The 144179-nt window shown below is 37.2% G+C and overlaps 2 protein-coding genes across 2 annotated transcripts; both read left to right on the top strand.

The window, feature by feature from the left end:
• The first annotated feature begins 24007 nt into the window (after positions 1-24007).
• On the top strand, positions 24008-99757 carry LOC137235078 (uncharacterized). Its single transcript, XM_067758297.1, is given in 24 exon segments — positions 24008-24119; positions 24367-24646; positions 24725-24875; positions 32695-32964; positions 32967-33196; positions 38347-38577; positions 38648-39094; positions 42026-42923; positions 43006-43424; positions 43749-45091; positions 58592-58862; positions 58933-59083; positions 60594-61327; positions 61392-61875; positions 66692-66990; positions 71931-72081; positions 72156-72889; positions 80715-81166; positions 86233-86316; positions 86544-86621; positions 91187-91469; positions 91542-91692; positions 95415-96169; positions 99085-99757. Coding segments are annotated over 24 exon segments (9390 nt in total). The 5' UTR covers positions 24008-24108; the 3' UTR covers positions 99568-99757.
• A 13841-nt stretch (positions 99758-113598) lies between these two features.
• On the top strand, positions 113599-139953 carry LOC137250049 (esterase B1-like). The gene is made up of 6 exons (XM_067782274.1): positions 113599-114075; positions 127613-127925; positions 128005-128155; positions 128229-128789; positions 128871-129034; positions 139034-139953. Exons 1-6 carry the CDS (start codon positions 114029-114031, stop codon positions 139505-139507), a joined length of 1710 nt encoding a protein of 569 aa, XP_067638375.1. The 5' UTR covers positions 113599-114028; the 3' UTR covers positions 139508-139953.
• The last annotated feature ends 4226 nt before the right edge of the window (positions 139954-144179 follow it).

Below are 144179 nucleotides of genomic sequence, written 5' to 3'. Positions count from 1 at the left end.
GACAGAAAAATACTGGTACATTGGAAAATTGCTATTGTAATTAGACGTATCGGTAAAGTTTCCTCAGTATTTCAAGCTCAAAATACAGGAAAAAAGCAAGTATCATATAGGCATAAGCTATGGATATACAAATTTATATGAATTTTTTATTTTGTTTACATGTTTTTTTAAGTGTTATTTCCGTGAAATGTTCTTTATATGGTTTACAATAAAATATGAATTTTTTTGTATAAACATAAAGTATAGCTATTATTTTCTTGCAAAAAAATCAACCAACTTCTACCACTATTTTAATTTTTCGTCTACCAACATTCGTGCACTGGTCTGATTATAGTACAGGCATCCGCAAATAATGGCACAATTGTGCAGACTCAATTCACACGTATTCCTAAGCCCCCATTACTTATACTTAGCATAGACTTGACTTGACTTGGCGTAAACTTGGCAACTTAGCCACGATTATACTCCACTTGGCGCATAAAATCTGGCATCATAATCAGCGTTGAAATTTATTTTTAAATAAATGTCAATTTGTATGACAAAATGTCAAAATGAAATGGAAACAAAAAAATGGCATCTCAAAATGTAAACGTCACTTAGAACTTACATAGAAAATCAAAATTCAACAGACTTCTAAGTCAAGTTAAGTTTTGAGTAATCAGTAACATGCAATGTTAATTTAACAGAACTGTAAGTGACAGTTCGCATGCCAAGTCAAGTCTATGCTAAGTATCAGTAATGGACCCTTTAAGCCATGTTATGCGGTAGTTACTCACGAACGTACGTACCAAAAACGTGTCAGCTGACGCGACCTATCTTATGAGTGTGCAATGTAAACGAAAACTCACCGACGTGCAACGCCCATACGTACGTAGCCCGGAACGTAGAAATCAAAACAATTTTGATTTTTTCCGTAAGAACGTGTCAGCTGATCGCTCTCTCACTAGACAGAGTTGCCCAGTAAACTTTTGTGTGCTAATTTTTGACCGTTTGCAGTCTTATACAAAAACACCTAATTTAAGTTTGAAAAATTGTGAAAATAGTTCGAAATAATTATGTAAAAGCGCAGATTAGAAATATGTAATCTATATATATTTAATTAATATTAATTGCAGCCTTTTACAACATCAAAAATTAAATTGGAAAAAGTTGATGTTTCCATAAACATGCATGCAAAATGGTCAATGGCAACAGTGCTTATCTGTAAACAATACACACACAAATATGTTATGTACATGTACACAGACGCACACAATGATTCTTACGGGCTTGAGAGTTCGGTCAAACGTGCTTCGTACGACAAACGGCCGTACGTACGGCACACGTCGGTGGGTAATTGCCGCATTATTATTCTCTTTAGTTTAGTTGTCGCTGAGCATTTGGCGCAGTAACATCGATTGTGTTCGTTGCTCGATATGTTATTAGCAAGCAACAAGCAAAGATCGTTTGTTAGTCGTTTCGTTGCGCGCAAGCGAAAAATATTTAATGTTGACCAACCCTTTTACGCAAATACAATGTATTTAATTGTATAAACCTTTTTGTTGCATTGTGCCCTTTTAAGGTATAATAACAAACGATCTTGTCCTGTTGCTTGCTAATAAGCGAATGAACTACGCAAACCGATGCATCAAGTGTTTTGCGTGCTCTCACTAACACATCTGCATTTTGATTTTGCCGATGCCTGGTATAGATGAGTTCTCGATATATGCGTACATACGTACTCTTTCACTTATAAGTACTTGATACTCTTATGCACGGTTGCCACTTTTGGGCCATTTGGACCAAAATGGTCCCTTCCAATCCCATTTGGTCCGCTGGTCCTTTTTTTTCAATTTTGGTCCTTTTTAGGCAGTAGCCACGATTTTGGTACTCTTCTTTTTTTTTACTGAGGTAAACAACACTGCTCACAACATTTAGTACACTTTCATTAACCCACATATAATTTTCAATTTACATCCATAGAATTCTTACCACAAAAATTGCAAAGCCAATAAAATACAACAGAACACCTCGGAGATAATTTAGTCTTGACTTGTCATTTCTCCCTTATATACTTGAGAGATGAATTCCACTGTTGCTCCACCTTTGTATACTCTACTTACGAGTATTTGACTGCGAATAAATATCAAAGCAAAACCAAAATTTTTAAAATTATAACAAAACCTTCTGGGAACAGAACCACGTTGTAATTGCATTTTTAACTTACATAAACACATAGGCTTGTAATATAATTGCAACGTTAAATATGTATGTGTATATCTCCAAGATTTTTTTCGGGTGCTATTAGAAAGGCAGGCAATGGGAGAATTTTAGTTGGTTGAGTTAATTAGAGGGAACGTAAACAAAATGGGTGAGCTCCTCGGTAACAAATCGAAGTTTCTCGGAAAGTATTTCGTAAAAAAGTACAGAAATCTCAAATTATTCTCAGTTTTTTGTTTCAAAGTATTTAACCCAGATTTAATTTATATGTTAAACATAGAGTTTAACCCTAATGTTCTCTTTTGTTGTATTGAATTCGGGTTAATTTTATTTGAAAAAAAAAATCACGTTTACGTAGGCTGTTAGAAGTGCCAGTCAAGCGTATGTTTCAGATCTAGCAGCAAATCTCCGCAATTTTGTACCTGGGCCCTTTTGAAACAAATTTTGGTTATGAACTCCATCAAATCTGCTGTAATAAAGTTCCAGTTTTAATTGATTCTAGACTGCAGGCCCGACGAAGGGGGCGCTGAGGGGGTCATTTACCCCGGACCCGGGCTTTAAGGGGCCCGGGAATCTCAAAATGCTATCCAATATTTTTGCTTACAGAAAATAACCAATCCACACCTTTAATCACCTTTCGTAGATAGCAATCATTTTAAATTTCAATAAATATTAAAAATCTCTTAACGTGTCTGCACCCCGCATAAGGTGTTGTTGGTTTTTGGCGTCGGCTTTATAGCATAAAGTTGAATTCGTTTTCTGTTGCAGCAGAAAAATTCGGTATGATGCAAATTCTTATACAGCGATATACATGTATGTATGTAAAAACGTTGGCGATAACAGTTTTTTGAAAACAAAAAAAACAGATATCTTTTGTTTTGGTCGGAAATGACCCTTTCGCTATTTTTTTTCCGCAGGCTCGAAAATTATTTTTTTTTGGGTATGCGTAGTAAAACTTTTTCTTCCTAAGCCCAAATTAAATCGACCCAGCCTAATACGTACGCATGTATACGCTTAAATATGCTTTGTATATACAAATGCATATAAACATGTAAAAGATGGTAATTTTGATTTTGAGAATTCGTTCATTTTAGTATGGGGGCCCTGATTTTCTCTCGGCGGCCCGACTAGACTGCGTTGACTTTTATACTTTTTCAGACTTAAAAACGCACTCTTTCATGCATACAGTGATCTTAATAAATGGAGAAAAAATGTACAAAAAAAATATCCATGCTAAGAAAACTACCGAAATCTGAGAGCTACTTGGTACTTGCATGTTATAATATTTCAATAAATTGGACTTTCCTTTCCTTTAGGCTTTGAACAGAGCCACTCGCAAATTTTGTAAAAACTCATAGGAAATTATGAGCATCAACATCATTGGCACAAACATCAAATTTGTTTTTTTTTTAACGAAAATGAAGGGGCAAATTATATATAAAGCAACGTGACGTAAAGCGTCATAATAATCTAGCCATAAATTAAAAAAAAATATTAGCTGATAAATTTTGCTTCTAGAAGCCTTAGGGCCCTTTACACCATCTTCAGTTAGTCACTTATAAGTAATCGAAATGCTCGTTTCCTTCACCTAACTAAAGCATAAACTTTCTTAGTTAAGTGCCATGAAAAAAAGTTAAACAAAAGCCAGCTGGTTTTCCTGTATAGACAATAGGCATGTGAACTGCATCCGGATTTTTCAACTATCCGGATAAACTAGATATTCGAATAAACGGATAGCTAAGCAAAACATCCGGCCATCCAGATACGTAAACGGAACGGTAGCGTACTCCGCCTACCACACCGAACATCCTGGGTTCACACCCCGGGCAAAGCAGCATCAAAATTTTAGAAACAAGGTTTTTCAATTAGAAGACAATTTTTCTAAGCAGGTTCGCCCCTCGGCAGTGTTTGGCAAGCACACTCCGAGTATATTTCTGGCATGAAAAGCTCTCAGTGAAAACTCCTCTGCCTTGCAGATGCCGTACGGAGTCGGCAATAAAACAAGTAGGTTCCGTCCGGCCAATTTGTAGGAAAAATTAAAAGGAGCACGACGCAAATTGGAAGAGAAGCTCGGCCTAAAATCCCTTCGGAGGTTATCGCGCCTTACATTTATTTTTATTTATTTCATGAGCGGAGGAAACCATAGTTGGTCCATTACCCCTTTTTGAAAATGAAATTTTTCATTAACATTACCACAACTTTAGACATCACCATAACTATAACCATGAAAGCAAGCATTACCATAACCATAACAATCACCACAAACATAATCATAACCATAACTATAGCCATACCCATAACCGTAACCATAACCATAACTGTAACCATAAAAGTAATCTTAAATTTAACCGTAACCATAACAATAATCTTAAATTTAACCATAACCATAGTCTTTACTTTAACCCTAACCATAACCCATGAGCTTTACCATAACCATAACAAAAACCATTATAATTTTAACTTTAACCATAACCGAAACCATAACCATAACCACAACTATAATAATAACCATACCCATTATCATACCCATAACCAAAACCAAAACCAAAACTATAACCATAACCCTAAGCATAACCATAATCTGTAACCAGTAACAAAACCATAACCCTAACTTAAGCCATAACTATAGCTTTAATCGCAACCGTAAATACAACAATCATTGTTAACGTAACCCTAACCAAAACCTTAAATTTCACCGTAACTGTAACAATATAATTTCAAGATGTTATGTCTGAATTGAAAATATTACAATTATTACAAAGAAATTTTTAAAATCGGTAAATTTTCCACTGTTGTTAAATAAAGAAATTAGATATTAAAAAAGTTACCAAATTTTCAAAAATACACATACACCTAGTCAAAAAATAATAGCGATCCCTCATTTCCCACTTAATTGTGTAAAGGTTTCACTTTTACTATATCTGCCCTAATTATTAACAAAAAATATGTAATTTGAATTTTAAAAAATTAACAAATTCAATAACATAATGATCTGCATTCGTGTTCAAGTTTTGCTCTTCAGTGTATAAACATACAAATTTTCGTAAATATGCATTTATAGAAATAGAGGCTAACCTCTCCAATAATTGGGTATCTTGTACTTGTATCGAGCTTTTCTTTTCAGTTGTTTGTTGTTTACAAATACTTATATACGCAGTTTATCGTTTCTGATCATACACAAAACAAATACAACAGTTGCAGATTTCGATTCAGTAATAGAGCTTAGTAATTTAAATTTAATTACTAGAACGAACTACTTCGTGATAGGCTCAAAGTGAATTTCGAATAACCTGTGAAGTTGTTAAAGCGATAGCATGTCAAGAAAGTAAGAATTTCATTTGTTTGTATGAAATAATGACAATATTGGAACAATGATATGAATGAAAAGCAAAAATAACGCGTACATAGTTTAAATTTAGCACTAAAACCTGTTAACTTTCCTGAAGCGTTTTTATACTCAGTTGAGCATAGCTCACAGAGTATATTAATTTTGATTGGATAACGGTTGGTTGTACATATATAAAGGAATCGAGATAGATATTGACTTCCATATATCAAAATCATCAGTATCGAAAAAAAATTTGATTGAGCCATGTTCGTCCGTCCGCCCGTCAGTTAACACGATAACTTGAGTAAATTTTCAGGTATCTTGATGAAATTTGGTATGTAGGTTCCTGGGCACCCATCTCAGATCGCTATTTAAAATGAACGATATTGGACCATAATCACGCCCACTTTTCGATATAAAAAATTTCGAAAAACCGAAAAAGTGCGACGGATAAAGCGATTGAACTTGGTAGGTAAGTTGAACTTATGACGCAGAATAGAAAATTAGTAAAATTTTGGACAATGGGCGTAGCACCGCCCACTTTTAAAAAAAGGTAATTTAAAAGTTTTGCAAGCTGTAATTTGGCAGTTGTTGAAGATATCATGACGAAATTTGGAAAGAACGTTACTCCTATTACTATATGTATGCTTAATAAAAATTAGCAAAATCGGAGAACGACCACGCCCACTTAAAAACAAAAACAATGTTTAAGTAAAATTTTAACAAAAAATTTAATATTTATATATGGACCAATCGGGCCGATTAATTAACTATCATTCAAACCAACCTTGGAAGCAAAAACTTAACACGGCAACAAGTATGATAAGAAAAGTAGCGCTACTCAGTGATGAAGAGTACATTGAAGAAAACATGAAGAAAATAAAGAATATATTATTCAAAAATAGCTATCCAAGCACCTTTATTGATAGACTAATTAAGAACACAATAAACAAAATTAGTCAAAACCGCGACAATTTACCGCCGGACAACACTAATAAAAAGTACATCGGTGTAACATACATACCGGGTCTTACCGACAACCAAATACTACATAAAATAATAAACAACAAAAATATTAACTACGCGCACAAGCCGAACAACACACTTAATTATATTTTTACTAAAATCAAAGATCCAATTCCAAAAGATCAACGAAATGATGTGGTGTATAAAATAACATGCAATAGGCGCGATGATGATAAATGTTTATATTCGAACAAGCAAACGACAACTGGGTATACGTATTAATGAACACCGAAAAGACGCAGCAAACAAAAAAACGAACACCGGGTTAGCTCATCACTTAACAAAGAGAAATCATATAGCGGACTTCTCATATGTCGAAATATTAGATATAGAAAAAAGAGAAAAAACGAGAATGTCTCTAGAAAGCATAAGAATACAACAACAAATACACAACACACTAAATTTTAAAGAAGACTTTGACAACATCAACAGCGTCTACTCAGCTGTTATTCAGAGATGCAAATCGAAGTAAACAAAAAAATGCAATTGCCAATTCTTTATGTTTGTTTAAAATAAAGTGCAATTTATAATTTAATTGTAATATAATTAATGTAAGTAAAAGAAAAAAACATTTGTGTGAAGTGTTAGTTTCATGTTTATTGGTAGAAAAAAGTATCAAATATTAATATGTATATTATTTTTACATATTTAGCATTAAAGAAATCTCCAGAAGATGACGTGAGAAAAAAGAACGTTGAAGCGCGTCGGGAAAACAACAACAACTGTGTTTTAATTTTTTTACCATATGTGCTCAACCCAGCAAACACAAAAAATTTAATATCTTTACAGTATATAAGTAAATTATGTCAACAATCAACTCCAGTAATTATATGGTGCAAAAATATACAAAAATAAAAGAAAATTTCAAAATGGGCGTGGCTCCGCCCTCTTTCACTTAATTTGTCTAGGATATTTTTAATGCCATAAGTCGAAAACAAATTTACCAATCCTTGTGAAATTTGGTAGTGGCTTAGATTCTAGGACGGTAACTGTTTTCTGTGAAAATGGGCGAAATCGGTTGAAGCTATGCCCAGTTTTTATACACAGTCTACCGTCTGTCCTTCTGCTTGGCCGTTAACACGATAACTTGAGTAAAAATCGATATATCTTTACTAAACTCAGTTCACGTACTTATCTGAACTCACGTTGCATTGGTATAAAAAATGGTCGAAATCCGACTATGACCACGCCCACTTTTTCGATATCGAAAATTACGAAAAATGAAAAAAATGCCATAATTCTATACCAAATACGAAAAAAGGATGAGACATGGTAATTGGATTGGTTTACTGACGCAAAATATAACTTTAGAAAAATACTTTGTAAAATGGGTGTGACGCCTATCATATTGAGTAGAAGAAAATGAAACAGTTCTGCAGGGCGAAATGAAAAGCCCTTGGAATCTTGGCAGGAATACTGTTCGTGGTATTACATATATAAATAAATAAGCGGTACCCGACAGATGATGTTCTGGGTCACCTTGGTCCACATTTTGGTCGATATCTCGAAAATGTCTTCACATATTGAACTAAGGGCCTTAATACCTTTAATTTGATACCCATATCGTACAATTACATTCTAGGGTAACCCCTGGTCCACCTTTATGGCGATTTCTCGAAAAGGCGTCCACCTATATAAGTAAGGCCCACACCCTTTTAAAATACTCATTAACACCTTTCGCTCGATACCCATATTGTACAAAAGCATTTTAGAGTGAACCCTGGTCCACCTTTATAACGATAATTCGAAAAGGCGTCCACCTATAGAACTAAGGTCCACTCCCCTTTAAAATACTAATTAACACCTTTCATTTGATACTCATACCGTACAAACAAATTCTAGAGTCACCCCTGGTCCACCTTTATGGCGATATATCGAAAAGGGGTCCACCTATAGAAGTAAGGCCCACGCCCTTTTAAAATACTCATTAGCACCTTTAATTTGATACCCATATCGCACAAACACATTATAGAGTCACCCCTGGTCCACCTTTAGGGCTATATCCCGAAAACGCGTCCACCTATAGAACTAAGGCCCACTCCCTTTTAAAATACTCATTAACACCTTTCATTTGATACGCATATCGTACAAACAAATTATAGAGTCACCCCTGGTCCACCTTTATGGCGATATCCTGAAAACGCGTCCACCTATAGAACTAAGGCCCTCTCCCTTTTAAAATACTCATTATCACCTTTAATTTGATACCCATATCGTACAAGCGCATTCTAGAGTCACCCCTGGTCCACCTTTATGGCGATATCCCGAAATGGTTTCCACCTATAGAACTACGGCCCACTCCCTTTTAAAATACTCTTTAATACCTTCCATTTGATACCCATGTCATACAAACACATTCCAGGGTTACCCTAGGTTCGTTTTCCTACATGGTGATTTTTCCTTATTTTGTCTTCAAAGCTCTCAGCTGAGTATAAAATGTTCGGTTACACCCGAATTTATCCTTCCTTACTTGTTTCGGCGGCCACCGTGGTATGATGGTAGCGTGCTCCGCCTATCACACCGTATGCCCTGGGTTCGCACCCCGGGCAAAGCAGCATCAAAATTTCAGAAATAAGGTTTTTCAATTAGAAGAAAATATTTCTAAGCGGGGTCGCCCCTTGGCAGTGTTTGGCAAGCGCTCCGGGTGTATTTCTGCCATGAAAAGCTCTCAGTGAAAACTCATCTGCCTTGCAGATGCCGTTCGGGGTCGGCATAAAACATGTAGGTCCCGTACGGCCAATTTGTAGGGAAAATCAAGAGGAGCACGATACAAATTGGAAGAGAAGCTCGGCCTTAGATCTCTTCGGAGGTTATCGCGCCTTACATTTATTTTTTATTTTTACTTGTTTCAAGCTAGATTTAGATTTTTTCCACCGTTTAGCTTAAAAAATTGCGATTTAGTTTTAAGCTTTTTTCAGAAATTTTTTAGCTCTTTTTAGCTTTTTTGCAATGTTTTTGAAAATCTAGATAACCAATTAAAAATTTTAGTGGCTTAAGAAACGATGACGCTAGTATCGCGAATATCGGTTCGTTCCGGGTGTTTGCTATTCCATTGGATTGGCTGTTTCATCGGCTTCGAAACTATTTCCGAGCGAAACAAAATTTTTGATTTCAGAAACATATACATAATTGGTTTTCTAAGCTCGCATGCTATATCGTGCTCTAAACGACGAACTCGAACCATTACAAATTAGATTTAATGGCATAACATATGTTCCACAGTTGAATTTTTGGGACAGGTTCGAGAGTATAAGAACGCGTTCCGAAAGGTTTTTGAATTTCAAGGGCACGTTTGCTTATTAGTAGTTTTTTCGTAGGAGCAATTTTTAAAAGCTGCATTCCCCAAAGTTTCTTGAACTTTTAATTCAAGGCTAGATAAAAAAGTATAGAAAATTGTAAATAAATCTGTGTTGAACATCTCAACTATATAAGGAAAGGGCGTTATATTTTGTTAGTAACACATTCAAACTAGCTAAACCCATAAAGCCTTTTTTTGAAATCATATGTCCCTGACCTGGATAAGCAGAAACAGTAAAACATATTTTCCCATCATACACATATTAGAACTTTCATACGATATGATACAAATAAAGTCTGACCATATTAATTTTCCATTCGCGATGGATCTCATTTGCGATTTTCCTATATAGATATCGTAAAAAATAAATAAATCATATTGTGACGAATATTCATATCACTAAATAAATGCACAACAACAAAAACCTTAAAGCAAGCTACATAAACACATTAATCATCATGTACACACATACATGCAAGCAGCAGAGAGATACTCACAAACGCATGTCATCATCAGCCGAAGTAGTACTCACATATACACACACATATGGTAACACACTACAAATACACGCGCGTATGGCTGGTGACCAAGTAGATCAAGAAGAAGAAACGTCTACACATTTGGGCAGAGAGTATAAAAGCAGTACAAGCAGAATAATCAGTAATCAGTTTGGAGTAATTTATTCAAAAGTTTAGCGATTCGAACGTTAGCAGAAGGTTGCAAATTGGCGGAATTTCACTAAATTCGTTACAATATCAAATTCTGCGAAAAACGCAATTTTGAAAAATCTGTTGGTTAGGACCTTTGTGAATCAGCTAACGTTGTTGCAAGCACTGAAATAGTTGCAATAGAAGAGTGGTCACTTTAAACAATTTTTATAAAACACAGATTGCATCTGCAAGTTACTTTATTTACTTTTTAATAAATTTAAGCAAACATTACTTTTGGTTTTTTACCAGATGTCTAAATGTTCCTTCTTTTAAGCTTTTTATGAAAAAATTAGTAAAACGCTTAAAAAAACACCCCTAACTTTTAGCTATTTTTCTTAACCTTAAAAATTTCTATTAAGCTTAGATATATTTTTTTCCATTTAGCCTTTTTCCGGAGAAGTTCTGGCAACAGTGCTATGTTAAAGTTAACCTTTAACTGTGGAGGTGGTGGTAAAATTTACGCCCTCTTGCTATTTGTGTGAGTTACTCTCTTGTTTAGCGCTCTAGCAATTTGATTTTCTCAGTATCTTCTCATTTCATGGTGATTTGTGATCAGTTGAGTTTTTGCTGCGGAAGGTGTAACACGAGCGGATATACGCCTATGCTGGAGTAAAAATTACCTCTTCTCAAGGTTATGCAAGTTTTTATTGGAAAATATTTTACTATTACCTCAAGGTATAAGCGTAACTTTTTAGTAGAAAAAAACTTACCCCACGTCCTACTTTATGTTAGTTTTTCATAGAATATATTTAACCATTACTCCGTTAGGCTAATGTGAAATTCATTTTGTTTGTTTTATTTTAATTATGTCATGTTTATGGGTGTGTGTAGGTCATGTCGGGAACAAAAAGATTAAGCGATACATTAATAACTCAATTTTTGGAGGGCGATGATGATTTTAGCGAAGTTGAAAATGAAGTTATCGATCCGACGTTTTGACTGGAAGAAGATTATTCAAGCGATGAAGACTATAACTCGGATGCAGTAGTTGAAGATAATTCTGAGGGTATTGAAGCCGTTGTTGGGGAAGAGGCTGATGTTAAAGGAAATATTTGCGAGTCCGAGGTAAATTATTATTACGCAAAAAACGGTTTTAAGTGATCAGCAATTGAACCTACCCGCGCAGTAAAAACTCCTTTACATAATATTGTGTGGTTACCAGAGGCTTTACAACAAAATTCTGAAACTAATGTATGTGGGTATTGGTCAAGAACTTTCGAGGCGTTGTCGGTAAAGTTGTGGGGACCGCTTCAAGAGCTCCACCGGCAATGGAACATAATAATGTAGCTCGTAAACTGTGTTACATATGTCCCAGCAGGCTTAAGCGAAATACTCCACATATTTGCCTACAATGTGTATGGGCTGCAGCAAACGTATGTGCATAAACTGCGCCAATACAGAATTTGATGAATAAAAAATAGCCCCAAAAGACTGACCTGCAGTTTCCAGCAACATTAAATTATTTGTATTATTTATTTTATATCTTTAAATACATATATTTGACTGTGAAAAAATGCCTTTTAAGATTAACATAAGTTAAATTTTTTAAACCTGTTTTTAGTTAACCATGTAATGTTTTTTATGTTATGTTAAATTAAGTTTTTATTAAATAAATGGAATATTTTCTTTAATAAAAGACAACAAGTTTTTGTTTGTATTAATTTTATTTCCAAAAGGATATAGCATGTCTTATACAAAGAATAATTATAAAGCCTTAAATTTTTTTTTATAATATCTAAATAAAATCCGAAGGGGTCAGATTTACCACCACGTCACAGGCTATGTCCCAAAAATTCACCCCCATAGTTGAAGGTTAAATAGGTGCATAGCAAAATCATCATCATAAGCGAAAAACCGCTAGTTAAAATTGCGCAAAATTGCATCGTGAAAAGTCTGTGAATTCCACCACTGGCGCAGATTCTTAAAACTGCGATAGTGATGGCATATTAGTTAGCGTAAACGAAAGACCACTGAATATAGTTTCTTCAAACCTCAAAATTATTAAATTAAGAAATTCAACTACATCTTATCACAAATAAGTTAATATCGATAACAAATATTTTATATTTAATTTTACAGGTTTTATTGCTTTCTCCGAACAAGAACTAGGGGTGACTGGAAATGCGGGGCTAAAGGATATTCTAGTGGCCTTAAAATGGCTGAAACAAAATTACCACAATTTCAATGGCGATCCAGAAAATGTAACATTATTTGACAATAGCTCTTGAAGTACGGCTACACATATATTAAGTATGGCACCGCAGTGCGAAGGACTTTTTCGCACAGCCATTCTATTGTCTGGTGTTGACGTGACCACAAGCAGGCTACCAAATACCAATATTCGATTTGCTAAACATCTAGGCTATGATGGTCCTGAAGATATGGAAAAGATTTTGAATTACTTACTTACGTTAGATGCAGAAAAACTATGCATTATAAATTTTAAAACCAAAGAAGAAATGGACCCAGATAGTTACCATCCATTCTTTCCAATTGTAGAAAATCCCAATGTATCGGATGCAATAATCACAAAACATATACTCGACATGTTGTCCAACAAAGATGTTTGGTCGCGAAATATACCAATAATAGTGGGTGTAATGGTAGCGTGCTCCCCCTACCACACCGTATGTCCTGGGTTCACACCCCGGACAAAGCAACATCAAAATTTGAGAAATAAGGTTTTTCAGTTAGAAGACAATTTTTCTAAGCGGGGACGCCCCTCGGCAGTGTTTGGCAAGCGCTCCGGGTGTATTTCTGCCATGAAAAGCTCTCAGTGAAAACTCATCTGCCTTGCAGATGCCGTTCGGAGTCGGCATAAAACATGTAGGTCCCGTCCGCCCAATTTGTAGGGAAAATTAAGAGGAGCACGTCCCAAATTGGAAGAGAAGCTCGGCCTTAGATCTCTTCGGAGGTTACCGCGCCTTACATTTATTTTTTTTTTTATGTTCTTTTGAGGCACTCGGTAAATATAACCATTATACAAAAACCCCAAATATATTTGATGTATTAAGAGATCGTCCGCATTAGTTACACATCACGAGAAGTGATGTCCAACTGCGATATAGAGACGCAAACGGTAATGATAAAGAATATGATGAAACACCATATGGGCGATAAGGAATTGAATAAAGAGAACATCTTCGATATGTTACGCGTAACTGGCACTTTGTGCGTAAAATGTCAAAATGTAATAATATAAAAATTTAAATTAGATTAAATATGTTTCTGCAAACCACAGATGCTTTCGTACAGTTTTATGTATCATCCAATACATCGCTATTTGTGTGCACGGCTAATGCATTCAAAGGCACCAACTTATCTTTTTCGCTTCGACTATGACTCGCTAGATTTCAATTTGCATCGTATTATAACATTAGGACCAAGGCGAATCCATACCAGGTGGTGGCAAAGCGAATTCAACCAATTCGCCGTGCAGAAGAATGTCAAGTCAAAAGAAAATTTTCATTGAGTTCGATTAACTGACATATTGTTGTACAAGGCTTTGTATGGAAAATTATCAAGAAGAAGCAATCAGCTGTTGGGATAACACCACCTGGTACTGAATACGCCTTGATTAGGACGTAAGATAAGTGGTTGTGTTCACGTCTCAGAACTTTCTTTTCTATTTTATATGCCACAATAATTTAAATTAGCAAGGGATTAGGAAGATATTAAGATGATTGAATTAATGATGGATTTATTAACTGGATTCGCTAGCAACTCGGATCCAAATATTGAGAACATAAAGCCTTATCGGCCAACCAGACAGCCAAATCTTTGAATACCAGCAACGAGAATACTTTCATCGATTGGCCGGAATATGAAAATTACATAAAGTGGGATGAGATCTATAGGGAAGTTGGTTTGAGATTATTTTGAATAAAGTAAAAATAAAGCAGTGCCTTCTTGTTGTTTCTTTTCTACAGCATTTAAATATAGATATGATATGAATGTACAAGGGTTGATGATCCCATGATACCGGTTTATAAGAAGTTTGTGTTGGGGCTATCAAAAGTTGTTTTGAGGAAGGTGGCGGATGTTCTAAAAGATTTGATTATAATGAAAATCTAGGCGATTGAGACGGTTGGATTCCGCCTTTGCAATAAGCTAGGCTTTCTGAGAAAAGGATCGTTTTCTTTTCCGACAGTATATTGGAACGATGATTTGCGTCATCCCTTGCCTTAAATATCAATTGATTTATTTATGAACTTTATGCAGTATAATTATACAGTAAGTGGGCGTGGTCATAAATAGATTTTCGTAACTTTTGTGGGGTGGCTGCCCTCTCTAGATGAATTATGCACACCAAATATCTCAATACAGTTGCATCTATTGTCGTGACATCGCCACCGAAAGACGCTGCAAAGCTTTTTTTAAAGGTTTGAGCTTTCTAAGTAAGCACTGATATGCTCATTTTTGAACTTTTTATATACGTATTTTCATCCAAAGTTAGAGTATTTTAGCTTCGTATATTGCAGAGATATTACTCAGTCGCCGTGGTGTAGTGGTAGAGTGCTCCGCCTATCACATCAAAGATCCTGCCTCACGCCCCGGGCAAAGCAACAATATTTTTCAATTGAGAGAAGCTTTTTCTAGGCGGGGTCGCCCCTAGGCAGAGATTCCGTATGGTATAAGAGGCATGTCAGTGAAAACTTATCTGCCTTGCAGTGAAGACCGAGCGGAGAGACTTCCACTGAGTTGAGAGGTGGAAGTGAATAAGACTTGATTTATCTTTCTGCTCGCAGTTGGCGTCAGTTATCGCTAAACTTGACTTGTTGCGAAACGGCCAAAATTGGTTTGGAGGCTCAATTAATGATGACGATGATCGTTTGTTAAGGAGCAGTCTGTATAATAATGATACCAAAAATTTTATTGACAAAATAATGCAATAAAAGCAGATTCGATATCGCTCCGTTCATACAGTGACCAGATATCGCTCCGTACATAAAGTGACCACTCAACATCTGGTCAACAGTTTTGTTCCTTGAATTTGCAAATATTTAGCATAACCTTTAACGCAATTCATATTTTTCATATTCCGGATAGTAGATAAAGGATAGTATGTGGATTTGGATTTCTGCTAGACTATATCTAATGTGCCTTATTCTTGCAAAAAACTGAGTATGGAAAACCTAACGCAGTGTCATATAATGTAGGTTTAAAACAGTGATCACCTAAATTGAAATGTGACTGTACTTTTAAGGATATTAGCTTGGTATTGGTGGTAGTTTAGATGTTGATTAACGAGTAACGAGGCAAAACATATGCACGCATATTTGTTAACACTCAACGCAAATGAACAACAGTCTCTTCGAACAATGCTATGACGCTTACTCAGCGACTAGTAAACGATAGACAATTTTAATATGAGCGAAATGAGCGCGAATAATTACTTCACTAGCTGCCAATCTCTTTCTTAAATTAAGTGGTAAAATTATATGATAAGGTTTTAGATCGTAAAGATATTATTACGTACATCGATAACAATTTTTAAACGTTAAATTGGCCAGTAAAACACTTGGTCGACTAGAATTTATTTATTGTACATAAAAGTTGGATATTTTATGAACACAAGAATGGCTATTCAGATTGATTAACAAATACCAAAGTCAATAATTTTGTTGCATGTAATCATTGCACGATCGTTTACACACTTCAATTTTCAATGAAACTCATGTGTCGTTGAAACTTTCGACAATCCGCAGCACTTCAAAACTTTTTTTCCATACAGTTTCTTTGTATCGTTTAAAAAACGCCCTCTTTCAGAATTTGTTTCAAAATTTCCCTATCAGAACTGAAAGTTTTTTTTGAGGGTTTATTTCATATATTTTCCTTACGTGAAAATCGTTTACTTTCGCCGATTTTCGAATTCCTCTCCTTGTAAATTGTCAAAAGTTAAAAAAAAAAATTTTAACCAAATAATTTTCAAAAATTCCTAAGTAACCATTTTTAAACGGTTTTAGTTGGCTGGACTCTGTGTAGCGAACAGAATTTTGTAATTGAAATTTAAATAACTTCCCGATAAGCTACAAGCTTGAAACTAAGAATGTAGTTCAGAACCCGATGACAGTGCAATAATAAGGGAAAAAATCCGATAGGTGGCGCATGGATCGAAATATTTCAAAAAAATTTTATTTGTGGTCCAATTTAGCTCATATATGGAACACATAATACGTACATGAATAGAAAGCGACCTATGAACAAATCGGCGCTAGGTGGCGCAAGGATCGAGATATTCAAAGAAATCGTTTTTGTGGTCCGATTTGGCTCATATTTGGTACACATATTACATACGGGAATAGAAATCGCTTTGACGCGTCCAACGCTTTTATTTAATTGTCTGATCAACGCCCTAGATTGATGAGGTGTGTGATGACTAGTACCTAGGCCCTACCTAATTACTTTCGAGCTTTTAGTATTATTATTACTTAATGTAAGTATTGTTTTCAAAAAACTGTTTAACTTAAATTTTTTTTTTTATTATTTTATGTTATTTTATTCCTTGATATTAATTAGTAGAGAAAATGCAGAATGTTCATTTCTACAAATAGACTAAGCATTTACCTGGAACATGTATGGGAATATAAGTTAACTGGAGTATTTTTCCTTACATAAATATTGCTTTAGATAACCAGTGCATTAATTTTTCTAAATAAAATATAAGGTGGGATATAACTCCGCAGAAGCCGAGCTTCTCTTTCAATTTGCGTCGTGCTCCTTTTAATTTTCCCTAAAAATTACCAGATCCGGACCTGTATGTTTTACGCCGGCTCCCTACAACATTTGCAAGCAGATGAATCTTCACTGAAAAACTTAATTCTAAATTTTTGATATTGTTTTGCCCGGGACTTAAATCCAGGATTTTCGGTGTGGGTGACGGACGATATATAATAAAAAGGAAAATCGAAATTTGAAAACTGAATTTCACACGTGTCCCGTAAAACAATTAATATTTAAACAAATTTTTTTTTTTCGATTAAACTCATTTAAATTTGTTTGTTATTTTAACAAACCAAACAAGTACTACCAAATGTAATATTTTTATTTTATTCTTTTTTTTATTATTAATAGTTCGTGAAGAGCGGGTAGAACATTATCACTTTTGCTGGGTGCTGCAATGCTACCTCTCTTCAAAATGACATAGACATTCTAGAGGGAAGAATCTGAGTACTTTCTCAACATTGGTTACCAGGTCGCCCTTTTCGTTCTGACAGAAATTTGACCCGGCCTTGAAATCTTTTATGTTTCGCCGAATGTTTTTTAACATTTTAAATTGTTCGTATACTCTGTGCCGTAATAATCGATCTGGTGACAGCTATGTAGATTTATGGATCTTTCAATTTTTAAACTTTGGGTTGTAAACATTTCGGAAAACAGCGAAGGCGATCGTCCGTCTCACTCCATTAATTAATATCTGAAGGTGCTTTGTAAATGTATTTTTATGAACAAAAGAAGATAGATAGAAATGATAGATCGATGAATAGATAAGCAAGGCTAACATAAACTTTTTTTTTGGTTGACATATGTAGGATATCAAAGAGAAAGAGCTGGTGTTAGATGTAGCACACACCATCACATCACAGCGAAAACGGTTAAAATATAACAGTTTTTATTGATCTTACAGATATTTCTCTTTTAAGGGAACAATCAGTTAGATTTAATAAGAATCTATAATTTTTACAGGGTTTTGTTAACTTCAAATCAACAGTTTTTCTTCTATTGTAATGATCATACAAGTTTGTCCTCTTGACAAAAAACTCCGTTGATTTTACTATAATTCGTTCAATTTTACTGAATAACTGTTAATTCAAGAGCAATCAAATAGCTTTGTTGATTTTACTAGGTCCATTTCTCTCAGTGTTTGTACGCATCGCATTAAAAAGTTATAGTCAATAACTTGGCCCAATAGCTAAATAAGCTTTTTAAATGAGTGGTATTTGTTATCGATAAACCCAAATCTTGTGCTCTGCAATCTTATCATATAATATAGCACATATAAATTTCAGAAGTTATGATAGATCTAAAAATATATCGTCGCTGCGCTAACGAAAACAGTTATGTGTTTTTCTTCAAAAATTTTTTATTGCATATTTTATTATCACTATATAGAGCCCACATTTCTGCATATGCCGCTTTTTATAAGCTTTTATTTAGTTTCACTTTTGTTGTCTGTAATGGAATCTTGCAAGTTAAATTTGATACACTTCCCGGTGTCCGATTGAGCTGAAATTTTGCACACATGTATAACTCCGATGACAATGCAATATTACTTTGTTAGAATTCGATAAATTAATCGATAACACAGTTATCGGTAAAGATTTGTATTTACTTTGGCATAACAGCTTAAGTCCCATACAAACCCGCCGGTACCTATCCGTGGATTGTGATATTTGGACGTGGTGAATCACGCGTGTCACGCGTGGTGAATCTCAACGCTTGCGAAAAGCGGAGACACAACCCTCTGTTGTATTTCTGTGTATAACCAACATAGCTGAATTTTTAAGGCTGTTTAACTCTGTAATCTTTTCTGTAATTTATTTTGCTTTTGGAAAAATTACCTATTTGAAAAAAGCTGGCTGAAAAATATTGGCATAACAGCTTAAGTTAAATCAAGAATGGAAAATCTTGGAAAATTTGAGCAGATGTGGCAATTTCGCGCGTCCGTTGAACGAAATATTGACAATCTGCTGATCATCACTAGGAAATTAGCGACATTCCATCAACTAAGCAGCACTTTAGCAATACTACTGTTATTATTTGGCCGCTCAAACACACATATATTAATTGTGCATTAAATCTAAAATATACAAATACACCATAATAATTTACACGGCCAAAGCCATAATAATTTACACGGGTCATCAATTCTTTCTCTGATTCAAAATCTGAACTACCAGCGCTACCGTCAACAGCTCAGTATCATCATTGCCAGTAGCGCCAATAACACCAAACTCGTGCCTGACACACAAAAGTCGTTTCACTCAATAGCGCAAGTAAAATGTACTACGCACTCACTACTAAGTAGCGTCAAAAATTCGCTTGGAGTCATTTCGTCAATGAGCTACCATTGAGCTGGCACCGCATTGGCGCTGGCGCCATGCAATTTACATCACTAAAATTGCGCGAATGCCCAGGCTCATGACTTCAATACTTATATTTACTATGCTTTAAACTTTGAATACACCGCTGAAGTTGCTGCGCATAAAATATGTACTAATAAATTCCAATCCGCATTATACCAAAAATTTTTGAATATAAAGATATTGCATGCGCGAACTTCGGTGGAAAGCAGCGGAGCGTAACAAAATTCTAGTAGGTCACTTTCACCACACCAAAAACTTTAACACAATTTTTAACATAATTTAAGCACAGAAATACACTGATTGGAGTTTTAGTGAGTAAAAGTTAAAATTCTGAACACATTAGCTAAATAAAAAGTGTACAAATTATTATTAAATAACAAATACAGACAGTGGTAGTTTAACAAATTCTGCTGTGGTAAATGGTGAATGTGACCTACTAGAATTTTGTGAAGCTTGCCTGACACGATTTTTCGTCTATGCAATGTCTCTATATTATATCGTTTATATATATTATGTGTTTTTGTTTCACCTCCTTTACTTATATTTAAAGCTTTTCTAAGAACAAGCTTCTATTACTTGTTAATAAAACGAACTAAAAAGTAAAAAATAAAATTAAAGAAAAAAAAACTTTTTTAAAAATAAGCTTTTATTATTTTGGTTAATAAAATTAACTAAAAAGTAAACAATAAATTGACTCTAAAGAAATATAACACTTTATAAGTTCATTGTAAGCTTAAACGATAATTAGGCTTTTTCGTCTGCGACAAAAAAATTCTATATTGTACATAATTATATATTTTTAACATTAAAACTTTACACCTAAATTATTAAATCTTACAGTTTATATCACAGTTCTAATTGTTCTAATAAAAGCGTGTTACATTGCGATAGCAAGAAAATGAGATCCTAAATGTTCTTAATTATACCATCAAAATTTAACACCTTTTTTATTAGAACAATTAGGACTGTGATATAAACTGTAAGATTTAATAATTTAGGTGTAAAGTTTTAATGTTAAAAATATATAATTATGTACAATATAGAATTTTTTTGTCGCAGACGAAAAAGCCTAATTATCGTTTAAGCTTACAATGAACTTATAAAGTGTTATATTTCTTTAGAGTCAATTTATTGTTTACTTTTTAGTTAATTTTATTAACCAAAATAATAAAAGCTTATTTTTAAAAAAGTTTTTTTTTTCTTTAATTTTTTATATCTCTTTTGGTTTAGAAGTGATCGAAAACAGCTATGTGCTCACAGTACTAGACGTACTCTGAAAAACGGTTATGTACTTACTCACTAGCTTATAATTTTTTTAATCGCTGGCGAAAGTGTTTTGATTTCAATATAAAAAATACTACAAACCATCTCGCTTCCCAAGGCAGTTGGTTCTATGAACCGGAGCGACTCGGGATTTTTCTCGACCCAGGGCTGTCATTTCAGTGTAACCCCATTTAATTTGTTGCGTCGCTCCCACAAATTGTCATCCTCTCAGCAGATCCTTGAAGCATGACTGCGATATTCTCCTGCTCCGGGAGGGTATCGAACCCAATCCAGGACCTGTCCCTGACCCCAGTCCAGAGAAATGGTTTTGCTGCATTTGCCGGAAATGAATCTTTTTAGGACGGCCACACTCTTGTCAGTGTGTCACGTGCAAGGGATGGTTGCATCGGACAGGATGTTCTTAGCTAAACCCCAAAACCCGAAGTCCTCGTAACTTTTATAAATTTTTTGTGGCTCCGTGCTGTTTACGCCCAAGGGCGTCCTGTAGTCTGCGCCTTAGATTCTTAGGTCCCTACCACCTTTTGCATCGTTTGCCAGCACAGAATATATATGTTTGCAACATCTGCCCAATGCAGCTCCTGCTTTGGACGATGCCGCTTTCCTAGATGTTCTGGTCACAGCGAGGGCAGCCCCCGACGGGTTTCATCGCACCATACTGCTAGTCCGCAAACCCAACTACACCGTGTACCCAAATGCTTACCCAGGGACGTGCAGTCTCAGGGCCACAACAGCAATTGCGTCCTGGCTTCCCTCAACTCAGACGTAGTGACCTAACACTAACCCCCCGAGTGACGACGTCTCCCCCGTTGAACTTCAGAATTCTGCAGTTAAACTGTTATGGGTTAACTGGGAAGATCACGGAGATAGTTGATTTCATGAAGCGGCATGACATCCGCATTGCAGCGATCCAAGATACCAAACACACAGCAAGATCTGCTCTGCAAACCAGCTCTGGACATAACGTCCACAGAAAAGATCGCGAGAGCGGAAAACCAGGCGGTCTCGCGTTTATCACCCACCACACAGTGCAATATAATCTATTTGATCCCGACATCGGCATTACGCTACCGACTGTCTTACACCCTAAAATCTTGGGTGTGACGTTAGATCAGGATCTACATTTTGGATTGCTCCAAAAATCCAGAACCGTAATAAAATCCTCAAATCTCTTTCCGGCAGCACTTGGGGTAAAGACAAAGAAACGCTTACGAAGCAATTGGCCGGCCGATTGTATGCTACGCGTCCCCGATACGGTCGCCAAGCCTAAAGGTTACTCACTGGAAGAAAATACAGGCCTGCCAAAATACTGCCCTCAGAATCGCTACGGGCGGGCTGTCTTCTTATGTCCCCAGAACACCACGTACACAATGAGGTGAGAGTTCTCCCCATTAGGGAGAGAAACGAAATGCTAAACAAACAGTTTCTGTTGAATACCCAGAAACCTGGGCATCCCAACAGACACCTGATTGATGAAGTTACACCTCCCAAGAGCTTAGGGGTAATCTCCATATGCATTATGAAGAATAACGGCAAAAATTGCATGCATTTCCCTACCGCTAAAACAAATTTGAATCATGTTTGAAAGCAGCTATGTGCTATAAAACGGCACAAATATTTATCACGTCGTAATGTGTTAAAAAACATGATTTTTTCCTTCACACATCAATAACGTACTTTACATAAAATATTTCAAAAATACGACATTTGCAAAATTTTGCATATGGACACCAGAAATAATTTTTTTTGATCTCCTGAAAAGTAACTGAAAAATACATAACTGTTTTTGTGAGCGCAGCGACGATAGGCAAAATATACTTAAGCGCAGTATACACTAGTGTGGTCCGGACCAACAAAAAAAATTTCGGTAAATAAAGATTACCACTAAATCTTTTATTCGAGTTAAAAGGGTGTCGGACAAAAGAAATTACCGTTTAACATAGGGAATATTTCGGGACTGTTTCGGCATGATTGGGAACTGTTTTTTAAATCGAAATTTTTCAATTTATATATTTCAGTGCTGCCCATTGTGAATTCATACAAGTGCGAATGTTTCATAAAAACGATCACAATAGTAAACAACTGGTATATTGCATTAATTACATATTTTAAAATGTTTGCTGAACTGGCTGCTTACATTTAATCTATTAACTAGATATTAGAAATTAATATTAATATGTAGTCTGATTTTCTGTATACACATTTAAAAGAAAAGCTGATTTGAAACACAAATGAGCAATTCATGGCACTTCAATTTAATAACCACGAGCAAAAACCAAATCTTTCTTCCAATCTCTAGCCATTCGCGACAGCCGTTCGCCCTCTCAGCTCTATTTGACAAGTAGGTATGGCAATGGAGGAATAGAAAGATTTTTCACTTGTATGAATTCAAAATGGGGCTGACTATTTTGTTGTACAATTTGGTATTGTTTTTGGTATAAGGTTTATTGTATTTCCAGATTATGTTGGGATTATTTCGGATTACTTTTGTTATTTTTTTAGGGATAATTGCGGTACAATTTGAGGTTTCTAGGATCATAAGTGTAGTTGAATATATGTAACAACTTCTGTTGGGCTTTCGGTATAAACAAGGGACCACAACAGATCTATTTCAAAGCCACTTTGGATAATTTTGTGTTTATTTCGTCACTATTTCGAAGCTTTCTTCTGATCATTTTAAGACTGTCACCTGAACATTTCGGTATTGGTTTTGTTTTGATTTGTTTTAGGTTAATTTCGGAGCTATTTTTGGTATTATATTGGGACTATTTCGGGATCGTTTCTGGACTATTGTTCACCCCTGGTAAAAGCTTCATTAAATCGTTATAACTCTGAGTCATTTCGACCTGAGTCAAGAAAAAATGGTAAGTGGGTTACAGGCATATATCGAGATTAAATCAGTTTCGGATATAAGTTCAACGTGTGCACGAAGCCGCAGACAAATAAAATATTTCCAATATATTAAGCGAATGCAGCAGGGTATAATATTTCTATTATAGATAAACAATCTTGAGATATTTGTTCGTTCCAAAATCATATCAGATATCAGTAAGTTATTGTGCACCTGTTCAACATTTAAAGTCTTGCGTTAAGTTCGTGAAAAATAAAAAAATAAATAAATGTTAATAAGCACGAAATTTATAAACTCACAACGGGCAGTTCGTATTGACATAAGCAAGAATGAGCGAATGGTGAGTGAATATTAAATATAAATGTCCTGTGTGACGAAAAAAATTTTAAAATTAAAGCTCCGATTCGCACCGTAATCACCGTTAAAAGCAAAAAATATTTTATGAACAAACTTTCTTGCAGCGGTCGACCTTTAGTAGTCATGAAGAACCCGTCCAAGTGACCTTTGTCAAGGACAATTTTATGTTTTCATAAATGTCTTCGAAAGTAAGCGTAAACTGAATAATTCCTTTTCATTTTTGACTAAAGCGCAGCGGATGGATATCCCATAATTTCCACAACACATGGGCAAGTACGTGGAAAATTACGTGAAACAGTTTATGATGATAAGTACTATTGTTTTGATGGTATACCATATGCCGAGCCACCAGTTGGTAAATTACGTTTCAGATCACCACAACCTATAGAGCCATGGTCGGGAGTGCGTGATTGCACTGAAATTGCGCCTAAATGCGTACAATATAATCGTCATACAGACCGTGTTGAAGGTTCCGAGGATTGTTTATATCTCAATATATATGCGAAAAAGGTATGCATGTTGCAGATATACAGCTCGAGTGTTGAAATAAAGTAACAATTGTTAAATAAAATTGTCTTTTCTTTTTAGCTTACATCAGAAAAACGTTTGCCAGTAATGGTTTACATACATGGTGGTGCTTTACATACTGGCTCAGCTTCGCGCTTAGACTGGGGACCAGACTACTTTATGATGAAGGATGTAATATTGGTGACCGTGGGTTATCGGTTGGGACCATTCGGTAAGGATAGGAGATTGCAATTTTTTTTCTTTTTTTTGTAGAATACAACAATATACGCTCTTTTTCTATGTAAGGCAATACTTTTAAGGGCATCGCTCGTTTTCGTTCGGAAAAAAGTTTGTTTTTATCGTTCCGGGTCCTTATTCTGTAACTAGAAAGAAAATGTGATCCGAAAGATGTCAAATTACATACACTTTTTTTTATACTTTTTTTTTTGAATCGGTTAACATTATTGGCGAAAGATTTAACCATAATGAAAAAATTAGCAGACATTTTTTATTTAAATTTACGCACGAATAGGATCAGTAAAGTTCATCACGAAGTATGGAGTAATAAAAAGTTTGAAATGTGCACCCCGAACTTGAACACTTTTCTTACGAAGAGTTCAAATAAATTTTTGGCATCTTTAAATGCGGCTTTTCTCTATATTTTCTGCATCATTTTTCGGTTTTTCATTTGCACTGTAGTACATACTCAAAAAGTGGTTTTCGATTGACTCAAATAATGATTATATTTTTACTTTAGCCATTTTTTGTTTCATAGATGGCAGCTGTGTTTAGGGAAACGTCGAGAAAGACAGACCGTTGCCATAAAGGTGAATGAAGAGAAAGTAAGAAAAAATGTCGGTGTTATTATACCTTATTTAACAGTTTTATAGGATCACCGATGTATGGCAACATATCACAAAACGTGATAAACTTATTTGCTAGAACAAAACAAAAATTAAAACAGAATAACCATTCTGTTACTAATCTATGAAAAAAAAAATATACCAGAACCAAAGCCGTTCGAATGTAAAAACTGCTTTCACTCAGATATCAGCTGCGACAGCAAATAACCGGGAAAATAATTAAAATTACTAACCAATTATGGTATGGGCTGTAGTTTCGTTCTTTTTGTTGTTGTAGCAGTGCTTCGCACCACCTAATAGGTGCGACCGATCACAAATTGTCATCAATATCCTCTAAAGGAAGTACCTGTTGGCCTCATAAACAACCTTTTAGCGGAGAAGAAAATTGCCTGGGCAATAGATAGCTTCTCTCCATATAAATCACCGGGCGTGGATGGTATTCTACGTATAATGCTGCAGAAGACTCAGATATCTTTGGTTAAGGAACTAAAGGAGATCTTCGAGGAATGCATTCGTCTCAACCAACTTCCGGTCTCGTGGACGAAAACAAGGGTGGTTTTCATCCCTAAGACCGGCAGAAGGGGGCATGAAGTAGCCAAAGACTTTCGGCCAATAAGTCTCACATCCTTTGTTCTGAAAACGTTCGAAAGACTACTAGATATATATATATACGGGAGATTCTAGGCGAGGCTCCACTTTCCACGGCACAGCACACGTACCTGAGCGGGAAATCCACAGAAACCGCGCTACGGTGGAAAAGTCCTTTCATCACAAGCAGTTCACTCTGGCTGCGTTTGTTGATGTGGAAGACGCGTTTAACAATGTAAGGGCTGAAGTGATTGAGGCTGCCCTCGGTAGGGCAGGGGTTGAAAAACCATTACGGCTTTGAATTTCAACCCTGCTTCGCAACCGCGAAATAACAGCAGAGCTAGGCGGAGCTAGTGTTGGCAAGCAAGTATGCAGAGGTACATCACAGGGTGGGGTGCTTTCACCTCTGCTTTGGTTGATCACCATAAATGAAATCCTAGGAAAACTTAACGCAGGGGGGCTAAAGATCATGGCGTCTCTGGTCCTTTCCTCTCCATAATGAGCGAAATTGTGGAAAGGGCCTTGGCTAAACTCAGCAGGTGGGCACAGGGATGTGGCCTTTGGTTAAATCCCGACAAGACAGACCTGCTTCTCTTCACGTGGAAGTACAAGCCACCTGCCTTCAGACTACCATTCTTGAACGGACAGCAACTAACCCTGTCATCGAGTACCAAGTATCTGGGACTAACCATTGACTGCAAGTTGAATTGTAAAGTATTAATCGAAGAGCGGGTACGGAAGGCCAGCATCGCTTTCTATGCCTGCAAATCATTGTTTGGTAAGAAATGGGGACTCAAGCCAAGCATGGTACTTTGGATGTATGAGGCGGTGGTGTGACCGGTGCTTACCTATGGTTCCATAGTCTGGTGAGAAGCTCTAAGTAAGAGCTACAATCTCACCAGTCTGCAAAAAGTCCAACGCACTGCGTGTGTTGGTGCCATAGGGACCGGACGCACTTGCCCCGCAGCTGCTTTAGACCCCATTTTGCACTTGCTTCCGTTCGACTTGCATATACTTTGTACATCGTCACAACCCGCACTGGGACTCAGGGAGTATGGGTGTTGGGAGGATACTCAGCAAGGGCATAGTAGTATCCTAAATAAACTTCCGGATGGTACATGTAGTACCGAGACAGATTACTACCCTCGCAAACTGAAGTTTGAGTACGGTTGTAATACCGCCATTCCAAGCAGGAACGAGTGGAAGAGAAACCCGAGCATAAGGGTCGACGACATCCAAATCTACACTGACGGCTCCAAGATGGAAGTCCCTAGATTTGTCTGCATCATTCAAACTCCCATCGCACTGCAGCGTGTTTCAAGCAGAAATTCTCGCGATTTGGCAAGCCTGCAAATGACTGGAGGGCTTGAATGGAGCTGGTAAAGTTTGCATCCTATCGGATAGCCAAGCAGTGATAAAAGCGCTTTCCTCGCCACAAATTAACTCAAAATTAGTGTGGGTTTATAAGCGACTCATACCCCAGTTATCCACCAATCTAGAACTACGTGTTATCTGGGTCCCGGGTCATAGGGGCATAGAGGGTAACGAGAAGGCCGTCGAGCTAGCACGCAGGGGCTCATCGGGGATGAACGAGGAAATAACCAGCATACCTTTAGCAGTAGCCAAAGGGAATATCCAAAGCTTCTACTTGAAGAAAGCACAAACAAAGTGGAATAACATCAGCACACGCAAACTGATAGCAGTCTGCACCGGTTATTGGGCAGTAGGTACGCATGCGGAAAAGATGGGCATTCCGTATAACGAATACTGCAGAAGCTGCAAAGGTCCAAATGCCAGGGAGACAGTAGAACACTTTATGTGTAAATGCCCGGAACCCCTCAGAGAATTATCTGTGATAGCAATCCCGAATATTCTTAATTTTAGCAACAACTCTGGCTAGTTGTAATACATTGACCGTAACATTCCGTAGATTTTTAGAGGAGTTACATGGCACAAAACGGCTTTAAATAGCTACTGGCGCGACCAGGGTTGCAACCATTTCACCTACCTACCTACTACCTCTAAAGGGAGTATATGGAAACTTGCTGTTTCAACAGGGGTGGACCATAATGAAAGGGGTGTAAGAGGCGTTGGTTCCACATTACAATTAAAAAGATGGTTGGTGTCATGTGGGAACACATTGCAAGCGGGGCATACATTTTGTATGTCGGGGTTGACTCTGGATAGGTAAAAGTTTAGCCTGTTACAGTATCCAAAACGAAGTTGAGCTAGAGTGATTCGCGTTTCCCTGTGGAGTATGCGTTCCTATTCCGCAAGTTTTGGGTACTGCTCTTTGAGTACTGGGTTCACCGGGCAATTCCTGGCATAAAGGTGCGACGCCTGTTTGTGGATTTCACTGAGGATCTGCTTGTGTTTTCTTGCTACAAACGGCTGAGTTCTCAGGTGCCGTATTTCCTCATAATGCTTACGGAGATTACTCCTTAAGCGCCTAGGTGGCTCATCAATCAGAGTTCTGTTGGGATGCCCGGGTTTCTGGCTATTCAACAGGAACTGTTTGGTTAGCATCTCATTTCTCTACCTGATAGTATTCTCGCCTCATTATGTAGATGGTGTTCTGGGGACTTAAGAAGACAACCCGTAGCGGTTCTGAGTGCAGCATTTTGGCAGGCCTGTAGCTTCTTTCAGTGAGTAGTTTTTAGACTTGGCGACCATATAGAGGACGCGTAGCATGCAATCGGCCGGTCAATTGCTTTGTATGTGGTAATGAGCTTTTCTTTGTCTTTTCCCCAAGTACTGCCAGCAAGGGATTTGAGGATTTTATTACGGCTCTGGATTTTCGGAGGATTTAGTCGGTGATAATGCCAGTTCCGCGAGGCGAACAAACTGGAGAGATCTGGGGGGGGGGGGGGGGGGGGGGGGGGGGGGGCGTTTATTCTGTTGCACAGCTCATCGATCTGTGGGCCTGGGCCTGTGGCCATTATTGTGCAGTCATCGGCGTAGGAAACGATAGTAGCTCCTTCTGGTGGCGAAGGTAGCTTTGATATGTAGAAATTAAAAAAAATGGGGATAGGCCACCACCCTGTGGCACCCCTTGTTTAATTCTTCTTGGTTTTGATGTTTCGTTTCTAAATTGCACCGATGCCTGCCTACCACCCAGATAATTTGCGGTCCACCTTTTAAGACATGGGGGAAGGGCGGACCCTTCCAGGTCTTGCAGTAACGTGCCATAGTTGACCGTATCAAAAGCTTTTGATAGGCCTTGCGCAACTCGTACTGTTCTATAGTGGGGGTTTTTATTTAAACCGCAATTTATCTGGGTGCTAATGGCATTTAGCCGGGTGGTGGTGCTATGTAGTTTTCTGAAGCCATGCTGATGACAGGCTACTGGTGATAGGGGAGGTATCGGGTGATATGAATCTCCTATGTTAGCTGGTTTCCCAGGCTTTAGTAGCGGGACCACCTTGGCCATTTTCCATTTTTCGGGAATGACAAAGGTGGAAAGATACAGGTTGAAGAAATGTGTAAAATATTTGAAACCATCTTTCCCTAGGCTTTTAAGCATCGGCATGGCTATGCCGTCTGGGCCCACTGCTTTGGATGGTTTAGCATAACCGATGGCAACCTCAACCTCTTTGGCGGTGATGGTAATTGGTGACACGCTGAATTTATGTTTATGTGCGTGTCTGTTGGCCATCCGTCTATCTTTGTCAACCGTAGAATGCATTATATATTGTCGGCAGAAAGCGTTCACGCATTTTTTCGCACCCGACAGCACTTTATCGCCAAAGGTGATGGAAACTTTGTCATGCCTAGACGGATTCGATAGCGACTTTACGGTGGACCAACGTTTACGTACACCGGCAGAGAGGTTACAACCGCTTAGATTCTCCTCCCATTTCGCCCGCTTGTGTTCATCCACAAGCAATCTGATGCGTTGGTTTATATCCTTTATTTGGGAGTCGCCGGGATCGAGCTGTCTTATACGGTCACGCTCTTTCGCTAAATTGCGGCCTGCGCCGGAAAGTGGGGCCGAATTTCGAGAATTCTATCGGCGGGAATGAAACGAGCCGAGGCGGATTCAATGACCTTGGGGAAAGCACGCTCCCCTTAGCGGGCATTAGTCGGGATAGGGAGGGCAGCAAAGCGGTTGTCTGTAAAGGATTTGTATTCGTCCCACTTTCCTTTTTTAAAGTTTATGAAAATGCGTTTTTCTGTGACGATGAAGTTGGCGGTACGCTGGAGCGAAATAAGTATAGGCAGGTGGTCTGATGCCAGTGTCACCATCGACTGCCAGTTGACGCAGTTTACGAGTGCTGCGCTCACGATTGATATATCCGGCGAACTGTGACAGCTTCCTACCATATGTGTGGGGGCGTCTCCGTTTATTGTGCAGAACGTCGTTTCATCTATTTCGTCCGACAACATCTCACCCCTACTGTCCGCCCGCAAGTTTGAATGCCATAGATCGCAATGGGCATTAAAATCGCCTAAGATAATGCGATTGTTGCCAGTGAGTAAGGCGCTGATATTAGGGCGGTATCCACTGGGGCAACAGGTGGCAGGAGGTATGTAGATGTTGATGATTTCTAGGTTTGCATCGCCTGAGCGGACAGATAAGCCTTGACGTTCTAAGACACTGTCCCTGCGGCCGATGTCAGGATCAAATGTATGATATTCCACAGAGAGATGTATGAAAAACGCGAGGCCGCCTCCATTTCCGCTCTCGCGATTTTTTCTGTGGACATTACATCCAGAACCGGTCTGCAGAGCAGATCTTGCTGTGAGTTTAGTCTGTTGAGTCGCAGCAATGCGGATGTTGTGCCGCTTCATGAAATCGACTATCTCCGTGATCTTCCCAGTTAATCCATTAAAGTTTAACTGCAGAATTCTGAGGGGCAAGGGGGGTTGTAGAAGGCTAGGACGCAACTGCTGTTGTGGCCCTGGGACTGAACGTCCTTGGGTAAGCATAGGGGCACCCAGTGTATTTGGGTATGCGGCCTGGCAACATGGCACAATTAAACATCTAGGAAAGTGGCATCGTTAATGGCAGGAGCTGCATTGGGCGGATATCGCAAACATATATATTCTGTGTTAACAAACGGTGCAAATGGAGGTAGGGACTAAGAGTCTGTTTCCCTGACCTACACAATTGCTGCCGTAAAAGAGGGGGGAGAAGACAGATGCAGGGGCTGATGCTCGGTATTGCTCCCGACTCTACTACGTAGATTGCAGGTATGAGTGGGCGAAACCATATGAGTTGGTGGCGCCGTGGGGCACGGCCAGCATCGGGGCTTCTGGAAGGTAGTGGGAGGCACTAAGGCGTAGACTACGGGACGCCCTAGGGTGTGAACAGCAGGGAGCCACAAAAGATTTATAGAAGTTACGTGGGCGTCTGGTTTTGGGATCTAGCCCAGAACAAGCTGTCCGATGCAACCATTCCATACACGAGACACACTGACAAGAGTACGACCGTCGTAAAAAGATTCTTTTCTGGCTGATGCAGCAAAACCATTTCTCAGGACCGCGGCCAGGAGATGGACCCAGATTGGGCTCGATACCTTCCCGGAACAAGAGAATATGTAGCAGTCCCGCTGCAAGGAGCTGATTGGAGGATGACAATTTGTGGAAGGGATGCAACAAATTAAATGGGGTTACACTGAAATGACAGTCCTTGTTCGGGAAAAATCCCGAGTCGTTTGTTTTGTTTTGTTTTGTTTTGTTTTGTTTTGTTTTGTTTTGTTTTGTTTTGTTTTGTTTTGTTTTGTTTTGTTTTGTTTTGTTTTGTTTTGTTTTGTTTTGTTTTGTTTTGTTTTGTTTTGTTTTGTTTTGTTTTGTTTTGTTTTGTTTTGTTTTGTTTTGTTTTGTTTTGTTTTGTTTTGTTTTGTTTTGTTTTGTTTTGTTTTGTTTTGCTTTGTTTTGTTTTGTTTTGTTTTGTTTTGTTTTGTTTTGTTTTGTTTTGTTTTGTTTTGTTTTGTTTTGTTTTGTTTTGTTTTGTTTTGTTTTGTTTTGTTTTGTTTTGTTTTGTTTTGTTTTGTTTTGTTTTGTTTTGTTTTGTTTTGTTTTGTTTTGTTTTGTTTTGTTTTGTTTTGTTTTGTTTTGTTTTGTTTTGTTTTGTTTTGTTTTGTTTTGTTTTGTTTTGTTTTGTTTTGTTTTGTTTTGTTTTGTTTTGTTTTATTTTGTTTTGTTTTTTTTTTTTTAATATTATTTTGTTTTAAAATATTGTTTTGTTGAAAGCGCTTAGACCTATTCAATAGGTGCGGCAACTCACAAATTGTCATTAAAATCCTCTAAGGTGGTAGTACAAAGAAAATAGCAGTTTCAACAGGTTTGAAACATAAGGATGTTGTGGTTAGGGACGTAAGCTAGACATTACAGTTGAGAAGATGGTTGGTGTCATATGTGGCACATTGAATACAGGACAAACATTCAGTACGTCGGAGTTGTTTCTGGACAAGGAAGAGTTTAATTTGTTACAGTGGCGAGAGCGAAGTAGAGCTAGATTGACTCGTGTCTCATTTGAATAACTATGAATATCTTAAAAGGCTTACTAGATATCAAAATAGTTAAAAAATTTGATTAGTCACACTACCGTTGGCACATATTATAAACCTATTTCGTTATCACAATGTAATTTTTAAGGATTTATGGAATTCCCCGAACAAAACCTTAGGGTTAGCGGAAATGCTGGATTAAAGGATATTTTAGTGGCCTTAAAATGGCTTAAACAAAATTACCACAATTTCAATGGCGATTCAGAAAATGTAACATTATTTGGTCATAGCTCTGGCAGTGAAGTTGTGCATTTATTAAGTATTGCACCACAATGTGAAGGACTTTTTCACAAAGCAATTCTTATGTCTGGTCTCCTAGTGGATACAAGCAGAATACCAAATATCACATATCGATTTGTTAACATATTGGTTATGATGGTCCAGAAGACAACGAAAAGATTTTGAATTATCTACTTGCGGTAGATGCAGAAAAACTGTGCGATCTTAAGTTTATGACCCCCGAAGAAAGTGAGCAAGGTTATGGACACTTTAATTTCTGGCCAACTATAGAAAATCCCAACGTATCAGATGCAATAATAACAAAAGATATACTGGATATGATGTCTAATGCAGATGTTTGGTCGCGAAATCTAATATATATTATAAATGGGAAAGTTTGGATGTTAAGATGTTTGGATGTTTGGATGTTTGGATGTTTAGATGTTTGGATGTTTGGATGTTTGGATGTTTGGATGTTTGGATGTTTGGATGTTTGGATGTTTGTCCAGACGTTTGTCTTTGTGACTCAATAACGCAAGAACGGCTGGACCGATTCGGATGAAATTTTGCACACATATAGCCAATAGTCTAGAAGGATCTACTAGCTATATATTTTTCAAAAGGGGCGTGGTCCCCGCCCCCTAGGAACAGTTATAATTTAATTATTATATTTTTTCGTCTTTGCGACTGAATCACGCCAGAATGGCTACACGGGTTTTAATGAAATTTGAGACACAGACAGTAGTCTACTAGCGAAATTTTTTTCGAACATGGAAAGAGGGGTGGGGGTCCCACGACCCTTCGAGAAATTATTTTTCATAATTTTTACACATTATAACTTTACGTATACTGGCCTTCACCAATATCAAAGACTCAAGGGGTCAAATAAGTCGAGGGCTTACAAAGTAAGCAGTGACACCCTCCGCCCGCCCCCCTTTATCTCCCCCTCTGGTGTAAAATCCATAAATTGTTATAACTCAATCTAAATTTTCTCCTAAATCAATAGTTTTTGGTATCTGGTACATACAGAACGAGATCTAGACAATTTTGGTGGAACGATCAGTGGTCCTCTCCTCTACTCCCGCCATCCGCCCTCCATCAATTGTTTTTATTAGCACGCTTTTATTAGCTTTACCTGTATGTTTCTATCTAACTTTTTATTCGCTCCAATGCGCCTGCTGCCTTATTAACATGGTTTTATAATTAGCTTCACCTTATTTGTAATCCCGTAAGGGTCATATCGAGACCCTTCCGGGATCATTTCTGGACGGTTTTCGGGATCGGTCCGGGATTACGCCGGGGTAATTTCGGGACTTTTTCGGGATTATTTCGGGATCATTTTGGGACCCTTCCGGGATCATTTCTGTATAGTTTACGGGATCCGTCCGGGATCCCGTCGGGGTTATTTTGGAACATTTTCGGGACTATTTCGGAATCATTTCGGGACTATTTCGCGATCATTTGGGGACCCTTCCGGCATCATTTCTGGATGGTTTTCGGGATCCGTGCGGGATCTCGTCGGGGTCATATGGGGAATTTTTCGGGATCATTTGAGGGCTCTTCCGGCATCATTTCTGGATGGTTTTCGGGATCTGTCCGGGATATCGTCGGGGTCATTTGGGGACTTTTTCGGGATCATTTGGGGGCTCTTCCGGCATCATTTCTGGATGGTTTTCGGGATCTGTCCGGGATATCGTCGGGGTCATTTCGAGACTTTTTCGCGACTAATACGGGATCATTTGGGAACCCTTTCGGCATTATTTCTGGATGGTTTTCGGGATCCGTCCGGGATCCCGTCGGGGTCATTTCGGGACTTTTTCGCGACTAATACGGGATCATTTGGGAACCCTTTCGGCATTATTTCTGGATGGTTTTCGGGATCCGTCCGGGATCCCGTCGGGGTCATTTCGGGACTTTTTCGCGACTAATACGGGATCATTTGGGAACCCTTTCGGCATCATTTCTGGATGGTTTTCGGGATCCGTCCGGATCCCATTAGGGTAATTTCGGGACTATTAGGGGATCATTTGGGAACCTTTCCGGCATCATTTCTGGATAATTTTCGGGATCCGTCCGGGATGCCGACGAGGTCATTTCGGGACTATTTCGGGATCATTTGGGATACCTACCGGCATCATTTCTGGATGGTTTTTGGGATTCGACCGATATCCCGTCGTGGTCCTTTCGGGACTTTTTTTCGACTAATACGGGATCATTTGCGGACCCTTTCGGCATCATTTCTGGATAGTTGTCGGGATCCCGTCACGGTCATTTCGGGACTATTAGGGGATCATTTGAGGACCTTTCCGGCATCATTTCTGTATTGTTTTCGGAATCCTTTCGGGATCCCGTCAGGGTCATTTTGGGACTTTTTTGGGGCTAATACGGGATCATTTGGGGATCCTCTAGGGGTCGTTTCGTGACTTTTTCTGTTTTATTTCGGGATCATTTGGGGACCCTTCCGGCATAATTTCTTGATGGTTTGCCGGATCCATCAGGGTCATTTCGGGACCATTTTGGGATCATTTGGGGACCCTTCCGAGATCATTTCTGGATCCGTCTGGGATGCCGTAGGAGCCATTTCGGGATTTTTTGTTACTTTTCCGGGATAGTTTTTGGACCCTTCTGGGATCATTTCTGGATCTGTGCGGGATCCCATCTGGGTCATTTCCGGACTATTTCGGGATCATTTTGGGATCCTTCCGGAATCATTTCTGTATGGTTTTCGCGATCCGTCGTTGATTCCCTCGGAGCCATTTCGGAACCTTTTCTGGAGTATGTCGGGGTCATTTGGGGACTTTTTCGGGATCATTTGGGGCTCTTCCGGCATCATTTCTGGATGGTTTTCGGGATCCGTGCGGGATCTCGTCGGGGTCATTTGGGGACTTTTTCGGGATCATTTGGGGGCTCTTCCGGCATAATTTCTGGATGGTTTTCGGGATCCGTCCGGGATATCGTCTGGGTCATTTGGGGACTTTTTCGGGATCATTTGGGGGCTCTTCCGGCATCATTTCTGGATGGTTTTCGGGATCCGTCCGGGATGCCGACGAGGTTATTTCGGGATTATTTCGGGATCATTTAGGATACCTACCGGCATCATTTCTGGATGGTTTTTGGGATTCGTCCGGGATCCCGTCGGGGTCATTTCGGGACTTTTTCTCGACTAATACGGGATCATTTGCGGACCCTTTCGGCATAATTTCTGGATAGTTGTCGGGATCCGTTCGGAATCCCGTCACGATCATTTCGGAACTATTAGGGGATCATTTGAGGACCTTTCCGGCATCATTTCTGGATAGTTTTTGGAATCCCTTCGGAATCGTTTCTGGATAGTTGTCGGGATCCGTTCGGGATCCCGTCAGGGTCTTTTCGGAACTATTGGGAGATCATTTGAGGACCTTTCCGGCATCATTTCTGGTTAGTTTTCGGGATCCTTTCCGGGTCCCATCAGGGTCATTTCGGGACTTTTTCGGCATCATTTAAGATTGGTTTTCAGGATTCGTCCGGTATCCGTCAGGGTAATTTCTGGACTTTTCCCAGACTATTTCGGAATAATTTTGGGACCCTCCCAAGATCATTTCTGGATGGATTTCGGGATCTGTCCGGGATGCCGTAAGGTCATTTTGGGACTATTAGGTGATCATTTGAGGACATTTTCGGCATCACTTCTGGATGGTTTTCGGTATCCGCTCAGGATCCCGTCGGAATTATTGCGGGACTTTTTCGGGATCATTTGGTGTCCCTTCCGGCATCATTTCTGGCTGGTTTTTGGGATTCGTGCGGCATCCCGTCGGGTTCATTTCGGGACTTTTTCTCGACTAATACGGGATCATTTGCGGGCCCTTTCGGCATCATTTCTAGATAGTTGTCGGGATCCGTTCGGGATCCCGTCAGGGTCTTTTCGGAACTATTAGGTGATCATTTGAGGACATTTCCGGCATCATTTCTGGATAGTTTTCGGGATCCTTTCGGGGTCCAGTCAGGGTCCTTTCGGGACTTTTGCGGGATCATTTAGAGATGGCTTTCAGGATTCGTCCGGGAACCCGTCAGGGTAATTTCTGAACTTTTCCGAGACTATTTCGGGATAATTTTGGGACCTTCCCAAGATCATTTCTGGATGGATTTTGGGATCAGTCCGGGATGCCGTCAGGGTCATCTTGGTATTAGGTGATCATTTGAGGACCTTTCCGGCATCACTTCTGTATGGTTATCGGTATCCGATCAGGATCCCCTCGGAATCATTGCGGAACTTGTTCGGGATCTTTTGGGGTCCCTCCCAAGATCATTTCTGGATGGATTTCGGGATCTGTCCGGGATCCCGTCAGGGTCATTTAGGGGTGCGTTCGAGATCCCGTCAGGGTCATTTCGGGACTTCTTCGGGAATATATCGGGATCATTTCTGGATGGTTTATGGGATCCGTCCATGACCCCTTAAGGGTCATTTCGGGACTATTAGGTGATCATTTGAGGACCTTTCCGGCGTCACTTCTGGATGATTTTCGGTATCCGTTCGGGATCCCGTCGGAATCAATGCGGGACTTTTACGGAATCATTTGGGATCCCTTCCGGCATCATTTCTGGATGGTTTTCGGGATTTGTCCGGGATCCCGTCGGGGTTATTTCGGGACCTTTTCGGGGCTAATACGGGATCATTTGGGGATCCTCTAGGGGTGGTTTCGTGACTTTTTCTGTATTATTTCGGGATCATTTTGGGACCCTTTCGGCATAATTTCTTGATGGTTTGCCGGATCCATCAGGGTCATTTCGGGACCATTTTGGGATCATTTGGGGACCCTTCCGAGATCATTTCTGGATCCGTCCGGGATGCCGTAGGAACCATTTCGAGATTTTTTGTTACTTTTCCGGGATAGTTTTTGCACCCTTCCGGGATCATTTCTGGATCTGTGCGGGATCCCATCTGGGTCAATTCCGGACTATTTCGGGATCATTTTGAAATCCTTCCGGAATCATTTCTGTATGGTTTTCGCGATCCATCGTGGATCCCCTCGGAGCCATTTCGGAACTATTTCTGGAGTTAGTCGGGATAATTTAGGGACCCTTCCTGGATATTTTCTGGATGGTTTCTGAGATCCGTCCGGGAGCCCGTCAGGGTAATTTCGGAACTTTTTCGGGACTATTTCGGGATCAATTTGGTACCCTTCAGGCATCATTTCTGTGTGGTTATCTGGATAAGTCTAGAATCGTGTCGTTGTCATTTCGGGTTTTTTGGGACTACTTCAGGAACTTTAGGAAACACTTCCGGGGCGTTTCTGGATGGTTTTCGGGATCCGTCCGCGATAGCGTCGGGGTCATTTCGTGGCTTTTTCAGGATAATTTCGTTATCGTTTTGGGATCCTATCAGGTTATCAGCTCATAAAGTTCTTTTTTTTACTCAATTACAAAAATAAAATGCATTAGACAGAAAAAAAATTTTAAACAGATAACTTTATAAGCAGGCTAACGTGAATAGCCCACATATTTCATTTTCTCCTTGCGGACGGGGCCGCGGGTAAAGGCTAGTATACCAATAATGCTGGGTGCATGTTCATTTGAGTCACTCGTTCGCTACGATTTTTTTACAAAAAAACCAAATTTTCTTGATACCCTAAAAGAGCATCCAGAATATATGCTCAGAAAAGATATAAAATCCAGATGCAATTTGAAGACGCAACTGGAACTGATAAATAAGATCATCAAACACCATATGGGCGATAAAGAACTGACTAAGGAAAACATCATGGATATATTAGACGTATGTGATACTTTTAATTAATATAAAATGTAATAAACCATGTATTGACTAAAGAAACTTTATTTTGTAGATAGATTCATACGCTTACATATATCACAAAATACATCGCTTTTCGTATGTACGGCTCATGCAAGCAAAGGCACCAACTTATCTATATCGCTTCGATTATGATTCGCCCGATTTCAATTTGTATCGTATTCGTATATTAGGACGTCATCTACGTGGTTGTTGCCACGTCTCTGATCTGGCTTTTTTATTTTATATACCACAATCGTTTCAATTAGCAAGGGATTCGGAAAATTTTAAGATGATTGAATTAATGATGAATTTATTAACTGGATTCGCTACCAACTCGGATCCAAATACTGAGAGCATGAAGCCTGTCGTTTGGGACCCCTTATCGGCCAACGGGACACCCAAATGTTTGAATATCAGCAACGAGCATACTTTTATTGATTGGCCGGAATATGAAAATTGCCTAAAGTGGGATGAGTTCTATAGGGAACTTGGTTTGAGATTATTTTGAATACAAATAAAAAATAAAGAAGTGCTGCCTTCTTGTTTCTTTTCTTTAGTAATACCATATTTATGTGCTATATAAGTCCCCTAGAAATAAAACAACTGTCGTCAGTTTCTGTACCTCCTTTTTCCTTTATCTTTATTTCCTCAACGCGCTAATTTTTATACATACTTCTTGTACAATTATACCAAAAAACAACTTAATAATATTTTATCTAACAGCTCGGTTCCTGGTACATTTGCGGAAAAAAATACTTCCCAAATAATAATCTTAACAAAATTCTAAGAAAGTATCAAATTTCAAGCAAGTATAATCCTAAACAAAATTTTTTTATAACTCGGTTTCTGTCCCACTTTCCGAAAAAAAAAGTTTTCAAGAAATAAGATCATTAAGTACTAGTTCTTAACCAAATGATATGAAAAATTTCGGACATTAGGAATCTAGGATCTATATACGAAGTCCCAGCCTAAAAAAACGAAGTCCATATCGAAATAAACCAGTTATCCGTCACGCATCCGTTTTTAACTAGAAGGAATGTGACATTTATTTATTTTTTTTATTCAACAAATTTTTATAGAAATTACTATTAAACAAGTAAGAACGGGACTGTATTTGGCTACACCGAAGACTTCCCGCTGATCTATACAAGTTTTTCAGGCAACAATTAACGCTCTATACGTAAACATTCGGTAAAATTTAAAGCTTCTAAAACGGGGCAGTAATTACAAAAAGCATCTTATCTGAACAATGGGTTGTGGGGGATATATGCTATATATACGACCGATCTCATACATTTTTTCCGACAACAATATGAATACGAAAGCATAAAGTAAAGTTTAAAGCTTCAATCTCATAAATTGAGGAATATTGTATTCATAGTAATCTGTACTTAAAAATTTTCTGGACAGAGTTATCTTATCTTAAACAAACGCGCGAGTCTTCCAACTTCTTTTATTTATATGTGTTTTAACGAAAGAAAGTGAAAGATTTTATGGTTGCGATCGATTAGCGAAACTGAAGTACCCTAATCACTTAAAATCATTTTTATTTTAAAATCATAAACTCATAACTGCGGTTTAACACTTACAGTTTCGAGCACAAAAATAACAGTGGCAATTCCTTACAAATCTGATCAACTATAATCGTCTTTTTTCGGCTTGCTTTTACCCGCTACTTCGTAGGCGTATAACTTTGAAAAAATGTAGCCTAACACCTAGTTTACATAAACCGTTAATGTTAGCAGCCATATTTTCGGTGTAAGATTGAGACCATTTTCAACAATAGCTAAAATTCGTTTGAAAATCTGAGCCTAAGCATTAAAAATGGCAAGGTAAACATTGATTTTAATTATTTTTTTCTTGGGTATTAAGTAAGCGAGTATAATTTGGTGTGAATTTCCATAAATTTTGCGTCGAAAGTCGATTTGCTTCATTACAACTGACGATAAATCAAAGCGAATTTTTGCAAACAATGGTGAAGTATATATGTATATAGTATCAAAAAGTTTCATAAATTTTGTTTTATTTTTATAAAAGGGGTATTGATGTATAAATTGCCGTGCATCGTGAAATGCCAAAATTAAGTATTGAACTTTTGAATATTTGTTTTCTTTGAATATTTCATTTTTGTTCTGTAAAGTATTTGAAAAATAAAACTTCTCTACCTTTTGGGGGGAAATATCCCCTATTTAAACCCCCCCCCCCCCTCCCCCCGTAGATCCGCGCCTGGATCCTTTAAGTTTCATGACCACTCTATGCTATGCAGTATCGACTGAATTGCTTTTGGTGTAAGCATTTTGTGCTGAAGAGAAAATATACTCGTTCATATTTGATTTTATATATACATCTGTTAATCTCTCTAGGGTTTGAAGCAGAAAAGATGTCAAGCTAATAGGCCTGTAATCACTCGGGTGCAGATGCTTTTCCCATTTTCGGTATGAAGACTACTCAAACGTGTTAGGGGGCTTAGAATATACCCACGGTAGGAATGCCTGCCGTAAGAGGCGACTAACATACCAAATTGATTCATTGTGTAGCGCAACCCTTGCCAGCGCAATATACATATAGCTTCTGCAACCCAATTTTCAACGTCACCTACAAGTGGCGAATCCTGTTTCTTTAACAGCCGAGGGTTGAGAGGGCGGTATGGCCTAGTTTCATGTGGTTTCATGTGGTCATACCATATCGTTCCGGAGATGGTCGCGTTAGTACCTTAATGGTGCTTGTTACCGGGACGTAATCCGAAAAAGCACCATCAACATCGATAACACTCCCCAGGGCCTTCGGGGAGTGTCCTTATCGCTACAACAACACGAGCTCAACGATTGCGGGACGTGGCTTAGCTTTATACAATAAAATAAATAAAATAAAACATAATAAAATAAAATAAAATATAATAAAATAAAATAAAATAAAAAATATGTAATCCACTGAAATATGGAAGAGTCGGTTGCTATGGTTGCGTTGGTTGCGTTGTTACTGCCATCTATTGAGGAATAGAATAAGAAGCTCGGTAAACGCAATCATTTAGTGTAAAAGTACGGCAACGTGCATTTAAGGTAACGCATGTGGCGAACAACCAACCAGGTGTTCGCTTCTACTCTGTAAATACTGACGCTGCCCTCTGTAGGCAAAATTATGTAAGGTCTTCTTAGTGATTAAGTAGACTCACTTGTAAAAATGTGATAACGTGCCAATGCCTTTTTTCGGTAGAAAAGAAAGATTCATTAAATAAAGAGAAGTTTTAGCAAGCCTGCGCAAAAACAGAATAGCTCCTGATATTTTATTTAATAAAAAACATTGGAAATTAAAGCTCAGGTGTTGAATTTGCGTGCCACAAACGTAATAAAAATACATACATATATAATGAATATTCGTGGGGATTTGATCAATGTTCTAAATGATGCTGGGGTGGAGTTTCCACACACAGCTACGGCGAAGATTGCTGCAAAATGTGGTTGGAGCTGGTCAGGTCCCTACCACTAGTATCCCCGTGAGAGCTGCCCCGAGTTTTGATATGAATTCTGATTCACCTGATGTAAATTATCGAAATACTGCCGACGCCGCTTTTGTTTCTGATGCTCCGGCCACTGCTGATGCTGCCGTGACTGATGTCACTGATGTCCCCGTTACTGTCGATGCCATTACGTCCGCCGATACTGATGCCACTGCTGAAATTGCTGCCATTGCCGATGCCACCACCGCTGCCGAAACTGCCGCTGTTGATACTCTAGTCATAACAAACATTGCCGCCGTCACTAACACTGAGGCCACCGATGCTGGTACTGCTGCCCACGTCGCCGCCACAATTGACGCTAATAACACCGCGCCCACCGGTTCGGTCAACAGATACATTGAATCCGACACACAACTGCTCAACGCAATCATCTCAAGGGTAAGAGAAGAAAACGAGGTTGACCGAAAAATTGCAATTTTGAGAAAAGAGAAAGAGCTTCTTGAACTCGAAAAATCCGTTGCTGATCTAAGACGCCAATACCGAGATAATGATAATGCCGTTGGCAACATTAGGTCGAATTTGTCGAAGCGCTTAACCTTCCGAGATATTGAACATACAATTACGAAATTCGATGGGGGGAATAAGACATACAATGTCCATGACTTTTTACGTAACTTTGAAAGGATAATGCAAATGGTGGGAGCTGACGAGCTTTTCAAGTTCACTTGTTTGTGCAACTCGATTTGTGGGGATGCAAAACTTTTGTTAAGCAGAGATATTTTGAACTACGCTGATCTAAAGGCGCTGCTGGTGAGAGAGTTCGGGCGTGTGGTGAGTCGTGCCGAATCACAAGTGGGACAGGAAGAGAAGTGTGCGTCGGTACGTATTAGAAATGGAAAATATCGCAACGCGGTGTGATTATATTGATGAATTTGAGTTAATCAACTTTATAGTCGATGGGCTTCAAGACAATACACCAGAAGTTTATATACCACGGAATGCTAGAACAATGAAAGAGTTTAAAGATTCACTCGATTTGTATGAACGTCGCCTCTCGTCTCGTTCATCTAATCGAGAAGCCGCTAACAAGCCTAAGTTGTCCAAGCCCAAAGCAACTAAAGGCGAAGCCGTAGTTCCTGAAAAAAGATGCTTTAACTGCACCCGTATGGGGCACTTCCAAGGTAATTGCCCCTATGAGAAGAGGCCGGATGGCAGTTGTTTCCACTGCTGGAGGATATGTCACGATCACCGAAGCTGCACCTTTCCGAGAAAAGTACTAACACTGAAGAAAACAGTAGCCGCAGTCGCTGCCAGTGGGGCCGAAGATATGGATAAGGAAACCTGCTGTCACATGTTAGGATCTATGAACATGGTAAGTGTCGCCTATCTCACCATAAAGATTAAGTGCAAAAAATTTATAGATTTTTCGTCTCTTTTCGATACCGGTAGTCCAACTAGCTTCGTTCGGAAGTCCGCAGTACCAATAAACGTTGACGGAACCCCCGTACAATCAATTTATAGAGGTTTAGGAAGTTTTAAATTGTTAACTTTTGGAAAAATCAAAGCTGAAATAAAGTTTAAAAATAAAATTAACACAATTGTCTTAAATGTGGTGCCCAATGACACCATGGAAATTCCTCTTATCTTAGGTCGAGATTTTCTCAAAAAATTTAATATTCATTTATGTTCACTTAAGTATGGCGGAATAGATCACCCAAATCAATTATATAGTCATTTACTAGATGGAAAATCTTATTTTTGTGCGCTTGATCCAAATGGTGCATGTAGTCTTAAGGTTGCAGAGGGTTGTTCAGAGTCACATAACAATGGATCCAATGATAAGTTGGACGGTGAGATAAACCAATCACACACGGGTATGATGTCTCAGGGGTCTCCTACTGACGGATTGTGCCAACTCGATATATTTCCATCTGAAGGTAGTTTCAATGAGCTGAGCGCATCTGTGTCCGAGGTAAAGATAAACAGCGCCCTTGGAAAAAAGAATATAGCACAATTAGAAAAAACATTAGTCGATAACTGTGTGAACCCTACAGGTATTGATGTTCGTCCATATGACTATGAAATGAAAATTAGACTGGTCGACGACAAACCATTCCATTCAGCGCCAAGAAGGCTGTCCCATTATGAAAAAGCCGAACTGCGAAAAATAACAGATGAACTATTAAGAAAAAACATAATCAGGCCAAGCGAATCACCTTATGCCTCTGCGATCGTGTTAGTGAGGAAAAAGAGTGGCGAGATACGCAAGTGCGTTGACTATCGCCCGCTTAACAAATTGACGGCTCGTGATAATTTTCCGCTTCCGTTAATCGAAGATTGTCTCGGTTACTTGGGGGGAAAAAATTTTTTTTCAACTTTTGATCTGCGAAACGGTTTCTTTCATGTGAAAATGGCAGCCGACTCCATTAAATATACGTCTTTCGTAACACCGTATGGTCAATTCGATTACGTTCGTATGCCATTTGGCCTGAAGAACGCACCCGCAGTATTCCAGCGATATATTCACCACATTTTCAAAGATTTAGTCGATGAGGGTTTAATTATGGTGTATATGTATGATATAATTGTAGCCACTGAAGATTTTGAAGCTCATATCGAGCTTGTGGGCAGAGTACTTAGGAGGATGAGAGAGAGGGGTTTAGAATTAAGGCTCGATAAATGTTTATTTGGGTTTAATAAACTCGATTTTCTAGGTTATTCCGTTAGCTCAGATGGCGTACGACCCAGTGACGCACATGTAGAAGCAATTATAAAATATAGGCTGCCCAGGAATCAGAAGGAGCTTAAGACGTCCGAATCACTTGTAGCCCTCGCTGGTGAGCCAAATATGTTGGCTGAACCATGCGAACTTGTATCAGCTATTGATGCCAATGAAGTTGGCTTTTATATACAAGCCTCAAAATACCAAGATGATTCCATAAGAAAGTTACGGGGGAAACTAGAGCTGGGGTCTGTGTTGAACTACGAATTAGCGGATGGCTTTGTCTTTAGGAGAGAGGGGGAGGGTTACTTGCAGATGTTAGTTCCAAACATATGAAAGACAACGTTAATAGGCTGATTCACGAGAAAATCGGTCACTTAGGCATTGATAAGGCATGTGATCAAATAAAAAAACACTATTGGATACCCAAATTTAGGGATAAAGTTGAACATTTCTTTCGAAATTGTATCAAGTGCATTATGTATTCTGCCCCTGCTAATGTGAACAAGCGCAATCTGCATAATATTCGAAAAAAAACCTATACCGTTCGATACCATACATGTGGACCACTTTGGACCATTGCCTTCCGTCAACTCAAAGCGGAAATATATCCTAGTGGTAATCGACGCATTAACTAAATTTGTCCGTCTATATCCGGTAAATTCCACAAGCACAAAAGAAGTCATAGCCTCATAGTCTCGAGAAATACTTCAGCTACTATAGTAGACCGAAGAGGTTAATATCAGACCGCGGCTCTAGCGGGACAAGCTGAATATAGATTAAATAATACCATACACTCTACTACTGGGCACTCTCCAAGCGTGTTGCTGTTCGGCGTAGAACAGAGGGGGCGCTGTAGTCGATGAGCTGACAGAAAATATCGAGGACAAACAAGAAGTCAACGGGACACCGAGTCTCGAGCAACTCGGGCATCAGCCATTGCAGCTATTGAGAGGTCACAAGAATACAGCTTAAGGTACTTTTCCAAAAGTAGTAAGCCACCTGAGACATACGCCGAAGGTGATTTCGTAGTAATACGTATTGTCGATACAACTGTCGGAACTAATAAAAAACTTATACCGAAATACAGGGACCCGTATGCGATCCATAAAATATTACCACATGATGTAATTAGAGACATTGAGAATTGCCAATTAACTCAGTCACCCTATGATGGCATTGTTGAAGCTTCGCGCATTAGAAGATGGTCAGCAGACCAAAAAGAGCTTGAATAGCCCTCAGCAACACCCAGGCGACACTTCTCGCATGTATTAGGTTTAGCTAGAATAAGTACATAATATGTAAATAGAAAAACTCATAAATAATCGAGTCGATTATAGTCAGGTTGGCCGAAGCTGTAATCCACTGAAATGTGGAAGAGTCGGTTGCTATCCGAAAATGGTTGCGTACCAACCTTAAGAGTTGCGTTGTTACTGCCATCTATTGAGGAATAGAATAAGAAGCTCGGTAACGCAATCATTTAGTGTAAAAGTACGGCAACCTGCATTTAAGGTAACGCAAGTGGCGAACATCCAACCAGGTGTTCGCTTCTACTCTGTAAATACTGACGCTGCCCTCTGTAGGCAAAATTATGTAAGGTCTTCTTAGTGATTAAGTAGACTCACTTGTAAAAATGTGATAACGTGCCAATGCCTTTTTTCGGTAGAAAAGAAAGATTCATTAAATAAAGAGAAGTTTTAGCAAGCCTGCGCAAAAACAGAATTGCTCCTGATATTTTATTTAATAAAAAACATTGGAAATTAAAAATAAAATAAAAAATATAAAATAAAACAAAATTAAATAAAATAAAATGATATAATATAAAATAAAATAAAACAAAATTCGGAAAAACAAAATTAAATAAAAAAAAATTAACTTAATTTAAAACATGTAAGAAAGGCTAAGTTCGGGTGTAACCGAACATTACATACTCAGCTGAGAGCTATGGAGACAAAATAAGGGAAAATCACCATGTAGGAAAATGAACCTAGGAGTATTTGTATGACATGTGTATCAAATGGAAGGTATTAAAGAGTATTTTAAGAGGGAGTGGACCATAGTTCTATAGGTGGACGCCATTTAGGGATATCGCCATAAAGGTGGACCAGGGCTGACTCTAGACTTTGTTTGTACGATATGGGTATCAAAGATTCTTTGTGAGATCCTCATGGACCGGCAGTTCAACCTAACCTAACCTATGGGTAGCAAACGAAAGGTGTTAATGAGTTATTTTAAAAGGGCGTGGGCCTTAGTTCTATAGGTGGACGCCTTTTCGAGATATCACCATAAAGGAGGACCAGGGGTGTCTCTAGAATTTCTTTGTACGATATGGGTATCAAATGAAAGGTGTTAATGAGTATTTTAAAATGGAGTGGGCCTTAGATATATAGGTGGACGCCTTTTCGAGATATCACCATAAAGGTGGACCAGGTGTGACTCTAGAATTTGTTTGTACAATGTGGGTATCAAACGAAAGTGTTAATGAGCAGTTTAAAAGGAAGCGGGCCTCAGTTCTATAGGTGGACGCCTTTTCGAGATATCGCCATAAAGTTGAATCAGGGGTCACTCTATAATGTGTTTGTACGATATGGGTATCAAATGAAAAGTGTTAATGGGGGTTTTAAAAGGGAGTGGTGGTAGTTGTATATGTGAAGGTGTTTTCGAGATATCGACCAAAATGTGGGCCAGGGTGACCCAGAACATCATCTGTCGGGTACCGTTAATTTATTTATATATGTAATACCACGAACAGTATTCCTGTCAAGATTGCAAGGGCTTTTGATTTCGCCCTGCAGACCTTTTTCATTTTCTTCTACTTAAAATGGTAGGTGTCACACCCATTTAACAAAGTTTTTTTCTAAAGTTATATTTTGCGTCAATAAACCAATCCAATTACCATGTTTCATCCCTTTTTTCGTATTTGGTAGAGAATTATGGCATTTTTTTCATTTTTCGTAATTTTCGATATCGAAAAAGTGGACGTGGTCATATTCGGATTTCGGCCATTTTTTATACCAACACAAAATGAGTTCAGGTAAGTGCGTGAACTGAGTTTAGTAAATATATATCGATTTTTGCTCAAGTTATCGTGTTAACGGCCGAGCAGAAGGACAGACGGTCGACTGTGTATAAACACTGGGCGTGGATTCAAACCGATTTCGCCCTTTTTCACAGAAAACAGTTATCGTCCTAGAATCTAAGCCCCTACGAAATTTCACAAGGATTGGTAAATTTCTGTTCGACTTATGGCATTAAAAGTATCCTAGACAAATTAAATGAAAAAGGGCGAGCCACGCCCATTTTACAAAATTTTACTAATTTTCTATTCTGCGTCACAAGTTCAACTCACCTACCAAGTTTCATCGCTTTATCCGTCTTCGGTAATGAATTATCGCATTTTTTCGGTTTTTCGAAATTTTCGATATCGAAAAAGTGGGCGTGGTTATAGTCCGATATCGTTCATTTTAAATAGAAATCTGAGATGAGTGTCCGGGAACCTACATACCAAATTTCATCAAGAGACCTCAAAATTTACTCAATTTATCGTGTTAACGGACGGACGGACGGACGGACATGGCTCAATCAAATTTTTTTTCTATACTGATGAGTTTGATATAAGCAAGTCTACATCTATCTCGATTTCTTTATACCTGTACAACCAACCGTAATACAATCAAAGTTAATATACACTGTGAGCTCTGCTCAACCGAATATAAAAAGTCAAAGACATGAAAAACAAAATGAACTGAGTTATATAAAAGGAGTATTCTAAAGTAAATAAATTTTTTTTATGTTCAGCGTGCTTTGCACACAGAGTAAATTAACTGTGATTGGATAACGGTTGGTTGTACAGGTATAAAGGAATCGAGATAGATGTACACTTCCTTATATCAAAATCATCAGTATCGAAAAAAAATTTGATTGAGCCATGTCCGTCCGTCTGCCCGTAACACGATAACTTGAGTAAATATTGAGATATCTTCACCAAATTTGGTACACGAGCTTATCTGGACCCAGAATAGATTGGTATTGAAAATGAGCGAAAGTGGATGATAACCACGCGCACTTTTTATATATTGTAACGGATTTACTGCAATTCCGCTTATATCAAATCTTCTACTAAGGTTCGAATCACTAAACTGTTGAATAAATAACTACAATATTTAATAATGCAAAATGGCCTTTATTAAAGTACTTCACAAGAAATAACTCTACTATTGCCCGACAGATTGTGTGCTTAATCAAAACTGATTGCAGCGCCTCTATTGTTGAGGCCTTTTATACTCTTTGATTTCTTCGTTGCATCTTCTAGGCGCTTCTGTTCTAGAATCTACTAGTTGGTGATCTGTTATAATTATAACTACAGATGTACGTGTATAGCTTTCATATGCGCGTGTGTTTGTGAGCGACACTTCCACGCGGGCATGCTTAACCAACGAACCGATATCATTTCGTTACGATAATTAACGAAATGATTTTGTTTCGTTTTCTGCCATATCAAAACGAAGTCAAATCGTTTATGTTGATTATTAATTTCAAACTACGCTGGCAAAGCTGATTGATGGCGGAGTCATTAAAGGTGAAAGCATTAGCCAAGCTGATTGCAACTTTTCTCATGGATTTTGACAGTACGAACATTTCTCGGAGTATTTTTGACATTACCACCAACGAATTACACAAACAAATTACATGGAGTTTGTGTGTATGTCCGCTCGCCTTACGGCTTCACCATGGCTATAGCATTTCCAGCACAATTCAAACATAAAGTATCACGTTTTTGTTAACGTTTTTAACGTTAACGAAAGCTTTTCGTTTCGGTTAAAAACGAGATAAAATTTATCTTGATAATTTCTTTATCGATAATATTTGGAAGTGTTTCAACGGAAACGGTGGACATTTTTTGATAAACGATTAGCTTAACGTTAAGGTGCATCCCTGCTTCCACAATTATAATTGCATATCTCAGATAAGATATCTGCATGTGTTTGTACGTTGCTTCTCTGCTGCGTGTACGTACATATGTGTAGGCATAATGATTGAATTATTGATTTGCATTCACGTCACTGCTTAGCATCGGCTTAGAAATGGCAGTACCCCTTAGTGTTGCTAGTATTCGTAACATTGCCCTCCACCTAAGTCTGGTCGTCCCGATCAGACAAATCTCTCGATCTAAATGCCGCTAGCATCTCCAAATGTACCACTCTTCTACTTCGTGGTTTCCCAATGGTTTGTATGCGGTAGATGGTGTCACTGATCTTCTTCACAACTTTGTACTGGCCTTCCGAACTGCACCGAAAGTTGGATGAAACACCTTTCCGCCGGTGAGGATTGTATAACAGTACAAAATCTCCCTGCAAGAAACCTTCCGAATTATGGTTCTCATCGTACCTGCGTTTCATCTTACTTCTCATTATCCTTGATCGTTCCCTCGCACTCTGTTGTTTGGCCAATGAACTTCTATCGTTCCGATGTTTCCCAACAGAAGTGCGCGCTGGCTTGAAACCACCCTTGCATTCTCTCTGAAAAATTCTTTCAGTCGTTTTAGTGCGTACATTAGGTTTTGTCAATGCCAGTGTTTCTCTCGCAGGTACTTTTGATTTCGCATTATTTGGACCATTCGACCCATCAACCTTTGCTCGATCTTCTTTCCTTGACTTTCGTGGTTCGTGATCTCCTCCACCAGCACTCCTTTACTGATGAACCCTTTTTCCAAATTGAAGTTAAGTGGCACATCTTGGTTCTCATAACGTATCACCCTTCCAAGAAATCTACTCCCAATATAACTTCATCAACAATCTCCGCCACAACGAATTTGTGTAAAACCATAACCTTCCCATTTAAGACTTCACAGATCACTTCTTCCCGGACTTGGTTATACTCGCCAGTGACCGTACGCAACCTTGCTCCAGGTAATGACTTTACTCTCCTATAGACCAAATCAGATCGAATCAAGGAATGAGATGCGCCCGTATCTACATTCAGTACTCGTTCGGTAAGACTGCTCGATTTTCTACCAATTTGCGACACAGATATCACAAGGCATTCAATAGCTGGATCTAGCTCTCGATCTCTACATCTTACTCGCACTTGCTCATCCCCTCCAACTTTGTTATTAAGGCCACTCATGCTGTTGCAGCCACTAGATTAGATTAGATTAGATTAGATTTATTCATTTTCTTTCAAATCAAAATAATTTTTTACATGTTTACATATATAAAATTGCCACTTAAATTAATACATTGAAATTGAAAGAAAAGTAAGGCATTCTGTAAAGTTATCTAAAACTTTAATTTTGAATGCCATCTCAAAAAAATTAATGAATATATACAAATGTGTGTGGGGTGAAAATAGTTAATAAGTTGAAGTTAAAGTTACAAAATGTAAAGTAAAATGTATAACAATAGAAAATAACAATGTTGAAATTAAATTACTAAGTGGCAGGGTTCAGCAAAGTTTTGATGTCGTCGTGTGACTGCGCTAATAAAAATGATTTGATATGTTTTAAAAATTCACGCATATTTCTAATGACGTATTGAAAGCTTTACAAGATACGATAGTAAAAAGTTATTATAATGGGTAGTACGACATGTGGGAACAACAACAAGTCCGAGTGAGTTTTACCTCAAATTATAATTATCCGTGACTAGGCTGTGTAAATACCCACAACGAATAAAGAATATTTTTAAAGTCTTGTAATAGTACATGTGTTTCACTGGAAGAATTTTCAGCTCTCTAAACAACTCCATGCTGTAGTGGAAATGGTTCACATTACATATTTTCCTTATGACACATTTTTGAATAGGAAGAAGTTGCTGGATTTTACTGTAAGACGCACCACCCCAGCAGCATATGCCATATTGAAGCTTAGAGTGAACCAAAGCGTAATAAAGCGTCTTCAGCGTTGCGTTTGAACATATATTCCTTAGACTATAAAAATAGCGCACAGTAGATCGCATGTATGCCTTTAGGCGAGAAATATGTGTTGACCAACTTAAGAATTGGTCCACAGAAACACCCAGATATTGGTAGGTATCAACTCTTTCAATTGGGAAACACTGATCGCTACAATTTGTTTCATGATTTAACGATGTACCAGAGCACGACATATTGCTAAGGGAGAAACGTCTGCAGTCAGTGGCGTGGAATATAATGGCAATATCAGGTGAAGTTCTTGGATGTAAATTGAAATACATCAGTTTAGTTTTATTGCTGACGATCAGCTTATGTTTAGCAAACCACAAACAAATGAGCATCGAAGTTGACGCCTGCTACCCAATCCAGATAGTTCGATGAACTATAGGCTATAGCAAAGTCGTCTGCAAAAGCGGTAACCTTGCCATAGAACGGCAAAGAAAATAAAGAATTCGAATAAACAAGGAACAGTATTGGACCTAGAACAGACCCTTGGGGTACTCCTAAGGTAGTTGTCACAGAATTGCTTAAACAATTGCCAACCTTTACTTTCTGAACTCTTCCTGATAAATATGATTTGAGCCAATTGTACATAAAGCCACGAAAGCCTATGCAATACAATTTAGCTAACAGTATTTGGTGATCAACCATATCAAATGCTTTCGTGATATCAATAAACAGGCCAACACAGTTCTGCTTTTTGTCTAACTCGCCATAAATAACGGAACAAAAGCTCAGCCGGATATCTTCTCTTGAGAGTCCAGATCTAAATCCGTATTGCATCGAGCTGAAAAAAAGTTTGTTGTTAAGAAAAGAAAGAATTCTACTTTTAACAAGCTTTTCAAAAGTTTTGGAAATAGAAGAAAGTAAAGAGATTGGTCGGTAATTGTTTATATCTTTTTTGTTCCCCTTTTTATATAAAGGAATGACAACAGCACATTTTAAATCAGTAGGAAAAGTTCCAGAGTACACGCTTTTGTTAAACAAATAAATTAAAATGTCAACCAAATTTAAAGCGGCTTTTTCAAAACCTGACTTGAAACACCATCAGAGCCACAAGATCTGGAGTTGTCCAACGATTTTACTACCTTCAGTAATTCAGTGCCAGTAAAAGTTTCAAAGAAAAAACTACTACCTAAATTTGAAATAACTGAGTTATTCATTGAAAGTTCGTATGTATTAGTAGTTGTATAAGTTTGCCCGACTGCTGAAAAGTGACTATTAAAAAGGTTTGCTACAGTTGTGGGATCAGAAATATTTAGGCCACTATTGCATAAAACAATTGATTAGTCAATTGATTTAGGACTCCGATTTAAAAGGCTGTTTATAACATTCCATTCCTTTTTTGGGTTTCCAAACGACGACCTGAATTCATTTCAATAGAAACTGTCGCGTTCCAATCGTACTTCTTTTCTTAACCTTCTGCAAAGATCTCTATGTCGACTACGAAGCCTTGTATTCGAAGGATTTTTAGTGCTCTTTCTTCCAAGCTTGTTTTTAGGGCGAATCTTTTTCATCAACTGCTTACTTATCCAAGGCTTTAACCTTATGTCAGATCTAGGTGAAGTGACGGAGAAGGTTGCAGCCTGAATATGGCTTATAAAAGTATTTAAAAAAATTTGGTATGCATTGGATACGTCTTTCTCAGCAAAAACTTTGCCCCAGGACTCAAACCGTAAGCATTGATTAGGCAAACCGAAATTAATCTTGATTAATTTTGAACTCGTGTTACTTCTATTTATGCTTTTTTTCCATGCAATATTTATTACTATACCAGTCATAGTATGATCTGTAATTTTAAAGTCAAGGTTTATGCCGGAAATATTTTTAAAAGTACTACAGCTGCTGCGACCAAAAATATGGTCGATGCAGCTTCCAGAAACATTACGAGTAGATACATTTAAGAATGATGTTAAACCATGATTAGCCATAAGCGTTAGGTAGTTATCAGTTGTATCACTCAGTCTGAGGATATCCAAAGTATAGTCAGCTAAAATAATGAAATTGCCTGAATTCTCGCTACAAAGAAGAGTTGAAAACTCTTCCAAAAATGTCTGTGCAGAAACCGAATGTAATCTATAGACACACATGGAATTAAAAACTTTGTCAGATATGATTAAGGAGATCTTTAATATATATGCGCTTGTAATGTTATACACACTCGTAAATATTTCGAACAAAAACTCCAACACCACCTGCAGATTATTGGTCATTAGTGTTAGCAAAAAAAGTATAGCCAGGTATCGTAAAGTCTCGCATTTCATGAGAGTATATCCATATTTCAAAAACAAAAATTAAATCGGGTTTGTTTTAAACAACTCAAAATGACAGACCAAAAGATCAAAATTTTGCCGAAGACTGCGTATATTTTGGTGAATAACAACAAAAGAGTCACTAGTACTCAATAAATTTAAATCATTAATAGGCGTGTTTATGGCATCGCTGTCATTATATAAGAAATTTAAAAATACCATTAATTTTGATGATAAATAATTATATGAATCTAAGTTATTTTTGACAAATCGTCAAAAGTTCTCAAAGCAACAGCCTCGCCATTATCAGCCTTTTTTATCATGATTTTTCCATTTTTCAACCACAGATACTTATAACTTTTTGCTTTTTTTGTTTTTTTTTTTTGCCGCTGTAAACAAAGCTCTATTGAAATTAGTGAGACTGTCATTTATGTAAATATTGTGTTTATTTACATCACCAAAAAGCTCAGTGGTTAATTTTCCCTTTGCCTTTTGTTTACTCGACATCACTTTTTCATCACTTAGAAGCAAAGTGAACACGCAGCACATTACCCAAATGAGAAGATTCATTTCTCTTCTGTAGTTTTTTAATATAACATCTGCTTAAATCTTCTGTCGTCACGATTATACTAGGATCAAGATCGCAATGACGTGCAATGCGACCGGGCTTCCCGCATTTGAAGCATTTGATAACTCTCTCACTCCGCTTTTGCGATCCTTTCAGCGCCTCAAATATTGTATCTACCCACTCTGGCCTTTCTACTTCCACACGGCGTGCTTTGAAAACTGGCGTACACAGAAGCGACGCTGTTTCCTGAATCAGAGCTTGTGAAACCGTTTCTGCGAATGTTGACTTTGGGTTTGCGTATGTAGCTGGCTTTGTTTCCACGTCCCGTATGCCATTTATAAAACTCTGGATTTTTACCCTCTCGGTGTATTCCACGGGTGCGTCCGCATTTGCGAGATGAGCCAATCTTTCAACATCTGAGGCAAACTCCTGCAAAGTCTCATTCTCTCTTTGGTGATGGTTTTGCAACTCAATTTGGAATATCTGTTTTCTATGCTCGTTTCCATATCGCCTCTCTAGAGCGCTCATCAATGTTTTTTAGTTGTTCCGCTTTCCCTAGGGAATAGTCTGTAGGATTTCAGCAGCAGATCCTTTCAATGCCACGAATAGTGCAGCAACTTTATCTTCAGCACTCCAGTTGTTCACTGCTGCGGTCTTCTCAAACTGAATCTTAAACACCTGGAAAGGAACAGAGCCGTCAAAAGATGGAGTTTTTACCTTTGGATTACTCGCTGAAATTGTTGGGCGATTTATTTGCAACTCCTGTATACGACCTCTCAAAGCTTCTATCTCGGCATCCATTTTGTCCTCGAGCTGTACAATTTTTGTATTTTGTGCTTCTAACTGCGAAGACATTTGTGCCACCTGCAATGATAAGCGCTCCTCTTGTGCTTCCATCTTGGATGTAATCTGTGTCAAAATTTCTGAAATACGCGTTTCTTGTGCTTTCAACTGCTCAGCCAACTGAGATGTCATATATGTCTTCTGTTCTTCAAGTTGAGTTTCCATCTTGAATGTTATCTGCGTCGACATTTCTGAAATACGTGTTTCTCGTGCATCAATCCTCGATGTTTCTGTCGACGTTTTTGCAGATATTGCAGCCAATATCACATCCAAGTCTGTGCTGGTAACTATCTGCGATGTTTCATTTTGCTCTTCAATTTTTGTTGTCTCCTCGCCATCAAGAGTAAAGACATACTCTTCCACGTTAAGTCCTTCCAACTCCATTGCCTCTCGTAGTCGTGCCTGAAGTTCGAGTTTAATGCCGCTTATATTCAATCCACGGCTCTCCAACTTCTTCTTCACTTGCTGGATCTTCAATTCACTGAACTTTGCCATGTCCAAGTTGTATTCAAAATCTTCGGAATTTATTCAACAATTCCTCTTCTGACACCAATTGTAACGGATTTACTGCAATTACGCATATTTCAAATATTCTACTAAGGTTCGAATCACGAAACTGTTGAATAAATAACTCCAATATTTAGTAATGCAAAATGGCCTTTATTAAAGTACTTCACAACAAATAACTCTACTATTGCCCGACAGATTGCGTGCTTAATCAAAACTGATTGTAGCGCCTCTATTGTTGAGACCTTTTATACTCTTTGATTTCTTCGTTGCATCTTCTAGGCGCTTCTGTTCTAGAATATACTAGTTGGTTATCTGTTATAATTATAACTACAGATGTACGTGTATAGCTCTCATATGCGCGTGTGTTTGTGAGCAACACTTCCACAATTATAATTGCATATCTCAGATAAGATATCTGCATGTTTTTGTACGTTGCTTCTCTGCTGCGTGTACGTACATATGTGTAGGCATAATGACTGAATTATTGATGTGCATTCACGTCACTGCTTAGCATCGGCTTAGAGATGGCAGTACCCCTTAATGTTGCTAATATTCGTAACAATATATAACATTTTGGAAAACACATAAATCCTGATTATTTAGTAAATAATACACCTACAATGTTGAAATTTGACATGTGGACTGATAGACTCTTGATAAAAATTTGGAAACATTTTTGAAAATAGGCGGGGCAACGCCCACTTGTGATAAAATCAAATATTATTAAAAATAAATCAAAAATCCTTAATCCTGTCTTAACTAAATTCGGCAGAGAGGTTACCTATACTATAACGACTGCTTTCAAGAAAAATTAACGTAATCGGTTCAGGACCACGCCCACTTTTATATAAAAGATTTTTTAAAGGGTCGTAGACGAAAATAATAAGCTATATCTTAACGAAAAAGAACTTCGTATAAATAGAATTTTACGTTCTAAATTGAATTATAACATTAAATTGGAAAACACTAAAATTTTTGAAAATGGGTGTGGCACGGCCCCTTTTATGACTAGGCAATTTTCTATTTCGGGTGCCATAACTCGAAGAAAAATTAACGGATCGTAATGAAATTGTGTACACATATTTTCCTTATAGCAGAAAATATTTCCAGTAAAAATGGACGGCATCGGTTAAAGACCACGGCAACTTAGATATAAAACAAGTTTAAAAGGGTCGTAGACTAGAATAATAAGCTATAACTTAGCAAAAAATAGTTTTAAATCAATGAGATTTCACTTATCAAGTTTTATTGTAAGAGGAAATGGGAACATTTTTTTTTTAACGGGCGGTGCCACGTATTACGGAGACAAGAAATTTATCTTAAATGAAATGTACAATTAAAGTTCACGCTGAGTATATAATGTTTGATTACACCCGAACGTAGACACCTTTACTTGTTTACCTTGCATTTTATTTAATAAATTTTTTTTTTTTACTTTCCTTCGTTTAATTATAATTGATTGGATTTTGTTTTTATTTTTAGTTTTGTACACCAGGGAGTTATTTCAATGTACTAAAAAACTATTTTTATAATAAAATTTATTATTGTACGATCTCTACTTAAAACATTTCAAATGCAATAATCGATAGTATGCGATGTTTATAAAGCACCTTACTATGAGTATCTTCATGTATCCAGCTATATGTGTATCCAATATTTACTTACGTACATAGTTATCTCTATTTAACATAAGTACGTGGAGAGAATTATTTGTTATCAATATTTTCTCTGATCGCACCATTGAGTTTGCGCAGCAAGTCCGCCCACATAGTATTTTGAGTGTCTTGAGAAATCTCAATCCATCCAAGTTGGGCGCAATAGCATCATACCATGGTGCAACGATACAAGGTGGCAGCATGGAACAGCTGATTATAAACTTTTTTATTTGATATGATACATACACTTCCGGCGCAGTACGATTTTGACATTTGTCCATCGAATTTACAAAAACAAAGTACATGAAATTTTTATTTATGTTTGTAGGTATGTCACCATGCTGCCACCTTGTATCATTCCGCTATGCATCATACTATTACTCATTGTGTTTAGAGGAGTGCATAGAGAGCGCCGAGAGTTGACAATGTTATATTAATACATTGGCTTTGTTGAGGGGCCAACTTACTCGCGATCAATTGAAATCATGACTAACACTTTTACTCATTAGCGCTACAAAATACTCTATGAGTACTATTTATTTCAAATGTGAGTGAAGCTTATATGCACATGTGTAAAAGTATTATTGTGATTTTTTATTTTGCTTGATCGTTTTTACAAAGCAGTCAGTCATTAGAAGTCATTCATTTTTATTGTGCCAATTTCTATTTTGTGTCATTTAAAAACTTCTTTTCCTCTTGCCTTTGATAAATAAATGACAAAACAAATATAAATTAATATTGAAATAAAAATGTAGAAAATAGTTGATTTTTTACAACTTTAAACAAATTAAAGCAAAAACCTTCAAATCGACTAGGTTAGATTTAGAAGTTTGGAGTATACAATTTTATGCAAACTAGCTAACACACAGCAAACTTAGACACTGGCACTCAAATTAGACTGTAATGCTCATTAAAGCTGTATGGAAAAGTGAGAAACAAATTCTTCTGCCGGTAAAACAAAATTGAAAATACAATGACTGAAGAGTGAGTATGTACCTACATATTAAATTTTAAACCTTTAATACATACATGTACTAAAGTTTTTAAATTTATAAAACTTTAATACATTGCTTTCAGCACGGATTACTTTATTACCCTACCTTTGGGTGATATATGCGGAAAAAAATGTGAATCGATCTACGAGAAACCATATTTCAGTTTCGAAGGTATACCCTTTGCTGAGCCACCATTAGGGGAATTACGATTTAGAGCACCGAGGCCAGCAAAATCATGGGAGGGCATCAAAAATTGTACAAAGTGTGCAAATAAACCTTTACAAATGAATTTCGATACTCAAACCGTGGAAGGATCCGAAGATTGTTTGTATCTTAATGTCTACACAAAAAAGGTATATAATAAAACAAATACTAATGCAAAAACGAAAAAAAAATTAATTAACATTATCAAAAACTGTATAGTTGAGTTCAGAACATCCTTTGCCCGTCATGTTATTTATATATGGAGGCTCCTTCCGTACGGGTGAGGCCACAAGACATCTCTATGGACCCGATTATTTCATGAACGAAAATGTGGTGTTAGTAACCTTCAACTATAGACTTTGCTCTTTGGGTAAGTTTAAGCTTTTCTGATTAGGCTGTCCATATTAATCCGGAAGAATTGCTTGTGAAAAAACTTCTTCCAGAATACTTACTTATGTATTTAAATGCTGACTTTTTACTGTTATTTTTTTTTGGGGTCGCCCCTCGGCAGTAATTTGGCAAATAGTCAATGTATTTCTGCCATGAAAGGTTTTTCAGTGAAAACTCATCTAGCTTGCACATTCTGTTCGGAGTCGGCATAAAACATGTAGGTCGCGTTTCGCCAATTTGTAGGAAAAATTAAAGTGAGCTCGACGCAAATTGGAAGAGAAGCTCGGCCTAAAATCTCTTCCGAGGTTATAGAAAAAATAACAAAAATGCAAAGCATTTTGTGATTAAGTTTTTAGGTTGGCTTGAAAAAATAAAAAAAAGGGCATTTAGTTGCTGCATATAGGACAATACATCGCCTATTTAAATTGAAAATCAAATAAAAAACTTTTAGGTAAAAGACCGATTTCACTTTTTAATTCTTATGGTGTTACCATTTCGAGATAATTTCGGAATAACTTCGATCCTATTTACGGACTATTTTCGAAAATATTTCAGTGTTCAATTTACTACTATTTTAAGTATTTTTTCGAGATCATATCTGAGCAGTTTTTGGGATCAATTTGGAAATATTTGAGGATAATTTTGGGATCAATTAAGAATCTTCGGGCCACTGCGGATTTATTTTCAATTTATATTTGGAATCATTTCAGCATAAAAATCTGTGGAAGTTTAAGTGTTTGTTTTGGCATCAACTCTCAATTTTCTTTTTTTTGGGCTAATTTCGGTGTTGTTCCCATCGCTTTGACATTACTTCACGATTATATCGGTATTATTTTCAAAATGCTTTTGGTATATGTTTAAGACCATTTCGAAATTTTCTGTGGGATACTGAACGCCTTTTAAAAATCCCTGAGGAATAATTGGGTAACATTCCTGAACCTTCTACTCGTTTGATTCCTGCGTAATTTCGAACAATGATTAAGCCAAAATTACAAAATTGAATACTTGCCATTTAGAAATTTAGCGGAAACTGAAAGTAGTTTTTTAAGGTCTGCGAAAACACTATCCTCCATTTAACAAAATCATTTAAAATGTGGAAAATTATATATATATTTACAAATGCATTTAAAATATTCGCAGTTTCAGCAGTTTACTGATTGTAAAAAATTTATTAAAAATATTCTTTATTTACTAAAGTGGATACAGAAACTTTAATACGAAGTATATATTAGTCCCAATTTTATATTTAATGACGTTTTTTTCTGGAAAGACTGTTTCCATCATGTAAGTTTAGACTTTTTAACATCTCCTATGCATAATGGCTGGTTTGGTACATAGTGAGACCACTTTTGTTGTTGTTCATTGGAAAATATTTTGTCAGAGGAACTCACTGGAGAGTTGAGATGAACCAACAGAGCGACACTTGTTTCAGAAAAGAAAAACCCATAAGTTTCATACAGTGTAATTTCAACAAATTTCTACTATTTCAGGTTTCATAAGCTTTGGTGATCCAACCCTCAAAATACCCGGAAACGCTGGTCTCAAAGATCAAGCGTTATCACTGAAATGGGTCCAACAATATATCTCCTTTTTCAATGGTGATCCCAAAAATGTTACAGTTTTTGGTGAAAGTGCGGGCGCTGCATCAACACATTATTTAATGATCTCTGAACAAGGACGTGATCTCTTTCGTCGTGCTATATGTATGTCGGGAACAGCTCTCAATTATTGGGCACATATGCCACAAAAGAACATGGCGTTTCGTTTGGCACGCTGCCATGGCTATACGGGAGAGAATATCGATGTAGAAGTTTACAAATATTTAAATTCACTCGAACCATGCAAATTAGTTATGCACACACTATTAAGTGAGGAAGAAATTCGTAATACATATATGTTTGCATTTGGTCCAATTGTTGAACCTTACATTGAAGATGATTGCTTTATACCAGAAAAACCTTTAAACATGCTCAAGAACGCATGGAGCAATAATCTAGCAATGATGATCGGTGGTGCATCCTTTGAAGGTTTGCTTATGTATCGTAATCTTAAAAAGAATCCGGATATGATGAGGCGTTTATTTAATGAACCGGAGTTAATAGTACCTGAAGAAGTGCGTATGAGGCATACACTGAAAGAGAATAGAAAATTGGGAGAAAAATTGCTAAAATTACATTTTAGTCCCGCTCAACCTGATGATAGTACGCTAATGAAATATTTAGAAGTAAGATGAGTTATTTTTCTAAATTTTCCAAGTACAAATATTTATCTTTTGTTTCTCTTTATAGATATATAGTTTCAAAATCTTTTGGCATGATTTCCATCGTACAATCTTGGCACGTTTAGCATTTGCACGCGCACCTACATTTCTCTATCGTTTTGATTATGACTCTAAAGATTTCAATTTGGCCCGCGCCAAATATTGCGCTCCAGATAAAGTTCGTGGCGTGGCGCATGCAGATGAACTATCTTATCTCTTCTATTCATTTGATTCTCGAAAGTTATTGCCAAACTCTGATGAATATAAAATCCTTAGACGTATGGTCGGTATGTGGACCGCATACGCAATGTGTGGTGATCCAGATTGTGAGGAGACTAAACCGATAATTTGGGATGCTGTAACGAAATATCAAAATTTGCGTGCATTAAATATTAATAGGGAAATGCAATTTCAAGATCTGCCAGAGAAAGAAAAGTTAGAGGTATGGGCGAAATTATATTCTAATGTCAAACATTTGTGTGGTGCATCCAATGAAGAAGATTATTATTGGGGTGAAGCAAGGCCAACAATGAACTGAATTTTCACTTTTAGCAAGGTACATATACATATGTAGATAAAAAAAATTATATTGTGCAATAATTAGACAATAACTATAGCAATAATCTTGTAAATATCTTTATTCAAAAATAATTAATTAAAGTTTGTAAGCAAATAAGAGAAGTGAATAATCAGCTGATTGCTTAGTGGATATTACAAGATGTCAGTTAATCGAAATTAATGCCGATTTTCTTTTGACTTGGCATTCGCACGGCGAATCGGCTTGAATTTGCTTTGCCATCGTTTTGTATAAACTCTCCTCCCAAGCAACGCTTTGGTACAGCAAGATGTCAGTTAATCGAAATTAATACTAAATTTCTTTTGATTTGACATTCTTCTGCACGGAGAATTAAGTTGAATTTGCTTTGCCATAACCGTGCATAATCGAATGAGCCAAGATATCGCATTCCGGAATTGTTGTATTTGTAATCGAATTTGAAAAAAAAGTTTGATGACGTAGCGCTTTTGAAGTTTTTCGATTTATTACATTTCTCTCATATTTCGCTACCATTGTTCGGAGTATTTAAAACTGTTACCTGAGCAAACGACTACGCCGGAGTAAAAATTAAATTTTCGGAGTATATGTTTTCTTCCTTTTTGAAAACGGGCGGACAACTAACATCAAATTGATTTGGTGGCTTGGCAAACCTTTCGATTGTGTTTTTGCCATAAAATGTTTCTTAGCAAAAAAAGTTATCTGCCTTATCAGATGCACATGGAGTCGGCCTAAAACGTGTAGGATGGCCAATTAATGCTCCCATTAACACACCACATTCTATATATATATCGCGAAAAAATATTATTTTCGGTTACCATACATATTTCATGCTCTTTTAATGACAGAAGGTTTCAAGACCGGGGCAGATTCCTGTAGGGATGATAATGGCGACCTATTAACTGACGTACAGAGTGTGGGAGAAGACGAACCCGATACCCCGATCGCCGATGATGAAAAACACATCCAATATCACGGCTAAAAAATCACAAGGTGCCAAGTAATGAGGGGATACCCGCCGGGCTGTTCAAACATGGAGGCGAAGATAAAAAAGCAAAAAAGTGGGTCTCGCAGTAAATTTGGACAAGGCGAAGTACTTGCTGTCATCGCGGCCTTTGTAGCTACGTCACTGTTGACGGATATAAATTCGAGACTGTGCAGGATTTTCGTTCGTAAACAGAGAAAAGAGAAAACCTGCACTGAGTCGGGAGAGACAGTTGGAAGAAGATTTTACCTCGGTTGTTCCCCCAATTGGCGACTGTTATCACAAAACAGCGTTAGCTGACCTCACTGACTCAACGTATTCAAGAAGTGCTGTACCTATGTTAAATTTTGCCAGGATTTACAGATCACACCCGAACATATTATTTAGTTTTCAACTCGACCCAAATAAATCTTTGAGATGAAAAAATATAGTAGGAGGTAAGAGCGGACCAAAATACTCCCATTGGAATAAAGTCTGAACACTGCGTCAGTAATGAAACATGTTGTCAAAAGCGTGACGTCACGCGGAGAAAATTTATTTCACGGCTAACTATGATTTTTTGCTCTCTCATTTTTTAATGCGGGATCTGTTTTTTGGTTCATGATAACCGCGTATAGATTCGCCTTGAATAAACTGCTAACCGTTTATAAATATTTAAGCTGTGGAAAAGGTTTTCTACGGAAATTTGTAAATACCTCTTAATGTTGAAACAGAAATGTCGAAATTTAAAATTTTTGGGAATATCGAAATTTATTGATCGGCCACCAGATTTCCGTCTTCAAGTTATTGATACCGAAGCCAAATCGTGTCAATCTTCATGTAAAACAGTTAGAAACAAATATCGAAATAATGTTATTAATTCCACACCTAAATTACATTATTTCGATATATTTTTTGACATTTTTAATTTTTCAGGATTTTCGGTTTTCCACAATTATTTCAACAGTTATTTTGTTGTGCACATTTCAAGTTTCGGCATTTTAATTTCCGAACATCTTTTGAGAGAAGATTTCAGACATCTACATATATATTTTTCGATTTTTATTGTTTTGACATATTTATTTTTCAAAATTTTTTCGAAGTATCGTACCAGACCCTTGTGGAAGCTTAAATGTAAATTGCACAACTCGATCAAGAGAGAGAACTTGAAATTTCGAATTTATTAGTACCTCTCGGCTTCTTAATTCAATGCATACCCAACTGTTAATTCAATTTACTAACCAGGGGCCGTATCGTGTGTTACGATTTGTATCGGAGTCCATTTTTCACTCAATTTATAAATTTGAAACTGCCAAACTATACAAATTATGAAAAATTATAAATTGAACTAGTATGCGAAATCTCTAGTTGACATATGTCGTTATTCGGACTCACGATTTCAGAGCTATTTTGATTTAACGTTTGAGTGAAAACTTGATTTCGATACGAATCCTAACACACGATATGGACCCAGCACAAGGCGAATTCCGTACCAGGTGGTCTTATCCCAACAGTTGATTGCTTTATCTTGAATATTTTCCATACCACGCCTTGTAAAAGACGTCAATGAAAATTTTCTTTTGACTTGCCATTCTACTGCACGGCGAATTGGTTGAATTCGCTTTGCCATCATTTTGTAAAGATTCGTCTTGTAACCAGCAAAAAAGGATTTTTTTTAATAAAAATCAAGGCTGCTTAATAACGCTAGTTTCATTAAAAACATAAAATATTTTTTCTCTCAAGCGAAAAAATTTTTTTTTGCTGATATTTTAAATTAGGACCCGTATCGTATTATACGCATTGTGGATAAGACAAGTGTGATATCTTCAGCACAGACGTTAAAATACCAAAAATACAATCGATCCCATCCTGTATCTCTTTCTGTCACCTGCTGAAAATAGCCAAACGTGTGCGTCGCCATTTTGAACATCCTGTCAAAATGCTGCCAGATGTGATAAAATATCGCACTTGTTTTGTAGACCGGCAGACGGTAACGAAAGGGTGAAAGATGAGTTGGAAAAGTAGGTTTCAGCACTCGATACATCGACGGTTGACGTCCCGCTCCGATTGGGAGAAACGAAAAGGAGACATGAGTTGCATACAATCCATCCAGCAGGAGAGGTGTGGACAGAAGCGTGGGGCTGTAAAATTTCTAAAATCGTGAAAATCCTACGACTTTAGACTAACAGAGTCGCTCATATCTAGTAGAAGAGATAAGACTTAATGCTTACAATGGGCATATTATCTGGATACTGTCTTCTTAGTTAGACCTCGTCAGTAACATCTGATGTAGGAAGTGCGACCTGCAGGAAAAAACGGTTGAGCACAGTCTGTGTGCGTGTCTAGCGCTCGCGAAATCAAGGCTCCAACTACTCGGGCGGCAGAGTTGCCAGAACTTGAGGCATCTATTCTATAACATGAGTCCTGGTGTTTTCCCGTTTGGTCATAAAACAAATTCTGGTAACACCAAAGACGATAAATTTAATAAGAGACGTTACTCGTTACTTTGCTTAATGTTATTCGTTAGAGTACTCCCAGGTTTTTTTTTTTTGGCGAGATGTACATAAATGTCTTCTATACATTTCGTGGGGTATTTGTGTTTATTTTTCCTATTCTATAACATGATTGCTGGTACCTAATTGGTGTTTTACCGTTTGGTCATCAAACAAATTCTGGTAACACCAAAGAGGATAAATGTAATAAGAGACGTCACTCGTTACTTTGCTTAATGTTATTCGTTAGGGTACTCCCAGGTTTTTTTTTTTTTTTTTGGCGAGATGTACATAAATGTCTTCTATACATTTCGTGGGGTATTTGTGTTTATTTTTCCTATTCTATAACATGAGTCCTGGTACCTAATTGATGTTTTACCGTTTGGTCATCAAACAAATTCTGGTAACACCAAAGAGGATAAATATAACAAGAGACGTCACTCGTTACTTTTCGTGGGGTATTTGTGTTTATTTTTCCAACTTTATTTAATTAATTAATTAATTGTATTTCCAAAAAAAACATTTGCATAAGGTGCCTACGCGGCATGGATAAATGCGAGACAATTAAAAACGTCCCTCACAGAAAACATTATACATCAATTTTTTTGATTTCCAGCGAGTTACTCGCCACTCGTAGCAGACTGGTGGCTCTTATTTATTTACCCTCTTTGGCAACACTATGAACAGATTTGATTTATGTGAGGTCCTAATTGACCGGCCAATTTAATCAACCAAACCTAATCTGTGATTATTCATAGAAAACTTTTATGTTATTAAATTAATTATGTTGGTACTCTGTAAAAAATATGCCTTCGTATGCTAAATAAATAAATGTTATTTAAGATCTCAGTGAAAAGCAAAAAAATATATATGTAAATCGTTTAGTAATTGAGGCACTGTTATTATTTACACGACAATGAAGATAAAGCAATTTTTTTTTTTTTTTATGAACGAAATGAACGAAGTCTAATCAAACGTTCAACTTAAATGACAAAGAATTTTTAGTCTGTCCTGAGCTAGCAACGTAGTCGGTTGATATATTCCTTGCTACAAAAAGTGTTTAAAACGACTGGGCTCTAGTATTTATGTTTTTTTAATAAACGCGAAAGAAAAAACATTCACGCACGCAATTGTAAATAAACGGTCTTCATGAGCTCAGAGTAAGTATAAAATAAGCATTGCAGCTAAATAAATAAATATATCTGAAAAAATAAAATACATACGACACAAGTACATGCATAAACAAACAGTAATGACTTTAACGTACACAAATAATTCATTTTAATTAAAACACTAAATGGAATTTTGAACAAAAAAAGATATTATTAGGGAATTGTTGCAGGGAATCAACGAGCAGCTGCTCACTCTACCACTTGGCGAGATCAGAGGTCAACGCTGCCAGACAATTTATGCACAAAATTATTACAGTTTTGAAGGTCTACCTTATGCAAAACCGCCACTTGGAGAATTACGTTTTCGTGCACCACAACCTGTGGAAGCGTGGTCAGGCATTAAAGATTGTACACAATGTGCTAATAAACCAGTGCAAAAGAATTCACGCACCGGTGGAGTTGAAGGATCTGAGGATTGTTTATATCTGAATGTTTATACAAACGAGGTGAGGAAAAAAAATTATTATTATTATTATTATAAAGCATCGGTGTACTGCCAAAGAGGATAAATACAATAAGAGCCGTCACTCGTTATTTTGTGGCGAGTATCTCGCTGGAAATTGAAAAAATTGATGCCGAATGTTTTCTGAGAGGGACATTTTTAATTGTCTCGCATTTATCCATGCCGTGTAGGCCCCTTGTCCAACTGTGATTTTTGGAAAGAGAATTAAATAAATTAATTAAATACAGTCGAAAAATAAACACAAATACCCCACGAAAATGTATAGAAGACATTTATAAACATCTCGTCCAAAAAAAAAGTAGCGACTACCTCTCAGTATACATCGAGTAAATGCCAAAAAAATAACGAGTGACGGCTCTTATTGTATTTATCCTCTTTGGTACTGCCAAAGAGAATAAGGGCCACATTCTCTATTGCGAACGATAGCTCAGACGAAGGAATCGTCTCTTAACATCTTTGTCTAGCAATGATATTTTCTATCACTTTCGTTCGTTTCTTACGTCATGTCAACGAGGAAGGCCTCAGCAATTGTTAGATGATGAAAGTGGCAGAGAATACCATTGCTAGGCAAGTTATTAAGAGGCGATTCGTTCGTCTGAGCTATTGTTCGTAATACAGAATGATGCCCTAAATATAATAAGAGACGTCACTCGTTACTTTGTAGCCATTTGCGTAATGTTTTCGTTAAGGTTTTTTTTGGGCGAGATGTGCATAAATGTCTTCTATATATTTTCGTGGGGTATTTGTGTTTATTTTTTCGACTGTATTTAATTTATTAATTCTCTTTCCAAAAATCACAGTTGCACAAGCTGCCTACACGGCATGGATAAATGCAAGACAATTAAAAATATCCCTCTCATAAAACATTAGGCATCAATTTTTTCCAACGATTTACTCCCCACTCGTAGCAGACAGGTGGCTCTTTTTAGACCTATTGTGCCAATCTATTACTGTATGGGGATACTTTTAATGCACCTTAGTACCTATTCAGGCGTCTTCCCCCCATGCACGAAGGCATTAAGAGTAACGGTTCCTAGATGGCACCGTCCCTGCCTTGCTAGAGCGACGCATTCGCAGACGCACTACATCGTACAGCTCACAAAAGCGACAGATTTGTGTATCGGAAACATTTAACTTACTTAGGTGATATCATAGACTACCCAGTGAGAATTCGTAGTTCCTGTTTGCTTAGATTAATAATTTTGGCTGGTACTCTCTTTGCTGCGGGCATAAACAATTTGGCAAGTCTTTGCACTCAATTTTGTGTTTTCTAAACTGCTTCTGTTTGATTTAAACACGCTATTAGTTGTGTAGTTAAGTATAATTTTGAAGTACTCCCAAAGTAAGCTTAACAAAGACCAGATTGCAATACTGAATATTGGAGTTATTTATTCGACTGTTCAGCGTTTCGAGCATTAGCAGAAGGTGCATAATAACCAGGATCTCCCTAAATTCGTTACAATTGTGCATTCAAGCTAATGCTGTCTGAACTGCTTTGTTTCCCATTTACTTATAGTTATCCTAGCGTGTGTCTTTAAAGGTTTTAATATATAATACGTTCTACTTTATAGTGCTTACAAGTGCTCAGGTGTAGCAAACCCAACCACCTGCCAAATATTGACTTTTGTAATCACACATTGGCTAAGTTCGGACAAGTTATTTTCTTTAGATAAGAAAAAGCCAACTTAGGCTGGGTGCGAGTTCGCCTAAATTTTAGGTACCTAAACTAATATTCCTCTGGAACTTTCCAGCACTGCAATAATTTAGGTAAAAAGCTATCAGAACTGTGCGAGTTAAATTGACAACCTAAATTATTTTTTATGCTAGGAAAATTATATAAAAAATTTTATATTTTTCCCGTTTGCAATATTTATGCATGCACAGAGCAGGGAGCACTACGATCCATGACAGGTAAATAACCTCTAGATAGAAAACAAGAAATTTCAGCGGTTCCGGGGAAGTTGGTCACATTTTTAGCAGCTTGTGGAAAGGAAAGTCCATCACGATATTGCTTACACTCGGAATGTGAACTATATCTCACTAATAATCTAGGTCTACATGGCTGGTCATTGTGAGAAGATTGTGATGCGTGCTTGATCCTCATTTTGCAGTCTTCTAAATCCAGCATCCACCAGAAACCATTTGGAGACTCCGCCAATAGCACCACACTATATTGGAAGCCCAGTCGCCATACAAACTAAAGCACCAGCCATCGTCCACTGAACAATACGGTGCATGCCATGGTACATGCATAAGCGCATATCGACAAAAATAAATAAAAATCTATTTCTATTTTTTTGTTCAAGTTTGAGTCTCAACATTAGCCCACATGTCAAATTTCAACATGCTATGTGTATTATTTACTAAATAATCAGGGTTTTTGTGTTTTCCAAAATGTTATATATATAAAAAGTGGGCGTAGTTATCATCCGATTTCGCTCGTTTTCAATAGCAATCTATTATGGGCCCAGATAAGCTTTCGTGTCAAATTTGGTGAAGATATCTCAATATTTACTCAAGTTATCGTGTTAACGGACGGACGGACGGACATGGCTCAATAAAATTTTTTTTTCGATACTAATGATTTTGATATATGGAAGCCTACATCTATCTCGATTCCTTTATACCTGTACAACCAACCGTTATCCAATCAAAGTTAATATACTCTGTGTGCAAACCACGCTGAGTATAAAACGTGCGTGAATCTGGTGCGCTCTAATTTACAAATAACGTGATTATCTTAATTTTCGTGCTGAATCGTTAATTATATAACTAGAGTTCCCATATAAATTTTTCCTTTCGCTAATCGGTAATTATGAACAAGTTTTAGAGATGGGGATTTTTTCTTTTTCACAGAAAAAGTTCCACCTCTAGAGTGTAATCTCCAATTTGAATCACAAAATAAAAAAGAAACGTTATATAATGTTCAAACAGAAAAATAAATTGAGGCAATTTCTATTTAAATTGAGTGGTGTTCATACAACTCAATTTAGTTTACACAATAATAATTTGATAGCTGGTTATCTTATCACTACAGCAACAACATACCTTTGTTTAGACTGTCAAAATGTGCGTGTTGTTATTAGGCGAATGGAATGGAATGAAAACATAAAATATTGAAAATTTTGTGTGTGTAAGAAAATGTGTTAAATGTTTTGGTTTCATTTTTAGTTTGCCGTCTTCTTTTGACAATCCCTACTCCAGTGAAGTGAAAAAAAAATCAAATCAGCTGATGAGATGAGCCAACCATATAGTTGAGCCATGCGTAACTGACGTTTAAATCTACTCAATAATCACACTTTACAAGGTTGCATTTGCAGTTTGAAACAATTTGTTATGCCATTTTTTTTTTTTTTTTGAAATTTGGCAATTTATTATAATATAAATTAATAAATTAATATAATATAAATTAATATAAATTGCCAACTTGGTTTGTGTTTGTACATAGTATTAATACTATGTTCAAGCAGAAAAATAAATTGAGGCAATTTCGATTTAAATTGAGTGGTGTTCATACAACTCAATTTAGTTTACACAATAGTAGTTTGATAGCTGGTTGGCTCATCTCTACATCAACAACATGCCTTTGTTCAGACTGTCAAAATGTTCGTGTTGGTATTAGGCGAATAGAATGGAATGAAAACATAAAACTTTGAAATTTTTGTGTGCTTTAGGAAAATGTGTTCAATGGTTTGGTTTCGTTTTGAGTTTGCCACCTTCTTTTGACAATCCCTACCCCAGTGAAATGAAAAAAATCAAATCAGCTGATGAGATGAGCCAACCATATAGTTAAGCCACGCGTAACTGACGTTTATATCTACTCAATAAACACACTTTACAAGGTTGCATTTGCAGTTTGAAACAATTTATCACACAAATTTTTTTTTTAAATTGGCAATTTATGATTACAATTTATTATATGATAAGTTGAGAAATAAATTGCCCAAATGGTATAAATTGTCAATTTGGTGTGTGTTTGTAGGTACATAGTATAACATTTTTTAGAAAATAATTTAGCTCTCAGCGATGGCACATATGTAAACACGTAGATTATTTTTTGTATATTAAGGCATGTGTAAACGTGGTATTAGAGCAGAGTGCTTAGTGTAAGATATAAGTTGGCATCAGGCGGTATTCTATTACATGTTTTTGCTGGTACTTCGATAATTATTAAACTTTCCATAATATGTAAAGTTCATAGCCTGACTATTGTGCGAATAATTTGACTTGACTGCGTACAATTTACGAAATCATCGCACACCATATAAAATTAATTGAGGTTTGAGGGACGCATATATATTTCTATTGCTTATCAAATGCTTTGGCCAGTTTAAAAAGTGTACCAAAAATAAAATATTTGACAAAGATGTTAAAAATCCTAATATCATAAGCAGATACAATACGTCACTTAATTGGCGGACCAGGAAGAAACTAACAGCTGAGTTGGCTATGATTATATCAATGGTAAACGCCAGATAAGCAACGTATTAATCGTCGCATCCTTCATGCTTTGCCAATTTTTACTTTTGACATACGTCAGCTACGTCAAATATGTTGCAATTTCTTTTTTTTGGCACAGTATGCGTGTGTGAAAAATTTATGTTTAAAACTAAGTAATGCTATTAGCTAACGAACTATTATTATTGTGATAATGCAGATTACAATTTTATTAATAAATAAAAGTATTTACGTCAGTCGTTATGTGTGCCAATTTACTCCACGTATGGGCTGTCAGTAGAAAATGGCGTACGTCGTGGCGGTGACGTATTGTTTCTGTTTAACCATTAGGCTCACTTGCAGAACGGAAAGTTATCTTTTTAACTCAGATGACCCTTACCAATTGCAAAATATATATATTTTTTTTTTCAATATTATATTCTTACAACAATAGCAATAAATTTTCATTTATACTTTTTATTACAGTTGAAATCAGATCAATCATTACCAGTTATAGTTTTTATATACGGTGGTGCTTTCTACACAGGTGAAGCTACAAGAAATCTATATAGTCCAGACTATTTTATGAGTGAGCAAGTTGTTCTAGTTACTTTCAACTATCGCTTATGTTCGCTGGGTGAGTTATGGTACGTTTAATCATTTCATGTTTATCAAAATAAAAAAAACGCAAGTATCTGGCATATGTTTCAGGGTTCCTCAGTCTCGCAGATCCTACACTAGAAATACCTGGTAATGCTGCACTTAAAGACCAAATACTCGCACTGAAATGGGTTAAGCAGTATATATCTTACTTTGGTGGCAACTCTAACAATATAACATTGCTCGGTGAAAGCGCTGGTGCTGGCAGTGCGCATGCGCTTATGCTTAGCGAGCAAACATGTGATCTCTTTCAACGCGTCATACTTATGTCAGGTTGTGCACTAAGCTATTGGGCTAATATGCCACAAAAAGATATGGCTTACAGATTAGCTAAATATCATGGTTATATGGGAGAGAATATTGATGCTAACGTATTAAACTTTCTACAGCAACTGGAACCTACAAAATTAGTAAAACATTCATTACTCAATGAAGTGGATCGACGCAACTTATATATATTTCCATTTGGACCGATTGTGGAACCCTATATTGGTGAGGATTGTGTACTACCAAAGCGACCATTTGAGCTGCTTAAAAGTGCTTGGAGTAATCGTATACCCTTGATAATTGGGGGCAATTCATTTGAAGGACTCTTTATGTATCAACGCCTAAAAATGTTTCCACAAATAATGACTTCACTTTTAAATGATCCTGAGCGTATATTGCCGCAAGATGCGAAGAGCGCTTACACGCTACAGGAACGTCAAGAAAAAGGATATGAATTATTGAAGGTGTTTTTTGGTGACAATACACCGAATGATCATTCAGTCTACACATTTCTCAATGTAAGAAAAAAGCTTCATACATATGTATATCTAAATATTAGGAAGTTCACTAAAAATCAAATTTACGGTCTCAGGCCCTGAAATAGTAATTCAAGAACTAAAATATCACACAATTTTTTATAACGATTGGGGACAAGTAAAAGGTGTCTCAAAGGTGAAAAAGTTAGATTTCTTTTTGAAGAGTCAAAAAACGAAAATGCAGTATTTTGTTTTTAAATACCCAAAATCGATAAGAGTATACTTATGTCCTAAAACGGAATGTGGATATCACCAAAGAGGATAAATATAATAAGAGCCACCAGTCTGCTACGAGTGGCGAGTAACTCGCTGGAAATCAAAAAATTGATGCCTAATGTTTTCTATGAGGGACATTTTTGAATCGTCTTCCATTTATCCATGCGGTGTAGGCACCTTATGGAAATATGGTTTTTGGAAAGTGAATCAATTAAATAATTACACACAGTTGGAAAAATAAACACAAATACCCCACTAAAATATATAGAAGATATTTTATGCATATCTTGGCTAAGAAAAAACCAGCGACTACCTCGAAGAAAACATCGAGTAAATGGCTACAAGTAACGAGTTACGTCTCTTATTATATTTATCCTCTTTGGCAAAGAGGATAAATATAATAAGATCCACCAGTCTGCTACGAGTGGCGACTAACTCGCTGGAAATTAAAAAGATGTATGCCTAATGTTTTCCATGAGGGACATTTTCAATTGTCTCGCATTTATCCATGTCGTGTAGGCACCTTATGCAAATGTGATTTTTGGAAAGTGAATTAATTGGTTAATTAAATACAGTCGGAAAAATAAACACAAATACCCCACGAAAAGGTATAAAGACATTTATGCACATCTCGCTCAAAAAAACCTCCGATTACCCTAACCAAAAACATTATGCAAAGTAACAAGTGATGTCTCTTATTATATTTATCCTCTTTGTCTTTAGTATCACTATGATACTACTTTATTTTCGTTTTTATACTCAGTTGAGCAGAGCTCACAGAGTATATTAAGTTTGATTGGATAACGGTTGGTTGTACATATGTAAAGGAATCGAGATAGATATAGACTTCCATATATCAAAATAATCAGGATCGAAAAAAAATTTGATTGAGCCATGTCCGTCCGTCCGTTAACACGATAACTTGAGTAAATTTTGAGGTATCTTGATGAAATTTGGTATGCGGGTTCCTGAGAACTCATTTCAGATCGCTATTTAAAGAACGATATCGGACTACAACCACGCCCACTTTTTCGATATCGAAAATTTCGAAAAACCGAAAAAGTGCGATAATTCATTACAAAACGCAGATAAAGCGGCGAAACTTGGTAGATGAGTTGAACTTATGACGCAGAATAGAAAATTAGTAAAATTTTGGACAATGGGCGTGGCACCGCCCACTTTTAAAAGAAGGTAATTTAAAAGTTTTGCAAGCTGTAATTTGGCAGTTGTTGAAGATATCATGATGAAATTTGGCAGGAACGTTTCTCCTATTACTATATGTACGCTTAATAAAAATTAGCAAAATCGGAGAAGGACCACGCCCACTTTTAAAAAAAAATTTTTTTAAAGTAAAATTTTAACAAAAAATTTAATATCTTTACAGTATATAAGTAAATTATGTCAACATTCAACTCCAGTAATGATATTGTGCAACCAAATACAAAAATAAAAGAAAATTTCAAAATGGGCGTGGCTCCGCCCTTTTTCATACTTTTAACGCCATAAGTCGAACAAAAATTAACCAATCCTTTTGAAATTTGTAGGGGCATAGATTTTATGACGCTGTTTTCTGTGAATTCGGTTGATGCCACGCCCAGTTTTTATACACAGTCGTCCGTCAGTCCTTCCGCATGGCCGTTAACATGATAACTTGAGCAAAAATTGACATATCTTTAATGAACTTAGTTCACGTGCTTACTTGAACTCACTTTATCTTGGTATGAAAAATGAACGAAATCCGACTATGACCACGCCCACTTTTTCGATATCGAAAATTACGAAAAATTAAAAAAATGCCATAATTCTATACCAAATACGAAAAAAGGGATGAAACATGGTAAGGTAATTGGATTGTTTTATTGACGCGAAATATAACTTTAGAAAAAACTTTATAAAATGGTTGTGACACCTACCATATTAAGTAGAAGAAAATGAAAAAGTTCTGCAGGGCGAAATAAAAAACCCTTAAAATCTTGGCAGATATTACATATATAAATATATTAGCGGTATCCAGATGATGTTCTGGGTCACCCTGGTCCACATTTTGGTCGATATCTGGAAAACGCCTTCACATATACAACTACCACCACTCCCTTTTAAAACTCTCATTATACCTTTTATGATACCCAAATCGTACAAACTCATTCTAGAGTCACCCCTGGTCCACCTTTATGCCGATATCTCGAAAAGGTGTCCACCTATAGAACTAAGTCCAACGCCCTTTTAAAATACTCATTAACACCTTTCATTTGATACCCATATCGTACAAACATATTCTAAAGTCACCCCTGGTCCACCTTTATGGCGATAACTCGAAAAGGCGAACACTTATAGAACAAAGGCCCACTCCCTTTTAAACATACTCATTAACACCTTTCATTTGATACCCATATCGTACAAACAAAGTCTAGAGTCACCCCTTGTCCACCTTTATTGCGATACCTCGAAAAGGCGTCCACCTATAGAACTAAGGCCCACTCCCTTTTAAAATACTCATAAACTCCTTCGTTTGATACCCATATTGCACAAACGAATTCTAGATTCACCCCTGGTCCACCATTATGGCGATATTTCGAAACGGCTTCCACCTATAGAACTAAGGCCCACTCCCTTTTAAAATACTCATTAACACCTTTCGTTTGATGCCCATATTGTACAAACAAATTCTAGGGTCACCCCTGGTCCACCTTTATGGCAATATCTCGAAACGGCGTCCACCTATAGAACCATGGCCCTCTTAAAATACTCTTTAATACCTTCCATTTGATACACATGTCATAGAAACACATTCCAGGGTTACCCTAGGTTCTTTTTACAACATGGTGATTTTCCCTTACTTTGTCTCCATAGCTCTCAACTGAGTATGTAATGTTCGGTTACACCCGAACTTAACCTTCCTTACTTGTTTTTTTTTTTTTTTGTATTTTTTCTTAAATTTCCTAATACGACTTCAGTATTAGTTTAAGTCTATAAACTGTATTCCAAAAAACTAACGAAATACAAGAAAAATGCAGTCTAGGTCATTAAAAACAAACAAGCCAATTTGTATTTCGTTGGGTTTTGTTTGAAATTCAGCTGTTTTTTGCTTAATTTTTTCTGACAAATGAAAATTTTGTTTTTAGTTTGAAAATTTTGTGCATAAAAACACAACGAAAATCGACTTTCTTGTGAAATAAGTAAACTATCAGAGCGCGAAATAATTTTTCCGTGTTATTTGCATTATTTTTATTGTAATGAAAGTTTAGGGTTGGTTACAGTTTGAATTTCAATATAGTGCTTCTTCAAAGAGAAACACGTCGTTACCATTTCCAATCGAGACCAAAATTTATATGTGATATCGCCATCAATAGTCTCACAAATTTCGGGTACTAGAAAACAAATGAATGAATTAAAAATTGTTGAGTCTCCATACAAAAAACTGAACTTTGATCCCTGTGCGATACCACATAACCGTCTCTCCAATCGGTACCAAAATTTGTATGTGATATTCTTGAATTTGATATTACCATTCGAAGGAGTGCAATTGGAAAAACTCTGTAATTTTATTAATAAAGACCACCCTAATAATACAGATAAGGCCGACATCCGACCAATCATAATAATAAAAAAAAAAAACCAATCATACATGCAGAAGTGAAAAAATCCTGGCTATTCATGATCTCGACAAGACATTTTCTGGATAGAGAATAAAATTGTTACAACTTTAAAGTATAAAAATTTTTTTGAGACTGTGTGTTTTTGGACTGTGGAGTTGTCGCTATTTAGCTTCGTTGGGATTCCATTTACTTTGTTTTTGTAAATCGATGAAGTGCCAAATCATATTAAAAAGTACCAATCAGCTGATTTCCGGTCGTCACTTGTTCTTGGTTCCGCTGTGCCAGAGCTTGATAGATAGTGGTTTAGAGCTTGATAGCCGACTCACTAAAAGAGGAAACATTAAAGTCCCGGCGGTGGCCTCTACAACTTTCGGGCACCTCCAACTGGAAGACGCTGTAATAACACGACAGTCTAAGTTTGCAACTTAAACCTATACCGACAGAATAATATTCCCCCTATCTAAGACTCCTAGCAAGCTTGGATCCGATGCCATAAATAGTTCATAACTGCTTTCACTTAGTAGTTATGCATACAAAGCCAGACTGGCAGCACAACCGATATAGTTCCAAACCGCATCAACGTAGTAAAAACAGAAGTCCCAGAACATGTCCTGACGTCTGCAGGTTATTACGACTTAGGCAGCGGCGATATTACCTCACCTTTTTCTTAAAGGACTTAAGAGATAGCTAGTCCGTGAAAGTTTGTCGAGAATATTTTGACTTATTTATTTAGTGTTATAGCTCACTGCTGTGGGTAAAATCAGGGATACTCTCGCCAGATGTAACGTCTTATCACATATGGTCGCTCCTAGGCTGCAGGCCAGACCGTTTGATCCCCCAATGACCGTCCAAAAATGTTTCACTAAACCTAGGGCTTAGATATAAGATGTTACATATTCACAAATATAGCGATTGGTTCTCTGTTCAGAAAATTTTCACTTTTATATTTGCAGTAAAGCTTTCTCCCCTCATTTTGTATGTAGCATCCCAGCTGGAAATGCAGTTAGCTATGATTTTTAGATGTGCGAATTTTTTTTCCTCGAAAAAGTGCCACCTCTAGTGTGGTGTGTTATCTCTAATTGGAAGCACAAAATCAAAGAGAAACTTGAAAATTTGACAGAAAATTATCTAGTTCCTAGGGATGGAACATTTGTAAACGCGTAGATTATCTTTTGACGATTTATTGTAGGTTTATACTGTTTTCACACAGAACCTTAATGATCTCATTTCACCTGCTAATGAAATCGTAAATTTTTTGCTTTCACACAGAAGTAACTGCTCGATTAGTATGAAGGATGAGACAGACAATCATGGCGGAACGATACAAGGTGGGAGCATGGTGACATACCTACAAACAAACAAAATTCCATGTACTTGTAAATTCGATGGACAAATGTCAAAATCGTACTGCGCCGGTAGTTGATGTATCAAATCAAATAAAAAAGGTTATAATCGGCTGTTCGATGCGACCACCTTGTATCGTTCCGCCATGCAGACAATGACATTTGCTTTGAAAACTAAGAAACTGAAACGGAAGCGGAACGCTGCTGTGCTTTTGACTTCATTAGGCATTCGATTAGCTACTAATGAAATAATAATAGATTCGAATTTTGTAGGGAAGATTGAGCTCAATAAGCGTCTTAATGTAGAAAATTGCCTTTATTATTCAATAAGCCGTCTGTGTGAAATTAGTATTAGGCATGTGTACTTTTTATACTCAGTTGAGCAGAGCTCACAGAGTATATTAACTTTGATTGGATAACGGTTGGTTGTACAGGTATAAAGGAATCGAGATAGATATATACTTCCATATATCAAAATCATCGGTATCGAAAAAAAATTTGATTGAGCCATGTCCGTCCGTCCGTTAACACGATATCTTGAGTAAATTTTGAGGTATCTTGATGAAATTTGGTACGTAGATTCCGGGGCACTCATCTCAGATAGCTATTTAAAATGAACTATATCGGACTATAACCATGCCCACTTTTTCGATATCGAAAATTTCGAAAAATCCAAAAAGTGCGATCATGCATTACCAAAGACGGATAAAGCTATGAAACTTGGTAGATGAGTTTAACTTAGGACGCAGAATAGAAAATTTGTAAAATTTTGGACAATGGGCGTGGCAGCGCCCACTTTTAAAAGAAGGTAAATTAGAAGTTTTGCAAGATGTAATTTGCCAGTCGTTGAAGATATCATGATGAAATTTGGCAGAAACGTTACTGCTATTTCTATATGTATGCTTAATAAAAATTAGCACAATCGGAGAACGGACACGCCCACTTAGAAATCGGTTGAAGCTACGCCTAGTTTTTATACACAGTCGACCGTCTGTCCTTCCGCATAGCCGTTAATACGATAACTTCAGCAAAAATCGATATATCTTTACTAAACTCAGTTCACGTAATTATCTGAACTCACTTTGTATTGGTATAAAAAATGGCCGAAATGCGCCTATGACCCCACTTTTTCGATATCGAAAATTACGAAAAATGAAAAAATGCCATAATTCTATACCAAATACGAAAAAAGGGATGAAACATGGTAATTGGATTGGTTTTTTGACGCAAAATATAACTTTAGAAAAAAACTTTGTAAAATGGGTGTGGCGCCTTCCATATTAAGTAAAATAAAATGAAAAAGTTCTGCAGGCTGAGATCAAAAGCCCTTAGAATATTGGCAGGAATACTGTTCGTGGTATTACATATATAAATAAATTAGCGGTACCCGACAGATGATGGTCTGGGTCACCCTGGTCCACATTTTGGTCGATATCTCGAAAACGCCTTCACATATACAACTACCACCACTCCCTTTTAAAACCCTCATTAATACCTTAAATTTGAGACCCATATCATACAAACACATTATAGAGTCACCCCTGGTCCACCTTTATGACGATATCTCGAAAAGGCGTTCACCTATAGAACTAAGGCCCACTCCTTTTTAAAATACTCATTATCACCTTTCGTTTGATACCCATACTGTACCAACGCATTCTAGAGTTAACCCTGGTCCACCTTTATAACGATATCCCGAAAAGGCATTCACCTATAGAACAAAGGCCCACTCCATTTTAAAATTCTCATTAACACTTTTCATTTGATACTCATTTCGTACAAACAAATTCTAGAGTCACCCCTGGTCCACCTTTATGGCGATATCTCGAAAAGGCGTCCACCCATAGAACTAAGGTCCGCTCCATTTTAAAATACTCATTAACAACTTTCGTTTGATACCCATATTGTACAAACGCATTCTAGAGTCACCCCTGGTCCACCTTTATGGCGATATCTCGAAAAGGCGTCCACCCATAGAACTAAGGCCCGCTCCATTTTAAAATACTCATTAACACCTTTCGTTTGATACCCATATTGCACAAAACTGTTCCACCTTTATGGCGATTTCTCGAAAAGGCGTCCACCTATAGAACTAAGGCCCACTCTCTTTTAAAATACTCATTAACACCTTTCGTTTGATACCCATATTGTACAAAACTGTTCCACCTTTATGGCGATTTCTCGAAAAGGCGTCCACGCATAGAACTAAGGCCCACTCCCTTTTAAAATACTCATTAACAACTTTCGTTTGATACCCATATTGTACAAACGCATTCTAGAGTCACCCCTGGCCCACCTTTATGGCGATATCTCGAAATATCACCTATAGAACTTAGGCCCACGCCCTTTTAAAATACTCATAAACACCTTTTATTTGATACCCATATCGTACAAACAAATTCTAGAGTCAGCCATGGTCCACCTTTATGGCGATATCCCTAAATGGCATCCACCTATAGAACCATGGCCCTCTTAAAATACTCTTTAATACCATCCATTTGATACAAACACATTCCAGGGTTACCTAGGTTCATTTTCCTACATGGTGATTTTCCCTTACTTTGTCTCCATAGCTCTCAACTGAGTATGTAATGTTCGGTTACACCCGAACTTAGCCTTCCTTACTTGTTTGTAATATTTTTTTTTTTTCAGATTTACGGTTACAAACAATTTTGGCATGACATTCATCGTTGCGTTTTGGCACGCCTAGCCTATGCAACTGCGTCCCCAACTTTTCTGTACCGCTTTGATTTTGATTCACCAGATTTTAATTTATATCGTGCAAAATATTGTGGTAATGATGCGGTAAGAGGCGTGGCACATGCAGATGACTTGTCGTATATGTTTTTCTCAAATGGCTCATGGAAAGTTAATCAAGATTCGGCGGAATATAAAACTATCAAACGACTAATTGGTATATTGACAAATTTTGCCAAAAACTCAGATCCAAACTGTGATGAAACAAAACCAATAGTTTGGCAACCACTTAAAGCCTCCAAACCGAATTTAGCATTAAATATAAGCACTGATTTAAGTATCATTACTTTGCCAGAGAGTGCAATACTAAGTGTCTTAGATAAATTATTTGTATCCAAAGACGAATTGTATTGATATTGTGCAAAAATAAAAGATTTTGATTGAATCATGTTTGTCATTCAACGGAGAAAAAATTTAGGAATCCTTGCGAAGTTGTGTATACTAGCTTATCAGGACCCAGATAGATTCGTATTGAATATGGACCAGATGGAGCAATAAGCATGCGATAACTACCAGAGAACTTACACCTAATATGTATGAATTCTCTGTAATTACCAAAGACCGATAAGGCTAGTTGACTTTATGACAAACAAGTATGAAAGTCTAAGTTTAGGTGAAACCGAACATTACATACCCAGTTGTGCACTTGAAACTGCGTTGTTGTTAGCTTTGTTACGAGGCTACACAATAAACCCGCATCCAATTGAAGTTATCATGATATCGTCGATAATCGGTAATTATGAAGAAAGTTTAGTGATGCCGATTTTTTTCCTAGACTGAGAACTACTTCAGGGTGTCATGAAAATTTTACAGACATTAATCATCGAGGGTTCTGGGTTTAGCTCCTGGGCAAAGTAACACCAAAAATTAAGAAAACAGTTGTTTCAATCGGCAAACATTTTTCTAATCGGGGTTACCCCTCAGAAGTGTTTTGCCAAAAATTCTGAGTTTACTTCTGTCATGAAAAGCTTCTCAGTAAAAATTCATTTGCCTTGTAGATGCCGTTTGGAGTCGCCATAAAATATGAAGGTCCAGCCCCGCCAATTCCCGGCCAGAAGAACTTGCCCTTCAAGCGATACAGCGTCTTCGCCATGCCACCATGTTCTAAAAGGTGTTGTCTCAATCCCTCGGGCACCCATACTCTCCACGCCGATTCCTCTGACTCCTCCATGCATCTCGGCCGCACTCTTTTGTAGATCACACCATCCTTCACGCACAGATCCCGTAACCGTTCGGAGTTTTGTTATATGTTGCACTTCAGTGATGTGTAGGCTTCATTGGCGAACTCGGGCGACATGAAATCTATGTCGGCTTCCACTTCCAGCTCGGCGACCTCCTCCATATGCATTATGCTCAGCGTGTCTCGCACGATATTTTGCCATCCCTTCCTGTGCTCGATTTTAAAGTCGAAACCTTGCAATTTCAGGCTCCACCTCGCTAAGCGTCCGGACAGGTTATTTTGCCCCATTAGCCACTTCAAACTCATGTGGTCCGTAATAATGGTAAACGGCAAACCCTCTATGTACGCTCGGAATTTCTTCACGCTTACAACCGCTGCTAGACAATCAAGTTCGGTGATTGTATAGTTACGTTGGGCCGAATTTAGCTTTTGCGACATGAAGGAGATAGGTCTTTCGTTGCCTTCTTCATCCTTCTGAAATAGAACGCTGCCAAAACCTTGAGTCGACGCATCGTGCTGGGCATAAAAGTGTTTGGTGAAGTCGGGGTTGATCAGCGCGTCTGTGGAAGATAACGCCGCCTTTAATTCGTTGAATGACTCTACTGCTTGTTCCGTCATTGCAAACACCTTTGCCTTGCGCAAACACTCATTGGGGCGGCGATGGTGGCAAAATTTGGTATGAACCGCCTATACCATCCACACATGCCCAGAAATCGACGCAACTGCTTTATGGTCGAGGGTACCGGAAATTCGACGATCGACCGCACCTTATCCGGGTCAGTGTTCAGTTCTCCTTGCCCTACTATAAAACCGAGGTATTTTAGCTCTTTTTGGCAGAATTTCCACTTTTGCAAATTTATTGTTAGACCGGCATTGGTGAGACATTCGGCCACTTCCGTCAAGTGGACCATGTGAATCTGGAAGTCCGATGAGCATACCAAGAGAGCATCTATATATATAGAAACACGTTCTCTCTCAGACGAGACGGGGTTACTTTATTTATCAACCTACATAGCCGCTGATTCGCATTACACAACCCGAATGGCATCACCTTGAACTGGTAGAGCGCCCGCCAAGGGACCGTGAATGACGTTTTCTCCCTTGATGATTTCTCCAGTGGAATTTGCCAGAACGCATCCTTAAGATCGATTCCCGAGATGTAGTGCGTTTTCTGTAACCGTGCCAAAATCCCTTCCTCGTGCTGCGTTGGATAAGTGTCCTTTTTAGTGCGCTCATTGAGCTTCCTCATGTCCACACACAATCGCTTCTTTCCCGGCTTCTCCACGAGCACTATAGGTGAACTCCACGCACTGTTGCTTTCCTCGATGACATCCAACTTTAGCATGCGATCGATTTCCTCATACGCGTACTTCTGTTTGGCGGGCGACATCGGATAATGACGCTGCTTTATCGATACGGTGTCATCCGACACCTCGATTATGTGTTCCACGAAGTGAGTTCTACCTAGGCCAAGTTCTTTGAATGACGGAAAAAGTCTCTTCACCCGCTCCAGTTCACTATCTTGGGCCGCTGACAGCTCAATCTTCCCCTGGGCTTCCAATTCCGCGACAACCATGGGCGCCACCCCAAAGGTGTCCCAGAAGTCGATCCCCAGGTACAGCTCTTGCTTCAAGCTGGGCACCAAGTACAACGTCATCTGTCTGGTCTTTCCCAGCCAATTTATCTCAACTCGAATATTGCCTACCACTGTCTGCGCCTTCCCATCCGCCGTTTTCAGGTCGTCTCTCAGCTTCAACAACTTGCTTCCCATCTTCTCCTCCCAAGCGCGCGCCACTGACCCGAAACAGCTAATTGAGGCGCCGCTGTTCAGTGATCGGTGCACCTTTGTTCCTTCGATCTCCACTTGTACGTATGGTCGCTTATCGGTCGCATCGCGGATTACGGTCTCCTCGATCGCTTTCGCCTCGCGTCGCTTCTCGCGCGAGCGCCTACGGACATCGAGAACCTTCCGCCACCTACGGCTCGTTCCAGCTTTAGACGCCCTAGGCTCGTCGTCCTTTTGACGCGTGGACTCCAATTTCGGCAAAACTCCGAATACTCGATTTCGCGCAGCATCAGCTTGTCTCTCGCCATGTGAAAGATGGTGCGACGGTTTGCCCGTAGACTTCGCCTCGTTGTTGTTATTCAAAACCCTATTTTGGTTTGTTAGAAATGTATGGTCTTGTTTGGTTAAAATCGTTATAGGGTTTCCTTCACGAATATCTCTATCGAAATTCGACGCGCCTATTTTTCCGGGTCAGACGGCGCTGGCAAGGCTCCCCGGGTTTCCCGCCGTTCTCCTGGTTTCTTGACTGACAGCTCCGGCACAACTGTCTGCTGGGCTGATTGCATTTATAGCAAATAATGCTATTCAGCCTACCGTCGCAACCATGGTCATCCACTCTTCCCGGTGGTTGACTCTCCGCCGCATTAGCGTCGCTCAAGGCCTCCCTGCGTATTGGCATATCCTTGCGGATCGGTGAAACGCCTCGAGTGTCTCCGAGTCCTCTTCGCTGCGTCCGTCTTCCAGTTCATCCAGGGCCTTCCTGCGATACGGCTTCGCCTCGTAGTCGGCCAAGTGCTTTTCCGCACGCCGACATTCCCTCCTAAGGTCCTCTAATGATTCGATACGGCAGCCAAAAATCAGATTTTTGATTCTGGGCTTGAGGTTTCTCTGCATCAGATTGACCAAACTCAGCTCCGGTAACCTTGTCCTCATCGTTAGCTCCATTCCCCGCACCACAGCATAATACTCCTCGAACTTTTCGTTGTATGCTTGCTTGCGCTCGTTCATCGCCTGACGAATTTCTTCATCGCAGTCCGCTTTGCGAAAATGTTCCACTATCGCCGCTCGGAATGCCTGGACGTTCACGGCGCTGTCATCCGGATGTTCTTCAGTGTACAGCCAGTACCACTCCTGCGCGTGGCCATTGAGCAACATATAAAAATTCGCGTATAAGTCCCGCGACGAGATGTTGTGCTTTTTACGAAGCGTGTCAACTCGGAACAGGAATCGTTCAATTGGTATTGCCTTCGGTCCGCCATCGAATTTCAGGTGTCAGTCGCGTATGGTCTTCGTCGCGCGCCCGCCTCTACTCGACGTTCCGGGGTTGGACGCGCTAGTCTTCGATTCGCGCTGTTCCGGTGTGCACCTCCGCTTTGCTCCTGCTCATCGGTGCTAGCGCTTGCCGCTTCAGTTTCCGTGTGCAACAGCCAATCGTCGCGCTCTAACCTCCCCCCCTTTCGCGCGCGTCTGTGCCCTCTAGCGTCGCCAGTCTGCCCGCCAGGCCATTCATGTCCCTGAGTGTATGCATTTGCAACTGATATTGTACAAACATCATTTCGAATTTTTGCATTAGCGCGTTGCTTATCGCATCGGCGGTTGCGTTGTTGGGGCTGGAATCCACCTTCGGCACGGGCGTCACAGTGTGCGATTAGTCCTGCTCGTCTCGCGTTCCGGCTTCGTTGTTGTTTTCGTGGCTAGCGCCCGCTTCAGCGCCGTGTTCCTCCACTTGCTCCAATGTCCCGTTCTCATTGTCGGTGTTCTCGTCGACCCTGCCACCAGTGGCGTTTCGAATCCTTGTCCTCTTCTTGGTCATCTTCGTGTCCTGCTATATTCGACGCGCTGTATTTCCAGAATCGACTTCCGACCTACTCAAGAAGACTACGACGCTCTCTCGAGGTCGCTAACGCGTCGATGCCGCAAAACATTTTCTGGGCCTGTTCTTTGAGTTATTATTTTCTGTGCTTTAATTCTATTGATGCAAAATTTATTCACAATTTTAGAATTAGTTATGCTATTTTTCATAAGCATATTTAAATGATCCATAATTGCAAATGGCAAATTGTGCTCGGCAACAAAACAACTTAACTATAAATTTTCTTCGAAAAATTTAAAATTTGTTTGTACATTCAGAGCTGCTTTGCAAATGACTTCGAGTGTAGTGCTGTATTTTACAAAAATGTACCAAATATGTCAATGTAGTACCAACGTACTTTCGGGAAGCGAAATGTACCAAAAAAAGTACAAATGATACATGATTATCATCACTGCGCTTTACTGCTTTAAAAGTTCAACGCTCCCAATGCTCGCTCATTTTGGAGCGGTAGTGAAAATTCTGTTGTTTTAAAATGCTCTCGGTATCACTTCTCTTCTTTAAATACATACATACATACACTACTCTCCTTAGTTATCTGCTCTTACCAATAATTAAACGCTCTCATTGCAACTCACTGCATTTGTGAATGTGTACTAAAAATTTATATTTCTGAATACGCTGCTTCAGTCGCTCAATTGATTTCCTTACTTTCGTTTGGGTAAGTGCAAGTGGCAAACAAGTTGTTTTCGATAATTTAGTACCAACTTTAGAAATTATTGTTGTGAGTTTATAATAATATATTTTTATCTGCTCTAATGTCTAAAAAGAAAATTTGTTAACATAATTTGTCAAAATTTTTTCAAAATTATCAATTTTTTTAATAGAAAAAAAAAAAAAAACGTTTGTGTCCTGCAAATAAAAAATTCATTAAACAATGTTTTACAGAATTTGTAGATGTACTAACAAATTGCAAAAAACTCCCGTCAACGTTTTTTTACATTCCTTACGAAAAATGGCAACTGAGTAAGTTAAATTGATAAAAAGACGTTACTTACATACATAGATGTAGCAAAATGCATTGAGAAGTATATATATGTATATCCATAGACCAATTTTGAAACAAATTTAATATCTAAAGTTAGTTGAATTTATTTAACATTTAGTATTTTGTTATGCAATCCAGCTTACAGCAGACACAGAATTGGAGGCGGCGTGCATGGTGGATTCACCAAGTGAAGTTAGCTATCACTTGTCGTTCTATAGCTTGTGATGTATCCTTTCACTCGGCTCTTTGGAAATAATTTACCAGTTTTGTCTCCGACCATGATTTAACTTTTTCACATATATGTTTCGTTCAAGGTAAAAGTCTAAAACAGGGGACGACTGATAATACGCGTCCAAAAATATCGAGAGAGGTGTGAAAAAAGATATTTGCAGTTGAAGTTGACAATTTTCATGTGGCTGTTAAGCACTGAAAAAAAATTTGCGTACAAGAGGATGTTGCACGTATTTAATTTTGATCCCACCCCATTGGTGGACTGGCCAGGGTAATTTTTTATAAGCGCAAAAATACTCTGGATCACACCCCCGTTTTCGGAGGGACCCTGGGTAATTTTTCCGTTTTCCGTTAATATATTTTCCACCTTGCCTTCGGATTATTGTTGTCGAGGTCAATACGCGTCTTTTGACACCTCTCTCAACTCACCTCTCTGTTTTTGGACGCGTACTAGCAGTCGACCCCTGTTCTAGACTATTACCGTGATCGATCGTCAGATTGATATAGTGGCCACTGTTTATCATGATCTGAGATTTACTAATATAGATAATGTGTTTTTTTTTTTTTTTGTTTGTGCAGTGTTGAATGGACGTTTTGTTGGTTTATTGCCACAGTAACGTTTTAAATAAAAATTTTTATAATCATTATGATAAAATTATGTCCCCCTAGGTAGGGCTCGCGTTGACATAAACGTTGTTCCTTGGTATAAAATAAAATTCGCCATTTTTATACTCAGCGTGCTTTGCACACAGAGTATACTAACTTTGATTGGATAACGGTACAGGTATAAAGGAATCGAGATAGATATAGACTTCCTTATATCAAAATCATCAGTATCGAAAAAAAATTAGATTGAGCCATGTCCGTCCGTCCGTTCGTTAACACGATAACTTGAGTAAATATTGACATATCTTCACCAAATTTGGTACACGAGCTTATATGGACCCAAAATAGATTGGTATTGCAAACGAGCGAATTTGGATGATATCCACGCGCACTTTTTATATATATAACATTTAAAAAAACACATAAAACCTGATTATTTAGTAAATAATACACCTAGAATGTTGAAATTTGACATGTGGGCTGATATTGAGACTCTTGATAATAATTTGAAAACATTTTTGAAAATGGGCGTGGCACCGTCCACTTGTGATAAAATCAATTTTACAAATATTATTAATCATAAATCCAAAATCTTTAAATCTATCGTAAGAAAATTCGGCAGGGAGGTTGCCTTTGCTATAAGGACTGCTTTGAAGAAAAATTAACGAAATCGGTTAAGGTTCACGCCCACTTTTATATAAAAGATTTTTAAAAGGGCCGTGGACGAATAAAATAAGCTACATCTTTGCAAAAAAGAGCTTTATATAAGTAATATTTCATTTCCCAAGTGGATTTAAAACAATAAATAGGAAACATTTCAAATTTAGAAATGACTAAGCAATTATCTGTTTCGGGTGCCATAACTCGAAAAAAATTAACGGATCGTAATAAAATTGGGTAAACAAATTTTCCCTATAGCAGGAAATTTTTCTAGAAAAAATGGACGAGATCGGTTAAAGACCGCGTCCGCTTTTATATAAGATTTTTAAAAGGGTCGTAGACGAAAATAAAGAGCTTATTATTATTATCTTAGCGAAAAAGAGCTTTGTATCAATAGAGTTTTACTTTATAAATTGAATTATAACATTAAATTGGAAAACACTAAAATTTTTTAAAATGGGCGTGGCACCGCCCCTTTTATGACTAAGCAATTATCTATGTTTCGGGTGCCATAACTTGAAAAAAATTAACGGATCGTAATGAAATTGTGTACATATATTTTCCTTATAGCAGAAAGTATTTCTAATGAAAATGGACGGGATCGGTTAAAGACCACGGCAACTTAGATATAAAACAAGTTTAAAAGGGTCGTAGACTAGAATAACAAGCTATAACTTAGCAAAAAATAGTTTTGAATCTTTGATATTTCACTTATCAAGTTTTATTGTAAGAGGAAATGGGGAGACATTTTTTTTAAACGGGCCATGTGTTATGTTGAAAAGTAATTTATCTGAAATGAATTGTACACCCGAACTTAGACACTTTTACTTCTTACCTCTGTCCTTGATAGAGCAAAAGCAATATTGTTAGCAAGCACACTTTGAACGCATTTCCCTTCTGGCGATGTTCGTCTGATATGAACCAAAAATGTGGTCCGATCAGACTCCAATTACGATCATTATTAGCTCATAATTTACTTTCTTAAGATTTTTTTCGTAGTCAGTTGTATGCACAGGACGGACTATTGCATGCCGGTGGCCGCTCCCTATACAACCTTCACCCCAGTCATTCCCCCGAGGGAGGAGTGGAGAAGAGGAATTATCTGGGGCATGGGACCGGTTAACTTGTTCACGGATGGGTCGAAGTTGGACGGAAAGGTTGGCGGGGGGGTCTTTTGTCAAGAGCTAAATGTAAGCCGCAAGTTTAAGTTGGCTGATCACTGCAGTGTATTCCAAGCGGAAGTTGCTGCGATTAAGGATGCGGTGGATGAAATGCTATCCAGCGCTACTACGGTTAGGGAATTTAACATCTACTCTGATAGCCAAGCGGCTATAAAGGCCTTGAGCTCAACTACAGTGCGATCGAGGGTGGTCTGGGAGTGCCTGACCACACTTGCGATTGCATCGAATTATTTTACAATTAAGATTATCTGGGTCCCGGGCCATAGTGATATTCCGGGTAACTGTCAAGCGGATCTCTTGGCCCGAATCGGTACAACTGAACCGGATGAAGATGGCTGTAGGGATTTCGGGATTCCGCTAGCCACCTGTGGATTGCTCTTCCATAGCTGGGCCTCGAGTCAGCTCAGCAAACGTTGGGCGGACACTACGTCTTGTAGGATATCAAGATCTTTCTGGCCGAAAGTGGATGGCAGGAGGTCTGCTGAAATAATTGGGTTCACTAAGGCTCACCTATCAATGGTCATTGGGGTTTTGACAGGGCACTGTCCCATGGGTATCCATGCGGTACGTCTCAATATATTGGAAACTCCATCCTGCTGCAGCTGTATGGAGGATGATGAGGTGGAATCACCAAATCACTTTATGCTTGACTGCCCAGCTTTCGCCAGAACTAGGCGAAAGTATTTTGGTCGTGACTCACTTGGATCTCCCGAGGAGCTATCCAAGGTTGAGATCGGGATCATTCGGAACTTTATCGTTGCTACCCAACGATTCTCTAAGTAGTTATATCTACGTCACCGTTAGTTTAGTTTATTATATGTGGTATCACAACGGACCGTCATGTTGTCCAAGTGAGCTTCCTCTCATCAGGGAAGCTACCACCCAACCTAACCTAACCTATGCATTAAATAAGGGATTAGGATTGCCCCATTCAGGGCGAATTTTTGCAGCATATTGGGAAGCCATGCTGGAAAGTATAATATTTGACGTCAGGGCTCATTGAATATATACGAAGACTTGACACACCAACCGGGATATACAACGGAGGCAATTTGTTGTTTCTATCGAAAAAATCCGAAACACTTACATTGTTACCATGCTGATAATTACGAAATTACGAATACGTTCATACCTTTTAGAAAGGGAGCAGAAAAAAAAGGTGTTGTATTCAAATTTAATTTGAACGAAATCTGAAGTGGCTTTGTTTGCTGAACACTCTTAGCAACAAGTTCAAATTTTTCTTCATATCGGTATCTTAAAGGGCTCCTTTGTGTCATATTTCTGAGGCTCATACTTCGGACTCATATTAGCTTCCTAAATTATGGGTGCGCCGAGAATGTTTGAGGGGTTTATTTTAAATGTTTTGTTTTTTTGTTTAAAATTGTTTATGTATTTCAAACATGTATGTTTGGTTGAACCCGCTTACTTACTATTTTTAAGTGACTAAAAGTATACTTAGAATGCATGCAAAAGTTGTGTATGGAGAAAATATCGCAAACCTAACACAGTTTAAAAAGCAATAGCTTCAATCACAACGGAAGCCTTCTAAAAAAGATTCAGATTCAATATACCAAAAGCCTTTAGAAAGGTTTTTGATCTAAAATTTGTCGCCCCTTGTTATTGTTTGACATTTTTTTTTCTCTTTTCCGCACTTCAAAAAACAATATTCCATACCCAAGGTGTGAACACCGCTATAGTTTTGCATAAATATTTTGTTTAATTTTATGACTTCACATAAACTGATTAGAATTTTAATTCATTAACATGGTGATGCATTATTTTATCAGCACCTTAACAATAAAAATATAACATATCAAAAACACAAGCACTCACATAAATCTTTCCACTATTTTTCTATACAACAGATCAGCTAGCTTGGAAACTGTAGAACTACAACTACCCCAAGGACGTATACGTGGCGCTAAACGCGAATCTGTCTATGGATATAACTATTACAGTTTTGAAGGCATTCCATATGGGCAACCACCTATTGGTGCATTACGTTTCCGTGCTCCAAAGCCATTTGGCAATTGGACTGGCACTTTAGATGGAACACATGCACCGCCGAAACCTGTGCAAAAGAGCAGACGCACAGGTGAAATAGAGGGTAGTGAAAATTGTCTGTTCTTAAATGTTTTCACAAAAAATGTAAGTTTTGGCTGTAAAATTATCTGCTTTTCTTGTTTCTAGAGAAAGGAATTTCATTCCACTAAATTTCAGATTAATCGCCCTGAGAAACTGCCAGTAATGGTTTGGATTTATGGTGGTGGTTTTCAAACAGGACGTGCAGCACGTGAACATCATGGCCCCGATTATCTTATGCGTGAAGATGTTGTTATTGTTTCTATGAATTACCGACTTTGTTCGCTGGGTAAGTTTGTAAATTGTTTCGCTCTTAGCAAATTTGTACTTTCTGAATCTTTCACATATGCAATTCAGCGATAAGCGTCTGCCGGATTGGTCAGATCAATTTGGTACTTGTACCATTTTTCGTAATTTTTTCACGAACCAAACTGTCTTAAAGCAACCTGCCACTGCATGACTAATTTTTTTTTTTGTATACACAGCTGATTATATATGACTTAGGTTTAATTTGTTATACGAAACGCTTTTTAACACGCTTTTATTAGCTTGGCCTGTATGTAACGGAATTTTGAGCTTAATTTTCAACGGTTTCTAGAAGTCTGATTAATTTGAAACTTTGCACACGTATCAAGGACCGATGACAATGTATTAATGTGATAGCGTGGTGACATAAGGTCAACGGCCATAAAGTCAATTTGCCTTATTACCACTTTGAATGGTCGTAAGTTTGATTGAAACTTTGCTCACGTATCAAGGCTCGATGACAATGCATTAATGTGATGGTGTGGTGACAAGGTCAACGGCCATAAGGTCAATTGGCCTTATTACAACTTTGAATGGCCATACGATAGTTAATTAAGTTATTAATAAAATTTAATTTAATATTTCGGGATTCTGCCATCTTCGCTGCTCTCGTCTATGATCTGCCGACCCTTGGCAATTTCGGCGAAAGACCGCGTCCAGCCTCCCTGCGTCTTGGCCCTTTTCGGTGCCGTGGGGTTGGATTCATCCATGGACCGTTGGCGTTTCGAGGTTTCATCACTCTCGACTAAAACTTTTAAAATTACTTGAACTAAAAAATTAAAAATAAATAATAGTTTAAAAAAACTAAATAATTTTCAATTAAAAAATTAAAAATAAATAATAGTTTAAAAAACTAAAAAAACACGCTTTTATAGCTAACCGAACAAAAAACTATAAAATAATTTTCAATTAAAAAGAGTTTATATAACAGTAATAGAAGGTCAAACAATCATTTATAGTTAATCACCTCAAAATAAAATTATAATAAAATTTAAGTTATTAACAGAATAATTTAATCACAGTAAAAAGCGTGGGGTGCTTGATATTGAATGTTACAATCATTCTATTTGCAACTATCTGAGAGCAAAGATATGAAATGTAGTCAAATGCATCCCACGCTTTTTAATCTGAATTAAATTATTCTGTTAATAATTTAAATTTTATTATAATTTTATTTTGAGGTGATTAACTATAAACGATTGTTTAACCTTCTACTACTGTTATACAAACTCTTTTTAATTGAAAACTATTTTCTATTTTTTAGTTCGGTTAGCTATAAAAGCGTGTTTTTTTAGTTTTTTTAAACTATTATTATTTTTTTTTGTTGCAGACGGTCGTGGCTGATTATTCTATTTTAACTGCCATTTCGGGTACACCTTATCTTATCAAACATTTAAAACGGCCTATCTCAAAATTCAGTTGAGAAGTTAACTATCACTAACACTAAAAACTGTATACTTTTATGGTAGGTAAGATTTGTTAAAAAAAAACATAAATATGGCATCCCTCGATCAAAATCATAGACGATAGATTTAAAAACAAATCAACACTCAAAAGCAAAAAGTTGTCCAACTGGTGGACGAAATAGGGTAACTAGGTTCTTTGGTAGGTTTAGAAAAAGTTTTCGGTCGATATTGGTCATCTGGGTGTTTACCAAGTTGCAGTGATGAGGATCATAGCGCAATTAACATACATATGTCAAGAAAACCATCAGTAAAACCACAAATCAATTTATAACTATTTAGGATCAGATGCTACAATACTAGTACTAGCAGTTTTTGCCTTCCTTCCTTCCTTCCATTCTGAAAATTTTCCTACTTTGCCCCTCGCTTAATTGTTGATTTAGACTCTGGAATTATATTTGCCAACATTAGCCTAAAGAAGTCGTACGATAGTCACCTTGCCTGAAGTCTCGTTTTATCGAATGGCTCGCAGAGGTCCTTGCTTATTCATACGCAGCTGATTGCGTTGTTCAACGCTAATGAAAAAGTTTTTTTAGCTTTGTAGGTAATTAAATGTCAGACATAGCAACAAACAAGCAACTCCATTCACGTCGTAAAACGCTATTTTAAGGGCCAGATAGTATATATCTAATCCAAAAAATTTTATAAGGTCATTCAGATTTACCGTCATTCACTGAAGTGATATGATTGGAATTTTGGTACACACGAAAAAAAATAACTCGTTGCGTTATACATACTTTGCTCCTTAGACGACGAAAAGATGGTTCCCGTCGATTATCTGGCGCATCGTGAAGATCTGGTCGATAGTGGATTTACCAAGTCTAAAGCCGTATAAGGTCCAATCTGTTCGTTGACTTTAAGCTTCAGTCTTTCGCACGATAAACTGGAAGCATACATAAGCGCGCTTATGCCTCGATAGTCGGTAGGTTGGTCTTTACCTGCCGCGTGATTATTTTTTAGCCAACATTTTGCTCTTCTCACTTCGTAAAAGTCGGATATTCCACAATGAGTGACAGGGGTATGGGTGTGTGTTTTGTTGCTGGATGAATAGTTGTGAGAAGTGCTCCCTCCATAACTTAAGCACATCGCTACTGAAGTCAAGTTAGCCGTTATCATTTCTGCAGGAATCTGCCCTGATCTCTCAATTGATCGGTCAGATTGCTTCGTGGGGTCAAAAGACTGAAGAAAGCTTCAGGCTTTACAAACCCCGCTCTGCTCACTTCCATGGTATTTCTCCTTATGATATTAATGTTAGCTGTGTTTTTTTTACATCTATATACATATGCACTTAAACTTTATATGGACTGCCAGGTGCGTAACTTTATTTACACTGCTGAAATTGCTGCGCAGAAAACTAGTACTCCTAAGTGTCAATACGCATTATATTCAGATGCAACTGAAATGTGTGTCTATGTTTTACCTCTACACTACCTCTATGTTTTACCTCTACAAATGGTGTATGTCCACTATTCACCGCAACCGATTCAGCTATAGGTTATACACTATGGCCAACAGAGGTGCGTGTCTCCGCTCCGCACTGCCGCTAGATGGGTCTCCTAAATATTATCTTAGTGATGATAAGCGTTTCTTTACCCTCAAATGTAGATGTATATACATGTAAAAAAACACCGCTGTTGTTATATACGACTTCCGGTTTAAACAGCGCCATGTGCTAGATGGGTACTGTCTCCACATGACCCAAATAGTTTCCGTTGTAATGTGGAACGAATACCCATAAAATTTACGGATGAACCCGATTCTTCTTTTTTTATTCATACTCTATATTTGGACGACTCTTTGACGATCGTTTGTAGCATTGTTTGTGAATATATGAGCGTATGATCAACATCGCATGAAAGATACGATCGCCATACGATGACAAGCCGACGTATATGCGTTAATGAAGCAATTTGTTCTGTGTGAAAAGTAAAAATTTATGATTTCATTAAACGAAATTGTGATTTCATTAAGTTTTTGTTAGACAGTGATTTTGGGTTCCTTCGACCTAGACTACATATATATAGCGAGTTTATCTGCATTTTCTTATCGTTAATTAAATGAGTGGATTTTAAATATTTTACGCTTAATTATCTAGTTCCTAGGGATTGGACATACATATGTGAACGCGAAGATTAACTATTGTCGATTTCATGTAGATAAATGCCTGTGTAAACGTGGTCTTAGTATCTGTTTATTTCGAAATAATGAAATTTTCTTGCGATTTCCTTTTATTTCCTTACAGGTTTCCTTAGCTTAAGCGATCCAAAGCTTGATGTGCCCGGCAATGCTGCTATCAAAGATCAATTACTTGCCCTAAAATGGGTAAAGAATAATATTTATTATTTCAATGGCAACTGTAATAATATTACAGTTTTTGGTGAAAGTTCTGGCGCAGCTAGTACACATATTTTATCCTTAACCGAACAAGCGCGTGGACTATTTCAACAAGCCATCCTCATGTCTGGTTGCGCACTTAACTATTGGGCCAATATGCCGCAGACAGATATGGCATACCGTTTGGCCAAATATCATGGTTATGAAGGTGATAACGAAGATAGTGCTGTACTAAATTTCTTACAAAATTTAGATGCAAAAAAATTAGTCGATCATTCATTACTTAACGATGAAGAGAAAAAAAATTTCAATTGGTTAACATTTACGCCAACCGTGGAACCTTATATCGCCAATCATTGCGTAATACCAACTAATCCATTGAATATGTTGAGTACGGCATGGAGCAATAATATACCCTTTTTAATGGGTGGTACCTCTTACGAGGGCCTGCTTATGTATCAAAAATTGAAAACATTTCCACAAACAGTTGATTTAGTAAATAAAGAACCAGATATAATCTTGCCGGCAGAGGTGAGAGCAGTACATCCAGATAGTTCAAATATTGAATTGGGCAAACGGATATTACAATTATATTTTGGCGAAGAGAAAGACGAAGTTGTGGCGCAGCAATTGAAAAATGATCCTATTTATGATTTGTTGCATGTAAGTGCTTAAAAAATATCAATTTCGAGTTATATGCACGCACGAGAAAAAAGTTTTAGCACAAGAAACTTGCAGTTTTTATCCAGCAAGATAATTTTCGGCTTTTTTTTATACGAAACTGGCAGATACATAAATTTGTCGACATGATAAATTCGTTTTAATTCATTTTCTCAACGCCCTGTTAAATTATTGCGGAAGTGTGGCAGCGCTGCAAATGGATGTAAAAGAGACTGCCAAAACCAATTGGAAACAATGGCAAAGAGGATAAATGTAATAAGAGACGTCACTCCTTACTTTGCGTAATGTTATTCGTTAGGGTACTCGCAGGATTTTTGGGCGAGATGTGCATAAATGTCTTTATACCTTTTCGTAGGGTATTTGTGTTTATTTTTCCCACTGTATTTAATTAATTAATTAATTCTCTTTCCAAAAATCACATTTTCATAAGGTGCCTACACGACATGGATAAATGCGAGACGATTGAAAATGTCCCTCATGGAAAACATTAATTTTTTTAATTTCCAGGGAGTTACTCGCCACTCGTAGCAGACTAGCGGCTCTTATTATATTTATCCTCTTTGACAAAGGCTGCTGAGTGGATATCACCTTATCTTGTGAATGATGACAAAGTGTGATCTCTTATCTGTCAACTGCCTGACAGGCTGTTCAATATGGCTACTTTTCAGCGTTTTGACAGGTTGTTCAATATGGCGGCGCCTATCTTCAGCGGGTGATAGAAAGAGATACAGAATGAGACAGCGATAGTCAAATACGAATCAGGTGATCCAATCACTTTGGAATTTTGACGTTTATGCAGAAGAGATCACACTTTGTCATCATTCACAATGGTTTGTTCTCCAATGATGACAGAGCTTTGACACTCCCAATTTTAAAAATCTGGACGGGTTGCTTTTACGAAGTAGGGAAAACGAGGAATGATTCAATCTCCTTTAGCGAAAATTGTAGTAGAAAAGTATCTTTAGTAGTAATGCCAACAGGTTTTGGGGGAAACAATTCATTTTCTAATTAATATTTTGTGAATTGATAGTTATGTTGGTTTGGTCACTCTTTCAAAATTTGTCTGAAGAATGCCGTACGTTAGAATTTTATTCAAAAATACACTATCTCAAAATTTGTTTCAAAAACTCCCTATGTGAGCATAAGTTCAATCATTTTGACATAAGAGGGAGTTAATGAAATTCTAATATAGGGCGTTTTTGTGACAAATCCTGAAATGGGAAATTTTTGAAAAATATTTTGAGATAGGACGATTTTGAACAGGCAGCCGACATGGGGTAATACTCAGCAGCCGCAATGAACTGACAAATAATAAATAAAAGAAAATGGCATATTGTCTTAGAACTTTATATTCCGGCCTTGACGTTGACAGAAGAGTTAAGCTTTTGTGAAGTTCCTGCAACACAGGGACTATTCACCTTTTTATTCTGAAATTTCGGAAAGCTCTTTTTCGTTACGTACTCATGGAAGTGTTCCGGACAAACCGTTAATTTAGAATATTCGGAACACGTTAGTTTGATACTAACTCACGAGGTCCGAATATATCAAATAATATTCCAAATATAAACCTATTCCCAAAATTCTTAAATGGAGACGAGTGTTCGGAACATACGGAATGAATAAGTGAGTACATTTCGTTATGGCATTTCCATTAGTTACTAATAACATTTTTACGTGAATCGATTTAATAGTCCAGTTTTTCATGTTGAACGATGAATTTTGAATTTGTTTAGGTTTCGTGTGTTCATAGGTTTACGAAAGTGAACGATTCCTTGGTGTCCGTACTTTTCATAAAATTACCTATATTCAGCCACACTAATAGATGATGACATAGATTCATCATAAAATTAAAAAAATTGTTCTAAGGAATTATGCACTTCAGTACTTATCGGGTATTTGTAAACTGTTTGTTTCCTATTTGTACTACCAATTTCTACTACGATATTGATGACAGTTTGTGATCGGTCGCACCCATTGTAAATTCATACAAGTGAAAAATCTTTCTATTCCTCCACTGCCATACCTATCTGTCAAATAATAGCTGACAGGGAGAATGGCTGTCGCGAATGGCCAGAGAATGAAAGAAAGGTTTGTTTTTTGCTTGCCGTTATTAAATAGTATTGCCATGAATCGCCCATTTGTGTTTAAAATCAACTTTTCTTCTAATTGTGTATACAGAAAGTCAGACTAAATATTGCCTTTAATTTCTAAAATCTAGCTATTAAATAAGATATGAGAAGGCAGTTAAACAAGAATTTTATAATATGTAAATAATGCAATATACCAGTCGTTTACAAAAATGTTTGAAAAAAACTTTTGGAAAATAATTTAAGTAATCAATCGAACAGCGATTGAACAGGTGATCGAGGCTGTTTACTATTGTGAACGTTTTTTTCAAACATTCGCCACTTGTATGAATTCACAATGGTCGAACCTATTGGATGAGGCGAAGCACTGCTACAACAACTACTAATATTTTTCGAAAAATCGGAAAGGAATGGATATCAATTCGATTTGGAAGCAAAATGTCTGAAATTGTCAAACAAATTGTCAGCCGAGCAAACCACTTGTGATTTAATCATGCGGCTGACGTTCCGAAAACTTCCTATCTCATAATTTTTCCATAAACACTCCAGTTAATGTCAAAATATAATGAAATTGAGCTCAGATAGGGCTTATTTCATCCGAATTGTAAGATAGATCATTTTTGAAACAAATTCTGAAATAATTCAAGATAGTGCGTTTTCGAAACAGTGTTGTATAAAAGAAAAATAGCGAAAATAATATTTCTTAAGCAAAACCAGGTAAAAACTGCAAACATTTTTTTTTTGCCAATACCTTTTTCACTGAGTGCATGTTTACACTTGAATTTCTTAAATTTTTCTTTATTTTTACAGCTCTGTTCACACAAGGTATTTTGGCACGGCCTACATCGGACTGCGCTTGCGCGCGCCAAATACGCAAAAGCTAATACTTACCTCTATCGATTTGATTTTGACTCGCCCACTTTTAATCATCACCGCTTACGTTTCTGTGGCAATGATTGTGTAAAAGGTGCTGCACATGCTGATGATCTATCATATATATTTTATTTAAATGAATCTAGCAAATTGGAAGAAGATTCCGAGGAATATAAGACTATACAGCGCATGGTTGGTATGTGGACTAATTTTGCTAAATTTGGAGATCCAAATTGTGCTGAAATCCAGCCGCAAACATGGCTGCCAATCAAACAAGATAGTCCTGATATGGCACTGAATATTAGCAACACTGTAGAACTAAGGCAAGTACCGGATGCACCTAAGTTGGAGGCGTGGGACTCATTGTATGATCAGAAAATGCTTTATGGTCAAGAACATGTGCCTGTATGGAACTTGTAGGGAAATAATTTTCTGATCAATGATTTTTCAGCAGTTAAGTACTGCATTACCATTATACTAGTCGATAAATAAAAGTTTTTTTATGACTGTTTTGTTAGTTTAGTTGTTTTTATAATGAATTTCAAAATAAAGATCTCAAATTTCGTAGTGAGTTTATTTCCATACGAAATGTTTCGAAATATCACAAGACTGCATCAATTTTAAATCTGTTGGTTAGAACTTCTGTAAGTTAAGCTAATGTTATATGTCTACCTGATCGAATATTACCAGTTTATGTTTTTCATTTGATACTGATGTTGATATTGGATTTGAGGTTGATTTGATGTTAATGTTATTCCTTTTTTTGTTGCATTTTTTTGAGTTTGCTTGAGTTTATTACGTGAAGATTTCGATTTATATTTAATACATAACAATTTTTGTGGTTATATCGGCCTAGGCCTAACAATAATTATTAACAATAATAATGTTATGATACATTTTTTCTTAATTGAAAAAAATTTTAATTTCTTCTATTCTAATTTAAAAATTTTTCAATTAAGAAAAAATGTATCATAACAATAATGATAAAATAATCATTTTTAGGCCTTGAGCTTGATTCGAACCGCCGATCTATTTAATACATACTGTAACGGGTTTAGGGAATTCCTGATAATTATGCACCTTATACTAACGCTCGAATCGCTGAACTGTCGAATAAATTGTATCGCATACTTGGTTTTTTACCTGTATGCGTGTGTATGTGTGAGTAAGAACTTCGTCTCTTAGCTGATGACTACATATGTATGTGTATGTGAGATAATTTCTTTGCTTAAAGCTGCTGATTATGAGTGTGGAATGTTCCTCGTGGCCATGTACATAATTGTGGCTGCTTCCCATTTTTGTTGTTGTGATGTCAACATTCGTCACAATATTTTATTCTGATTTTTTACTATGTATCCTCGTATCCATATCATGGCGGAACCATACAAGGTGGCAGCATGGGACAGCTGATTATAAAATTTTTTTATTTGATTTGATACATCAACTTCAGGTGCAGTACGATTTTGACATTTGTCCATCGAATTTACAAAAACAAAATACATGGAATTTTTATTTATGTTTGTAGGTATGTCACCATGCTGCCACCTTCTATCGTCCCGCCATGATCCATATTTTGTGACTTTCGAATGTTTTTAATATTTCTGTATGACTCTACGTAAGGCTAAAACCCGTAGTTTCTGTGTTAAAATTGTTTCTTCAAAATAAAGATATGAAGCACAACAATTATCTACATCCGTTATGAGCTCTTGATTTTGACTCACAGTTATTTTAATTCCGACAAAAGAAGCGGATAGCTTAGTTATGTTTTTCACTTGCAACTAAAATAGCTAAAATCAAAAACTGTGGTTTCAAAATTTTAAATTTGTGTATTTGTATTTCTATTAACCATTCTCGTAATAGGGTAGTGATGTCTCATCGGCATATTTGTATTTATGCAATGCCAATGTCAAGGTGAATAAATCATTAATACATATACGGAATATTGTAAACGTTTTTGAGATTGCTTTACATCAAAGCAAATTCAGTACCAGGTATTCTTATCCTAACAGTTGATTGCTTCTTCTTGCTTTGGACATAACATTCTTCTATTCGCTGTTGTAGCTATAAGTGACTAGGGAATATATATTATCGCAAAATTTTGGGTGAAAGGGAAGCAGTTTCTTCAGGGATTTTATAGCTTCATTACCATTGACATTATCGTGTCTAAAACAATCGTCGTTCTTTTGGTTTTTAGCATGATTAGCAATACTATGTATAGGTGTAGTTCCTTAAGCGTCTTGTTCGCCAACACAGATGCATAGATATGAAACATTCATTATCTCTCAATTCGTTTCCAAGAATGGGTCTTAAGTATCAGCTGTCTGTTCATTATTATATTGTGCACAATGCTTCGTTCGTTTCCAACAATGTGTCTTAAATATCAGATATCTACAGAGTTGCCTAAAATGCGCCAAAAAAACTCCAGGAAATCCATAAATAAATCAGCAATCAAGCAAATGAAAACTTAGTTAATCTTATAAACAATATTTAAAGATAAACCACAAACAAGTGTTAAATAGTGTTTTCGCAGTAAAACCATATGAAATAAGATGATAGCCATATTTTTTTTACAATGTACATATGTTCATCTACATTTTCGGGTAAATAACTCGCTACAAAACGGGTTGTGCTTTATATAGGAGATACGCACCTCTGTTGGTCACAGTGTTTAACCTATATCGGAATCGGTTGTGAAGAATCGTGGACACACACCTTTTGGTCATAGATGTGGAGAATAGTGTAGTCAAAATGGAGAGCCACATTTCAGTAATTTCATAAGTGTAGAAAAAATTATGCACCAAGCAGTCCATATAAAATTTTAGTGCAGTTGTATATACATGTAAAAAACACGGCTATTAGTTGTGTTTACGCATTCGGCTATTAGTTGTGTTTACGCATGCGGTTTACGATTATCCTCCCATAGATAATGTTTAGGAAACCCATCTAGAGACAGTGGTTAAATAACTAGCTGCAGAACGGGTTGTACCAAAAAGCGGAGACACACCCTCTGTTGGCCATAGTGTATAACTTATAGCTGAATCTATTGCGTCGAATAGTAGTGGAAATGGTGTGTGTCATTTTTTTTTCTCGGACGTTGTGGCAGCGCACTGCCCTCAAGTGGCCCGATGAAACCAGGCTAATCCTGTTTTTGTTTTTTTTTTAATTCCTTAATTGTTTTTTTTTATTATTATTTATTTATAATTTTTTTGTTACCGAGCCTTTCAGAGGCAGTGGCTTCTTAAGCGCCGAGATCTAAAACCGCTGAGCTACAGAAAAACTCATCAGCTGAGAAATATAAATTCATAAATACAATAGATTAAAAGTATAAATATATTTTTAATTATTAAGAGAACATAGAACCGTCTTTTTATGGCAAAGAGCGAGTCCGAAACATCAATTATTCTCGAGTGAGAGTTATAATCTTCACACAAACATAGAAAAGGTTCGTGTAGCTGGAAATTGCTTCTGCATTGTTTAAGAATTATAGGTTTATAATGCCTTGAAACTCGGCATGGAACATTCAAGTTTACTTCGTTCAAAATAAATGGGCTTGAAATCGATCCATTTAAAAGTCTAGCCATAAATAGTACACCTAGCATATCTCTACGACTTGCAAGGGTAGGAAGATTTATTAGTTTTAATCGATTAGTGTAAGGAGGAATTTTATTCGGAGAGTCCCATTGAAGATTTCTCAAGGCGAAAAGTAAAAACAGTTTTTGAATTGATTCTAGTATATCCACATGAACTTGATAACACGGATTCCAAATTATCGATCCATATTCTAATATCGGCCTCACCAATGATGTAAAAAGGGTTTTTGTAACGTAAGGATCACTAAACTCGTTTGCCCATCTTTTCACAAATGCTAAAACTCCTTTCGCTTTATTGACTGTGGCATTAATATGAGGGTTGAAACTAAGTTTGCAATTCATTGTAACTCTCAAGTCGACAAAAACATCAACGATTTCCAGAGTTTGGCCATTAATTGTGTAGGAAGCTGGCTGTATGTTCCCACGCGAAAAACACATGGATTTACATTTTTCTATGTTGAGAGGCATAAAATTCGCATTACTCCAAGTAACTAAACGATTTACAGAAGTAAATATAACCCCGGCCTAGTAAGATTCGGATGCATTTAAACTCGATGGAATCAACTTCAACTAAATTAACATCTCCAGATGGAATTGAAGAATGTACAGCTAGCAAGACATCACCTCCGGTCCCATTTAAGCGATCATTTCTATAGGTCTGATACTCACCGCAAAAAATTTCGGAATTTAAAACATTGGGTTTCAGCCATGTTTCGGTAAAAGCAATAATATTATAGTTACAGTGAATGGTTTTCAAATATAAGGCAGTTAATTTAGTATTTAAGCCTCTAACGTTTTGATAGTAAATGCTTAAGCAAGATGTTAAATTAAGTTTTTTGGATCGGAACTTTGAGGAGGAATTTTTGCTACATTTTGAGTATTTGTAGAGGTAATACATAGAGATCGTGTAGAGGTGAAACATAGACACATATGAGTATAATGCATATTGAAATTTAGGAGTAATAATTTTCTGGGCAGCAATTTCAGAAGTGTAGATAAAGTTTAACGCTTAGCTGTGCATATAAAGTTTAAGCGTGTATGTATATAAATGTAACGAAAAACACAGATAATATTTCGATCGCATTACTATGCTTTGATGCCACAAGATAACAATGAAACTCCTAGCCGCTTTCTTCGCTTTGAAGCGCCTGAAACGTTTATGTATATCCGCATTAAATGAAAAAGGCAAATAATTAACAAGAAGTTACCAAATTATATCGACAGAAGTATTTGCGTTGTTGTCCGAAAAAAGCAGGTAATGAAACATGTTGCGTTAACCTATACGTATGTCTATGTACAATTTATCTCAGCTGTCAAAAATGAAATGTCAGAAATGGCCTTTGTCCATCCTTTCGCATTAAAGCAAATATTAAGGACCGTTTACACAATTTCTAGCTACCACTTGCTGGAACTTTATGACTCTACGTAAGGCTAAAAAAACCCGCAGTTTATGTGTTAAAAAAGTTTGTTCTAAATAAAGATATTGTGACGAATATTAGTGACACTAAATGATACTCACATCACTAATCTGATACTCAGTAAATAAAGCCACAACAACAATAAAGCAAGCAGTCACTTGTATCTACATCATAGGTAGGCAAAGGTACCCCATCTGGGTATTAGGCTCTTCGCACTTGTTCTTATGCTCTTCATTTCAGTTGCTGGTGAGAGCGAAAAATCAATTGCGCCACAGTGGTGCTAGAACAGAATTTTCATGCTAGTCTTGTTGCAGACAGCAAAGGGATGATACGTGTAGTCGCTTTGTTCATATTTTTTATGCAATAGCAATTTTTGTGCTAAAGCGATTACGTTGTTACTTCTTTGCTGTCGGTTAAGCAACTGACGCGAACATTTTGTTCTTAGCACCACTGTAACGAAGTTACTCTCGCATTCACTAATACAGCCTCACAAAAAAAAATGCCGACCTATGATCTACATAAACGAATCAATCATTATGTCTACACATATGTGCGTGAACGCAGCTGAGATAAACGCACAAACACATGCATATATCTTATCTGAGATGCTCACAAAAGTAGGCAATAATTTGTGCAAGTATCACTCACATATACACGCGCATATGAGAAGCTATAACGTGAATCTGTAGTTATAGCTGGTAATTTTATAGCTGGTAACTAAGTTAAATTCTAGAAACGCCTAGAAGTATGTGAACAAGGAAATCACAGAGTATAAAAGGAGGTAAAGCTGAGAATCAGGAATCAGTTTGATTTAAGCACGCTATCTGTTGGGAAGTAGAATAATAAAGGCCACTTTGCATTATTGAATAGTGGAGTTATTTATTCAACAGTTTAGTGATTCGAACGTTAGTAGAAGGTTGCAAATAAACGGAGTTGCACTAAATTCGTTACAATAAGCAATTATCCTTTATGCGCTCTTGATTTTGACTCACAGTTATTTTAATTCCGAAAAAAGAAGCGGATAGCTTAGTTATGTTTTCATTCATCTATAGATATGTTTATGATCTTTTAAATTTAACGGGACTTACAGTTTCACTTGCAACTAAAGTAGCTAAAATCAAAAACTGTGGTTTAAAAATTTTAAATTTGTGTTTTTGTATTTCTATTCAGATTTAACTATCAACCATTCTCGTATTAGGGTAGTGATTTCTTATCGGCATATTTGTATTCATGCAATGCCAATGTCAAGGTGAATAAATCATGAATACATATATGGATTATTGTAAAATAAATAATTAAAAATGCACATAAGTATTTAGTGTTACTAGCGCCTAAAGTAACCCAATGAACATTTTCAATTGAACTAAAATTACATGCCCAAGGTAATGAAGAAAAAATTAACAAAACCTTTCCAGAATCGAGACTTCTAACATTTTACTTATCCAAAAAATTAAGCTGGTATGTCTTAAAATAGAAAAATGTATCTTAATATGCATAAGACGAGTCGGACCAAAAGCAGGTTCGAGGGAGCCGTGGCCTCCAGTAGACAACAAAAAATTCTATATTTCCGTTGATTCATCACCCAATGAAGCACACGTGGAAACGTTCAATTCAAGCGAATGATTTTTGACTTTCATCCCAAATTGTGGGCAAATAGGTGAAAATATGGCAGATGCTTTACTTCTATTGTCACAAAAACGCCCTCTATTAGATTTAGATTGATAAACCCCTTATCTCAGAATGTTTTTCATTAACTCCTTTTTGTGTCAAAATTCATTCAACTTATGCTCAGATAGGGAGATTTTGAAACAAATTTTGAGATAGTGTATTTTTGAATAAAATTGTAACGTAAGGCATTATTCAAACAAATTTGACCAAACCATAAAATGAATTATTTCCCCCAAAACCTGTAGGCATTTACAAATTTATTTTCAGTACTAATATACTACTAAAGAAACTTTTCTACTACAATTTTCGCTGAAGGGGATTGAATTATTCCCCGTTTTCCTTCGTAAAAGCATCCAGTCCAGATTTTTTAATTTATAGGTGTCAAAGCTCCGTCATCATTGGAGAACAAACCTCTAGTAATTTAATGATGGATTTCTGGTTTGTCGTGTTACAATTCGTTTTAGAATTTGAATTCAATTCGGCATTCTCAAATACTCTTTTTGTACAAAATGCGCTTTTATTTAAAAACAAGTATCAACCTAAGGAAAACATCTAATTGGTCTATTTTAAGAAAAACTTAAGAGTTTTTTCAAAATAAATTTGCGGAAGTCTAAATATATAATAATTTATATGATTCCCCCATGGGACCTCTTATTTTTGATTTTTTATTTTTTTTGTATGCAGCATGAGGCATTCTACATGTATATGTATGTACACCCGTTTATATATAAATGATATTTCAAACAGACTTATACGCCCCGATTCTGAGCGTTACCGGTAAATTAGTACCCAGAACATTATGTAACCGAATATCGTTACCAGTTCTTTTATCCGCGATTCTGGCCCAAGTGGTAACGCCGTCATCACCGAAAAACTCACCAGTGTCTGTGGAGAAATTTGAAAGGTAATTTTCTTCGCTTTCACGGTTGCAACTTTGGGCCATTTGGACCAAAAATGGTCCCTTCCAACCCCATTTGGTCCGCTGGTCCCTTTTCTTCAATATTGGTCCTTTTTAGGCAGTAGCCACGATTGGTACTTTTCTTTCCTTTTCACTCAGGTAAAAATTCACAATATCGCCCAAAAATTCGCCACACTTTCGTTAGCCCCAATATAATTTTGAATTTACTTCAATGGAACTCCCACCATAAAAAATTGCCAGTCAATAAAATGTACCAGAACAATAAAATTTCACCTAGGATATAATTTATGCCAGGCATTAAAAAGAAAAGTGTTGGCAAACATATTTTCGTCAATTGTTGATGAAATAACCAACTAATCAAAAAAAACTCTTCTTTTATAATAATATTAATAATGGCTAAATATTTCGATCGGTTATCAAACACTATTGGTGATTTCTTTTCTACACGAAAATATCGCCACTTTCACTGGCAAACATTTTTAAGATTCTCACTTCGCCTTGTGAAATTGTAGCCACTTAAAATGGTTAGTGCCACCCTGCATGACTTGAAAAGAACAAAAATTGTAACCATTTTTACAACAAATGCAGTTCATGTGGTTGTTCTCTGTCAACTGTGATCGCAAATTGCTTTTGAGTGAGGCATGATGCGACACATACGTACATATATAGCATTCGCTTCAGCTTCGTGTGATTCATCAGCTAATTGACAGGGCTCTTTTCTGCACCGTCAATGACAGCGAGGGCAAGTAAAGTTGCATTTATGGCCATTTTTAGGGGTAGGTTGTTGAGAAAAGATAATGATGCCCTCTATTGAGGCTAAGCTGATTTTACAACAAAACACAACTTTTTGAAGGGTTGGCGTGAAGGCGACATTTTCGTGTAGAAAAGAAAACACCATAAGTAAAATATATGAAAATAAGAATTGCTTCTCGCCTAGCATAGCTTATAGCCAGCACTCTGCCGTGAGCCTAACACTTTCAAAACGTATACAAAGAAATTCTATGCATTACTTTTCGTTTGGCACGTTGATATTTAAATCTTTCTCACCAGCTCAATGAGTTCAAGGAATTCCAGGACTATTGTGGTATTAATCCACGCAAGGTAATTGAAAACTAAGTATCTTGGCACAAGAAATATTTTAACTCGAAGACAGAAGGAAGCAAATGCTAAAGAGATTTGATTTCGGAAGAAAGATTTTGTATAAAATTATTCTCGTAGGTGCTAGCAGAACACCTGAGGCCTGGGATCAAAACTCACACTTACTGAATCTAGGCTCTGATATTAAGTATAAACGTTAAGGAAAAAAGTAAGCATCTATAAATATAGCACTAACAAAATTGCCTAGTCTCATTTATGATTTACTGAGATTTTCACATACATAGTTCGGCAACACCAGAATGCAAATTTTGAACCGCTTTTTACTAAAACCTAACTGCACTATACATTTTATTTCATTGCAGTCAACAACACAATGCTAGAACCAAGAGCTTTGTGACCAAAACTAGGTTCACAACGTTTGGTTGGTGAAAGATATTGGTGAAATATAGTACCATTTTCGGTTGCATGCATATATATTTGTATGTTCAGCTTGAATTAAAGGAAATTCTTCACTATGTTTAGTAAAATTTTATATGGAAACATCCTAAAATTTTGTATTTTATACTAATAAAATAAAACAAAAGTTTGGTCCTTTTTTTCAATGAATTTTGGTCCCAAATGAAAACATGGTGTGGAAACCGTGTTCGCTTTACCGAAAATGTCTCACTTGTAGATACGAGGTTAACGAATAAACGGGACAATGTGTATATGTATATTATGCATGATAAATTTCTATATACATAGGTATATTGTAATTTATTCTGTGAAAGTACATAATATAAACAAATATGTATAGCAAGAGGCAACACTTTTTTACTATTATCTTTACTTATTTGCGCTTACAATTTTTTATTTTTCAGTTTTGCCTTTTTCTAAACAACAGCTGTTGTGTGGTTATTTCGATGTAACCACCTACTTTTGTGGGTAAAAAATTATCCGGCTACTTTCGCGGGTAGAATACCAAAAGGGTGTAAAAGTTGCCACATGATTTCGTTACCGTGACGAAGAATGTTGTTACCACACTAGAATCGGGGCGATAGTAGTACATCAAGAGTAAACTTCATATGCCGGTAGTGAGTGGGCAGCAAATACAATGTTCAAGTAGATAAAAGCGAATATAATAGCAGACTTAAGCTAAAAGTAAGTTTCTGTGAAAAGAGCAAATCGCCCTCTCGCTCCCAGAACTTGTTTATCTTGTTTTACGTGCCCGCCAAGTATTGCTACTTGTAACAGTCAGTCTTAACCCATGTGCACTGTAAAAGTTCCAACTAGGCCTCTTAAAATATATAAGTATGGATTTTTGACAATTTTTTCTCTAGGGTTTTTGAGATTTTCCTTCATTCCAAATGTGATTCTTTTTTTTTTTATATGGAAGAAAATTTTAAGCGCGCTTCGGAAAAAAGTTGTCAAAAATCAATATGGGTTATAACATGTACTTTGATTTTATTGATTGATTGAGCCACAAAACTGTATATTAAAAAAAAAATCAAATTACTTAAAATACTGAGTTCGAAATTTTTGTTGAATTTTCGAGTTTTTTCAAAAACGTTTTTGAGATTGCTTTACATCAAAGCAAATTCAGTGCCAGGTATTCTTATTCTAACAGCTGATTGCTTCTTCTTGCTTTGGACATGACATTCTTCTGCACGGCGAATTAGTTGAATTCGCTTTGCCATCACTTTGTATAGATTCGCCTTGGCTTTGCATAGTTTCAGTTACAAAGTCCATAGACGTTTTTTTATTAAAATATGGAAAATAAAAGAAAAAAGAATTTAATTGACGAAATTTGATAAAAATTGCTGCTGCTATTTTTCTATTCGCTGTTGTTGTTTGTTATCGCAAACTTTAGATGAAAGGGAAGCAGTTTCTTCAGGGATTTTATAGCTTCATTATCTTTGACATTATCGTGTCCAAAACAATCTTCATTCATTTGGTTTTTCGCATGATTAGCAATACTAGGCATACCCTTCAAAAAACGCGAGTACTCTATAAATAATGTAAGGAATACTCCCTTGGGAGTATAGGACTGCTCCAAATCTAATCTGTATTCATACACAAAATGTGCTCCAATTAACATTGCGATGTCCTAGGAGAGGAGTAGGTAATCCCACTCTCGCTTTGTTTGTGAGTATTCCATAGAGTACAAACGTGAGATTACATTCCAAAGTACTTTCACTGTAGTACTCCATGGAGCACCCACAGAGGATCATATGCCAAAGTACTAAAGAGGAATTGTGTTGTCGGAAAGAATTATCGGAGTGAATTTAATTTAAAATGAAAGTAAATGAAGAGGGGCAATACAACTTTTATATTTTATACTACGAATATTTTTATGTTATTTAGCATGTGCCTAAATAAAGAAACTAATATTTCTCTATACTATAGTATGTATACATAAAACCAGTGCGCTGTTGCATTTTATAAGAGTTGCCATAGTAAAATTTTATCATCAGTTATTTGTATGCAATATTTTACTTTTGGCAACTCTGTTCGATCGTCATCGTGTTGTGATCACGGTCGTTAAAAACGAGCAATGATCGGCTGATGGTGGTCCGCAAACGCATTGCAAAGGAGTATTGTTAGAGTACTCCAACATGAAGTAAATGGAACACGTAATCCAACAATTTTTGCAGAGTAGGTATAGTTCCTTAAGCGTCTATGTTCGCCAACACAGATGAATGGATATGAAACATTCATTATCTCTCAATTCGTTTCCAAGAATGGGCCTTAAGTATCAGCTGTCTGTTCTATCTATTGTGCACAATGCTTCATTCGTTTCCAACAACGGGTCTTAAATATCAGACGGCTACAGAGTTGCCTAAAATGTGCCAAAAAAAACTCCAGGAAATCCATAAATAAATCAGCAATCAAGCAAATGAAAACTTAGTTAACCTTATAAAAAATATTTAAAGATAAACCACAAACAAGTGTTAAATAGTGTTTTCGCAGTAAAACCGTATGAAATAATTAATAGCGATATTTTTTTTCAATGTACATATGTTCACCTACATTTTCGGGTAAATAACTCGCTACAAAACGGGTTGTGCTTTATATAGGAGACACGCACCTCTGTTGGTCACAGTGTTTAGCTGGAGACATTGGTGCTTTATCGGTAACCTTATAACAGCTGATTCGACCAATCTTATGAGAATCAATGCAATCGATTATTGGTGCCGCTAAGGTCGTAACCGTATCGTAGCCAACCAACTGGGTTTTGGTTAACCGTCGTAACGATAAACAGCTGATTACGTTAGGGATACGGATACAGCGATACGACATACGGCACCAATGACTGCGGCTTTTAACCTAAAGCTGCAGACATTGGTGCGTTATCGGTAACCGTATTGGTAAACTTATAACAGATGATTCGACCAACCTTATGGGAATCATGCAATCGATTAGTTGTGCCGCTAAGGTCGTAACCGCATCGTAGCCAACCAATTGGTTTTTGCTTTTCCGCCGTAACGATAAACATCTGATAACTTTAGGGATACGACTACAGCGATACGACAAACGGCACCAATGACTCCGCTTTATATCTGAATCGGTTGCGATGTATCGTGGATACACACCTTTCGGTCATAGATGTGGAGAATAGTGTAGAGACAAAATGGAGAGCCACATTTTAGTAATATCATGAGTGTAGACAAAATTATGCACCAAGCAGTCCATATAAAGTTTTAGTATATACATGTAAAAAAAACACGGCTATTAGTTGTGTTTACGTGTTTGCGATTATCCTCACTTAGATAATGTTTAGGAGACCCATCTAGCGGCAGTGGTGAAATAAATAGCTGCAGAACAGAACGGGTTGTTCCGAAAAGCGGAGACACACACCTCTGTTGGCCATAGTGTATAACCTATAGCTGAATCTGTTGCGGCGAATAGTGGACACACACCACTTGTAGAGGTAGTAAATAGAGGTCGTGTAGAGGTGAAACATAGACACATATTTCAGTTGCATCTGAGTATAATGCATACTGAAATTTAGGAGTACTAATTTTCTGCTTAACAGTTTCAGCAATGTAGATAAAGTTTAACGCTTAGCTGTCCATATAAAGTTTAAGCGTGTATGTATGTATACAGATTTAACAAAAAAACACAGATACTATTTCGATCGCATTACTTTGCTTTGATGCTGCAAGATAACAATGAAACTCCTAGCCGCTTTCTTCGCTTTGAAGCGCCTGAAACGTTTATGTATATCCGCATCAAATGAAAAAGGCAAACAATTAACAAGAAGTTACCAAATTATATCCACAGAAGTATCTGCGCTGTTGTCCGAAAAAAAGCAGGTAATGAAACATGTTGCGTTAACCTATACGTATGTGTATGTACAATTTATCTCAGCTGTCAAAAATGAAATGTCAGAAACGGCCTTTGTCCATCATTTCACATTAATGCAAATATTAAGGACCGTTTACACAATCTTTAGCTAGCACTTGCTGGAACCTTATCTGATAGATCACGCAACGATTTCGGTCAAAGTGCCAGTTAGCGTTACCCAGAGTTGGTGATAACGGCCCTAAGAATCTAACTTTTTCGCCAATCGAAAGTTAAGAAAAAACCGTTTCATATGCAAACTTTCAATAAAACATGTTGTCACGGATAAATTTTTAATGGGTGAAAAGTTGTTATTTTTCTTTGGATTTATAATTCCATTCGATTTTAACCTTCCGATAGATTGGTGCGTCTGGCCAGACGAGAAGGTTTTACTTTCGTAAATAACTTTACTGCTACCGACCCGATTATGAACAGCTTTAGTGACTTTTTAAGTTTAGAGGCAGTCTTTATAATAATTCGGATATCAATATTTTTTCTTTTTATTTTATCTTTTGTTTTGTACCAAAGTTGATTATATGATATTCTCGCGTTATCGTCTGCCTACACGAACATATTTTTAAGCATATAATAGCTCATAGTTCGTATTCATTTCAAAATTTATCAATAAAAATTCAAACTTATGTATTTCTGGGTAATAACGGTGTGCGACGAATTTTCTTCAAAATCTAAATTGTCGATAAAGTTCGAAATGTCAAATTTCGTTTGGCCAGACGACAACGCCAAGATGTGTATGAATTTATTCACCGCTAATCGAAGGGTTAAGGATGATGGCAGCTATGGGCAATTTTAGACAGCAAGAAGTTTCATATTATTGCTTACTATAATTTCATTTTATTTTATTCTTATTTTCAAGACTAGTTTTGCGATAAAAATTAATAGAAACGGGAGTAAAGGAAATATTTACCATATTTATTGGCTGTCAGTTATCAAACGCACTCTTCCATCTACCACTTTTTATGAAAAAAAATGCAGTCGTTGTAAGCCCATGGGGGTTTGAACCCCTCCGCTCTCCCCCCTTGCGCACGACCCTGGGTTATCAGTGTTCGCCAAACCGAATGAGGCTGTATTATCGTATGATCTTTTACAAATTAGAGGTACCTACGTTAGCTCCGAAATTGAAATGTAAACAACCACACCTGGTGAGCGCAGACAAGGGTTAAATATTTAATAGTTTTCTCATTTTATAACGTATAAACATACATACAACATAGATAAATGAATAAAGAAAAATATATCTCTGTTTCCTGTTGAGCAATTAATTTTTGGTGTTTTTTTTATCAAAGTACATAGATATGTGCATTTTGTATACATCCATATACACATTGTACATAATTAAATACAATATCGTGCACTAACTCTCCGTTGAAGCTGCGGTTGTTTACGCTTTTGATCGCAACACTTAAACATTTTTTCAGTCGAGTTTTTTACTTCATGCTATCCGTTTGTTGTTCGTTGTGAGTGCTCCGTATTCTTGCCGCGTCATAAAAATGAATAAATAATTTTTCCTATCCATACACATATAACGTATCGAATCATTTTTTTTTTATAAATTTTTTTTAGTGCTGATCGATTGTCTGTTATACGACTGTACATATTTTTGTTTGTGCAGTTTTAATAATATCTAAAGTGTGTTGTGTTCTTGTGGCTACTAAAGTGAAGACAGATCTCAAAAGTGTTTCACTATCTTCGTAGGTAGTTTGTTGTTACCTAAAGAATTTTCAACGTGTTTTTGAGATATACATACATAGATCAATACATACATACATACTAATATATGCACACATATATAAAAAGTTAAATGAGCTACAAAGCCACATAAATGCTAAATAAGTCTTGTTATCAATATGCAGTCAAATGTTGGATTTATAGAGAAATTACGATGGCGATTGAAGTGAGTGTTTTCATAAAGTTCAAAATAGTGTAACAAGTATATAATTTTTAAATAAAAAATTTATTTTCATATCAGCATAAAATTATAGGGTTTACAGTAGAGCACTTTGCTTAACGATTATTAAAAACGAAACATGCATTTCTTGGAAATAATTATATACAGGGTGATTCATAGTGTTGACAAAGATGACGTGTTGTTTTATTTCTTTTGTTACGTATCCCACGCTATTTTATATAAAAGGCCAACCTCTTTAGAAGAAGATACAAATGTTGTCAGAAATTATAAAATCTTTGCAATACAGCCCAGTAAAACCTGTGTACGTGTACATGAGTTTGGAGTAAGATTGTGAAATTGCCTTTAAGGAACTTACAGAAACGGTAATTCTTTACTTCAGCTCACAACTGCTAAAACTCGACCAAAAATATCAGGAGAGGTGTCAAAAGACGCGTTTTGATCCCAGGACCACGAAAGCGGAAATTCAAAATTTGATTTCTGTCAAAAGATATTTGCAAAAAACCGAAAAATGGCTCCGGAGCGCTCTGAAACCGGGGGTGGGTTCCATAGTATTTTTGCGCAAAACACCTTTCTGCGTTGGCGGCCTTCGGCCACGTTTATAAAAAATTGGGTCCAACACCGGTTTGGAGACTAACACCCCTATTCTGCATTTCGATTACGTTCCCGTTCTCCGCTCCGCTCCTATTATAATGGAATCAATAGCCGCGGATATTTGTGGAGTTGGAAAGCAACGCATACGAAAATGGCCAGACGAGAATGGAAAGGCAAATATTGCGACATTTGTGTAATCCATTTGAGATGAGTGACGAATTGTAAGAAATTGAAAATAAGAGTGGTAAAGTTTAAAGACTTATTCTCTTATTTAGGTTCAAAAAAAACTCTCGACTTAACAAGGATGCTTTCAAGTATTTGTTATATACTTTTGCGGGGCAAATACGTCCAAGGACTTCGACATCGACATGTTGTTTTTGACCTGGAAACATATAAAAAACAATCATCATCAAGCCTTCTACGTTTCTTAACAAGTTTTACTTACATTTTTGTTAAAATTCTGTTATAAATTAATAAAAAAATAAAAAGAAAATATTTTTCCGCCAACTAATTTGCAACTTAGAAAAACGGAACTACGATCGAAATGCAGAATACAAAAAATCGAACGATTCGAAGTTGGATCGAAAGAGATTGGAACACAGAATACCAAAATTGCCAAATCGAAAAAATTCCAATCCAAGTCGAAATGCAGAATAGGGCTGTAAAACTATATCCGCGCAAAACACTTTTACCCACAGTTTTACTTGTTTTCAAAATTACAACAACAACATGAAAATTTAATATTTTGTCTGCAAATATCTCCGAAACGAATTTTGAATTTCCGCCTTTGGATTGGTGATCCTGGGTCAAAAGCGCGTCTTTTGACACCTCCCGATATTTTTGGAAGAGTTTTAGCAGTTGTGAGCTAAAGTAAACAATTACCACAGAAACTTTCATTGATGACTGTGGTACTTAAATTTAGCAGCGAAATAGCATGTCATCTAAAGCAGTGCTTTATGATTGAGCAAAGTTGTGAAATACTGCAAAACTTGTTATCCGGTTTAGTAATGGGTGTTAAACAAGAAAATAATAGCCGTGTTTTTTACACGTATATACGTCTAAGTTTGCGGGTAAAAACGCTTATCCATGTTGTCCCGAAAAGCGGAGACACACACCTCTGGTAGTCATAGTGTATAACCTATAGCTCAATCGGTTGCGGTGAATAGTGGACACACACCATTTGTAGAGGTGAAACATAGACACATATTTCAGTTGCATCTGAGTATAATGCGTATTGAAATTTAAGCTGCAGACTTTCAGACTTGGCAATTGAAGTTGTATTCACATACAAAATTTCGCACTGTTGTAAACATTCTCACTATATAAGAAAAATACTTGCTAACATATTTTTTGTTCTATTTATTTGTTAAATTGCAGTTTTTAACTGTGAAAAATTTTAGAAAAGTACCTACCACTATGTGAGAAAAATAGTTTCATTTGCAAAGTGTGAAAGCATCCTTAGCCAAATCAAATGTCAAATTCTTCTTATGCTTTGCTTGCAACAAAAGTTGGGAGTTGGCTACTTTGTCATGTCAGATGGCGCCAGTGTCGCTCAATCTGCCGTTCGCCATACAAAATACATGCAATCTATTCATAATGTATAAAACTGAGTTAAACGCATCTATATGAAATCATGTTGTCAAATAGGGTGACGCCTATCGTGCGATTTCTTTAAATTGATGCTGTAAGAAAATTATACTAGCTTCAAAACTTAACCGCTCTGAAACAATATTTTATAAGAGATTGCAATTATTAGTGAATTCTAACGGCATTGACATCATCGGCCTGAATACCCGCTGCGTAACTTCTGTTTATTTCAAACTAGAACAACCTTTCTTGTTAAGTTCGGGTGTAACCGAACATTACATACTCAGTTGAGAGCTATGGTGACAAGATAAGGGAAAATAACCATGTAGGAAAGTGAACCGAGGGTAACCCTGGAATGTGTTTGTATGACATGTGTATCAAACGAAAGGTATTAAAGAGTATTTTATGAGGGAGTGGGCCATAGTTCTATAGGTGGACGCCTTTTCGAGATATCGCCATAAAGGTGGACCAAGGGTGCATCTAGACTTTGTGTGTACGATGTGGGTGTGAAATGAAAGGTGTTGATGAGTATTTTTAAAAGGGAGTGGGCCTTAGTTCTATAGGTGGTCGTCTTTTCGAGATATCGCCATAAAGGTGGACCAGGGGTGACTCTAGAATGTGTTTGTACGATATGGGTATCAAATTAAAGGTATTAATGAGGGTTTTAAAAGGGAGTGGTGGTAGTTGTATATGTGAAGGCGTTTTCCAGATATCGACCAAAATGTGGACCAGGGTGACCCAGAACATCATCTGTTGGATACCGCTAATTTATTTATATATGAAATACCACGATCAGTATTCCCTCCAAAATTTCAATGGTTTTTTGTTTCGCCCTGCAGATCTTTTTCATTTTCTTCTACTTAATATGGTAGGTGTCACCCAATTTACAAAGTTTTTTCTAATGTTCCAAAGTTCCAATTACCATGTTTCATCCCTTTTTTCGTATTTGGTATAGAATTATGGCATTTTTTTCATTTTTCGTAATTTTCGATATCGAAAAAGTGGGCGTGGTCATAGTCGGATTTCGGCCATTTTTAATACCAAGATAAAGTGAGTTCAGATAAGTACGTCAACTGAGTTTAGTAAAGATATATCGATTTTTGCTCAAGTTATCGTGTTAACGGCCAAGCGGAAGGACAGATGGTCGACTGTGTATAAAAACTGGGCGTGGCTTCAACCGATTTCGCCCTTTTTCACAAAAATAAGTTATCGTCCTAGAATCTAAGCCCCTACCAAATTTCACAAGGATTGTTAAATTTTTGTTCGACTTATGGCATTAAAAGTATCCTAGACAAATTATGAAAATTATTGAAAAAGGGCGGAGCCACGCCCATTTTGAAATTTTTTTTATTTTTGTATTTTGTTGCACCATATCATTACTGGAGTTGAATGTTGACATAATTTACTTATATACTGTAAAGATATTAAATGTTTTGTTAAAATTTGACTTTAAAATTTTTTTTCTTTAAAGTGGGCGTGGTTGTTCTCCGATTTTGATAATTTTTATTAAGCATATATACAGTAATTGGAGTAACGTTCCTGCCATATTTCATCATGATATCTTCAACGACTGACAAATTACAGCTTGCAAAAATTTTAAATTACCCTCTTTTAAAAGCGGGCGGTGCCACGCCCATTGTCCAAAATTTTACTAATTTTCTATTCTGCATCATAAGCTCAACTCACCTACCAAGCTTCATCGCTTTATCCGTCCTTGGTAATGAATTATCGCGATTTTTCGAATTTTCGATATCGAAAAAGTGGGCGTGGTTATAGTCCGATATTGTTTATTTTAAATAGCGATCTGAGATGGGTGCTCTGGAACTTACATACCAAATTTCATCAAGATACCTCAAAATTTACTCAATTTATCGTGTTAACGGACGGACGGACATGGCTCTATCAAATTTTTTTTCGAGCCTGATGATTTTGATATATGGAAGTCTATATCTATCTCGATTCCTTTTTACCTGTACAATCAACCGTTATCCAATCAAAGTTAATATACTCTGTGAGCTCTGCTCAACTGAGTATAAAAAGACATGGGTAGTATAAAAATCCAGCGAAGAATCACTCTTGCCAACAAATGCTACTTTGGACTTCGACGCAAAAAATGTTAAGTCTCTATCTACATTTCAAATGAGTTTTTATATTCAGATCTTCCAAACAGCAGAGCTCAGCACTTTTTTTAAGATTACAAAACGGAAAAGATATATCGAGCACCCTTATTTATGTTGCGTTCAAAGCAGTATGTAATCATGTATTAATTTCTTTTTGAAAATTCTTCAATTTCAGCAAGCGTGCATGGAAAAATGTGCTTAATGTAATTAACATAAACCGCTTTGTAACCGCAAACTTGAAATTCATAACTTCATTCATAATGATACTGCTTGCTTTGTTTTATTTTTTGTTGTGGTAATTATTTTTTTTTTTTAATTTTAAAGAACCAGTTTGCCTTCATATGGCACTAGCTAAACTACCTGAATAGCGTGCCGTGAAACACGCCCATATCCAAACCGCACGTCAAGCAGTTATTGAACGGGCCGTACGTAAGTAATGCTTCGAATTTAGCTGCGATGACTAAGACTTTGTCTGGTTTTGTTAATCTAAAAACAATTGAAAAACGAAAGTAATGTTAACAATAGAATTTATATTTGCTTATAATCAATCGCTGTTTTGGCAAATATTGTAAGGATTGGTCATATTTAATTATTGCTTTTACCTTATTAGGTACAATGCGAAAAAGTGTAATGATTGATAACAGTGTTGAGCAAAATCTACAGGGTGCATTTAGCAGGCTGCATACCTCGGCGACATAGAGCGGCCTTAATTTTAACCCAAGCAACAGAACCAAAATACCTCAGTCTCGTCAGCCTTCACTAAACGGCACAAAACACTCGTTCTCAACTAGGATTAAGCATCTTGGGGTCATAATAGACAATATTGAAAGAAGAAAAGGCGTCCATCGCCTTTAGCTCGTGTAAGAGAAAAATTAGCCGGAACTGGCGCCTTAGACCAAAACATAAGATGTGGCTTTACACAGCAGTCATAAGGCCCACCCTATCGTACGGAGCGACAGTGTGGTGGTCAGCACTCGACAAGCAATACAAACAAAACAAATTACAATGGCAAGCTTCAAAGCAGTACTTAGGTCGTGTACTACAGACGCGTTAAATATTATCCCTAACCAGTTGACACTGTAGCTCCACATTCGCATTACGGATAATAAATCTGCCATCAGATTCAGGGAGTCTAGATCCTGGAAAGAAGGCAGTAAGGCCACAGCGGTGTCCTAAGAAGGCTCCCCAATTTAGATTCGACAACAGATTATTTTTCGCCTACATTGAACTTTGACATAAACTTTAAGGTCAGGACACCCTCCAATACTCATTGGTCAGCCGACATGGTATGTCAGGAGGGTGTCACCTTTCTATTCACTGACGTGTCCAAAATGGACTGCATTGTTGATGCAGTGGCCTTTTCCGAGCAATCGCAATCCATCTTCCAAACTCAACTTTTATCTTTCAAGCAGAGCTACTAGAAATATAAAAGACCTGTTGATTTCTGTTGGAGAATTCTGTAAACGGTCGAGGGGTACGCATATTCTCAGATGGTTAAGTATTCTCACCACTTACATCCTTCAAGGTCGTCGATAACCGTAATAAGGTGGTGTGCAATATAGCAAACTCAGCGACCATTACTTTCACTTGGGTACCAGATCACAGGAATATAGACGGCAATGAAAAAGCGCATGAATTAGCAAAGGCCTGTATATTGTTAGACATCACTGAGGCAGTCGCAGTGCATCAAAGAAAAGTGACATTCTTACCTTTCTCAAGAAAACTATTATTTAAAATTGGTACTCTACGGACTCTTGCAGGATCACCAAAGAATTTGGCCGGACTATAACCACAAAAAAACAGACAGTTTACTTAAATTATTTAGGAAAGTAATATTCAGGGCTACAGCCACAATTACAGGACACTGGCCGTTTGGTCCACCCGCGGAAAGATTTGAAGTCTTCTTCAACTACGTGCGCAGACATTCAAGAAGGTTGTAAGAAAACGGTAACTCACCTACTGCGTATGTGCAGCCCGGGAAGATATCAGATACCAAACTCTAGGCGGTTTCGCGCTGTCCGATTTAAGAGAGGTATAAAAGAGATGCATAAATGAGATGAACATGTTTATAAAACAACCTTTCAAATAACAAAAAAGGAAGGCTAAGTTCGGGTGTAATCGAACATTACATACTCAGCTGAGAGCTTTGGAGACAAAATAAGGGAAAATCACCAGGTAGGAAAATGAACCTAGGGTAACCATGGAATGTGTTTGTATGACATGGGTATCAAATGGAAGGTATTAAGGAGTATTTTAAAAGGGAGTGAGCCATAGTTCTATGGGTGGATGCCTTTTCGAGATATCGCCATAAAGGTGGACCAGGGGTGACTTTAGAATGCGTTTGTACGATTTGGGTATCAAATGAAAGGTGTTAATGATTATTTAAAAGAGAGTGGGCCTTAGTTCTATAGGTGGATGCCTTTTCGAGATATCGCCATAAAGGTGGACCACGGGTAACTCTATAACTAATGTGTTTGAACGATTTGGGTATCAAATTAAAGGTATTAATGAGGGTTTTAAAAGGGAGTGGCCCTTAGTTGTATATGTGAAGGCGTTTTCGAGATATCGACCAAAATGTGGACCAGGGTGACCCAGAACATCATCTGTCGGGTACCGCTAATTTATTATATATGTAATACCACGAACATATCAGAACTTCTTCATTTTCTTCTACTTGATATGGTAGGTGTCACAACCATTTTACAAAGTTTTTTCTAAAGTTATATTTCGCGTCAATAAATCAATCCAATTACCATGTTTCATCCCTTTTTTCATATTTGGTATAGAATTATGGCATTTTTTTTTATTTTTCCTGAATTTCGATATCGAAAAAGTGGGCGTGGTCATAGTCGGATTTTCGGTTGTCGTGTTAACGGCCGAGCGGAAGGACGACGGTCGACTGTGTATAAAAACAGGGCGTGGCTTCAACCGATTTCGCGCATTTTCACAAAAAACAGTTATCGTCATAGAATCTATGGCCCTACCAAATTTCACAAGCATTGGTAAATTTTTGTTCGACCTATGGCATTAAAAGGATTCTTGACAAATTAAATGAAAAAGGGTGGATCCACGCCAATTTTGAAATTTTCTTTTATTTATGTATTTTTTCACCATATCATTACTGGAGTTGAATGTTGACATAATTTACGTATATACTGTAAAGATATTAAATGTTTTTGTTAAAATTTGGCCTTTAAAATTTTTTTTTTAAAGTGTGCGTTTTCGTCATCCGATTTTGCTAATTTTTATTTAGCACACATATAGGAATAGGAGCAACGTTCCTGCCAAATTTCATCATGATATCTTCAACAACTGCCAAATTACAGGTTGCAAAACTTTTAAATTACCTTCTTTTAAAAGTAGGCGGTGCCACGCCCATTGTCCAAAATTTTACTAATTTTCTATTCTGCGTCATAAGGTCAACCCACCTACCAAGTTCCATGGCTTTATCCATCATTGGTAATGAATTATCGCACTCTTTCTGTTTTTCGAAATTTTCGATATCGAAAAAGCGATCTGAGATGAGTGCCCAGGAGCCTACATACCAAATTTCATCAACATACCTCAAAATTTACTCAAGTTATCGTGTTTACGGACGGACGGACGGACGGACATGGATAAATAAATTTCTTTTTTCGCCCAGATCATTTTTTCGATTAGTTTATGCCGTTACGGATTACCGTTATGTGAACAAAATTAATATACTCTGTGAGCTCTGCTCAGCTGAGTATAAAAATTGTCACAAATCAATGCGAATTTTTAGAGATCTATAAATTGTACTTTGTTAAACTATAGCCGATTTTGTTACAAACCTGCATACTCAAAATGTTCTAAATACAAATTTTCGAGTTTTTTCCAAACGCTTTTGTGAGATTGGTTTACTTAGCTTAAATAACAAAATTCATAGGTGTTTTTTCTGAAATCATTGAATATAAAAAATTACAATATTAAAAAAAAAAAAAAATGACAGTGCCATTTTCGTGCTCGCTGCTGTATATATGTACATATATATTTACAAATAATTAAATGCAAACAATTAACACTTTTACCGGTTAAGCATTTTGTTACGAAATCAATTTAAGGTAATTTGGGCTAAATTTTAAGTCATATTCCAAGAAAAGGGAGGTGCTTTGTGCGTTTATGCAAGACGCTAACACGCCCTTTTTTGTTAAGTAGCTAAATATATTGATATCTCGATACGTAGATACATATTAACTCAACAACGTAAACTAAATTTCATTAGCTCGACCAAATATCTGTTTAACATATTTATTACCTGCAAAACAATATTGTAGTACATAAGTATCTACAAAAGTGTTCCTCTTGCAAACTCGTACATAGTATGTATGTATGATCGTGTGTTCGAAGTATTGAAATTCACCCCTGCTGTGCTTGCTACCTGAATTAAAGATAATTTCACGATTTTCTATGCGCTTGTATGGCTTTTTTTACTACAATTATGCATATTACTAACACGTTGACTATCTACAACGGAACAACTCAACACTTCTCTTCGTCCCTACTCCTCCGACAGATATCATCGTGGGTATTCCCATCAGATAGTGACACGCTAATAAAACGCTCCACGGTTGGTACGGGACAAGTCCTAAGCATTTTCGCAGTTTTCTTTCTTAAATAGAGACAGAGCAAAACTTTATCGGACAAAGTATTTTGAGCATTAATATTTTATGGTAAATATCTAAACAAAAATATAAACTTTGTTTGGATTTTTTTATGTACAACTAACAGACCCCGCAGACGTTGTTCTCTCTAACTTTGGTCTATCTGCTTATTTCTTAAGAAGTTCTTACCTCTTAACTCACCCCCACCCAGTCCCAGTCCCAATCCCAGTCCCAGTTTCAGTTCCAGTCGCAATCCCAGTCCCAGTGGGTCCCTGATCCATTTCCTGGAAAGTTTCGTAAATACTAATCTAGGCAAAGTTCTACCAATACCCCAAATTTCAGGCACATCAAACGATTACTAGAATTTGTTTGAATAAATTGCTCCCTGTTCCACTTCCCGAAAAAGGGAATCGTAATTCCTAATCTAGGCAAACGGCTACCTGTATACCAAATTTCAAGCAAATCTAACTATGAGCAGAACTTTTTCGAATATATTGGTCCCTGACCCGAAGACTCGTAAATACGAATCGCTATACGAAATTTCAGGCAAATCGAACGAATCCCCGCTCCACTTTCTGGAAGAAAAGTTTCTTAAATACTAATCTAGGCAAAGGTCTATCTATATACTAAATTTAAGGTAAACCGAACTGTGAATAGAATTCATTCAAATGGATCGGTCTTTGGTCCATTTCTTGGAAAGAATTTATCTTTCCGTAAAAAAAACAATCCTATTTGGGTTAGGGCAAAAAACGCCGGTTGTTTGCGTGCGCTAAAAAAACGCAGTGCGGTTTTATTAGGTTGGCATGTCATGCGGTCAGAAGCATTTAACTTCAAGCACATCTACTGCACGTGGACGATTTATGAGCATTGAATGCATCGATTGTACTTGTATTTATAGATAAAATTACACATATTTGATAAGTACAACAATAAAGTCGAATGTTTAAAACGGATGTTAAGGTTATTTTCAATTTAGTTTATGCTACTAGAAACTGCATTTTAGGCTTTTAGTCGGAACCGTGCGCACCAAAATACAAAAGTCTCATAGCAAATATCAACAGAAATCAGCTGTTCTATCAAATAGTCATCTATCAATAAAACGTACATGCGCTTGCGCTGCCATCTGTCGAATGTTAGCAACTACCGGTAATGCAGTGCCAGTTCTAATCAAATATTCACAATAGATTTATTTGTGTGCTCACAATCGTTTATTTTTAACAAATTATTTCAATAAAATATAGCTAAACAAAAGCACTACGACCAGTAATGCTAAAAGCTCGCTAATAGAACGAATCTCCATCTTTACAATCAAAACATTATTTATAGATTTGGATTCCAAATAAGAGCGAAAAAGGGACCTGCACATAAAAACGGCAATTAGAAATAATATATAAGATTTCAAACAATAATCCTGGAATTAAGTGTTCTGAATTATAGATTTTTCAAACGGAAGTTCAACCTGTTAATTCAGAATCAGAGAAATAATGATTAGTAATCCCGATTGTTCTGTAGTTATTGCAGAAGCTAACTTATTTCGAAGAAACTCTAAAAATAGTTGATAAACAACTAAGGATCTATCTTAAGAGAGGCGGGCGTTGGCCAAGAAAGTGTGTTATTTGTAACAATATGTAATAGTAAGGCTATTTTAAACCTGTTTACCCAACTTACTAAGAGCGCGTCTTTTTCGCCAAAGGTTGTTCTGTAGAAGGCTACCTTCTGGTCACCTCAATTTATTTTGACTGCTTGAATGATTCTGACCCATATAAAAGTTGATTATAATTAGAGGGACTGCTTTAGTTCTCAGCCAAATATTCATTTTAAAGTGTATTAGTTTGGCTGGTTCTATAAACCGCGACACGGCTTAACATAACACAACCAGACATATGTAAGTATTCAGAATTTTCCGTTATGAAAACAAACACATGACTTATTCTTGTTTCTTGAGTTTCCTAACCTGCCTCAAGTACCAGTGCCCTATTTCACCATGACAGATTTATTTTGATCCTGAATTCCACTAGAGCGAGAACATTGCTAAGCGCATTTATTAACATAGTAGTAAAGGAGAAGTTGGCTTTTGCTATTAATGGAATAATCGATCCATGCCAGCATGGGTTTGTTGCGTGTCGTTCAACAGTGACAAACCTAGCTGTTTTTTCTCAATACTGTGTTTCTGCTTTTAAGGATGGGTATCAAGTTGATACTATATATACAGATTTCTCTCAGGCGTTTGATACAGTGCCCACAAAATACTTCTTTGGAAACTTGAATACATTGGTTTCCATTCAACCTTTCTGTCATGGTTAAAGTCATACCTGACAAACCGAATTTTATTTGTTGAAATCGAGAATATGAGGTCCTATGAATTCTTGGCAACCTCCGGGGTGCCACAAGGTAGTATTCTCGGTCCAATCTTATTTGTTATTTTCATTAATGACGTCGGCTTATATTTAAAGCATTCAAATTATTTACTTTATGCTGATGATTTAAAACTGTTTAGGCGTATCACCTCTGTATCTGATGCATTGCTCCTGCAGAGAGATTTGGATGCTCTTAATGTGTGGGCTCTTAATAATCATCTGAGACTTAACAATAGCAAATGTTGGCATATCACGTTTTCTAGATCTACAAGTGCGCTTACGTCAACATACTATATCGCTAATACATATTTTGCCTCGGTCAAAGAATTTCGTGATTTTGGTGTCATTTTCGACTCTTCGTTCACTTTCGTTAACCATGTTAACTATCTTATACCAAAAGCGTATATATATATTTAGCTTTTTTACGGCGTTATGCGAAGGATTTTAAGGACCAAGACACTAGGAGTATATTGTATAATTCATTAGTGCGATCTAAATTAGAGTACGCCTCTATCATATGGAATCCCATTTACAGCACATACTCTGCTAGAATTGAAAGGGTTCAACATAAATTCATTCGATTTGCCCTCCTACCCCTTCATTTGGTTAATCCCCTACCACCTTATATAAACAGGTGCATGCTTATAAATGTTATGCCACTGCATGTCAGACGTTCAGTACAACATTTAATGTTTATTTACGATATTATCTCTGGTACCATTGATTGCTCAGCTCTGTTGCGGCAGTTAAATTTTCTTGTTCCTAGTAGATCTCTACGCTCTCATAATATATTCTACGGTGAAGTTCTGAGAACCATTTACCTTAGCTTTGCCCTTTCACAAGAGGCCTCGAAGAGCTTAATACAATTTCTAGAAGGCTAAATCTTGACTTTGCAATGCCCAGGCCTTTGTTTAAGTTACGGATTGAGTCTTGCTATCGAGAAAATTTATGTCATCCTTGAATTAATAGTAGTTATTTAGTTTTAAGTTAATTTTCAAACTTGTAAATCTAGTCAGTAAGGTTTCTGCCATTGACTCAATAAATATGAATATGAATATGAACATAGTGAAGAGAAGTTATTGGATTAGTCCAACTCTTCCACAGTTTCAACTAAGGTTGCCCAAATGTTCTTTTTTAAAAGTTCTTGGGATTTGATACAGTTCATTGGGTAATGATTTTAAAAGAGGTTTCCTTTTTTAGCAGCTAGCTGAAGCTGATATATGCATGGTCTGAGCAGAATGGGCTTCCAAGTTTCCGCTTATCATATGTATAGTGACCTAAGGTGAATGTAATTTGAAGCGTTACCTAATCTTGGCCTAACTTACGTGCGAAAACTCCCAACTAACTTGGAGTGCATAAGAAAAAATGCGTTCCCCTTATCGTTTGTCAGGATCGATAGCTACTATCGCTAAGTTCCCAGTGCTGAAATAAGATCGCATACACAAGTATAGGGGTTGATTAATAATTACTGTAGGTCTTATCCCGCTTAACACAGGAATCTTCTCTTCAAATGTCTGCTTGATTAGCTCCATGTTAAATGGGCCCTCTTCAAGAGTTATAATGTGTTCGTTCAGTGATTCTTTACTTTGTTGAAGGTTTGTTTGTAGGACCTGCGACTAGGGGCTGAAACTGTTATTCCTTTTATAATATAATTCCTTGTAAAACTATTAATTTTGGACTTTAAATATATTTGGATCAAGTTAAAAATTATTTTCGGATTTTTATTTTTTGAGTCCGATAGAACTAGTTTAACTCGGACTTTTAAAAATTACATAGTTACATCTACGTTGTCCTCTTTCTCTCTTGTTTCAAGGCTATTGAGTTGTTTCTCTTAATCTCCTGCTTCTAGAATTATTGTCTTCCTAAAAAAAAGATACACATACTTGGTGCGATTTGCCTCCGAGGAGGTTAAGGCCAAGCTGTCAAAGCCTCGTCTGCGAAATAAGCAGGATTCATCACTAGTGGATGAGGCTAACAATTGGGTTAGAGCATCTGTAAATTGTGCTGCTGCACACCTCCTGATGATCCTTACTTTTTGGTATACATCCGCTCAAAAAGAATGCTACAGTAAGCATTTTCATTCCCCCGAAGTTTTTTCCTCATTATACCGGTTGTAGTATCTGCGATTTTTCGGTCGGAGAACATGCTTTCATTGATTATGTTTCAACCAAGTAGCCTTAAGTTTTTAAGTTTATGAAAATTATTCTACAATTTCTTACTAAACTATATTTTTATTAACTCTTAGAGCTTACGAACACCGTTATCAACAGAATCGGCAAACAACAGGCGAAACAGTTATTGTAGAAACGGAGTATGGCAAGGTGGAGGGCCTGAAACGTTTAAGCATTTATGACGTACCTTATTATAGCTTTGAGGCCATACCATATGCGCAACCACCTGTAGGCGAATTGCGTTTCAGAGCACCACAACGACCCATACCATGGGAGGGTATAAGAGATTGTAAAAATACCAAAAGCATATCGGTACAAGCGCATATAATTACCGGGTCTATAGAGGGCGCTGAAGATTGCCTCTACCTGAATGTATATACGAATGAGGTGAGTTGGAAAAAAAATATTTAAGAACTATTAAGTATAAGTGCAAAGATATCATTGTAAACTAAAAAAATATTTACAGCCGAAACCCGATAAACCACGACCTGTTATGATATGGATACATGGCGGTGGACTTTGCACCGGTGAGGCTACACGTGATTGGTATGGACCAGATTATTTTATGCAAGAGGATGTAGTATTAGTAACAATACAGTATCGACTGGGAGTGTTGGGTAAGGAAGTAAACATTTATTACATACGTAATAACAAAAATTCTTATACACATTTAAAATTTTTTTCTTGCAGGCTTTCTCTCACTCAACACACCCGAACTTAATGTACCTGGTAATGCTGGTCTCAAAGATCAGGTTCTAGCTATTAAATGGATTAAAAACAATTGCGCGAGTTTTGGTGGTAATCCAGATTGTATCACCGTTTTTGGTGAGAGCGCTGGTGCAACATCAGCACATTGTATGATGTTGACGGAACAAACTCAAGGTCTCTTCCATCGTGTCATATTGATGTCGGGTAATGCGCTACCGTTGTGGGAGACACAAGGTCAAGAACGTCGTGCTTTTGAGCTTGCTAAACTGGCTGGCTACAAAGGTGTAGATAATGATAAGGACGTATTAGGGTTTTTAAGAAAATGCAAAGCAAGAGATTTGATTGCATTGGAGAGTAGACTACTTACAACAGAGGAACGGTCACGTAATATTCCATTGCCATTTTCATATATTGTAGAGCCATTTATGACACCCGAATGTGTGATACCAAAACCGATTAAAGATATGATGAGAATAGCGTGGGGCAATGCAATACCATTAATGGTTGGTCATACCGCAGATGAGGGTTTGATTTTTTTGCAGTGTAAGTGTTCAAATAATTTTTGTGAGAAAATTAAGTCCACCATATATTTCTCCGTATTTTAATTATAAAATTTTATTTCAGGCGCAAAACTTTTGGCATCACACGCACAAAAACAAAAAACTTACTCTCTAAAGCCTTTTGTACCTTTCGAAATTAATGATAATTTAGATATTGGGAAATTTGAGCAAAAACTGAAATCGACGCACGTTAAAGCAAAAATACCAAGCGTTGAAGAATATGTAAATGTAAGTAAACAAAAAAAAAAAAAAAAACATGGAATGTTTTAGAGTTTTTTATTTCTCTTAGAAAATAATATTTATAAGGGTTATTTCTTGTGTCTTTATCTCGTTGAAAGACTTCTAATTACTTTTGGAGTTAAAATTTTTGCTCGGAAAATAATAGTTGTAGCTAGGCCTATTTTATAAGCATATAACGCCAGAAGGCAGTGTCCAGTTGATATGCATATCGTGCCCCTTAAGTCTTCTTGTCGTCAGTCCAACGTGACTTTAAAATTTTTGCATTTCCGCGCTTCTCTCCACGCCTTTCATGCTGGATGGATCTTATGCAACTCCTGTCATCTTTTAATTTTTCCGATCTGCCTTTTTATTACCTTTTATCCTTTTTTGACCGCGAACGCAGTATAGATGTATGGTGCGGCCTGAGCGAATTCTCTTCAATTATTATTTGCATTGCACGACACTTCTTAATGAGGTACTGTGTGAGATTATTGACTTGATCACCGCTTACTATCAATATATAGCGACTGCAGCTCAAGCACATTTTCTCCAAAATTTCTGCTCCTTACTTCACGGCTACAATTTTCGCCTCAAAAACACTGCAGTAATCTGGCAGCCTTTACGATTTACCTATTTTTGGATCGGCACAGTAAACGGCAGACCCATCCCTTCCGTTAATTCGTAGCCATAGGTATACACGCATATAAGCCGGGTCGATTTGTGGGGAGGCAAAAAAATCGCTCATTGCTCTGTGAAAATCATATTCAAAATAAGAAACTTTGCCGAAGGAACCATACCTCTAAAACGAATTTTGATGTCCTTCCCTTTGGGTCCAACTTGCAAATTTTGAAAAATCCCACTTTGAAATGCCTATGTTTTTTCTTTTTGGAGATTATTTTTCTCTTTAGAAATTTATTTAGTCAGAACATATGTAAATGAAATAATGAATTTAACTTAGCAATAGAAAAGAAATTAAAAAAAATTATTAGAAACTAGCGTTTTGACAACCCCCTTTTAAAACCAAGGCATCACTGTGATGCATTTGCATGTCGTAAACATAGTTGTGTGGGTTTTTTATTCAACCGTTTTAAAAAATGAAGGTATCACTGTGACACAATTGCAGATCGTAAAATTGCTTGTGTTGTTTTTTTTAAGCCACCACAAGACACAGCAGGTAGAATTGAAATTGTCCCTACCCAAAAGTTCGACCCAAATTGGGGGCCATCAGAATTCGTTTTAGAGGTATGGTTCCTTCAGCAAAGTTTCTTATTTTGATCCCTAGAATACGATTTTCACAGAGCAATGATCGATTTTTAAATCGACCCGCCCTAACGCATATAGTATGTTCTGCCATTTCCACATCCTCTGCGACAACCCTCCGCCTTCGTTGTAGCCCTAAGATCTTTCGAACTCAGGCACGGACCATGTAGCCCGTTTGCCCTATATTTAACGACAGTATACGCGTCATACGGCCTGCACTCAAGGTGGACTGAGGACTTAAACCTTGTTGCAATTGCTATCCACTCGGAAAGTAACAGTTTTTGTTTTAATCTTTTCTTTCGCTTGTCAAATTTGGGCCAATCATACTTGCATAGCATAGCAGACACAGCAACATTGCTCTCACTAAAAAGATCTGCCCAATGGGTTGCCCATGTATTGCATTGCAAGGAAGTGTCTTGAATTTGAATATCTATGTACGTGCTCGACTCTCTTTCTTTTCGTTCTGGTGACATTGTTTTTGCAAAGATCAGAAAAACGAGCTTCACTCTCAGAGTAGCACCAGTGTTGCCATTTTGGTGCTTTTGGAGTCAGATTTAGCCCTTTTTTTGCATTTAGCTCCAAAAATTCCGGTTTAGCTCCTAGCTCTTTTTTTAGCACTTTTTTAAATGTTTGCCCCTTTTTGGCTACAAATCTATTTCGGCAATACGTATTGTGAAATTTGTAATGTGTTTTATGTGTGTCCAAGTTTTGTTTTATTTGTTTCGTTATTTATGAAGTGACAACTCGGTACTCTACTAATAACAAAAACTTTAATCGATAAACTATGTCATGAGGTTGTATATTTGTTTTCCAGCTTGTGCAACAGCATAATGTCACCTTCTAAGAGTTTCGACCCTTTAACTTCAGATTATAATAAATTTTTATCTCCCGTACCTTATTTTCATTATACCTTTGAAGAATATATACGAATTAAAAGATGAGATAAATGTATAGACGAATTTATTGACAGAAAGGTACGTAATATATGCCGCGACTTAATAATAAAATTTATAGGGCAATTAAGGCAACGCTTGCCGCAAAATATAGAAATGCTTGACAAAATAAATTTCTTTTCAGTTGAAAACACACAAATGAAAAAAACATGTATAGCACTGATGAAATAACTAGGTTAGAAATGCAGTGGAAGAATATCTATCTTCAAAATTGGAAAAATGTGACTTCAACTTTAAGTTTTTGGACTGAGGTTAAAGAGTTTAAAAACGCGTTAAATGAAACCCCTTTCCAAAAGCATGTCGATTTTGTGCTTTCATTTCTTTTGTTGCCAATAAGTAATGCTGAAGTGGAACGAACGTTTTCAAACATGAGTTTAATTAAAAACAAACACAGAAACGAAATGAATTTAGTTATGACAATAAGAAGTGGTCTTAAACGGCTGAATAAATACTGTCATGACTTTGAAACAACGATCTCTTAAAATTAATAAACATAACAAATATTTATGAATGTAGCAATAATAATAATTCATCTTCTGAGGACGAAATCATAAATTTTGGGCCCTTCATATATATCTCGTCCCAACATAAACTTAAATATCGCACGATACCTTACCGCCAAATGGCAAAACAAATGTTAACAAGTAAGGAAGGTTAAGTTCGGGTGTAACCGAACATTACATACTCAGTTGAGAGCTATGGTGACAACATAAGGGAAAATAACCATGTAGGAAAATGAACCGAGGGAAACCCTGGAATGTGTTTGCATGACATGTGTATCAAATGAATGGCATTAAAGAGTATTTTATGATGGAGTGGGCCATAGTTCTATAGGTGGACGCCATTTAGGGATATCGCCATAAAGGTGGATCAGGCTTGACTCTAGAATTTGTGTGTACGATATGGGTATCAAATGAAAGGTGTTAATGAGTATTTTAAAAGGGAGTAATCCTTAGTACCATAGGTGGACGCCGTTTCAAAATATCTCCATAAAGGTGGAGGGGTGACCCTAGAATTTGTTTGTACAATATGGGTATCAAATGAAAGGTATTAAAGAGTATTTTAAAAGGGAGTGATCCTTAGTTCCATAGGTGGACGCCGTTTCGAGATATCGCCATAAAGGTGGACCAGGGGTGACCATAGAATTTGTTTGTACGATATGGGTATCAAATTAAAGGTATTAATGAGGGTTTTAAAAGGGAGTGGGCCTTAGTTCTATAGGTGGACGCCGTTTCGAAATATCCCCATAAAGGTGGACCAGGGGTGACTCTAGAATGTGTTTGTACGATATTGGTATCAAATTAAAGGTATTAATGAGGGTTTTAAAAGGGAGTGGTGGTAGTTGTATAGGTTGTCGCCTTTTCGAGATATCGCCATAAAGGTGGACCAGGGGTGACTCTAGAATGCGTTTGTACAATATGGGTATCAAACGAAAGGTGTTAATGAGTATTTTAAAAGGGAGTGGGTTCTATAGGTGGACGCCGTTTCGAAATACCGCCATAAAGGTGGACCGGGGGTGACTCTAGAATGTGTTTGTACGATATGGGTATCAAATTAAAGGTATTAATGAGGGTTTTAAAAGGGAGTGGTGGTAGTTGTATAGGTGGTCGCCTTCTCGAGATATCGCCATAAAGGTGGACCAGGGGAGACTCTGGACTTTGTTTGTACGATATGGGTATCAAATGAAAGGTGTTAATGAATATTTTTAAAAGGGAGTGGGCCTTCGTTCTATATGTACGATATTGGTATCAAATTAAAGGTATTAATGAGGGTTTTAAAAGGGAGTGGTGGTAGTTGTATAGGTTGTCGCCTTTTCGAGATATCGCCATAAAGGTGGACCAGGGGTGACTCTAGAATGCGTTTGTACAATATGGGTATCAAACGAAAGGTGTTAATGAGTATTTTAAAAGGGAGTGGGTTCTATAGGTGGACGCCGTTTCGAAATACCGCCATAAAGGTGGACCGGGGGTGACTCTAGAATGTGTTTGTACGATATGGGTATCAAATTAAAGGTATTAATGAGGGTTTTAAAAGGGAGTGGTGGTAGTTGTATAGGTGGTCGCCTTCTCGAGATATCGCCATAAAGGTGGACCAGGGGAGACTCTGGACTTTGTTTGTACGATATGGGTATCAAATGAAAGGTGTTAATGAATATTTTTAAAAGGGAGTGGGCCTTCGTTCTATAGGTGGACGCCTTTTCGAGATATCGCCATAAAGGTGGACCAGGGGTGACTCTAGAATGTGTTTGTACGATATTGGTATCAAATTAAAGGTATTAATGAGAGTTTTAAAAGGGAGTGTTGGTAGTTGTATATGTGAAGGCGTTTTCCAGATATCGACCAAAATGTGGACCAGGGTGACCTAGAACATCATCTGTTGGATACCGCTAATTTATTTATATATGTAATACCTGCCAAGATTTCAAGGGTTTTTTATTTCGCCCTGCAGAACTTTTTCATTTTCTTCTACTTAATATGGTAGGTGTCACAATCATTTTACAAAGTTTTTTTCTAAAGTTATATTTCGCGTCAATAAACCAATCCAATTACCATGTTTCATCCCTTTTTTCGCATTTGGTATAGAATTATGGCATTTTTTTCATTTTCGTAATTTTCGATATCGAAAAAGTGGGCGTGGTCATAGTCGGATTTCGTTCATTTTTTATACCAAGATAAAGTGAGCTCAGATAAGTACGTGGACTAAGTTTAGTAAAGATATATCGGTTTTTGCTCAAGTTATCGCGTTAGCGGCCATGCGGAAGGACATACGGACGACTGTGTATAAAAACTGGGCGTGGCTTCAACCGATTTCGCCCATTTTTACAGAAAACAGTTATCGTCATAAAATCTATGCCCCTACCAAATTTCAAAAGGATTGGTAAATTTTTGTTCGACTTATGGCATTAAAAGTATCCTAGACAAATTAAATGAAAAAGGGCGGAGCCACGCCCATTTTGAAATTTTATTTTATTTTTCTATTTTGTTGCACCATATCATTGCTGGAGTTGAATGTCGACATAATTTACTTACATATATACTGTAAAGATATTAAATTTTTTGTTAAAATTTTACTTTAAAAATTTTTTTTTTTTTAAAGTGGGCGTGGTCCTTCTCCGCTTTTGCAAATTTTTATTAAGCGTACATACAGTAATAGGAGTAACGTTCCTGCTAAATTTCATCATGATATCTTCAACGAATGCCAAATTACAGATTGCAAAAGTTTTAAATTACCTTTTAAAAGTGGGCGGTGCCACGCCCATTGTCAAAAATTTTACTAATTTTCTATTCTGCGTCATAAGTTCAACTCAAATAGCAAATTTCATCGCTTTAGCTGTCTTTGGTAATGAATTATTGCACTTTTTCTGTTTTTCGAAATTTTCGATATCGAAAAAGTGGGCGTGGTTACAGTCCGATATAGTTCGTTTTAAATAGCGATCTGAGATGAGTGCTCAAGAACATACGTACCAAACTTCATCAATATATCTCAAAATTTACTCAAGTTATCGTGTTAACGGACGGACGAACGGACGGACGGACGGACATGGCTCAATCAATTTTTTTTTCGATCCTGATGATTTTGATATATGGAAGTCTAAATCTATCTCGATTCCTTTATACCTGTACAACAAACCGTTATCCAATCAAACTTAATATAATCTGTGAGCTCTGATCAACTAAGTATAAACAAGTAAGGAAGGCTAAGTTCGGGTGTAACCGAACATTACATACTCAGTTGAGAGCTGTTGAGACAAAGTAAGGGAAATCACCATGTTGTAAAAGGAACCTAGGGTAACCCTGGAATGTGTTTGTATGACATGTGTATCAAATGGAAGGTATTAAAGAGTATTTTAAGAGGAAGTGGGCCATAGATCTATGGATGGACGCCATTTAGGGATATCGCCATAAAGGTGGACCAGGCCTGACTCGAGAATTTCTTTGTACGATATGGGTATCAAATGAAATGTGTTAATGATAATTTTAAAAGGGAGTGGGCCTAAGTTCTATAGGTGGACGTCTTTTCGAGATATCGCCATAAAGGCGGACCAGGGGTGACTCTAGAATTTATTTTGTACGATATGGGTATCAAACAAAAGGTATTAATGAGTATTTTAAAAGAGCGTGGGCCTAAGTACTATAGATGGACGCCTTTTCGAGATATCGCCATAAAGATGGACCAGGAGTGACTCTAGAATTTGTTTGTACGATATGAGTATCAAATGAAAGGTGTTAATGAGTATTTTAAGAGGGCGTGGGCCTTAGTTCTATATGTGGACGCCTTTTCGAGATATCGCCATAAAAGTGGACCAGGGGTGACTCTAGAATTTTTTTGTACGATATGAGTATCAAATGAAAGGCGTTAATGAGTATTTTAAAAAGGCGTGGGCCTTAGTTCTATAGGTGGACGCCTTTTCGAGATATCGACATAAAGGTGGACCAGGGTGACTCTAGAATTTGTTTGTACGATATGGGTATCAAATGAAAGGTGTTAGTGAGTATTTTAAAAAGGAGTGGGCCTTAGTTCTATATGTGAACGCCTTTTCGAGATATCGCCATAAACGTGGACCAGGGGTGACTCTAGAATGTGTTTGTACGATATGGGTATCAAACTAAAAGTATTAATGAGGGTTTTAAAAGGGAGTGGCCCTTAGTTGTATATGTGAAGGCGTTTTCGAGATATCTACCAAAATGTGGACCAGGGTGATCCAGAACATCATCTGTCGGGTACCGCTAGTTTATTTATATATGTAATACCACGTACAGTATTCCTTCCAAGATTCCAAGGGCTTGTGATTTCGCCCTGCAAAACTTTTTCATTTTCTTCTACTTAATATGGTAGGTGTCACACCCATTTTACCAAGTTTTTTTCTAAAGTTATATTTTGCGTCAATAGACCAATACAATTACCATGTTTCATCCATTTTTTCGTATTTGGTATATAATTATGGCATTTTTTTCATTTTTCGTAATTTTCGATATCGAAAAAGTGGGCGTGGTCATAGTCGGATTTCGGCCATTTTTTATACCAATACAAAGTGAGTTCAGATAAGTACGTGAACTGAGTTTAGTAAATATATATCGATTTTTGCTCAAGTTATCGTGTTAACGGCCGAGCGGAAGGACAGACGGTCGACTGTGTATAAAAACTGGGCGTGGCTTCAAACGATTTCGCCCTTTTTCACAGAAAACAGTTACCGTCCTAGAAGCTAAGCCTCTACCAAATTTCACAAGGATTGGTTAATTTTTGTTCGACTTATGGCATTACAAGCATCCTAGACAAATTAAATGAAAAAGGGCGAAGCCACGCCCATTTTGAAATTTTCTTTTATTTTTGTGTTTTTTTGCACCATATTATTACTGGAGTTGAATGTTGGCATAATTTACTTATATGCTGTAAAGATATTAACTTTTCTTTTAAAATTTGAATTAAAAAAATTTTTTTTTAAAAAGTGGGCGTTGTCGTTCTCCGATTTTGCTAATTTTTATTAAGCAGACATAAAGTAATAAGAGTAACGTTCCTGCCAAATTTCATCATGATATCTTCAACGACTGCCAAATTACAGCTTGCAAAACTTCCAAATTACCTTCATTTCAAAGTGGGCGGTGCCACGCCCATTGTCCAAAATTTTACTAGTTTTCTATTCTGCGTCATAATCTCAACTCACCTACCAAGTTTCATCGCTTAATGCGTATTTGGCAATGAATTATCGCACTTTTTCGATTTTTCGAAATTTTCGATATCGAAAAAGTGGGCGTGGTTATTGTCCAATATCGTTAATTTTAAATAGCGATCTGAGATGAGTGCCCAGGAACCTACGTACCAAATTTCATCAAGGTACCTCAAAATTTACTCAAGTTATCGTGTTAACGGACAGACGGACGGACGGACATGGCTCAATCGAATTTTTTTTCGATACTGATGATTTTGATATATGGAAGTCTATATCTATCTCGATTCCTTTATACCTGTACAACCAACCGTTATGCAATCAAAGTTAATATACTCTGTGAGCTCTGCTCAACTGAGTATAAAAATAAAGCGTATTTTTGTTGTTAAAAAATATAAATTGAACTCTAGAAACAGTATTATTTACGTACCTCTATAGTACCTATTTTTTGTTTTTTTTTTTGTGAGTTTACTGTACCTTTCTTATAACTTTGTTTGAGTTTGATTTGAAATAAATGTGAAAACTTACATTGAAAAATATACATATACTTTTAGCTCTTTTTGCGACGGGTTTTGGATTTTCTTGAAGCAATTTAGCTCTTTCTAGCCCCTTTTTTCTAGATTCTAGCCCCAAAGAAATTTTTATCCTGGCAACACTGAGTAGCACACATTGCTTGCTTGTATTTGAGTATATTTGTGACAGACGTCGGCAAAATGAGAATGCAGATATGTTAGTGAGAGTCGCACAAATCAATTGATGCATCGTTTTGTATTGTTCACTCGCTTATTAGCAAGCAAGAAGCGAAGATCGTTTGTGAACAATGGTCGGCAAATAGTGAAACATGGGCAACATTCGTCAACATTGCGATGCTGCTGCCCCAAATGCTCAGCGACTACTAAACTAAAGAGAACAAGAATACGTGTGAACTGAGTGTGCACAATTGTGGCAGTATTTGCTGACGTGAACACAGATCTCCAAATTTGAAAATGATCGCATATGCAAAGAGTGCACATTCGTGCTATGCAGTGCAGACTGCTGTTTTTTCAATGCACTGCGTTACCTAAGCAAGTACACGCAAATGCCAGATATTGTTTGTGCGAGCAATGTTACGGTGCTTTGCTATGCTTTGCAAATTTATTTAGGCCTTAATACTAATTTCACACAGACGGCTTATTGAATAATAAAGGAACTTTTCTACATTAAGACGCTTATTGAGCTCAATCTTCCCTACAAAATTCGAATCTATTATTATTTCATTAGTAGCTAATCGAATGCCTAATGAAGTCAAAAGCACAATGCAACTCTGTTGGCAGCGTTCCGCTTCCGTTTCCGTTTCTTAGTTTTCAAAGCAAATGTCATTGTCTACATGGCGGAACGATACAAGGTGGCCGCATCGAACAGCTGATTATAACCTTTTTTATTTGATTTGATACATCAACTACCGGCGCAGTACGATTTTGACATTTGTCCATCGAATTTACAAGTACATGGAATTTTTTTGTTTGTAGGTATGTCAACATGCTCCCACCTTGTATCGTTCCGCCATGATTGTCTGTCTCATCCTTCATACTAATCGAGCAGTTACTTCTGTGTGAAAGCAAAAAATTTACGATTTCATTAGCAGGTGAAATGAGATCATTAAGTTTCTGTGTGAAAACAGTATAAGGGCCCATTACTGATACTTAGCATAGACTTCACTAGACTTGAGAGTTGTCACTTACAGTTCTGTTAAATGAACATTGCATGTTACTGATTCCTCAAAACTTAGTAACACTTAACTTGACTTAGAAGTCTGTTGAATTTTGATTTTCTATTTAAGTTCTAAGTGACGTTTACATTTTGAGATGCCATTTGTTTGATTCCATTTCATTTTGACATTTTGTCATACAAATTGACATTTATTTATTATGATGCCAGATTGTATGCGCTAAGTGGAGTATAATCGTGGGTAAGTTGCCAAGTTTAAGCCAAGTCAAGTCAAGTCTATGCTATGTATCATCCCTTTATACCGTATATGTCTTACATGCTTTGTATTGCTCTGTTATGCAACGCTATGCAAATATAATTGGCCTTTTACCATCTCTGCTTTTTTGTTGATAAAATCTTATATCGTATCGCTTTCTTTTACAGATTTTCGAATACTCCCATCAACATCTACCACTCTACCGCCTCATTCTTTCGCGCATGGCATATGCGGCAGGTGCGCCACTTTATCTCTACCGTTTCGATTTTGAATCTGAACTATTGACACATCCGTATCGCATATTTCGTTTGGGACGCGGTGTTAAGGGGGTAGCGCATGGTGATGAGCTATCCTATATATTTTCAAATCTATTAACACAACGTATGATGGAGGATAGTCGTGAATATCGTACGATTGTGCGTATGATAAGCTTTTGGACACAATTTGCGCGCAGCGGTAATCCAAATAACGATCAAATACACGGCATGTCAACCTTGATATGGAAGCCGCTCAAAAAAAGTGATTCAAAATTTCACTGCTTGAGTATAAGCGATGATTTGAAATTATTGGAATGGCCAGAATTGGAGAAGGTACGAATTTGGGCGAGTGCATACGATAACCACAAGGATATACTGCACTGAGTAAAGCCAGTGAGAGATAAATGAGAAAATTAAACGCTTATTATTGTTTGTAATCCGAGTTAACTTATAAGATTAGTCAATAAAATTTTAAGAAATTTATTAAATTATATTTTATTATGGTATGTATAAATTGTATTGTTTAAAAATAATATTTGTTGTTTATATGCAAAGTTTATTTTTCCACAAGATATATAGTGTATATAATTTAACACAGATATATGTATATGTAAATATTAAACTATTTATATAGATATTTAAAACTGTCAATTATGCATAAACTACCTAGCGATATTTAAAATTGGAACTGTAAAAGGCTTTAACTTTTCGTGATTTATGTACAATCTATGATGTTTAAGGATTAGTCGTTAAAAATACAAAAAAGCTAAAATATAATACTTCCATAACTGTTTAAAGCAACATATAAATATAAAGTATTTAACAAGGTATTTGTTTAACCGGCTTTAGGTCCAATTTTTAGTATTAAAACACCAAAAATTGTTTGTTTTGGATTTCATTATAAAGTATTTATTTAACTACTTTGTTAGCTGGTTATCGAGCGGCGGCAACTTCAACCCTGCGCCTAAGGGAGTTGTCGTGTTGGACCAACAAGACCACAGGACACTCTACTATAATAAACAAATACAGTTATTTCCCCCTAGCACGGATCGCTGATGCGGAAACCAACTTCAAGATAAACATTCCCAGTAGGGATGACTGGACGGAGTCTGATCGATGCTTTGCTATTGACAGCAGCATTTCCACATACACAGGCGGCTCCAAGCTAAACGGTAGAGTTTGAGGTGAAGTATAGTCAGGGAACCTTGACCTCAAGCTCTCTTTCAGACTACCCGACCACTGCAGTGTATTCCAGGCAGAAGTTTCAGCCATCATGGAAGCCGCATCTAGGATAGGGACACACAATGTCGGCGAAGAAATCTTAATTTTAAGCGATAGCCAGGATGTCATAAAATCTCTTGGCTCCTACTCGTTCAATTCTGAACTAGCACTAAGCTGTCGCCGATCTCTTCAACCGTGTACACCTCACATGTGTTCCTGGACATAGGGACATCGAGGGAAACTGCATTACAAATGAACTCGCTATGCTGGGTACAACCAGGCAGATTCTTCCCGACCAAGAATGCTTAGGCATGCCCCTGGCAACATGCCATCCAATGCTAAAAGAACACATCCATCGCCAAGCCGACGAAAGATGGCTACAAAAACTGGGGTGTCGAATATCGAAGGAAACCTGGCCAAAATGGGATCCTAAGACATCCCGTCACGTGTACAACTTAAGTAGGGATACAATTTCCACACTTGTGGGGGTACTAACTGCTCATTGTCTTATAGGTAGGCATGCAGAAAGGTTAGGAGCGCCTTATCGTCGATGCTGCAGGAGTTGTAAAGAGGATGAGGAAACGGTGGTTTACCTCATCTGCAACTGGCCAACACTAAGCGGAGCACGGCAGCGCTTACTGGGTGCTCTATTTCTAGATAATCTGAGCCAGGTTGTGGAAAATGATGTCAAGGACCAAGTAGCTTTTATCAGGTCCTCAAAACGGTTCGAAGAGGTAAGGTAATGGTGTATTTTCGTGGTATCACAACGGCCCTAATATCAGTGGCTTAAGTGTGCCCTCTGGCAGCCACCTCAACCTAACCTAAATACTTTGTATAAATTTGAAATTTGACAAAAAAAAAAAACCATCTTGATGATAACTAGTTGCTTGCAGATATATTATGATGTTGCCGTTCGCGATACTTCAGCTCAAGATGTGCTAGGTAACGTGATCGCACTTTACACCACAACTTTACACGTTAGCTTAATGTGAAAATGTGCTAAGTCAACTTTTACGAATTTTACAGGAGACGAAAAACAATAATTTTTCAAATAACCTTTTTTTAAAACTGTGAATGAGGATACCTTAGTGCAATACTTTTGAGTGTAGAAGCTTTGAAAAAGGTAAATAAAAATCATGTATTCTAACCCAGCAGCCATTTTATGACTTAGCACAATTTCCGCACTCAAACCAAATTTTTTCTCCTGACTTAGCACTTTTTACTCAATATGTTTCCCCATCACTCCTCACCTTTAATGATTGAAATATAAAACTAAAACTATATATTTCACAAAAACTACTATTTATTTGTCAAACTACTTCTAACGGCTCTGATCTGGACTCTTTTGCCGGATGGTGCGCAGACAATAATTTATTTTTAAATTCAAACAAATGCTGTGTTGTGTCTTATTCCAAAACGACAACTGCCACATACTTTATCCACAAACTAAATGCTAAATCTCTTAATCGTTGTCAAGAGAGTAAAGACTTGGGTGTAATTTTTGACTCCAAACTCTGTTTTTTTAGTCAAATTGACTTCGTTGTTGCAAAAATTGTTGCATTGGTTGGGTTCAGTAGACGTAACACCAGTGACTTCAAGGACCCTATGACGTTGAAGGCACTTTATATATCCTTGGTCAGAAGTGGTCTTGAATATTGCTCAATAATATGGAATCCTTTCAATGAATCTAGCTCCTATAAAATTGAGAAGGTTCAAACATTTTTTACAAAAATTGCTTTACGTATGCTTCACTGGACAGACGGCTTCCCATCATATACCAGCAGTCACAAATTGCTTGGTCTTCAGGCTTTACATGACAGAAGAACTTTTATCTCACTCATGTTTGCCTATAATGTAATAAGCTTGAGCATAAATTGCTCTGATTTATCTACTTTGTTCATTCCATATATTTCACTGCGTTAGCCTCGGCATAGATTATTTATCTAAATAACTAATAAAACGAATTATGCTATGAATGAACTTATAACTAGGACTATACATCTAGCAAATCGATTCAGTAGTGTTATTAATTTTAATAACAGCTTATTTAAGTTTAAGCTTGAATTGTTTTCTATTTTTAACTAGTCTGTAACAAAGCATGTAGTTAGCGACATGTAAGAATTGAAGTAGATTATGGTCAGCGCAAAGCATTTATCAAACACCAAAGGCATGTCTCAATTGGGTAAATCCAATTTCAAGGGGTTGCCAGCACAATATGTAGCTTCTCCAACCCAATCGTCAGCTCACCTAACCGTGGCGAATCCTATTTCATTGACAGCCGAGGCCCTGCGACCCCAAGTTCCTCATGGAACTAGGGGGTGGGGAGGGCGGGATGGCCTAGAAGGTTTAGTGTGGTCATATAAATCGTTCCCGAGATGGTCGAGCTAGTAGTACCTTAATAGTGCTTTGTTACCGGAACGTACCGGATCTATATCCGGCAACGGGCCATCAACATCGGTAACACTCCCCAAAGCCTTCGGGGAGTGTCCTTATCGTTAATACAACAACAACAACAAAACATGTACTTTTAGACTGAATGAATTAAATAAATAAATAAAATGCGCCCACAAAGAAATGACTAGTAATTCAGATTGATATTATTGACAGGTTGACTTAGCACATTTTTTTTAACAGCTAACGACTTAGCACATTTATACATCATTGACCACAGCACGTAAAAATGAAAAATTTAAATATGTTTTTCTTGTGATCGATGTATTTTGAATTCAGTTTTAAAACTGCATTAAAATACAATTTTTCAAAAACGTGACTTAGCACATTTTCACATTAAGCTAACGATATATGTAATATTCCTATATTGCTACAAAAGGCTAGGTACATTCCCAAACATCAGAGTGCCGATATATTGCTCTTTAAATGTTTTTGTTTTTGTATTCAATAATCGAATGTACCTGAATTTAAATTTTTTCTTGTCACACTTATGCTGCCACAATCACAAAAATTGTATAGGCTGTCTTGTTTTGATTTGGAATTCAAAACATATTGCGAGCATTTTCTATTAGCAATATAGGAGTATTACATATATGTATGTAGAAAGGTATACACAATAGACTGGGTCGATGTATTAACCAAAATCGCGCCATCGATGTTTCGATAGGATTTGGGTTGAGGAAAAAAAGTTCCACTACGCATACCCAAAAAAATAATTTTCAACCCTGCGAAATTTCATTTTTTTTTTTGTACTTTTTTCGACTGTGATTTTTAAGGTTTTTTTCATGACCTACTAAAATAATTTTCATTTGTTACCGCCAACGTTTTTAGAAGAAATTTTTGGGTCGGCCAGGGTATACAAATGAAAATTTTTTTAGTAGGTCATGAATGAATGAATGAATGAATGAAATTATTCGTAAATTTTTTCTATCGAGACTACTTGATTGAATATTTCTCACAATATTTACATATAGGTACGAGTAATCTCAGGGGGATTCAAGGGGTGTGTAGCGCAATATATAGCTTCTCCAACCCAATTGTCAACCTCACCTTCGAGCGGCGAATCCCGTTTCACTAACAGACGAGGCTCTGGCGACCCCAAGCTCCTCATGGAACTTGGGGGTGGGGAGGGAGGGATGGCCTGAAGGTTCAATGTGGCCATATAAATCGTTCCCGAGATGGTCGGGCCAGCACCTTAATGGTGCTGTGTTACCGGATCGTATCGGATCTGTATCCGACAAAGGACCATCACATCGATAACACTCCCCAAAGCCTTCGGGGAGTAACCTAATCGCTATAACAACAACAACAACAGTAATCTCAGTGAATAAAAGCTTGACTATATCAGTACCTCGACTACAAATCCACTGCCGTGACAGTTGCA

This window comes from Eurosta solidaginis, chromosome 1, assembly GCF_040869045.1.
Source record: "Eurosta solidaginis isolate ZX-2024a chromosome 1, ASM4086904v1, whole genome shotgun sequence".
In the NCBI taxonomy this organism is placed as follows: Eukaryota; Metazoa; Arthropoda; class Insecta; order Diptera; family Tephritidae; genus Eurosta; species Eurosta solidaginis.
The sequence above is the reverse complement of the archived record's forward strand: the minus strand, read 5'-3'. Positions and strand labels throughout refer to the sequence as shown.

Bases quoted from the DNA above. Each gene is read 5' to 3' on its own strand.
- LOC137250049 (XM_067782274.1), top strand. From the start codon at position 114,029: ATGCAGTCAAATGTTGGATTTATAGAGAAATTACGATGGCGATTGAA. The intron at 114,076-127,612 runs GTGAGTGTTTTC...ATTAACTCTTAG, and splicing joins AAATTACGATGGCGATTGAA to AGCTTACGAACACCGTTATC. The intron at 128,156-128,228 runs GTAAGGAAGTAA...TTTTTCTTGCAG, and splicing joins GTATCGACTGGGAGTGTTGG to GCTTTCTCTCACTCAACACA.